Source organism: Hyaena hyaena, unplaced genomic scaffold (genome assembly GCF_003009895.1).
Source record: "Hyaena hyaena isolate Hyena2069 unplaced genomic scaffold, ASM300989v1 scaffold_36, whole genome shotgun sequence".
NCBI classification, from domain to species: domain Eukaryota; kingdom Metazoa; phylum Chordata; class Mammalia; order Carnivora; family Hyaenidae; genus Hyaena; species Hyaena hyaena.
In genome coordinates this window covers 1708338-1852516 of record NW_024080668.1, presented here as the reverse complement: position 1 = coordinate 1852516, position 144179 = coordinate 1708338, and the positions used below count along the sequence as shown (strand labels likewise).

The 144179-nt window shown below is 43.9% G+C and overlaps 2 protein-coding genes and 1 long non-coding RNA gene across 6 annotated transcripts in view; 2 read left to right on the top strand and 1 right to left on the bottom strand.

Annotated features, from left to right (window-relative positions):
* The window catches only part of RDX (radixin), a 95394-nt gene extending 94268 nt beyond the window's left edge, over nt 1-1126 (top strand). Inside the window, exon 15 of the mRNA XM_039229141.1 lies at nt 603-1126. The gene's annotated coding sequence lies outside the window, so the exon portion shown is untranslated. The remainder of the gene's footprint in view (nt 1-602) is intronic.
* A 46669-nt stretch (nt 1127-47795) lies between these two features.
* Nucleotides 47796-134801, bottom strand: ZC3H12C (zinc finger CCCH-type containing 12C). Of its 3 annotated transcripts, none has more exons than XM_039229252.1 (6): nt 134580-134801; nt 97016-97767; nt 62450-62589; nt 57584-57818; nt 55692-55798; nt 47796-54945 (listed from the first exon to the last, which is right to left on the bottom strand). In XM_039229252.1, the coding sequence occupies exons 2-6, from the start codon at nt 97693-97695 to the stop codon at nt 53549-53551; spliced, it is 2559 nt and encodes an 852-aa protein (XP_039085183.1). In that variant the 5' UTR covers nt 97696-97767; nt 134580-134801; the 3' UTR covers nt 47796-53548. The 3 variants fall into 3 exon arrangements, with proteins under 3 accessions (XP_039085183.1, XP_039085182.1, XP_039085181.1); XM_039229251.1 differs by lacking the exon at nt 134580-134801 and adding an exon at nt 133832-133901; XM_039229250.1 differs by lacking the exon at nt 134580-134801 and adding an exon at nt 133178-133374.
* Nucleotides 57730-106230, top strand: LOC120229931. Of its 2 annotated transcripts, XR_005527877.1 has the most exons (9): nt 57730-57889; nt 59019-59129; nt 59977-60057; nt 61143-61209; nt 63284-63331; nt 76307-76494; nt 93557-93656; nt 102470-102524; nt 104145-106230. It is a non-coding gene; the product is annotated as an uncharacterized LOC120229931 (long non-coding RNA). The 2 variants fall into 2 exon arrangements; XR_005527878.1 differs by lacking the exons at nt 93557-93656; nt 102470-102524; nt 104145-106230 and adding an exon at nt 79722-80556.
* Nucleotides 134802-144179: the final 9378 nt, after the last annotated feature.

Below are 144179 nucleotides of genomic sequence, written 5' to 3'. Positions count from 1 at the left end.
TCTGGAGGTCTGGTGCGTCTGGACTGTCTTGCTCTCAGCCTCCAAGCCGTGTCCTTTCTCTGAGGGGCCAGGCTGACCGTAGCCTGGGAGGCTGGGTGGGACCCGATCTGAAGACCCCCACGCTGGACCCTCGAGGGGGAGGTGGCCGGAGGTGGGGAAGGCAGAGCTGGTGGAGGGAACAGCGTGAGCACATCCCTTGGGCACACCTGCCCCCTCACAGACTGCTCACCTGGCTCTCTTCTGAGTCACGTCACAGAGGTCTATGCGCCTGTGACATGAGCAGTCTCAGATGCACCTCACAGTTCTGGGGGTGAATGTGGCCAGGTCGACTCCGGTGGATTCCCTTGAGCCGGTAACCGAACTGGGGCCGCGGTGGGACTGTAGGCCCCGCGGAAGCACCTGGGTTCTGGAGCAGCCTGTGTTCACTGCGTATCTTCAGGGGCGCTCCCCCACCCATAATGCAGCAGCACACCCCAGTGCGGCTAAACGTCCCCTAGGAAATGTTGGAGGACGTCCAGGTCCCTGCCCTCGGTGGCTCAATGACGCCGATATGGAGGTTTCGTCTGGAGCTTTCCCGCCTGACCTTCCTGTTCTTCACGCAGGTCCCTGGCATCTGAACCATGGCGAGCCCTAGGAGGACACACCAAGCCATGCCTCGTGTTCTGAACGTCCCCCCAAATCCTGAATCTCAGCCGGAACCAGATGGACAAGATTGCCCCAACCAAGGGCTCTTGCTGATGGCTCTCTTCACCTCTCCTGCTGTTCTCTCTCCAAACCTCCCTCGATCGCCTTTCCTAGGGACAGACCTTAGGAAGGCGGGCCAGGGCTTGGGGACTTCTGCATTGCACCCCGCGGCCCCCCCACGGGCATCCGACATGTCCTGTCTTCAAGACGCACCCCCCCCCCAGATGCCTGCAGGCATCCGCTTCTGAGAACCCACTTTTTTCTGCATGTCTAGCTTGTAAGGAGGGATACAGGGAGAGAATTTCTGAGAATTTTCCACTTTTTCACAAAACGTATGTGGCTGACTTTTGGCTTCGAACTGGGAGCCAACGTCGGGGCATGTGGCTCCGTTTCCTTGTGCACATCTGTGGAGTCGGGAAAAATAGATGCAGCATTCCCTTCACTGTCTGGGCTGTTTGTATAATTGTATATACGTGTAGCAATAAAGATATTCTAACATCAGCCCGGGGCGCCGGACGCCGCCTCCTCCCGGTGGGCAGTGAGTAAGCAGCGTGCCCACTGACCGGCGGGCCGGCCTGCCCCGGCTCGGGTTCTGGTCCTGCCTGATTGCACACGGCGTCCTGCCTGATTGCACACGGCGTTTGCTTGAAGTTGGCCAGTGTCGGGCGAAAGGCGCGTGGGGAGTGCGCTGGCAGAGCTGAGACGTGATGCGGCATTATTAATTCACCAACATCACTGTTTCTGGCGCCCTGGGGTGGCTCGAATGTCCCGGGACTGGAGCCCAGAGGCTTGGGTGGCAGTGTGCACTCTGAGCAGAGCCTGATGCGGGGCTCCAACTCACAAACGGCGAGGTCATGACCTGAGCCGAAATCAACAGACGCCCAACCAACGGAGCCACCCAGGGGCCCCTGAAGGCTACTTTTTATGTATTGCAGCTACAGGGACTGAAGTGCCCGAGGAAATCACGTGGTCGGGCCCTTCTGGACACTGATTTAGAACCACGAGGGTGCAGGGTCTTAACTCTTCTAGCAGATCCTCCACAGAACCTGAGACTTGCCTCCCCCCCCCCCCCCCCCCCCCCCCCGCCCACCGCCCCTCTCCCCGCAGAGAAAGAGGGCGTGGCCTGCTGCCTCCCCGCCCCCCCCCCGCAGAGAAAGAGGGCGTGGCCTGATGCCTCCCCGCCCCCTCAGAGAAAGAGGGTGTGGCCTGCTGCCTCCCCGCCCCCCGCAGAGAAAGAGGGCGTGGCCTGCTGCCTCCACAGGCACTGCCACCCAAACCGTTTCTCCGAGTGGTCCAGCCGTGGCTGGTGATATGCGAGCGGGGTGTGGGCATGATTTAAAAAGATATGTGACAAATTATCAATGGCTTCTGGTGATAACAGTGTGGTAACAGATAAGCCCAATTACAAACACTGCGGTGTAGCCAGGAGCTAATAATCTTGTTTATGGAGCTGTGGAGGGCTGAGAAGTGGTCTTAAACCTGCACACGGGTCCGGTTTTGCCTCCGAGCGGGACTCGGAGCCTGGAAGTTTCTGCCGCCCTCTGTGCCTCTGTTGTGTCCGATTCGCGAGTCCCCTGAGACTCCCAAGGAGCCGACACTGATGCAAATATAAAAAGGTCTTTATTACAAGCTCGAGCAGGGGCTCACCCGCCTAAGGGTGTCGTGGCAGAAGGTGAAGCCAAGAACAATAGCGAACAGGGTTTTTAAGGAGTAAGGGATGGGGGTGTTACAGTACGTATGGCATCATCACATAAGCACCAATGACAATTGTACAGCAGGACCCCTGGTAACAGCTTTGACCATTCAGTATCTGTGAAGTGTTTATGACATTTGGTGGGACCCAATCATGACTTTTGAGAATCCTTTGAAAATGACCAATTATGAGGTGAGTTCAAAGGGCCCATGTGGGGTTCGGGCAGGCAGTGAGAAATTGGCTAGTTTGTGCAGAATAACTGTCTGCAGTTCCCAGCCTTGACTCAGACCACAGGAATGTTTTTTGATTACTGACCTGAGGGCGGTCGGAGGATGGCTTTGGCCTTGAGCAATCTGAGGAACTGGGGCTCCGTGCAGCCCGAGGGTGCTCTTAATGGGGGCCTTAATTTCAAAATGACGTTACTTAGGCTCTTCACCTCTTATTCATCTGCTTGGAGATGAGGTGTTTGGACTGAGTGATTTCTGGGGTCCTTTCTGTTCTTCGAGTCTCTCCTCCTCGGGCCAAGGGAAGGGAGCAGCCGACCTTCAATGCTGCGGAGCAAGGTCAGGAGGTGGCAAAAGTGGGCAAGTGAGAGGCAGGACGGAGTTAGGGAGATGACTTCCTTCCAGATACAAGCTAATGCATTAAGGTAACGGCAAGTCAAAGCACGGCCTCCCGAATCCCTTGGGAGGAAAGGGGGGGGCGGGGGGGGGGGGACTCGGCTTCTCACGTGCCATCGGCTGGCCCTTCCCCAGCTCTCTTTAGTGGAGGGCAGAAAGGCCGGATTGACACTGGCCCCTGGGACAGACTGGTGGGAGGCTGAAGCCCCAGACGAGAAGCCACCTTCTCCATGAACAGCCCACACCCGCAGATGGGACAGGGCCCGAAGTGCTCCCCTTGACCTTGGAAAGTGATTTCAGTTCCCCTCACGCAAAACTGACAGGGGCGAAGCAACCGAACGGGAGAAAAGCTGGAGCACCTGGGCGGCTCCGTCAGTCAAGCGTCAGACTTCAGCTCGGGCCCTGATTTCCCTGTTGGTGGGCTTGAGCCCCTCCACGGGCTCTGTGCGGACAGCTCAGAGGCTGGAGCTGCTTCAGATTCTGTCCCCCTCTCTCTGCGCTCCTCCCCTGCGCGCTCTCTCGCTCTCTCTCTCAAAAATAAACAGTAAAGGGGCGCCTGGGTGGCTCAGTCGGTTAAGTGTCCGACTTGGGCTCAGGTCATGATCCCACGGTTCGTGGGTTCGAGCCCCGCATCGGGCTCTGTGCTGACAGCCCAGAGCCTGGAGCCTGTTTCAGATTCTGTGTCTCCCTCTCTCTCTGACCCTCCTCTGCTCACACTGTCTCTCTCAGAAATAAATTTTTAAAACATTAAAAAAATAAACAGTAAAAAAAAAATTCAAAAGGGAAAAAAGCCGGTCACTTCCGGTCACTAACCACCCACAGCACCACGTGTGAAGGAACTCCCCGGTGGGAGGCGCCTGGCTCCTCCAGCCTCCGTGGGCCCCTGTAGCACCGCCCCCCCCCCGCCCCTTCCCAGGCAGGTGGGAGAAGTTGCCTGGTTGGTGAGTTTGCAGAGGAGCGGGGTGCCCGGGGCTCGTCTCCCCATGGCCCATGGGGTGCTGGCTGTGTGCGGGGCGCACCCGGTGCCATCTACTCCTCCCCCTACCTAGTCCGGGGTAGGCGGGGCCCCACACGTGCGGGTTGTCACCTGGACAGTCACTGGAGTCACCTGGAGGGTCTGTGAAAACGCACGCTGGGCTCCCAGACCTTCGGATCCCGCGCGAGGCGTGCGCCCGAGCGTTCGCGTCCCTGGTAAAAGCCCAGGTGAGGCGCCGGTGGCCGCGGGGCTGGGGGCGGGCCGAGCGCGGGCCCCGCAGTCTCCAGGCCTGCACCGTCCCCGCGAGGCCGGCCGAGGCGGCGGGGCGCCCTTGGCTAGGCCGGGCCGCGAACGTTCTCCGCGGACGGCAGGCCCCTCTGCGAGCCGCGGCCTTGGGGAGGGGCGGATGGCTGGAAAGCAGACTCATGTCCGCTCCACGCAGAACCCGAGGCGGATCAGTGCCGCCGCGAGTCGGCCCTGAAATGCCCCTTCCAAGGGCACTTAGCGCCCCTGCTAAACCCTCGTCAGCGCACATGCGCACGCAGACGCGGAAGTGGGCCTCTCGCGAGGCGAGGCTGGGCTGTTCTGGAAACTGCGGTGAAACGTGGGGTTGCAGCCCCCGCGTGTTAGGGGACGGGGAAGCGTCTTGCGCACCCTGAACGCACCAGGGCAGTGAACGCAGGGCCCCCCCACGGCCTCCCCGGCTCGTCTCGGTCACTAGACGCGCCCGCAGGTGAGTGACGCCCCCAGGCCCGACCGGCGGGAATGGCTGCTTTGTATGAGGAGCCGGCACTGGCCGCTAGGGTCTGCTTTCTTCGACCGAAAACCTCACGAATTCTTAAAAACCACTTCCCCCCAAGCTGCCCTGTCGCCTTGCGGGGCGGCCGGCCTCCCTCTGTGCTCTGCCCTTGCCTCCTCGCCCACACAGCACGGCCCTTCCGCGACGGCCATGCTCCTGGTCACCCACCGGCAGCCGGGCTTCCCTCCTTCCTTGAGGCGGTCCCCGCCCCCCATCTTCTCCCACCCCCCAGGCCCCGCGTGGACCCCACCACACCTCCGAGGCCCACCCCTGGCTGCGTGTGTGTTTGCGGCGTTTCGTTCCTCAGAGTTCTGCGCGGCCTGCGGTCCCTGCCAGGCGGAACACGTGGTCTCTCGGGGGCCCACCCCGGGGGGAGGGGGTGACAGGGACTGGAGGACCCGCCGCGGCCTCCGCACCACCGTGCGGCCCAGGAATGACACTCGTCCCTTCTCCTGGTTCACTCGTCAGGACTAGTGCCATTCTTTTTTTTTTTTTTTTTTTTTTTAAGGTTTAGTCATTTTTGAGAGACTGAGTGAGTGGGGGAGGGGCAGAGAGCGAGGGAGACACAATCCGAAGCAGGCTCCAGGCCCCTTGCTGTCGGCACAGAGCCTGATGCGGGGCTTGAACTCACAAACTGTGAGATCATGACCTGAGCCCAAGTCGGATTCAACTGAGCCACCCAGGCGCCCTCATTCTTAAGACCAGACCGTGTCCCCCTTTACCCTGGGGCCCGCCGGTGCTCCCTTTCCTCAGCATTATTCTGTGGCATCTATATTCTGTACAACACTGGTTCTCGGCAGGGTGATTTTGACACCCTCCCACCGCCCCCCCGCAACCCCAGGGACCTTGACAGTTTGGGGCACGTCTTCTACTGTTAGTACCTGGGGTGTGTCAGGTACTGGTGTCTAGTGGGCAGGATCTAGATGCCAGCAAGCACCCTACAGGGCAGGGGACCGCCCCACGTGCAGGGCGCCCCACCCCCGCGGCCGTGGGGGCGGGCCTGGGGACCCGCCTCCCCCCCCCCACCGTGTCCGTGGGGGCGGGCCTGGGGACCCGCCTCCCCCCCCCCCGTGTCCGTGGGGGCGGGCCTGGGAACCCCCGCATCCCTCGTGCACTGCGCCGCGTGGGGAAACGGCCACCGGGACTATCCCTCACGGTGGCCCAGTGACCCTGGAAACAGTGACCTGCGCAGATGGGCAGGCCGTGGAGTGGTGGCCACGAAGGAAGGGGGCCTGAGCGGGAAGGGGGGCCTCTCCACAGCCCGGGGGGGGGAGCTGCTCACTTGTCACCCAGCAGCCCCTCGCCGCACACCGCCCGCCTCCCGGCGCGGGTGGGAGGAGGCGCGTGCGCACAGACCTCCGGCCCGCGCACCGCACCTAACTGGGTGGTGCTCTTTGTTCCCGGGGTGGTGGTGAGACCGGAGGAAAGAACGGCAACCAAACTTAGCCAGTGTGAGTCCTTTCTCGTCCGTCCTCACCACAGGCTGGGTCTCTGTGTTCTGAAATGAGCTCCATTCTAAGTCCAACTCGACCCCCTTGTGCTGTGTGACTTTGGGCAACTTGTTTGACCTCTCTGGACTGAAATTTCTACACCTGTAAAGAAATGAATTGATCTTTATAACCTGTAGTTCCCCCCCAGATGAAGTCTGTAGGTGCTCAGAACCCAATTTTGGTGCCTATTGGCTTTAACTAACGCAGCAGGGTGAGCTGTACACGGTTTCCGGGGGGGCATCCTGCTCCCCTAGCCCTGAGCGGCCTGTTCCTGAAGGCGCCCCGCGGAGCAGAGCAGACCTGGTGTTGGTCCTGGGGAGTGACTGCACGCGGCAGCGAGGAGGAGGGTGCCCGGGAGGGTGCCGTGCCCTCACCTATTGCGTCGCCAGCCGCTAGCCCCGTCCGCCGTGCTCGCGGCCGAAGCCAGGCCGATAGGTCTCGGTAGAAATGGAAGAGCAGGAAAGCTGCTCGCACGGTGTCTCGTCCGGCCACCCACCTTCTCCCCGGCCCTGGCCTCGTCCTGAAGCCTCCCCCGGCCGGGAGGTCGAGGGGAGCCCTGAGAGGGCCGAGGAGGGGCCGAGAGTGTAAGACGGAGCGCTTGGACCCGCATCGTTAAGAGTTGACTAGGGTGTGTCCTGAGTCTGAGGTGACTGCAAATGGGAGTAGAAGCTGCCTTTTTGTCTAGGCAGCGGCTGCTGTGGACGGCGGGGCCGGTCAGCTCCCGGTGCCGCCCTCAATACCCCCTTGGCGTGTGTGGCCACCGGCCCGGGCGTTTACCTCTCCTTGCTCTGTTGGGAGATGTTGGCTCCGGATGCCACATTCCAGGTCCCGACTGTGCCCGCTGTCATCTCTGGGGACCCCTCTCATTCATACACCAGATCACGGGAGTCCCGGCCTAGCCAAGCTCTAGCGGCCAGTCTCCGCTGCGCTGCCCACTTCTTGTCCCCTGGGGATGAGGCGGTGGGGGCCCCTGGGGAGGCACTGGGTACCCGAGCAGCTCATGGTCTTAGACGAGCGTTCAGACCCAGCCCGGAGACCTGCAGTGTGTGCAAGTATGCGCAGCCGGGATCCCAGCCACCGCCTAAGCCGTCCCACCCAACACCTCTAGACACATTAAGGTGATGCCTGGAATATGGCGACAGGGGAACATGTTGGTTCATCATGTATGTGCTGAGCATCAGCTAGACCAAGCCGCTGCCTTAACGGACTCTGCAGTACAGGGAGACGGGCAGTAACAAAGCCCACGGTAGGTCAGGTGGTGATAATCGCTCGGGGGAGTGGGGGTGTCACCGGGGGTACAGGCAGTGCAATAGCTAGAACACTTACTGTTGAAGTAGAATTGATCTCCAAGGCTCTGTGAGTTTCTGGGGTGCACTAGAGGGACCCCACAGTCCTAGACATTGAGCAGGTGTGGGTACCGTCCGTCACCATGGAACGTTGTTATGCTATTGTTGACGGTATTCCTTAGGGTGCTTTGTATCACTGTGACTTTGATAACTGAAAGTGTGAACCTCTTCATCCCCTTCGCCTCTTTGGCTCATCCCATCATAACACCCCCACCTTGGCTACTGTGGTTTGTTTTCTGTGTTTATCACTCGATTTATGTTGGTTTGTTTGGTTAGATTCCACAAATCTAACATGGCCTCTGGCATTTGTCCATTTCTGGATGGAATTTCACTTAGCTTGGTAGCCTCTAGGTCCGTGCATATTGTTGAAAAAGGCAAGAACAAAACCCTCTTTGCGGCTGAGTAATATCCCACAATACATCTACTAGTGCTTCTTAACCGTTTGTTTATCGGCGGTCACAGACTGCTTCCCTAACTGGCTGATGTAAATAATGATATAATTAACATACAATAATGCATACATAATTTTGAATTACTATTTTTGTTATGCCTGGTAAATACACGTTAGTAAAACTACTGGATGGTACGAGATATCTATCTTTAATTTTCTGAGGAATGTCCACACTATTTTCCAAGGTGACTGCACCAGTTGGTGTTCCCGCCCACAGGGCACGAGGGTCCCCTTTCCTCCACTTTTTTGGCCAACACTTGTCCATTCCTGCACTTTGGACAGCAGCCATTCTGACGGGTGAGGTGATGTCTCGTACTTTTCTATCGCATTTCTCTGCTGATGAGTGACGTTGAACGTCTTTTCATGTGTCTGTTAGCCATCTTCAGGTCTTCTTTGGAAAAATGTGTTCAGATCATCTGCCAGATTTTCCATCGGATCATTTATTGGTTGGTTGGTATTGTATCAGTCCTTGATAGAAATGTTGGATATTAGGCCCTCATGGGATGTATCATTGGCAAACCTCCCATTCAGTAGGATGCCTTTTCATTCGGTTGGTGACTTCCTTTGCTGTACAAAAGCTTTCTGTTTTGGTGTAGTTCCAATTATTTACTTTTGCTTTAGTGTTTATTTTTATTTTGCCTGAGGAGCTATGTCTAGGAAAACGTTGCTGGGCCGGTGTCCAAGAGATCACTGCCTGTGTTTTCTTCTAGGAGTGTTGTGGTTTCAGGTCTGATTTAGGTCTTTAATCCATAGTGAGCTTGTAACCGTGCACGGTGTGAAAGAGTAGTCCCATTTCTGTCCTTTGCAGATAGCTGTCCAGTTTTCCAAGCACCATTTATTGAAGAGCCTGTCTTCAATAAGGCTCCGCATTGTATGCTCTCACCTCCCCTATCATGAGTTACTTGACCATGAGTGTGGGTTTGTTTCTGGGCTCTGGTTTCTGTTCCCTGGATGTACGTGGCCCTTTTTGTCCCGTTAACATACTGTTGGGATTACCGCAGCTTTGCAGTAAATCTTGAGACTGGGACTGGGACACCTCTAATTGTGTTCTTTCTCAAGGTTGCTTTGGCTCTTGCGGGTGTCTTGTGGTTCCCTAGGCATTACAGCATTGTCTTTTCTGTAAAAAAAAATGTGGTTGGTGTTTGGATAGGGATGGCTTGGAATCCGTAGGTTGCTTTTGGTAGGATGGATCTTCGAACAGTATTCTTCCATCTCGTGAGCCTGGAATATCATTCCATTTGTGTCGTCTTCAGTTGCCTTCATTTGTGTTTCATAGATTTCCGAGTGCAGGTCTTCCACCATGTTGGCTGAGTCCATGCCTAGGTATTTTATTCTCTTTGTTGCAATGGACGTGAAATTGTTGCCTTCATTTGTCTGTCTGCCACTCAGTGATTAGTGTATAGAAATGCAGGAGATTGTTGGAGGTGAATTTTGCATCCTGCCACTTCGTTGAATGCACATCTTCTAAGGGTCCTTCTGGAGGAGTCCTCCGGGTTTTCTAGACAGAGTATCTTGTCATCTTCAGATAGCGGCGCTTTTACTTCCTCCTCAGCAATGTGGCTGCCTCTCCTTTCTTCTCCTTGTGGGATTCCTGAGGCTCGAACTTGGAGTGTCACCCAGTGGTGAAGGTGAACATTGCCTTCTTGTTCTCTGTTTTTCACCACTGGGTATGATGTCAGCTGTGTGTGTGTGTGTGTGTGTGGACTTTATGACGCTGAGGTGTGTTCCCTCAAAACCCACTTTTTGGAGAGTTTTCACCATCACCTTACATGAGTGTTGCCGTGGCATTTTTGTATCTATTGAGACGTTCACCTGATTGTTACCCTTCGTTGTGTTAATGTGGTATATCGTTTATTTTCTAAGCTCATCCTTGTATTTCGTGGAGTAAATTCAGGTTGTTTGTGTTGAATGATGGCTTTAATATATTTCTGAACATAGTTTGCTGCTGTTTTGCGAGGGTTTTTGTGTATGTTTATCTGGCTTATTTGCCTGTAGTTTCTTTCATTGTAAATGTCTTTGGCGTTGGTCTCCAGGTAATTTTTGAAAAAACGTGTTTGGAATCTGCCCCCCCCTCATTTTTTGGAATACCTTGAGAATAGAAAATAATGCTTCTTTAATATCTCATTGCAATCACTTTTTAATCCATGTGTCCTGGGCTTTTATTTGTTGAGTTTTTTGATTACTTGTTCAATTTAATGATTAATTTTTCTATTCATATTTTTCCTTTTTTTGGGGGGGGAGAGAGAGAGCGAGCGAGAAGGAGAGCGCAAGTGAGTAGGGGAGGGGCAGAAGGAAAGAAAGAATCCCAAGCAGGCTCTGAGCTGTCAGTGTAGAGCCCGATGTGGGGCTTGAACTCACAAACTGTGACAACATAACCTGAACCAAAATTAAGAATCGAATGGATAACCAACTGAGCCACCCAAGCACCCCCCATTTCTTTGTGTGTGTGTGAAGATTTTATCTTTAGAATTTGTTTACTTTTTGTTACTGAATATTTTAGTGTACTTTTTAAAAAAAAATCTAATGGTTTCTGTGGCATCGTGTATTGCTTTTGCTATTTTGTGATTTTATTGATTTTGTTCCTTTTTTTTTTCCCCCACATCCTGGCTTCAGGTTTATAAATTTATTTACCTTTTCAAATAAGCAGATTTGGTTTCATTGATTTTTTTTTTTTTTGGTCTCTCTTTCATTTATTTCAACTCTGATATTTGTTAGTTTTTCTATGAATGTGATTTATTCTTTTTCTAATTCATTTAGTTGTAATATTAAAAATTTTTTGTGAGTTTTGTTTCTTGATGTGTATTTGTCTTGCCTTAAATTTCCCTCTTAGAGCTGCTTTTGGTGTGATGCAGAATTTTGAGTCATTGTGTTTTCATTTTCATTTGTTTTCATGTGTTTCTTGATTTCCTGATGAATTTTTTGTCCTATTGGTTGTTGAATGGGTTATCATTTGCCCTTGATGGTTTTTATTTTTTTCTTGTGATTGATTACTAGCTTCATACTTGAGGTTTGAAAAGGTTATGCTATGATTTCTGTCTTCTTAAATTTATTGAGACTTTATGACCTCACATGTGACCTGTCTTAGAGAATGTTCCATGTGTACTTGAAATGTGTATACGCAGAATGTGTATTCTATTGTATTTTGATAGAATATTCTGTATGTATCTGTGAATTCCATCTTATCTAATGCATCAAAGATAGTTTTCTTTTTTCTTCTAATTTTTAAACATTTATTCATTTTTTGAAAGAGAGAGAGAGAGAGAGCGAGCGAGCACAGCAGAGGGGCAGAAAGAGGGAGACACAGAATCTGAAGCAGGCTCCAGGCTCTGAGCTGTCAGCACGGAGCCTGACACGGGGCTCAAACTCACAAACCATGAGATAATAACCTGAGCCAAAGTTGGACGCTTAACCAATTGAGCCACCCAGGTGCCCCTTATTTGTTCTTTCTTTCTTTCCTTTCTCTTCTTTGTTTTGTTTTTTCATTTTGAGAGAAAGAGAGACAGACAGACAGAGCTTGAGCAGGGGAGGGGCAGGGAGAGAGGGAGACACAGAATCTGAAGCAGGATCCAGGCTCTGAGCTGTCAGCACAGAGATGATGGGCTGAACCGAAGTCAGATGCTTAACCAACTGAGCCACCCAGGTGCCCCTACTGTTTTATTTTTTTTTATTTTAAAATTAGATTTAATTCACTGGCCCGAATATTAGTTCATTGTGTAATCAAGACAAATGTATCAATTAAAAGCATTTCCCACATTCTATTTGAGTCTATTTTTGAAATTTCTAACCTTATTCCGTTAACTATATGTAGACCCTCTCAACAGTACCACACTCAGATCCTGCAGATTTATACAGTGTATCTTGAGGTCGGGTAGTGATAATTCTTGCACTGCTGGTGGGCATTTTAATTTCTGCCATCAGAAAACTTTATTAGAGAAGATTAACTATATCTATCCAAATATACCCTATGTCAGTGATTCAAATTCATTTTATTTTTTATTTTCTGTCTCTAGTTTCATCTAGTGAAAGTGTCCAGAATAGCTCATTGCAAGTTCTATCATGAAGCTATAGGACAACATTTACATTTTCAATAGATAAGTTGGTAATAAATTACAACAATGGTGATAGGCACAAAATTTTAAAACAAATTACTTCTAATTATCAAACATACAAGGAAAGCTTAATGTGAAAAATCAAAGTTAAAGGAAACCGTAGTATCTTTCCTCTTGTGAAGTAACTTTTAGAGAAATGTGGGCAGTGCGATCACATGTACCTTTAAACACCATTGTGATACTGCTCAGTACAGATTGAGATTTAGTATCATATGTGTGAATCTTGAATTTTTTGTGTTTTTTAAAAATTCCAGTGTAGTTCACATAGTGTTTTATTAGTTGCAGATGTACGGTGTAGGGATTGAACACTTGCATACCTCACACAGTGCTCGTCACAACAGGTGCACTCCTTAATCCCCATCACCCGTTCCCAGCCTCCCTACACCGCCCCTCTGGTAACCAGCAGGCTATTCTCTATAGTTAAGAGCCTGTTTCTTGGCTTGTCTTTATCTCTTTTTATCCACCTTTGCTCATTTATTTTGCTTTTTAATTTCCACATATGACTGATATCACATGGTGTTTATTGTACTATAATTTTGCTTAGCATTATACTCCCTAGCTCCATTCAAGATTTCATTCTTTCTTATGCCTGAATAACATTCCATTGCATATATATACACACACCTTCCATTTGTCTATCAGTGGACACTTGGGCCGCTTCCATAATTTGGCCATTGTAGATAATGCGACAATAAACCTAGGGATGCATGTGTCCCTTTGAATTGGTGGTGGTGTATTTTTTTGGTAAATACCCAGTAGTGTGATTACTGAATCATAGGGTAATGTTTCTAAATATTATTTTTTATTGATTTATTTTGAGAGAGAAAGAGTGTGTGAGTGGGGGAGGGGCAGAGAGAGATGGGGAGAGAGAGACTCTCAAGCAGGCTCTGCACTGTCAGCTTGGAGCCCAATACAGGTCTCGGTCTCACCAACCATGAGATCATGATTCGAAGTGAAGAGTTGGATGCTTAACTGACTGAGCCACCCACGTGCCCCCTAACTTTTTGAGGAAACTCCATACTGTTTTCCAGAATGCCTGTATCCGTTTGCATTCCCACCAGCCATGCAAGAGGGTTCCTTTTCCTCCACATCCTTGTCAAAACTTGTCCCCTGCCACAACTTCTGTAACTCCCCCATCACAAACCCCATAAAAACCCTACTGTGCCTTTGCTCGGGGCTCTCAGCACGGATCCACTGCGTTGGTGAGGTCCAGGAGCCCGAGCTCGAGCCCGTAATAAAGCCCTTTGCCTTTGCATGCATGAAAAAAAAAACAAAAAACAAAAAAACTTGTTTCTTGTGTTTTTGGTTTTAGCCATTCTGATGGGTGTAAGGTGATGGCTCATTGTGGTTTGGATTTGCATTTCTCTGGTGAGTGATCTTGAGTATCTTTTCATGTGTCTTTCGGCCACCTGGATGTGTTCTTTAGAGAAACATTTGTTCATGTCTTCTGCCCATTAAATTTTTTTTCAACGTTTGTTTATTTTGAAGGAGAGAGAGAGAGAGCATGAACAGGGAAGGGGCAGAGAGAGCGGGGAGGGAGATGTAGAATCTGAAGCAAGCTCCAAGCTCCAGGCTCCCATGTCAGCACAGAGCCTGACGTGGGGCTCAAACTCCCTAACTGTGAGATCATGACCTGAGATCATGACCTGAGATGAAGTCAGATGCTTAACCAGCTGAGCCACCCAGGCACCCTTTCTGCTCATCTTTAAATTGGATTGTTTTGTTTTGTTTGATTTGTATAAGTTTTTTATATATTTTGGATACTAGTGCTTTATTAGGTAAGTGATTTACAAATATCTTCTGCCATTTGATAGGTTGCCCTTTGCTTTTGTTAGTTTCCTTTGTAGTGCAGAAGTTTTGATATAGTCCCAATAGTTTATTTTTGCTTTTACTTCCCTTGCCTCAGGAGAAATATCTAGAAAATTGTTGCTAGGGCCAATGTCAGAAACACTACTGCCTGTGCTCTCTTCTAGGATTTTTATTGTTTCAGGTCTCACATGTAGGTCTTTAATTTATTTTGAGCTTATTTTTGTGTATGGTATAAGAAAGTGGTCCAGCGTCATTCTTTTGCATGTAGTTGTCCAGTTTTCCCAGCACTGCTTATTGAAGGGACTGTCTTTTTCCCATTGGATTTTCTTTCTTGCTTTGTCAAAGATGAATTGACCATACAGTTGTGGGTTTATTTCTGGGTTTTCAATTCTGTCCTATTGATCTATGTGTCTATTTTTGTGCCAGTACCATACTGTTTTGATTACTACACCTTTGTAATATAACTTGAAGTCGAACTGCGATGCCTCCAGCTTGCTACTCCTTTTCAAAAGTGCTTTGGCTATTTGGGGCTTTTTGTGGTTCCATACAAATTTTAGGATTGTTTGTTCTAGCTCTGTGAGGAATGCTGTTGGTATTTTGATAGGGACTGCATGAGATGTGTAGATTGCTTTGGGTAATAAACATATTAACAAAATTTGTCATTTCAATCCATGAGTCTGGAATGTCTTGCCATTTTTTTGTATGTTTCCTTCATTTCATCTTCATCTTCATGTCATCTGAGAAAAGTGAATAGGTTTTACTTCTTCCTTACCAACGTGGATGCCTTTTGTTGTTGTCTGATGGTGGTGGCTAGGACTTCCAGTACTAGGTTGGATAAAAGTGTTAAGAGTAGGGGCGCCTGGGTGGCTCAGTTGGTTAAGCGTCCAACTTTGGTTCAGGTCATGATCTTGCAGTTCATAGGTTGGAGCTCTGTATCGAGCTCTGTGTCGGGCTCTGTGCTGACTACTAGCTCAGAGTCTGGAGCCTGTCTTCAGATTCTATGTCTCCCTCTCTTTATGACCCTCCCCTGCTCATGCTGTCTCTCTCTCAAAAATAAATAAAATGTTAAAAAAAAAAAAAAGTGGTAAGAATAGATGTGCTTATCTTGTTCCTGACCATAGAGAAAACTCTGTTTTTCCCTATTGAATATAATGTTAGCTGTGGGTTTTTCCTATATGGACTTTATTATCTTGAGGTATATTCCCTATAAACCTACTTTGTTGAGGGTTTTTATCATGAATGAATGTTGTACTTGGTCAAATGCTTTTTCTTCATCTATTGAAGTGATAATATGTTTTTTTTATCCATTGTCTTACTGATGTGATGTATCACATTGATTGCTTCGCAAATATTGAATGACTCTTGGATCCCAGTTGATCTTAGTGAATGATTTTTTAAAATGCATTGTTGGATTCAGTTTTCTAGTATTTTGTTGAGGATTTTTGCATCCATGTTCATCAGAGATATTGGCCTGTAGTTCTCTCTCTTTTTTTTTTTTTTTTTTTTTGTGGTGTCTTTATCTGTCTATTTTTGCTACTAGGGTGATATTGGCCTCATAGAATAAGTTTAGAATTTTCCTTGTATTTTTTAAAAAGTAGTTTGAGAAGAACAGGTATTAAGTCTTCTTTGAATGTTCGGTAGAATTAACCTTTGAAGCTCTCTGGTCCTGGACTGTTGTTTGTGGGGTTTTTTGATTACTGATTCAATCTCCTTGCTGGTAATCAGCCTGTTCAAATTTTATATTTCTCCCTGATTCAGTTTTGGTAGGTTATATGTTTCTAGAAATTTATGTATTTCTTCCAGGTTGTCTAATTTGTTGGCATATAGTTTTTCATAATAATCTCTTAAAATTATCTTTCTCTATGTTATTTCTCTATCATTTGTGATTTTGTTTCCTTTTTTTATGAGTCTGGCTAGAGGTTTTTCAATTTTATTGACTTAAATTATTTTTTAAATGTTTTATTTATTTTTAAGAGACAGAGCGCAAGCAGGGGAGGGCAGAGAGAGAGAGGGAGACACAGAATCTGAAGCAGGCTCTAGGCTCTGTGATGTGCGGCTTGAATCCACAAACCTTGAGATCATGACCTCAGCTGAAATCAGATGCTTAACCAACTGAGCCATCCAGGTCCCTGAATTGTATTGATTTTTTTCAAAGAAGCAGCTCCTGGTTTCATTGAACTATTCTATTGTTATTTAAGTTTCTATGTCATTTATTTTTGCTCCAACCTTTATTATTTCTTCCTTCTGCTGCTTTTGGATTTTGTGGGGTTTTTCCCCCTAGCTCCTTTAAATGTAAGGTTAGACTTTGTTAAAATTTTCTTGCTTCTTGTGGTAGGCTTGTATTACTATATGCTTTCCTCTTAGACACACTTCTGCATCCTGAAAGTTTTAGGCCATTGTGTTTTCAGTTTTGTTTGTTTCCATGTACTTTGTAATTTCTTCTTTGATTTCTTGGTTGGCTCACTCATTGTTGAGTAGCATGTTGTTTAACTTCCCATGTATTTGTGGTCTTCCCAGCATTTTTATTGTGGTTGACTTCTAGTTTAATAGAATTGTGGTAAGAAAAGATGCATGTTATGACTTTGATCTGGAATTTGTTCAGGCTTGTTTTGTGGCCTAATATGTGATTTATTCTGGAGAATGTTTCATGTGTACTTGTGAAGCATGTGTATTCCACTGGTTTAGGATGGATTATTCTGAATATATCTGTTAAGTCCATCTGGTCCAGTGTTTCATTCAAAGCCACTGTTTATGAGAAGTTAAGATGGGAGAACAGCACAGAGACTCTGAGCTTGTCTTGTCCCTAAAACGCAGCTAGCTCAGCACCAAACCATTTTTGAAAACCTAGGAGATAGATCTGAGAATTAATGCAACAATCTGCATAACTTGAGCCACAAAATTTGACAGAAAGAGAAAAATTTATTCTTTTTTATTTTATTTTTATTTGAAAAATTTTTATTCTATTTCATTTTCTTTAATTTTATTCTATTTTATTATATAAATTTCTTTTCATTTTTAATTTTTTTTATCTATTTTATCAAATTTCTTTCAACAAGCAGACCAAAACACACCTAGGATCTAGCTCCCTTTATTTGATTTTTTGTTTTTTTTTAATTTTTAATTTCTTTACTGTTTATTTTTGAGAGAGAGAGACAGACAGACAGACAACATAGGTGGCAGAGGGGTGGAGAGAGGGGGACACAAAGAATCCGAAGCAGGCTCCAAGCTCTGAGCTGTCAACACAGAGCTTGACTCGGCTCAAACTCAGGGTCCATGAGATCATGACCTGAAGTTGGACACTTAACTGACTGAACCATACTGGTGCCTCTAATATTTAAATTTTTATTTTATTAAATTTTTTTCTTCCTCCAAAATAACAAAATTAAGGAATTCACTCCAAAAGAAAGAACATGAAGAAATGACAGCAAGGGACTTAATCAACACAGATACAAGCAGGATGTCTGAACTAGAATTTAAAACCATGATAATAAGAATTCTAGCTAGGGTTGAAAAAAGCATAGAAGACACCAGAGAATCCTTTTCTGTGGATATAAAATAAATAAAATCTAGTCAGGCCAAAATTAAAACTGCTATAACTGAGATGCAATGTTGAGTGGATGCCAGAATGGCAAGGAGATGGACAAAGCAGAACAGCAAATCAGTGATATAGAAAAGAAACTTATGGAGAATAATGAAGCGGAAAATAAAGAGGAAAATAAAGGCAAACAATCAGGATACAAGACTTAGAGAACTTAGAGAACTCAGTGACCTCTATTTGCATGAAAAATGTTTTTCCATCCCCTTACTTAGAATCTGCAAGTGTCTTTAGGTCTGAAATGAATTTCTTGTAGGAAGCATATGGATGAATCTTATTTTTTATTTACTCTGTTATTGTATGTCTTTTGATTGGAGCATGTAGTTCATTTGCATTGAAAGTAATTATTAATATGTTTATTTTCCTTTTGTTACTTGTTTTGGGGTTGTTTTGGTAGTTTTTCTCTGATTGTCCTCTTGTTCTCTTTCATAGTTTGCTGGCTTTTGTTAGCAATATACTTGGATTCCGTTGTCTTTATTCATTGCATATCTATTAGTGGTTTTTGGTTTATGGTTACATTACGTTTGTATATAACATCTGTATCTAGCAGTGTAAATGAAGTTGATGGTGGCTTAAGTTTGAACCCATTCTTTATTCCATCCCCTGGTTTTGTTTTATATGGTGTCATATTTTATATCCTTTTATTGTGTGAATTCCTTGACTTTTTTTTTTTTTTTTACAGAACTTTTTACTGATTTTTGTGTTGCCTTCCTTTCATGCTCTCACTTATGTTCTCTGCTTTCCACTCAGTGAGTCCCCTTCAGTATTTCTTGTGGGGCTGGTTATTTGATCACAAACTCCTTTAGTTTTTGTTTATCTGAGAAACTCTATCTCTCCCTCTATTCTGAGTGATAACCTTCATGGATAAAAGATTTTTGTTTGCAGATTTTTCCCTTTCAGCACAGAGATACTATTTGCCAGTTGATTTTCTTCCTGAATGTTCTGTCCTTCAAGTGAGTTGTTAAAATCCCCTATTTTTATTGTATTACTGTCAATTTTTCCTTTTTTGTGTATGATATTTCCTTATGCATTTAAATTTGCTTTAATACTATATTTGTATAATATATATTTGTATTTGTATTTATATATTTGTAGTATATACTTGTATTCATAATTGTTACATACTGTAGTTACATATATTGTTGTATATATCAATTGTGTATGTTCTTCTTTGTCACTTGTTACACTCTACGTTTTAAAATCTATTTTGTCTGATGTAAGTATTCCTACCCTAGCCTTTCCCCCCTTCTATTTATATGGAATATCTATTCCATCTGTTTACTTTTAATTTGTATGTTTCTTTAGGTCTAAAGTGAATCTCTTATAGGCAGTATAGGTGGGCCTTTTTAATTTTGTAAAATTTTTTTAATGTTTGTTTATTTTTAGAGGAAGGGCACATGAGCATGAGCAGGGGAGGGGGAGAGAGAGAGGAAGAGAGAATTCGAAGCAGGCTTCATTCTCTGTACAGAGACTGATGCAGTGACTGACTAGGAGGTCATGATCTGAGCTGAAATCAAGAGTCAACTGCTCAATCAACCAGGCAACCTAGGTGACCCTGTTGAGGTCTTTTTTAAAAATTACATTCTTTTACCATATGTCTTTTCATTGGAGCATTTAAAACACACTTAAACTGGGTGGGGTGGGAGGCAAGATGGCGGAGAGCGCCGTACATTTCACTCACCCCCATCTCTCAAACGGAGAAGGCCTGAATCCATAGGAACCCTTACAGAATCCAGGAGTTTGGGAGGAAAGGAGACAGGGTCCACTGTCATTATAGGAAAACCTTATAATGGCTACCTCAAGAAACAAGCCAAAGTACACAAGGTGGAGACACCCAAATACCACTATGAGTAGGAAAATAAAATAACCAAGGTCTCAACAAGAGAGACCAAGAGAGACCATTCAAAGAACACTTTCTGAATGGACAGGCCCTGGACAGTCAAAAGCCTTCTTTGGTACAGCAGCACTCACAGGTGCAGAGCGCATAATAAGCTTTTAAAACTGACAAGAGATAGAAAGGTAACCAAAATGATGAAACTAAAGGGCTCTCCTCAGAAGAAATTCCAGGAAGAATTGACAGCTAAAGAACTGCTCCAAACAGATATAAGCAAAATAACTGAACAAGAATTTAGAACAATAGTCATAAAAATAATTGCTGGACTTGAAAAAGGCATGGAAGACATCAGAGAAACTATTGCTACAAAGACTATGGAGCTTAAAAATAGTTGTGATGAATTAAAAAATGCTATAAATGAGATGTGAAATAAAATGGAGGCGTCCAGTACACGGATTGAAGAGGCAGAAAGAATAAGTGATTTAGAAGACATAATTATAGAAAGAGGAAGCTGAGATAAAGAGAGATAAAGTGATCCAGGAACATGAAAGGAGAGTTCAAGAGCTCCGTGAAACAATCAAACGGAATAATATCCATATCATAGGAATTCCAGAAGAGGAAGAGAGAGGGAAAGGCACTAAAGGAGTCCTTGAACAAATTATAGCAGAGAACTTCCCCAGTTTGGGGAAGAAAACAGACCTTGAAATCCAGGAGGCACAGAAAACTCCCCTCAGATGTAACTTGAATCGATCTTCTGTACAACATATCATAGTGAACTGGTTAAATATAAGGAAAAGAGAGAATTCTGAAAGCAGCTAGGGAGAAAAGGGCCCTAACATGCAAAGGAAAACCGATCAGAGTGGTGACAGACCTATCTACTGGAATGTGGTAAGCCAGAAAGGAATGGCAGGAGATCTTCAATGTGATGAACAGAAAAACTAGGCAGCCAGGAATCCTCTATCCAGAAAGCCTGTCGTTCAGAATAGAAGGAGAGATAAAAGTTTTCCCAAATAAACAAAAATTGAAAGAACTTGCCACCACTAAACCAGCCCTAGAAGAAATCCTGAGGGGGACTCTCTGAGGGAAATGTTGCAAGGAACACAAGATACCAGAGACACCACCACAAGCATGAATCCCACTAACAACACAATGACTCTAAACCCATACTTTTCAATAATAACACTGAATGTAAATGGACTAAATGCCCCAATCAAAAGATATAGGATAGCAGAATGGATAAAATAAAAAATCCATCTATTTTCTGTCTACAAGAAACTTATTTTAGACTGGAGGACACCTTCAGATTGAAAGTAAGGGAATGGAGAACTATCGATCATGCTACTGGAAGTCAAAAGAAAGCTGGAGTAGCTATACTTATATCAGACAAACTGGACTTTAATGTAAAGGCAGTAACAAGGGATGAAGAAGGGCATTATATGATAATTGCACGGTCTATCCATCAGGAAGAGCTAACAATTATACATATCTACGCACCGAATACGGACGCACTCAAATACATAATCACAAACAGAAACACTCTTATTGATAAGAATGTGCTGATAGCAGGGGACTTTGATACTCCACTTAGAGCAATGGATAGATCAGCTAGACAGAGAATCACTAAAGACACAATGGACTTAAATGACACATTGGACCAGATGGATCTGACAGATATATTTAGAACTCTACATCCTGAGGCCAGGGAATTCACATTCTTCTCAAGTGCGCATGGCACATTCTCCAAGATAGATCACATACTGTGACATAAAGTAGTCCTCAATAAATATGAAGAATTGAGATCCTACCATGCACTCTTTAAGATCCCAATGCTATGAAACTTGAAATCAATCACAGGAAGAAGTCTGGAAAACCTCCAAAAACATGGAGGCTAAAGAACACCCTACTAAAGAACGAATGGGCCAATTAGGCAATTGGAAAAAAAATTCAAAAATATATGGAAACAAATGAAAATGAGAATACAACAATCCAAACTCTATGGGATGCAGCGAAGGCAGTCCTCAGAGGAAAGTACATTGCACTCCAGGCCTATTTCAAGAAATTAGAAAGAGCGCAAGTGCAAAATCTAACAGCTCACCTAAAGCATCTAGAGGGAGAGCAACAAGAGCACCCCAAGCCCAGTAGGAGAGGAGATATAGTAAAAATCAGAGCAGAAACAAACAATTTAGAAACAAACAAAAAAAAACAGTTTAACAGATGAATGAAACCAAGAGTTGGGTTTTTGAGAGAATAAACAAAATTGACAAGCCTCTATCCAGGCTTCTCAAAAAGAAAAGAGAGAACACTCAAATAGACATAATCATGAATGAAAATGGACTTATTACAACCAACCCCTCAGAAATACAAGTGAGTATCAGGGATTACTGTGAAAAATTATATGCCAACAAATTGGACAATGGAGAAGAAATGGACAAATTCCTAAACACACACTCACTACCAAAATTCACACGGGAAGAGACAGAAAACCTGAACAGACCCATAACTAGTGAAGAAATTGCATCACTTGTCAAAAATTTCCCAACAAATAAGAGCCCTGGGCCAAATGGCTTCCCTGGGGAATTCTACCAGACATTTAAAACAGAATCAATACCCATTGTTCTCAAACTATTCCAAAGAATAGAAATCGAGGGAAAACTTCTGGACTCATTTTATGAAGCCAGCATCACTTTGATTCCAAAGCCAGACAGAGACCCAGCAAAACAAGAGAACTACAGGTCACTATCCTTGATGAGTACAGATGCAAAAATCCTCAACAAGATACTTGCAAATTGAATGCAACAGCACATAAAAAGAATTATCCACCATGATCAAGTGGGATTCATTCCTGGGTTACAGGGCTGGTTGAATATTCGCAAATCAATCAATGTGATCCATCACATCAACAAAAGAAAAGATAAAAACCATATGATCCTGTCGATAGATGCAGAAAAAGCATTTGACAAAATACAGCATCCCTTCTTAATAAAGACCTAGAGAAAGTTGGGATAGAAGGAACCTACTTAAACATCATCAAAGCCATCTATGAGAAGCCTTCAGCTAACATCATCCTCAACGGGGAAAAACTGAGAGCTTTCCCCCTGAGATCAGGAACACGACAGGGATGTCCACTCTCACCACTGTTGTTTAACATAGTGCTGGAAGTCCTAGCATCAGCCATCAGACACCAAAAGGAAATCAAAGGCATCAGAATTGGCAAAGAAGAAGTCAAACATTCACTTTTCTCAGATAACGTGACACTTTACATAGAAATCCCGACAGACTCCACCAGAAGCCTACTGGAACTGATCCAAGAATTCAGCAAAGTTGCAGGGTACAAAATCAACGTACAGATATCAGTTGCATTTTTATACACCAACAATGAAGCTACAGAAAAAGAAATTAAAAAACTGATCCCATTCACAATTGCACAAAAGATCATAAAATACCTAGGAATAAACCTAACCAAATATATAAGAGATCTATATGATGAAAACTTATGAAGGATGTGGAGAAACGGGCACCCTCCTACACTGTTGGTGGGAATGTAAACGGGTGCAGCCCCTCTGGAAAACAGTGTGGAGGTTCCTCAAAAATTAACACTAGAACTCCCCTATGACCCAGCAATAGTACTGCTAGGAATTTACCCAAGGGATACAGGAGTGCTGATGCATAGGGGCACATGTACCCCAATGTTCATAGCAGCACTCTCCACAATAGCCAAAACATGCAAAGAGCCTAAGTGTCCATCGACGGACGAATGGATCAAGAAGATGTGGTTTATCTATACCATGGAATACTACATGGCAATGAGAAAGAATGAAATATGGCCTTGGGTAGCAACATGGATGGACCCTGAGGGTGTTATGCTGAGCGAAATAAGGCAGAGAAGGACAGATACCATATGTTTGCACGTATAGGAGGATTAGGGGGAACTTAAGGGAGGTCCGTGGGGGAGAAGAAGGGGGGAAATAGTAGGGGAGAGGGAGGGAGGGAAACCATGAGAGACTCTTGAATGCTGAGAACAAACTGAGGGCTGGTGGGGGTGGGGGAGAGGGGAAGGGGGGTGACAGGCATGGAGGAGGGCACTTGAGGGGATGAGCACTGGGTGTTATATGGAAACCAACTTGATAATAAACTATTAAAAAATAAAACTCACTTAATCTTATTGCTGGTATGTATTATTGCCATTTTTTCTTAAAATTGCTTTCTGGTGGTTATTGTTTCTCTTGCTCTCATAATTTATGAGTTTCTTTAGTGTTAATGCTTAAGTTTCTTTTTATATTTTGTATATCTTCTATAGATTATTGGTTTGAGGTCACTGTAAGATTTCATATATAACATTCTAAGCATGCTGTAGTCTATATGAAATTGATAATTACTAAAGTTCAAAATCATTCTAGCAGAATTCCATTTTTATCCCCTCCACATTTTATGTATATGTTGTGATATTTTATATCTTTTTATTTGTAAGTCCTATAACCAGTTTTTTAGATATAATTGATTTTACTTTTTTAGTCTTTTAGCCTTCATACTTGCTTTATAAATAATTGACCTATTATCTTTACTATAGTTTGTTTTCCTTCATGAAATATTTTCTTTTGTAAGTTTCTTCTAATTCTGACCTTTCCTTTCCACTTAATGAGGTCCCTTTAACAGGTTTTTTTTTTTTTTAAGGCTGGTTTAATGGTGTTAAACTCGTTTAACTTTTTGCTTAGGGAACTATCTCTCCTCCAGTTCTTTTTTTTTTTTTTCTTAACACTATACCTAGTGCTTATTAAGTACTCAATAAATTACACTAGTATTAGATGATATTTTATTATTATTATTATTATATTTTTAATTTACATCCAAGTTAGTTAAGATGTAGTGGAATAATGATTTAAGGAGTAGATTCTAGTGATTCATCCCCTGTGTTTAATACCCAGTGCTCATCCCAACAAGTGTCCTCCCTAATGCCCCTTAGCCATTTAGCCCATCCCTCACCCACAACCCCTCCAGTAACCCTTAATCTGTTCTCTATATTTTAAGAGTCTGTTATGTTGTGTCCCTTCCTTGTTTTTATATCATTTTTGCCTCCCTTCCCTTCTGTTCATCTGTTTTGTATCTTAAATTCCTCATATGAGTAAAGTCCTATGATATTTGTCTTTCTCTGACTGGCTAATTTCACTTAGCATAATACTCTAGTCCTATCTCCGTATTTACAAATGGCAAGATTTCATTCTTTTTGATTGCCGAGAGTAATACTTCGTTGTGTGTGTGTGTGTGTGTGTGTACCACATATTCTTTATCCATTTCATCCATTGATGGACATTTGGGCTCTTTTCATACTTTGGCTACTGTCTGTAGTGCTGCTATAAACATTGGGGTGCATGTGTCCCTTCGAAACAGCACACCTGTATCCCTTGGATAAATACCTAGTGGTGGAATTGCTGGGTCACAGGGTAATTCTATTTTTAACTTTTTGAGGAAACTCCATAGTGTTTTCTAGAGTCACTGCACCAGTTTGCATTCTCCCCAGCAGTGCAAAAAAGAGCCTCTTCTCATTCTTGCCAACACCTATTATTGCCTGAGTTGTTTATTTTAGCCCTTCTGACTGGTGTGAGATGGTATCTCATTGTGGTTTTCATTTGTATATTCCTGATGATGAGTGGTGTTAAGCATTTTTTCATGTGTCTGTTAGCCATCTGGATGTCTTCTTTGGAGAAGTATCTATTCCTGTCTTTTGCCCATTAGTTTTTTGGGGGTGTCAAGTTTGATGAGTTCCTTATAGATTTTGGATACTAGCCCTTTATCTGATATGTCATTTGCAAATATCTTCTCCCATTCCATGGGTTGTCTTTTAGTTTTGTTGATTGTTTCCTTTGCTGTACAGAAGCTTCTTTATCTTGATGAGGTGCTAATAGTTCATATTTGCTTGTGTTTCCCTTTCCTCCTGAGATGTGTTGAGTAAGAAGTTGCTGTTGCCAAGGTCAAAGAGGTTCTTGCCTGCTTTCCCCTCCAGGCTTAAAAATTTTGTTTAAACGTTTATTTATTTTTGAGAGACATAGAGAGACCGAGCACAAGTGGAGGGAAGGGCATAGAGAGGAGACACAAAATCGGAAGCAGGCTCCAGGCTCTGAGCAAGCTGTCAGCACAGAGCCTGATGTGGGACTCAAACCCACAAACCGTGAGATCATGACCTGAGCTGAAGTCAGACGTTCAAGAGACTGAGCCACCCAGGCGCTTCATCTCCTCTAGGATTTTGAAGGCTCCCTGTCTTATATGTAGGTCTTTCATCCATTTTGAGTTTATTTTTGTATTTGGTATAAGAAAATTGTCCAGGTCCATTCTTCTGCATGTTCTGTCCAGTTTTCCCAACACCATTTGCTGAAGAGACAGAATTTATTCCATTGGATATTCTTTCCTGCATTGTCAAAGATGGGTTGACCGTACATTTGTGGGTCCATTTGTGGGTTCTCTATTCTGGTGCATTGACTTGGGTGTCTGTTTTTGTGCCAGTACCCTACTGTATTGATGATTATAGCTTTGTAATACATCTTGAAGTCTGGAACTGTGATGCCTCCAGGCTTGGTTTCCTTTTTCAGGATTGCTTTGGCTATTTGGCCTTTTGTGATTACATACAAATTTTAGGATTGTTTGTGCTAGCTCTGTGAAGAACGGTGGTGTTATTTTGGTAGGGATTGCATTGAATATGTAGATTGCTTTGGGTAGTATTGACATTTTAACAATATTCTTCCAATCCATGAGCATGGAATATTTTCCCTTTTTTTGTGTGTGTGTGGCTTCAATTTTTTTCATAAGCTTTCTGTAGTTTTCAGTGTATAGATTTTTTACACCTTTGTTTAGGTTTATTCCTAGGTATTTTATGGGTTTTGGTGCAATTGTAAGTGGGACTGATACCTTGATTTCTCTTTCTGCTGCTTCATTATTGGTGTACAGGAATGCAACCAACTTCTGTGCGTTGATTTTATTCCCTGCAACTTTGCTGAATTCATGGATCAATTCTGGCAGTTTTTTTGGTTGAGTGTTCTGGGTTTTTCATATAGAGTATCAGGTCATCTGCAAAGAGTGAAAGTTTGACTTCCTCCTTGACAATTTGGATACCTTTTGTTCCTTTGTGTTGTCTAATTCCTGAGGCTAAGACTTGTAATACTGTGTTGAATAATGGTGATGAGAGTGGACATCCCTGTCATGTTCCTGACTTTAGGGGTAAAGTTCTCAGCTTTTCCACATTGAGGATATTAGTGGTAGGTCTTTCCTTATATGGCTTTTCATGACGTTGAGGTACAATCTTTCTATCCCTACATTCTTGAGGGTTTTTAATCAAGAAAGAATGCTGTATTTTTGTCAAATGCTTTCTTTGCATCTACTATGAAGATCATGTGGTTCTTGTCCTTTCTTTTATTGGTGTGATGGATCCCATTGATTGATTTGTGGATATTGAAGCACCCCTCATCCCAGGTATAAATCCCACTTGGTCATAGTGAATAATTCTTTTAATGTATTGTTGAATCTGGTTGGCTAGTATCTTATTGAGGATTTTTGCATCCGTGTTCATCAGGGAAATTGGTCTGTAGTTATTCTTTTTAGTGGAGTCTTTGTCTGCTTTTGGAATCAAGGTAATACTGGCTTCATATAATGAGTTTGGAAGTTTCCTTCCATTTCTACTTTTTGGAAAAGCTTTCAAAAGAGTGGGTGATAAGTCTTCTTTAAATGTTTGGTGGAATTACCCTGGAAAGCCATCTGGCCCTGGACTCTTGTTTTCTTGGGAGATTTTTGATTACTGATTCGATTTATTTACTAGTTAAGGGTCTGTTCAAATTTTTTATTTCTTCTTGTTTCAGTTTTTGTAGTTTATATATTTCTAGGAATTTGTTCATTTTGTACAGATTGCCCATTTTATTGGTCATAATTGCTCATAATATTCTCATTGTTTGTATTTCTGCTGTGTTTGTTGTGATCTCTCCTCTTTCATTCTTGATTTTATTTATTTGAGTCCTTTTTATTTTTGATCAAACTGGCTAGGGGTTTATCAATTTTGTTAATTCTTTCAAAGAGGCAGCTCCTGGTCTCATTGATCTAGTTTACTGTTTTGTTGTTGTTTGATTTCAGTAGCATTGATTTCTGGTCTAATCTTTATTATTTCCTGTTTTCTGGTTTTGGGCTTTATTTGCTATTCATTTTTCAGCTCTTTAAGGTATAAGGTTAGGTTGGCCCTTTCTTCCTTCTTTAGGAAGGCTGGATTGCTAGGCATCCTTGGCTGCATCCCAGAAGTTTTGAGCTGTGTGTTACCATTTTCATTGGCTTTCATGTACTTTTTAATTTCCTCTTTAACTTCTTTGTTAGCCTGTTCATTCTTGAGTAGGATGTTCTTTAGTCTCCAACTATTTGTTATCTTTGGAAATTTTTTTCTTGTGGTTGATTTCGAGTTTCAGAGTGTTGTGGTCTGAAAATATGTACGATATGATCTTGATCTTTTTCTACTTGTTGAGGTTTCATTTGTGTCTCAGTATGTGATCTGTTCTGGAGAATGTTTCATGTGCACTCGAGAAGAATGTGTATTCTGATGCTTTAGGATGAAGTGGTCGGAAAATATCTGTTAAGTTTATCCAGTCCAGTATGTCCTTCAAAGCCATTGTTTCCTTTTTCTGTTTAGATGATCTGACCATTGTTCTAAGTGGGTTGTTAAAGTCCCCTACTATTATGGTATTATTATCAGTGAGTTTCTGTATGATTGTGAGTAATTGATTTATATATTTGGATTCTTCCATGTTTGGAGCATAAATGTTTATAGTTGTTAGATATTCTTGGTGGGTAGACCCTTTAGTTATGATATAATGCACTTATTCATCTCTTGTTACAGTCTTTATTTTAAAATCTAGATGGTCTGATACAAGGATGGCTACTCTGGCTTTCTTTTGGCAACCATGGTTCTCCATTCCCTTACTTTTCATCTGAAGGTGTCATTAGGTCTAAAATGGGTCTCTTGTAAACAGCATATAGATGGATCTTGTTTTCTTATCCCTTTTGTTACTGTATGTCTTTACATTGGAGCATTAAATCCATTGACATTTGGAATGAGTACTGAAAGATAATGAATTTATTACCATTATGTTGCCTGTAGAGTCGGAGTTTCTGGTGGTGTTCGCTGGTCCTTTCTGGTCTTTGTTGCTTTTGATCCCCTTCCCTCTCCCCGTCTTTTCTCCCTCAGAGAGTCCCCCTTAAATTCCTTGCAGGGCTGGTTTAGTGGTCACAAACTCCTTTAGTTTTTGTTTGTTGGGAAAATATTTCTCTTATTTTGAATGACAGCCATGCTGGATAATGAATTCTTGGCCGCATAGTTTTCCAATTCAGCACATTATATATATCCTGCCACTCCTTTCTGGCCTGCCAAGTTTCTGTGGATAGGTCTGTTGCGAACCTGATCTGTCTTCCCTTGTAGGTTAAGGACTGTTTTCCCTTGCTGCTTTTATGATTCTCGCTTTGCCTGAGTATTTTGTGATCTTGACCATGATATGTCTTGTTGATGGTCGGTTTTTGTCGAATCTAATGGGAATTTTCTGTGCTTCCTGGATTTTGATGTCTGTGTTTTTCCCCAGGTTAGGAAAGTTTTCTTCTATGATTTGTTCACATAACCATTCTACCTCTTTTTCTCTCTGTTCATCTTCTGGGATCCCTGTCATTTGGATTTATTCCTTTTTGTTTTTTGCATGTTACTTCTTTTTAATGACTCACTGAGTTCTCTAATTCTTACATCATGCTCTTTTGCTTTAGTTTTACTCTCTTTTTCTGCTTCATTGCTTTTCATAAGTTCATTCTCTCTATCGCTGATTCTCTGCTCTTCTTTATCCATCCTTGCCACCATGGCAACCACTTGAGATTGCAGCTCAGTTAGAGCATTTTAAACTTCACCCTGACTAGATTTTACTTCTTTTATCTAGGCAGAAAGGGATTCTATGCTTTTTTTCAACCCCATGCTAGTACTCTTTATTATCATGATTCTAAATTTTGGTTCAGACATTTTGCTGATATCTGTGTTGATTAATTCCCTCACTGTCATTTCCTCCTGTTCTTTCTTTTGGGGTGAATTCCTTTGTTTTGTCATATTGAAGGAAACAAAAGAGTTAATAAAATAAAATACAAAAAAATTAAAAATAAAACATTTAAAACAACACACAAAAAATCAAATAAAGGATGCTAACTCCTAGGTGTGTTTTGGTCTGGATGTTTAAAGAAGCTTGGTAGAATAGAGATAAAAGGGAAAGAAAAGAAAAAAAGGGGACAAAAGGAAAAAATTTGAAAATTAAAAAAATTAATATAGTAGTATAAAATGAAATAGTAAAATCAAATTTTAAAAATTTAGAGAAAGGTAAAAAATGTAGTAGAAAAAACTTTTTTATAAAAACAGAAAATAATTTTCTTTCTGTATTAAAGAATAAGAAAAGAAAAACAAACAAACAAACAAAAGACTAGATGGACCAATGAACAGGCTGAAAAATGATTGAAATTACACCAGTTTCTCCTAGAAGTCAAACTATGAAGCACTTGATAGTCCGGAAACTAAGCAGGTGGGGAGATGTGTGGTGTCCTCAAGAGCACAGGTGGCCCAGTGGGGCAGGGCTTAGTGTAACAGCTCCATTCTACACGAGATGGAGCTGCTTAGCTTACTGGGGTGGATGGTGGTGGCGTGTGTAGGAGTGTATGCACATGTGCAAGAGGGGTGAGAATGGGTCACTCAGCTACCCAATCTCTTGTATCAAAACTCGGCTCTCCCTGATCAGCAGTTTCGCACCAGTCTTTTGTCTCTGGCTTCCATCCAGTCTCTGCTTCTACACTGTCCATGACCAAGCTGTCAGGCTGCCAGGCGGCACCTCCCTTCTGAGTTTTATCTTGGATGGGGCTGTATTTCGCAACTTCTTGCTTCTGAGAGACTGTGGCCTTGACCTGCTCAGATCCACTGGGGTAGGGTCTCTCTGAGCAATGGCGGGGTTCCGGCCCATCCCCTGGAAAATTAGCAAGACTCTGCTGCCACGGATGCCCAGAGATTGTAGCCGGGCACTAGCCCGCCCCAGAAAAAGTTCGTGCGATTGTGTAGCAGCAGCGTTTCAGGGATTATGGAAAATTACAACATGTATGTGGCATCAGGCTTCCCCCTTAATGATCCTGTTCCAGCACCATTGAATGTGGTTATTCTCCGGGGCCCACTGGGACCTTCGCCTGTGGGGGGGGGGGGGGACTGCACAGCCTCTACCAAATGTCCTCCCAGTAGGGGAACCGCTGCTCCCTGTGTGGCCTGAAGACCCCTTGGACCTCACTCTCTGCTCTTGGGGATCTGCCCTTCCTAGCAGTACACTGCCGGGTATCGAGCTGTGGGGTTTCAGACTCTGTGCTTCTCTGTTTATAGCATCTTAATGAAATTTAAACCCTCTCCTTTCTCCTTCCTCCATTTTTTTGTTGAGTCCCTTGAAGTCCCTTTCTCTTTTCTCCCTTTTTGGCTCAGTTTACTCTTTCTCTTTCTCTCTGGCTGCTTTCTAGGGGGTGGGGAGCAGTGATTTTCCTGTACTCTCCCCTCCATCTCCATTCTCTCTTCACAAGCAAAAACAGCTCCCTATCTCCCTATCCTCCACAACTTCTCTGCCCCCCATTTCACCTCTCCATGCCACGTGCCTGCCAAGTGCTTGGTTCAGGTTGTGCAGATTGTTGTGCTAATCTTCAGATCAGTTTTCTAGGTATTTTGATCTAGCTGCATTTCAGGGACGAAAGACTCAGAAAAAAAAAGGTCCATGCTGGTCTGCCATCTTGGCCCCTCCCCAATTCTTTTTTTTTTTTTTAATGTTTGTTTATTTATTTTGAGACAAAGCAGGTAAGTTGGGGAGGGGCAGAGAGAGAGGGAGAGAGAGAATCCTAAGCAGACAGCACAGAGAGTGATGTGGGGCTCGATCCCATGAACTGTGAGATCATGACTTAAGCCCAAATCAAGAATCAGATGCTTAACTGACGAAGCAATCCAGGTGCCCCTGTCTTTCAGTTCTGAGTAATAACTTTGCCTGGTAGAGTACTTGTAGTTGTGGGTTTTCTCCTATAAACTACAGTGAATATATCACGCCATCCTTTTCTGGCTTGTGCATTTTCTGCTGGGAAATCAGTTGATAATGTATAAGCTGCTTTTAAAATCCTCTCTTCATCTTTAATCTTTGACATTTTAATTATTATGTGTGTGGTGTAAACCTCTTTGCATTCATGTTTTTGGATCCCTGTGTGCTTCCTGAACCTGGATGTTTGTTTCCTTTCCCACATTAGAAGTTGTCAGCTCTTATTTTTCCAAATAAGTTTCCTACCCATTGCTTTCTCTTTTTCTTTTCCTTCTAGAACCCCTGAAACATGCATGTTCTCTGCATACTATCCAGAGGATCCATTAATTTATCCTCATTTTTAAAAATTCTATTTTTTCCCTTTTGCTCTACAGCTTGAATCCTTTCCATTACCCTCTCTTCCAGATCACTGATTCTTTCTTCTGCATTTTCTAATCTCTTTATTGATTCCTGCTAATGTATTTTTAATTTTCGTAATTGTGTTCAATTCTGACTGTTTCTTGTCTCCATTTTCTGTCTCTTTTTTGAAGCCGTTACTGAGTTCATCCACTCCTTTCTCAAGTTAGGTGAGCATCTCTATGACCACTTCTTTGATCTTGTATTCAGGTAATTTGCTTTTCTTTATCTCATTTATTCCTTTAACTGAGCTTCTTATTTTATTTGAAGCCTTCTCCTTGTTCTCATTTTGCTTGACTTTTTGTGTTTATTCCTATGACTTAAGTGGAGCAGCTACTGCTGCTAAGCTTGAAGGAATGATCCAGTGTATGGGTGTCCCGTTTGTAGATTTTGTACGTGTGGTGATTTTGTTTGGCTGGCTGGAGATGTGGTTGGCATCAGATGGGGTGGGGCATACTGTGCTAGGCCTACCGGCTGTGATGGCTGGAGCTGACACGGCGGTGGGCTGGGGTGGTCTCTGGGCTCTCCACTTAGAGGGTTCCTGATTGGACAGCTGAAGCCAATTTGAGCATGTTTTGGGGCAATTCCTTGGCTCCCTGTTCAGGGTGTCTTGGCAGGAAATCTGAAAGCCTAAGTCGGTGTAACCTGGGTAGTCGTAGGGGTATTTGCATAGAGAGCACCCTTTCAGGATATATGAAGCTGAAGTGGGTGCAGCACTGGGAGGTTGTGGGCTTCCTGTGCTGAGGATGCCCTGGCTGTATAGTTGAAGAAGAGTGTGTGCCAGCTTTGGTGTCCTGGGGTCCTCTGTGCTGGGGCCAGCCTTGTAGGGTGGCTGGAGTTGATGTGGGTATGGGCTGGGGTGTCCTGGAATGCTTCATTAAGGGTGTGCCCTGGAAGAGTGGCTGTTCCCAAGGTGTGTGTGGGTTAGGGGGTCCTGGTGCACCCCACACAGATGGGGTCCTGGCCAGATTTCTAAAACTGAAGGTCGTAGGACTCTCTGGGCACCCTGGTAGGAAGCTGAAGCTGAAGTGGGTGCAAGCTTGAGGGGTCCTGGCATGCTCTGTGACTCATCCGGAGCTGAACTGGTGTGGGCATGGGGTGTCCTGGCTTGCTTCTTGCCTGCGTCACTTGTGCAAGATGGCTGGAGCTGTGGCTAGTGCTCACCAGGGACATCCCACTGTGCACTGCTCTGGGGCTGTCTGGGTGGGATGGCTAGGGCTGGTGTGTTTCTGGGCTCAGGTCTGACTAAGGTGGTAGGTCAGCTATGGTGCCCAGACTCTGCTCCTGCTATCAAGATGGAGGGGGACTTAATCAGTGCTGTTCACCAGCCCCTCCAAGCCAGAGGGAGTTCCAGCAGCCCCCCGTGTGATTTACGGGGCTCTACGGCTGGTTCCTTTATGTTTTAGTTGGCGTTTTACATCACAGCTTCTTTTTCTGTGACCCAAGGAAGACAAATCTGACCCCCATCCCCTGGTCCTATCCTGCCTGCCCTCGTTCACAGTGTGGGGGCTCCCCTCCATATCCTTTCTCTGCCACTCTTGCCATTTTCTTAGGTCTCCTCCCTATCTTTTGTTGTGCAGAAGCTGTGCAGTCAGCCCTCAGGTGTTCAGGAGGAAGTGCTTCATAAGTAAGTGTATATTTGGGGTGTCCACGTAGGAGGGGAGTCGCGGGTCTTCCAGTGTCACCATGGACTGGAACTTCCCTCCTAGTATATTTTTTATTTAGGTTAATATATTCTTCAGCTCTGACTGGTTCCTTTTTTTTTTTTCTTCTATTTTCCTATCTCTTTGTTGAAGTGCTAAGTTCATCCAGTTTTCTCTCAAGTCCAGTGAGCATCATCATGATCATTTTTTTTTAATTTAGAAAAGGAGATTTTATTAATGATTAAGGTTTGAGAAACAGGAATGTGTCTATAGCAGAAATCTGTAGTTGCCCACCTCCTACCTTACCAGCTTTTATTCATTCATATGCTCTCTTCCGTGTTTCATAAAGGCTAGTTCAGCCCTAGGGAGTACACCCGTGTATCAGTTCCGAGGGCTGCTGGAACAAAATACCACAAAGTGGGTGGCTTAGAGGAGCAGAAGTGTATTCTCTGACAGTTCAGGAGGCCAGAAGTCCAAATCAAGATGTCAGTAGGATCGGTTCCATTCCATTGTCTCTCTGCTAGCTTTTGGTAGTTGCTGGCAATCCTTAGTGTTCCTGGCTGATAGCTGCATAAGTCCAATCTCTGCCTCAATCTTTAGTCACTTTTTCTGTGTCTTTGCTCTCCCCCTCCTTTCTCATATAAGGACTCTAGTCACTGGATTTAGGGCCCACCCAGGATATCATTTCAAGATTCTTAATTATATCTGCAAAGAACTTATTTGCACACAAGGCCACATTCAAAGTTACCAAGATTTAGGATTTGGATATATTTTGGGAAGCACAGAACTCAACTCCCTATATACTAGATGTTTAAAATGTACAGCAGTGGCCAGTGATCAGTTTCAGCCCCTACCAGTGATCATTTTCATCATGGGAATCTGCCACAAGTCTGGCCCATGAGAGGAAAAGGAAAGTTTGATTGGGTCTTTCTAGGAAAGCTTTTATTGCTCCTATTATTTTTAAAATCTAATTTATTGTCAGATTGGGTTCCATACAACACCCAGTGCTCATCCCAACAAATGCCATCCTCAATGTCTATCATGCACTTTCCCTTCCTCCTACCCTCAGTTTGTTCTCAGTATTTAAGAGTCTCTTATGGTTTGCCTCCTTCCCTCTCTGTAACGTTTTTTTATTCCCTTTCCCTTCCCCATGGTCTTCTCTTAAGTTTTTCAAGATCCACGTATGAGTGAAAACATATAGTATCTGTCTTTCTCTGACTAGCTTATTTCACTTATCATAACACCCTCCAGTTCCATTCACATTGCTGCAAATGGCCAGGTTTCATTCTTTCTCATTGCCAAGTAGTATTCCGTTGTACATATAAGCCATATATTCTTTATCCATTCATCAGTTGATTGAGATTTAGCCTTTTTCTATAGTTTGGCTATTGTCAAAAGTGCCATTATAAACATTGGGGTACATGTGCCTCTATGCATCAGCACTCCTATATCACTTAGGTAGATGCCTAGCTGTGCTATTGCTGGGTCATAGGGGAGTTCTATTTTAATTTTTTGAGAAACCTCTACCTTGTTTTCCAGAGGTCCTGTACCAGTTTGCATTCCCACTAACAGTGTAGGAAGGTGCATGTTTCTCCACATCCTCGCCAGCACCTATAGTTTCCTGAGTTGTTCATTGTAGCCACTCTGACCAGCATGAGGTGGTATCTCTGTGTGGTTTTGATTTGTATTTCCCTGATGAGTGACGTTGAGCATCGTTTTTCATGTGTCTGTTAGCCATCTGGATGTCTTCTTTGGAGAAGTGTCTATTCATGTCTTGTGCCCATTTCTTCATTGGGTTATTTGTTTTTCAGGTGTGGAGTTTAATGAGTTCTTTATAGATTTCGGATACTACCCCTTTATCTGATATGTCATTTGCAACTATCTTTTCCCATTCTGCCAATTACCTTTTAGTTGCCTGTTTCCTTTGCTGTGCAGAAGATTTTAATCTTGATGAGGTCCCAACAGTTTATTTTTGCTCTTGATTCTTTTGCTTTTGGGGATGTGTCAAGTAAGAAATTGCTGCGGTGGAGGTCAAGGAGGTTGTTTCCTGGTTTCTCCTCTAGGGTTTTGATGGTTTCCTGTCCCACATTCAGGTCCTTTATCCATTTTGAGTTGATTTTTGTGCATGGTGTGAGAAAATGATCTAGTTTCATTCTTCTGCATGTTGCTGTCCAATTCTCCCAACACCATCTGTTAAAAAGGCTGTCTTTTTTCCATTGGATATTCTTTCCTGCTTTGTCAAAGATCAGTTGGCTGTATACTTTTGGGTCCACTTCTGAGTTCTCAATTCTGTTCCATTGGTCTATGGGTCTGTTTTTGTGCCAATACCATACTGTCTTGAGGATGACAGCTTTGTAGTAGAGGCTGAAGTCTGGGATGGTGATACCTCCCGTTTTGGTTTTATTTTTCAGTATTACTTTGGCTATTCGGGGTCTTTTGTGGTTCCATACAAATTTTTGGATAGTTTGTTCTAGTTTTGAGAAGTATGCTGGTGCAATTTTGATTGGAATTGCATTGAATGTGTAGAGTGCTTTAGGTAGTAATGACATCTTAACTATATTTATTCTTCCTATCCATGAGCATGGAATGTTTTTCCATTTCTTTGTGTCTTCTTCAATTTCCTTCATAAGTTTTCTATAGTTTTCATCATACAGATCTCTTGTATCCTTGGTTAGGTTTATTCCGAGGTATTTTATGGTTTTTTGTGCAATTGTGAAGGGGATCAGTTTCTTGATTTCTCTTTCTGTTGCTTCATTATTGGTGTATAAAAATGCAACCGATTTCTGTACGTTGATTTTGTACCCTGCAACTTGGCTGAATTCTTGGATCAGTTCTAGTAGGCTTCTGGTGGAGTCTGTCGGGTTTTCTATGTAGAGTATCATGTCATCTGCGAAGAGTGAAAGTTTGACTTCCTCTTTGCCAATTCTGATGCCTTTGATTTCCTTTTGTTGTCTGATGGCTGATGCTAGGACTTCCAGCACTATGTTAAACAACAGTGGTGAGAGTGGACATCCCTGTCGTGTTCCTGATCTCAGGGGGAAAGCTCTCAGTTTTTCCCCGTTGAGGATGATGTTAGCTGAAGGCTTCTCATAGATGGCTTTGATGATGTTTAAGTAGGTTCCTTCTATCCCAACTTTCTCTAGAGTCTTTATTAAGAAGGGATGCTGTATTTTGTCAAATGCTTTTTCTGCATCTATCGACAGGATCATATGGTTTTTCTCTTTTCTTTTGTTGATGTGATGGATCACATTGATTGATTTGCGAATATTCAACCAGCCCTGTAACCCAGGAATGAATCCCACTTGATCATGGTGGATAATTCTTTTTATGTGCTGTTGCATTCAATTTGCAAGTATCTTGTTGAGGATTTTTGCATCTGTACTCATCAAGGATAGTGACCTGTAGTTCTCTTTTCTTTGCTGGCTTTCTGTCTGGCTTTGGAATCAAAGTGATGCTGGCTTCATAAAATGAGTCTGGAAATTTTCCTTCCATTTCTTTTTTTTGGGAATAATTTGAGAAGAATAGGTATTAATTCCGTTTTAAATGTCTGGTAGAATTCCCCAGGGAAGCCATTTGGCCCAGGGCTCTTATTTGTTGGGAGATTTTTGATAAGTAATTTGATTTCTCACTGGTTATGGGGTCTGTTCAGTTTTTCCATCTCTTCCCATGTGAATTTTGGTACTGAGTGTGTGTTGAGGAATTTGTCCATTTATTTTAAGTTGTCCAATTTGTTGGCATATAGCTTTTCATAGTATTCCCTGATAATTGCTTGTATTTCTCAGGGGTTGGTTGTAATAAGTCCATTTTCATTCATGATTTTGTCTATTTGAGTGTTTTCTCTTTTCTTTTTGAGAAGCCTGGCTAGAGGTTTATCAATTTTGTTTATTTTTTCAAAAAACCAACGCTTGGTTTTATTCATCTGTTCAACTGTTTCTTTGGTTTCTATATTGTTTATTTCTGCCCCAGTTTTTATTATTTCTCTTCTTCTACTGGGTTTGGGGTGCTCTTGTTGCTCTCCCTCTAGTTGCTTTAGGTGCGCTGTTAGATTTTGCACTTGCGTTTTTTTCTAATTTCTTGAAATAGGCCTGGAGTGCAATGTACTTTCCTCTGAGGACTGCCTTCGCTGCATCTCATAGAGTTTGGATTGTTGTATTCTCATTTTTTTTGTTTCCATATATTTTTAAATTTCTTCTCTAATTGCCTGATTGGCCCATTCGTTCTTTAGTAGGGTGTTCTTTAACCTCCATGTTTTTGGAGGTTTTCCAGACTTTTTCCTGTGATTGATTTCAAGTTTCATAGCATTGTGATCTGTAAGTGTGCATGGTAGGCTCTCAATTCTTTTATATTTATTGAAGGCTGTTTTATGTCACGGTATGTGATCTATCTTGGAGAATGTGCCGTGCGCACTTGAGAAGAACGTGAATTCCAAGGCCTCAGGATGTAGAGTTTTAATTACATCTGTCAGGTCCATCTGGTCCAATGTGTCATTCAAGTCCATTGTGTCTTTAGTGATTTTCTGTCTAGTTGATCTACCCATTGCTGTTATTGGAGTATTAAAGTCTCTTGCTATTAGCATGTTCTTATCGATAAGAGTGTCTCTGTGATTATTTTATGTATTAAGTGCTTCCATATTTGATGCGTCAACATTTATAACTGTTAGCTCTTCATGATGGATTGACCCTTTAATTATTATATAATGCACTTTTTCATTCCTTGTTACTGCCTTTACTTTAAAGTCCAGTTTGTCTGATATAAGTATAGCTACTCCAGCTTTCTTTTGACTTCCAGTAGCATGATCAATATTTCTCCATCCCCTCACTTTCAATCTGAAGGTGTCCACCAGTCTAAAATGAGTTTCTTGTAGACAGAAAATAGACGGATTTTTTTTTTTTATTATCCATTCTGCTACCCTGTGTCTTTTTATTGGGGCATTTAGCCCATTTACATTCAGTGTTATTATTGAAAAGTATGTGTTTAGAGTCATTGTGTTCTTTGTGGGAATTATGCTTGTGGTGGTGTCTCTGGTATCTTGTGTTCCTTTCAACATTTCCCTCAGAGAATCCCCCTCAGGATATCTTCTAGGGCTGGTTTAGTGGTGGCAAGTTCTTTCAATTTTTGTTTATTTGGGAAAACTTTTATCTCTCCTATTCTGAATGACAGGCTTTCTGGATAGAGGATTCTTGGCTGCATATTTTTTCTGTTCATCACATTGAAGATCTCCTGCCATTCCTTTCTGGCCTGCCATACTCCAGTAGATAGGTCTGTCACCACTCTGATAGGTTTCCCTTTGTGTGTTAGGGCCTTTTTATCCCTAGCTGCTTTCAGAATTCTCTCTTTGTCCTTATATTTTGCCAGTTCCACTATGATACGTCGTGCAGATGATTGATTCAAGTTATGTCTGAGGGGAGTTCTCTGTGCCTCTTGGATTTCAACGTCTGTTTTCTTCCCCAGGTTGGGGAAGTTCTCTGCTATAATTTAAGGACTCCTTCAGCACCCCTTCCCTCTCTCTTCCTCTTCTGGAATTCCTCTGATACGGATATTGTTCCATTTGATTGTATCACTCAGCTCTCGAACTCTTCTCTCATATTCCTGGATCTGTTTATCTCTTTTTCTCAGCTTCTTCTTTTTCTATAATTGTGTCTTCTAAATCACTTATTCTCCTCTCTACCTCTTCAGTCCGTGCATTGGACATCTCCATTTTATTATGCATCTCATTTATAGCATTTTTTAAATTCATCACTATTATTTTTAAGCTCCATAGTCTCACGAGTATCAGTAGTTTCTCTGATGTCTTCCATGCCTTTATCAAGCCAAGCAATTAATTGTATGACTATTGTTCTAAAGTCTTTTTCAGTTACATTGTTTATATCTGTTTTGAGCAGTTTGTTAGCTGACATTTCTTCCTGGAATTTCTTTAGAGGAGAGTTGTTCCATTTCATCATTTTGGCTGACTTTCTATCTCTTGTTAGTTTTAAAAGCTTGTTATGCACTCTGCACCTGTGAGTTCTGCTGTATTAAAGACGGCTTTTTGACTGTCCAGGGCCTGTCCGTTCAGGAAGTGTTCTTTGAATGGTGTCTCTTGGTCTCACTTGTTGAGACTTTTGTTATTTATTTCCCTACTGGTAGTGGTATTCGGGCCTCTCCACCGTGTATACTTTGGCTTCTTTCTTTAGGTAGCCCTAGAGAAGTCTACAAGGTTCTCATTTCCTTTCAGTTGATCTTCATTGTGCTCCGTGGGTCCATTTCCATCCCAGTGGTGAGCATGGATACCAAATCTTCCCATCCAGTTTCCATAGGACTGCAGGCTGTTGAGGGAGCTTCCATCAGGTGCGGAGCTGCTCGTCTCTCTCGCAAGGTGAAAATGGCCCACAGCTGACTGGTGTTTGTTTGTTTGTTTGTTTGCCCTTGCCCTGTGGGTGAGAGCTGAAACTTTGCACTTATGATGCTGCATGCATACACCAGATTTCTAGTATGAAAGGATTTCATCTTAAAATGGAACTTGAGACTATGAAATTGAGATTCTCACCTACACGCCTTCCTGTAATACATGTTGAAGTCTGGAATTGTGATGCCTGCAGCTTTGGGTTTCTTTTTCAGGATTGCTTTGGCTATTTGGGGACTTTTGTGGTTCCATGTAAATTTTAGGATTGTTTGTTCCAGCTCTGTGATGAATGCTGGTGTTATTTTGATAGGGATTGCATTGAACGTGTAGAATGCTTTGGATAGTGTTGACTGTGATCATTACGTGGAATGCTTTATCGGGCATTTTGCTTCTCTCTGTTTTGTTTAGTTCTTTCTCTGAAGTTTTTGTCTTATTCTTTCTTTTCGAGGATCATATTCCTTTGTCTCTTCACTTTGACTTTATGTGTTTGTGTCTATGAATTAGGTGGAACAGCTCCTTCTAGTCTTTGAGGAATGGCCTTATGTAGGGACATCCCCTATGTAGACCGTGTGTGCCTGGTGGGTTTGGCTGGCTGATGGAAGCCCTCACAGGCAGGGGCCAGGGGAGCATGAGGGGGCGTCCCAGTGTTGTCCCCGCTGGGACCACTGTGGTGGGAAACCTGGAGCTTGGGCTGCTGTGGGTGTGGGGCCTGCCCCTGCAGCCACAAGTAAAGCTGCTTCCCGGATAGAAAGGTTTGGTGTCCAGTCCCTCTGTGCAAGAATCCTGCTATATTGTAGCTCCCCGCCCTCCCCCCCCCCCCCCCCCCCCCCCCCCCCCCTCCCCCCCTCCCCCCCTCCCCACTACAGGGCCGGCAGAGCTGTTCCTGGTCCCTCGGTCCTGCTGCAGTTTGCAACACCGTGGTGGGGTCCATCTCTCCCACTTTTCTCTGTGGTCCCTTTGTCCTCTGTCCTACGGGAGCTGTTCATTCAGCGCCCGGTTGTTCTTTAGGAGGAATGGCTCTGTTTGCAGGTGTAGATTCGGGGAAGATTGGGTGTGTCCATGAAGGAAGTGAGTGCAGGGTCTTCTGAGGTGCCATCTTGGACCCTCCGTCTTGGGAATTACAGTGTTATAGCTGCTGGTCAAGAAGGCCTTGCTGAGAAGGTGACACCTGAGCAGAGAGCTGAAGAAGTGAGGGAGGGGCCCAGGAGGGATAGCAGCAGGGGGAGGGAACGACGGACAGGAATGCCCCGGGGGAGGAGGGGGCACAGCTGGTGTGAAGAGGCCTGAAGGCCGGGGTGGGCCGCTGGATTTCCACAGAGAAACACGGCCTCCCAAGAGTGACGATGGTGCCATTGGGTGCCTGTGGGGCGTGTGGGAGAGCCAGGTAACAGTGCAGGTGACAGAGGTGACAGAAGACATGTCCACAAAGGTCGCTCCTGGTGGCATTAGCCTCAGCCCTGCGCCGGGAGGTGGGGAAGGCTCTGCAGCAGGTGTAGCGGCAGGAGCGAGGAAGGGAGCCCTTGGCCGTGTTTGGGGAACAGGCTGTGGTCCTGCTTTCCTGGTGCGCAGAACGGCGAGAACTGAAGGCCAGCAGAGCCACCCATCTGGGCTCAAATTCTGCAGCTGGATGGCTTTCCCATGGAGCAGGGGGTGAGGCCTGACAGGTAACGTGTTGTATCCGGATCTGCAAACCCACTGGAGGGTTTTCAGCATGGGACAGACCGACCTTTGTCACGATTCTGAGAGAATGTTCTGGTTGCTCTGTGGAGAGTGGGGCTGGCCCGGGCAAGAGGACGGTTGTGAAGACGTCTGCAGGCGGGCTGCCCTGGGGCTCAGGCTGGCGCACTAGCTGGCGCTCTGTGACGGGCACAGGAGTTTACGTGTCCAGGATGGTCGCGTGGAGAAGCATCCCTCCAATTAAAAGTCGGGTTTCATTTGACTTCAGAGGTGTGTCCCTAAGTGGGTCCTTCTTTTGCCCACTGCATTGGTCTTGTTTACACACTCCCGGGGAGGGACAAGCAGGCAGGTGCCCCACTGCTGACCCTCTTCTAGATTTACCCTCCTCCTCAAAATTGTGGTCTATCACTTAGATCTTGTTTAAAAATCTCCAGTATTTTTTAGTGGCTCCTGTATTCCCTATTTGCAAGGACCCCACAGCCAAATTCTCAAGGCAGCCCAGCGGTGGGGCCGCGTCAGAGCACGTAATCTTTAAAGGCCCCAATTCTGAGCTCAGTAGGGGTGTCTGCAGTCTGCCCTCAGTGGGACTCTCAGCTTGTCTGCCCTGTCCCCCACACTCAATAATTTAGCCACACTGAGCCCTGTCCCACCCCCTTGCCTCTGTGGCAAGAAGAGCGTGGTTTCTTCTGACTTTTATGTTTTCTGCTCCCATACAGCTGTCCCCCTCTGGGACCCAGGTTCAAGGTCACTTTCTCTGTGAAAATGTCCTGTCTGCCCGGAGCACTATCACTGGTTGCAAGCATCTTGCACTGGTTCCCTTGTTCCCTTTGGACTCTGACTTCCTCAAGGGCAGAAGCCAAGTGACCTGATAGCTGACATGTAGCCCTGAACATGAAGGAGGTGGTGGTTCTCGTTAGTTCCCTCCGTGTATTTTCTTCTTCAGCACCTCCCTTGCAGCAGCTAACTTAGCAATTGATGACTGGCTGACTGAATGAATGAATTGGTGAGTCAAAGAGAAGAATAGAACCTGACACACCACTGCTCTTGCGGCACCCCTGCTTTGGACAGGGAGAACGGGCGCGCTGGCAGCTCCTCTAAAGCCAGCACCAGGACCCGACAGAGGTGTGCCCCGGAAGAGCGTGGGCCTCCCTTGTGTTACAGAGGCCGGAGAGGTCGGTGTTGATGCGGAGCCGGGCATTCTGTTTCGGCAGATGAGGCAGAGATGCGGCTGCAGGATCCTGGAGGGCTGAGAATGCAGCCCTGAACATGGTGGGCGGGGGCAGAGGTCCAGAGTCTATCATGGCTGCAGGGGCAGGCAGTGGAGGTCACTGGGACCGGGTGGGCTCCGCAGATTGTAATGAGGCATCTGTCTTGTCTCGCAGGCGGTGTGTGTGGTGGGATGGGTGGCTGGAGGCTTCTGGGAAGCGCATGGTTAGGTTCACCAGGCTCTAGAGTGGAATGGAGGGGGGTTGATGGCCGCTGGGCAGGCGGTGGTTCCCAGAGGCCCGAGGCTAAGCAGAGGGTGGGCAGGAGGTGATGAACCTGAGATCCAGTAAGTGGGCTGCGTGGAGGGCTTGGGAACGACTGTGAGTGGTGTGAGGGAAGGAAAGGGTGAGGGGCGAGGTGGCGTTTCTGGCCAGAAATGGAGTTCCTATCTTTCAGCACCATTATGTCGCAGGTTCTGGTGCTGGACATTCTGCAAGGCTGTTTTATTACACTGGTGCTCCTGGAACCTTGGTAAAAATACTCCTTTTTTCAACAGAGGAAGTGGCTTAACTTCACTATAAATTATGGACTTACCTGCCCAAGGTCGTCCGTGCGGTGATGGGGCATCAGATTTGGCTGCAAGTTCATGCACGTCCCATTGTGCCCTGGTCCCTCCCCGCCAACCAGTAGGAGTGAGCCCCGCTGTGCTCTAAGCCAGAGAGGCGTTGGATGCTCGCCAGATCCTGGTCACGGGTGGGAGGTTGGAAAAACAGAATTTAGCCACAGGAGCTTCTGGTTCCCTCTACCCAGCTCTCCTTGGGATACTTTGCTCCTTTGCCCAAGTGTTGCTTTGAATGGCAGTCTTCTCACAACCAGAAAGAGGCCATGTCAGGATGTGTACTGTTCCTTTGGGACGGTGAGCCTCAGGAACACTGCGGCTTGGAGGGTCGTGTGGGCAGAGTCACCGGGTGGTGGCAGTGCCACTACTGCGATGAACCCTGACCCGAGGCCGACAGTGGGGAAGTCATGCTTGCCCCTCCAGGTTGGCAGAGGAGGCTCAGAAGGCAGTCTGGCAATAGTGCTGCTTGTTGAGATGGACAGACAGCCCTGAAGATGGCCAGTTAGGACGTACGTCTGCCCCCGGCTCCTGAGGAGTTGAGGAAATAAGCTGTGATGACTGCCCCCTATTCTGCTGGGGCCTCCAGAGTCCATCTGCTCAGTCCTTGAGGCACATAGATTTTTGCAATGTCCTTAAAGCTGTGGCTGGATTCAAATGCTCACTTTGCCACCCCTTAAATGTTTGGCGTTTCCTGCTACCCATCCGGAAAGTGGCATCACAAGCCCGTCTGTTAAATTCCTGTTTGACAGATAAGGGCCTTCCAAAGCCCCCGTGACCCGCCCCCATGACCACTGCCACCTGGTGAGCTCAGTGTCATCAGGCAGCCTCTGGCTGGGGTGGGGGCAGGGCAGAGCTGAGAATCCCAGCCTTGCCCGATGACTGGGAACCAGGGAGTGATGGGCAGGGGTGGGGTTGGGGAGGGTGGTGGGGAGGTCAAGGGCCTGATGGAAGCGATGAAGTCTTTAAGAACCTGGAACTGGTGGACCCTCGCTGAACTGCCCCTGGGCCACTGGCAGCCTCCAGTCCCACTCAGGCTGCCTCCCAGGGATGTCTGGGTCCACGCGGTCAATATCAGCTGTGAATTGAGCTTGGGCTAGAATGTGCATGTGCTCTGGTCCTCACCTGACAGATTCAGAATTCACGGCATTTTAACATTCGTTGTGCTCACGACTTGCAGTTTGCTTTGTCCGAGTCCTGTTGATGTGGTAACATACCTAGCAAACCCGTAAATCCTTGGAGTATAGGGAATCACTTTCCATGAAGCTAAAATTCTATTTTCCTGAACTTTTTATGTGGACGTTCAAAAGTTATTCAAGTGGAATGATAATTCTGTCTTTGGAAAGTGAGTTGGGAAGAGAGTCCAGAAGGCTGGGGGTGGAAAAGCCCTGGGGCTCCTGTGTTCGGTGAAGGATGGCCGGGACACACGCTACCAGCACGGGCTTCCAGACGAGAGTGGGGAGGGCAGGGCGTTCGGCGAGTGGGGCGTGTTGTTTCTTGTGCTTTGAGTGTTCCGTCCCTCCTTGAGCTCTCCGGGGGAGCAGCGGGGAATGTGTGGGACCCCGTAATTAAACTTGTCTGGCTCTAATCTCCCACTGAATTTGTGCAAATACAAGGCCTGGGAACTGCAAATGTCAGCTGCTTCACAGGAAAGGTGTTTGCAGTGGACAGTGTAGGGGAGAGTCCAAAAGCTAAGTGGGGGCTTCGCGCAGCCCGCCCAAGAAGGGCCCTGTGCGTGACTGGAAACTGGAGGCCTGAATGTACTACTTTTACTCTCTAGGACCACAGGGGGCGCTGAGGAGGGACTGGGAGTCCGGACTCCAACCCTGGGACAGAACTGACCAGGCTGGCTTATGAGAGAGGCTGAGGGCCGTGGGTTCTCCTGGAGGAGGGAGCTTTGCTCCGCTGGCTGGGGTCGGGGCCGAGCACATGCTTCAGGCCATCGGCACAGGCTCAGGACAGGCGGATCGCTGGTGGTGTTTCCTGCCAACACCAGTGACCTCCTGCTCGAGCCTGTTTGCGCCTGGAAGCAGAGTGGGGGATGTGCGTGGGTTTACTGGAGCACAGACACCAGGGTTCTAAGTCCTGTTTCTCCTACCTTTCCCGGCCCCCCGTGAAGTCAGAGCATGGTGTTCATGCCTAAACGTGTAAACAGCAGCCCCACCAAGGACAGTCACGGGCATCCCTCGGAGCAGTCTTGCAGCACCGTAAACAGAAAAAAGCATTTTTGGAAGCAGCAGCAGGATTTGCCTTTGAGCAAGTGCTTGAACCTTCCTGAGGCTTCGTTTTCTCATTTCTAAAAAGGGATAATCCCTTCTGCGCAGGACTGTGGTTTCACTACAGTCCTGAACCCTCAGATGTGAGTGGGCTCCCCACCAGCCCCCTCCAGATTTGAGAGGAGCAGTTATAAACGAGGAGGAAGTGCTCAAAGAGAAAAAAACAGTCATCCGATTTCATCTGCTGTCTTTTCAGAAAAGTGCATGGTGTACCTGAGCCACGGCAGCACATGCTGCTGGGCCCAGACTGGCTCTGGAGTTTCCCATGGCGAGGAGATGACCTCCCCTTCCACTCAGGCCGGGAGCCCGGGGTGCAGACTGGTGTGCCCAGCGGCACCTGCGGGGGTGAAAATGGAACTGGGGGCTGAGGAGCTGTAATGCCATCCTTGACCTACTGAGCTGTGAGCTTCTGGGTTTACCTTTTTTTTTTTAAATCATTTTTGTTATTCCATTTACATCCCTATTCTGCTATATAGAAAACTCTTAAGCCAAGAAGGGCCTAAAAATGGGGTTGCATGGAAATAGGGTTCCAAGACGTCTTTAAACAGGTTGAAATGTCATTCCTGAAAGAGCCCGCCACTGAAAACATCATACTGTAGATGCTTGTTAGAACCAAAACTCTTTCACAAGTTAGCCCTGTAGATAGCCTATCCATAGCCTTATAGACTCGGGGGGGGGGGGGGGCATCTGGAAAGGACTGTGTATTTAAATACCTGACATTTATGTAACAGTGACGTGTTGAGCCCAGACCTGGGTCTGCAGCGCAGAGGGTCTAACTCAGTCCTCACAACCTGAGCAAAGGAGGTGGGGAGTCCCTCCAGTAAGGGGCCATCTCTGCAGGCCACGTGCAGTGGGGCTCAGCCGCCAGGGGCTGTCATCCTAATGGCCAGAATGACGGGTGCACAGAGAGGAATGGTTTTTTTAAAAGGTTACTTTAAAAATCTGAAAGCCTTTAAAATGTCAAGATTTTAAAAAATGCTTTCAGAAGTCTTTAAAAACACCAAATGAACATCACTGACTCTAAGCCAGTATCTGAGGCTGAGGCACAAATGCTGATAAATACACTTTAATGAGAGACCCAGGGAGTCTTATTTTGTTCTGAGTAAACTAACCATTCTAGTTGATTCTAGTTGTGGTTTCCATCTGCCGCATTACTTGATTCATCAACGTGTATGAATCCTTTGTGAACTGAGGAACGAGGTGGGGGAGGAATAAACTAGCCCTGGCCCACAGGGTAGGCTGATCCGATACCCCCCAAGATGGTTAGTCTGCCCTCTCCTAATACCGACTTTGAATATGCTGCATTCTCTGCCAAGTACAGCTGAGTATCACAGCTAAATCGGCTGAAGATGAAATAAAGTACGTAAATCCACATGCCACATAAAGAGCTTAAGGTGAGGGGGTCCGGGGGAAAGAAAATACCTGATAATTGGCAGTTACACACACACACACACACACACACACACACACACACACACACACACACATGTACACACACAGAGAGAGAGAGAGAGAGAGAGAGAGAGAGGCAAACACCTGAAGAACAAGAGAAAAAAACCCCTATCTGATCTGGAAAGAACAGTTTCTTAGGCACTGACAGAGAACATGAATATGCTAAAGTCATGAAGATCATTACACCATTTTGGGTTCGTGACCACATATGAAATGGAGGATTTGCAAATTTGCAATTCCCAGTGGGTCCCAAAGTAAGGGAAGTGAAGCTCCTTAGAGCAGGCATGGCTAGGGTACCGAGACTGGTCTGGGCAAGGAGAGGTGGGCCAAACGTTTCTATGCTGAAGAGGTCATTGGGTCACAAGAGATGAGTAGAAAGCCAGAAACCTCTCAGGCTGGGAGCAGCCTAGATGGGTAATTATTAGCATGGTAAGGAATGACGACTAGTTGTCTTTGGCCTTGAATTCCAGTTTTCACATGAACTAATGACTGGTCTACCACATGGTTGAGGTGCTTGTGCGTGTCCTGCAGGAGACCCTGTTACCACCCACTGAATGTAGGCAGATCCCAGGACGAGAGAAAGATGTTTTTATTTATTTAGCATTTGTGCTGCAGGAGGTCCATTTCCTCGTGAAACAAAAACAAACCACCATAAAAAAATGAACTTTTTAATTTTTTTTCTCAGTGGCAGAATCACATAGCTGTTCTGATAGGGATTTCCAGTAGGTCTAAAATACTGCGTTTTTGGAGTTGTAAAAATTCCAGTACAGAAACACACAGAGCAGACATAGAATAAATAGAATCACATGAGTTTGTCCAATGGTTGTTCTAAACATTCTTGACTTTATTTTCCTAGAAGAAAAGTCTGAAGGACCGAATTGGAAATTCCATCGGCACATGGCTATGGTTCGGGAAGAAAACCACCTCATGGGAGAAGATGAGATCAGTCTCTGGTCACTTACAGCGCTATGTTTATGTCTCTGAGGAGTTTGCATGTTGGTGGGTATTTTGTATTAGCTAGGAAACATATTATTAAAAAAAAAAAAACAAAGAATCTAAAACATAAATGGTTTAAAAACAAGCCAGTGCTTTTCAAGGTCTTTTCCCCTAAAGACGTAAGCTGCTTTAAGAGAGGGACAGCAAACAATTGGTTATTCATCTGAAATACCAGACAGACAAGTGGCAGATTTGCTACATGGTTGAAAAGTGGAATTTTCCAAATTTTATGAAACTAAATTAAGACATGGACTGGCTTTTCCAAAAAGTTTTAACTGCCAAATGGTCAAAACCCTAAATTGTTTTTAAGTCTTCAAGGCTGCAGACCTTAGGGAAAAGGCCACTCCTGCCACAGAGCAGTGTTTCCGTAATGGAGGTAAACGGGAGCAGATGGCATGAAAGGGGGAAAAAAGTGGCCGGTCCAAACAGTGAATGCTGTTGAGAGTCAGAGTCGTATTCCAATTTTAAAATCAAGTGTAACTACAGTGGATGGTAATGTTCAGAACTAGTTAAAGTTCCTACGGGAAGAGTGTGAAAACAGGAACACGGTCGATAAAGCGCTGTGAGTGAACGTGCCGATGGATTTAAAATCACATGTGACCGTGTTCGGAATATTCACCAAGGACAGTCCTGAGGTGTCTCAGGAATCTACACCAAAGATCTGGACAGAGAAAGCAGGATACACTTGGTTCCATATAAAGAAAGCCACGACACAGCAAATGCACTCACATCATCGCTACAGTTACACTAGTCACAATTTTAAATCTTACAGAATAAAGCTATAGTATGTGAAATTACAATATGTTGATCTTCTTTAAAACCACTTATAAAGAAGGGCACATCTGTCTTTTTTTTTTTTTTTTTTTTTTTTGAAGTCAGAAAACCAGAAAAATTTAACGGACAAAGCAGTCTTTAAGATATTTTGTGTCTAATGACATGCTAAGTTTCAAAATACAACAGAATTTTTGGTCCGTAAGGCCCTTAAAACAGAAAGTGTAGGTAAGGTGTTCCCATTTATTAATAGAAATACAAAATTCATGGAAAAAAAAACAACTTGATACTTAGTAAAACATCTGTTGACCGAATGCTTTTTTGTGTGTATGGTTAAACCTTAAGAAACGTCTCTAATATATAAATAATGGGTGTGACTGAATAAACAGTTAAGTCATGGGATGGGTTCACAGTCTTCCTGTGAAGACCACCAACAGCATCACCTGAAATACAGTTCTCACTTCGTATCTTAACATATATATCAGGGCTTACTGCTTCATATGCCTGTTTGTCTCCCTCTAGGACAGAGATGAGCAGACCACCGGCTGCCTGTTTCTCTAAGTCAAGTTCTACTGCCGCACGGCCACACGGCTCCTGTACGTTCCTGCCCGTGGCCGCTTTCATGCTCTTAGTGCAGAGGTAAGCAGTTTATAAAGAGCATATGATTCTCGAAGCCTGAATTAGTTACTGTCTGATCTTTCAGAAAAAGCCTGTCCACCTCTGCCCTAGGGAGTTTCCCAGACCCGTTGCCAATATTGCAGGTTTCTCTACTTGCATTAACTCTGCTTTCTCGTACTCTCATGCACATGTGCAGTTCATGTATATCACACTCTGGATGACTGGCTGGTGTATACCTAGGAAGCTCGTCTTATAATAAGGAAGTTGGAGAGTAAAAATGAGAACGAAAGCCAAATACACCTCAGGGTCAGTGCCATTAACTTGGGGTAAAACAGCTCGACGGGTTTAAGAACACACACACTTCCCTATCCAGAGGCACCCTCTAACCTATCACACACTAACACTACAATGTAATCAAAGTATATTTGTTTTATAAATATATTACTGTCCATATACATAGATACATCCATAAAAGACATGTTAAATAATTATCTGTATAATCAATACTACTTTAAAGGTTTTTTGTGTGTTTTAAAATTACACATTCTATTAAAATTATCAAAATAACTCTTTAAAAATACCAGGAATAAAACCATTGAAGAACTGCTTTCCATTCAAGTGGTTCTAAATCTTATCATTGGTCATCCAGACTCCAGCCTTGGTCATCTGCAATTCAGAAACAGAGTTCAACGAAGGGAAAGTTCAGCCACCGAAAGTCTAACGCCCTCCCGCGTTTAATACTTCATAACAAATAGGTATGCATTTGTGTATATATACATATAAAACTGCTCTTATTAGTTATATTACATATTCTCCTAAAGGAAATTTCATAAAAGCACAAAGTTCAAGTTTCTACCAGTATGAAACATTTTATACTGGTGTGCATTTCTTTCAAATATTGAGGTCAATGACAAACTCTATCAGGATACAGAGATCGTACACAGACTGAAAACATAGGTCATCACGTGCAAGAAAGGAGGAAACATCGGTGGCCGGTGCCTGGCCAGCCCGATGTGACTCCCTCGGTACTCAGACACACACACACACAAGGAACCGGCTACTGTGCAAAGTACAGTCAGTTGTCACTTACTCAGGGCAGAATATTCCAGTCTGAATTCTTCTATCAACTGACCACTTGGGGCAGTTTTCCTACTTAACTACCTCCCTTTCCAGTTATTTATTAGCAAATCTGGTGAAAGACAGGATTAAGGTGAAAGTTTTGGTGACAATGAAGGTTTGGGACCAGCTATGCAATCAATTAAATGATGGATCCTTTTACTTATTGCTTTAGATGATGAAGAATTCGCTGTATCTCAGGTCTGCCAACCTTCTTATTCTTAACCTCTGAAAGCAACATGGGTGGCGAAAAGACAAAAGGGAGGGGGACAAATTGTCCTCTTGACCTAAGAAAACGGCTGTTGAGTAACTCACCATGAATTATACTGAAGGATTTCAGGGTGAGTCGTTCAGAGCTCTTCACCTCAGGACAGGCGGGGACAGGCTACACTATTTTGCCTTAGTCTAGAAGCCAGGAAGCAGTGACAGACAGCTGCAGACATGAGCAGGTCACATGGGAAGTAGGACACTTCACCAAAGACCTCATTTAAATAAACGTGGTAAAGTCTGGCAGCATCTTCAGATAAGGAAAATGCTAAAACTAAGAAAGTGGAAGCAAAACTTAGAATTTAAAAATGATTTCACACTAAAAAAAAAAAAAATGGCTAGAAGATGATTACTGTGAAAGGTACGCCACGTCGGTAACCCTAGTTTTGGCACTCATTCAGCCTCTACACGGAAACCTGTTCTATAGACACTTGAGCGACGAAATCGAGGACAGAGTCACGCGCGGACACCGCTCCGAATGGGTGGCGCGGCGCCATCCGCACCGCTTCTGGGCACAGACGAGGGCCACGCTCACCTCAAGAACAACAGCAATAATTGTGTAGAACACCACTTTCCTGAATTAAGTTTGCTGAACACGGTTCAGATTATTGGATATGTCAATATGCACAATGCCTTTTAGAAGCATTTACTGTGTACCCAAATCCTACTTCATGCAACACACGGTGTCACACAAGTAGTGAAAATGTTATCCTAGTCAAAGGTGCTTGGGCGTTATTTTCAGGCAGCATTTTACCTTTATTTTTAAGTTCTCACTAGGTAAGTTTTAGGAGAAAGAAAATGCCAATAAATGTATTTAATATATTTCAATATATTATATAAAACTAACACAGACACTTTTATTTACCTAAATGGTTACTTTTTATGCTCTACCCTATCCTAGACCTCAATTTTACTTTAAAATTTCGTATTTAAATAAGGGATAAAATGTTGCCCAAAAGTCTAATCATAGTTACACATGTGTGTTTTCACTAGATCTACAAATCAAAATAGTTCTTAGAGTTAAAAAGATACAATTTGTATCAACAGTAAAAGGTACTTTCTGGCTTTTCAGGGCTTCACTTCAAACTGCAGCGTGTAGGATAATCAGAATCACCAGGGCCTCGAGGCAGACGACAGACACCGCTCAGAGGAGTCTGTTACACGAAGCAAAACTCAAAGCCTGGACACGGCAGCGAGGTCCCCCCAACCACACCACCGTCTGCCACCCTGTGCGACGTCCATCTTCTCAAGACAAAAATGAATCCGCATCTAGCAAAACCCGTAACTTTGAAACCAGAAATATCCCTTACTAATACTAGAACAGACTTTAGTCTGTAGCTAAAACTACACTATTTGTGGCAAGAATCTGGCCTTAATAATATAACAGGCCCTCCCCCCCCCCCCAAAAAAAAAGACTACCTTCAGGAAAATGGGAAATATACACTATCTTACAAACGTCTGAAGTTACTGTTGCCAAGCCCACCGCCCCCTTCCCCCTAGTGCAGTGCCAGTCAGCTTTGCATACCCTCAGTGCACACACCCCCCTCAGGCCAGCCTTGATAAACAGCAGGAAAGCTAACGAGTATATTAAATATAAAAGTTGCATTGAGAATAATTAGATTCATTAAAAACAGGCAAGTATTGTGAAAGGGTTATTTTATCCAGTCTTGTTGTGACCCCCAAACAAAAAGACGAACACATTAAAAATACCAGTTGAGGAGAATCTGGGAATTCAATTCCATTTCTACCGTCTAGAAGCACATCATGGCTGGGTAACAGAGCTCTGTGCTGGAGCACCCACGGCTTTTGCCTTATTCAGTAAGAAAAATAGAAATAAAATGGAAACCATTTTTTTCCCATTGATTGCATCTGCTTTCCTTTAAATCAACCATCTTAAATTAACTCATTACTTAACAGGAAAAAAAAATCCCGAACAAAAATAACACAATGAAAAGTGCCATATTGTCAATCATTCTAATATATAGACGGTTACCCTTTCAACGTTAACTGGTAACTTCCATTTTGTTTAGAATATAAAGTCAGTGCGGTAGTATATCTTGGTATCTATAAATAATGATTATAGCACAAAGAAGCCCACTTTCCCCAAATAAAAATAACTTAAAAAGCTGTAAAATATTCCAATTAAGCTTGGCTTGAAAAAATAGTTGGCTAGGGTCTAGTCAAATGTTCAACGTTCTGAAGGTATTATAATTGCTTGCAATCGATAGACAAACACCAAGTTAAGAAAACACAAAACAAGGATAAAAAGTGCTGCATATAAACCCCTGATGCACCAAAGAGGAATATCAAAGATCACGGAGACATCTAATAAATCAAACTGGAGAAATTTCCAGCCAAGGATATACCTTTAAAAAGGAAATGTTAAAAAGAAACCAAAAAAAAAACAAAAACCAACCAAAAAACCACACAACCACCACCGGTTCAATGTAAAGCAATCCCGTGATACTTCCACTACGTGGGGCCATACGTACAGATTCCATGATACGGTACTTCACAGAAATGGATACTATAGAACCTCCTTGCCGAGAAGGAGATCACATGTGCTATTGTAGCAAACCTCCCTCAGCCTTTGAGCTGAACGAAAAACGACTCCACACCACAAAGATGCATCGTCTCTCAGTAACCCAGCTGCGACTTCTCCACCAGGATGGCCGCGGCCAGCTGCTGGGCGTCTGTCATGTGCGGGTTCCTTTTCATGACCGTCCTCACGAGCTCGGGCGGGAAGATGTTGCACAGGTTGACGTAGACCTTCTCCCGGCTGTCCTGGTACCGCGGGGGGTCTGGCGGCGGCCCGCAGTAGGGGACGCGCCAGGCGGGCTCCTGCTGCTCGGGGAGGCTCTGGAAGGTGAACTGCTCGTAGCAGGGCTGCGTGGAGCTGTCGGGCAAGGAGTAGGTCTGCCGGTAGCCGTACGCGTCCACCCCGTAGCCGGGCCGCTCCCAGCCGCCCAGCCCGTCCTGGTGCGAGTAAGGCTTCCTCTGCCGCGAGGGCGAGCTGTCGTAGAGCCGCGAGTCGGAGATGCTGTCTATCCTGGTGGCCACCAGGGCGCGCCCCAGGTGCGGGGCCTTGGAGTGGGCGGAGCCGGGCGGGGAGGGGTAGTCGCCGGGGCAGCTGGCCCGGGCCCCCACGGCGGGGTGCGGCAGGTGCACGGCCAGGTGCGGGAGCGGCGGCTTGGGGTGGTACTTTGGTTCTTCGTGAGCGTAGCTCTGCACTCTGGCCACGGGGTCGTGGAAGTTCTGCAGGAAGGGCTGGGAGTTAAGGCGGCCGTGCGCGTGCACGTGCGGGCACTTCAAGTTCTCCTCCAGCTGCGGGTCGGGGGAGCTGACGTACGAGCGGTCGGCGTAGCCCGCGTACGAGTCGCTGCTGCCGCAGCTCACGCTGCCTTCGCTGCTGCAGTCGGAGGCCACGGAGCTCACCCTGTAGTCCGTGTCCAAGGAGAAGCGGCGCTCGGGGCTGCGCGGGCCGGACAGGCTCAGGCTCGAGTAGGCGTTGAGCATGGAGTAGTACCCGATGTCCACGGGCGAGTCGCATTTGGGGTACTGCTCGTAAGGCATGGGCGCGCCGTGGTTTTTGGTTGCCATCATCAGCGGAGGATACTGCCCCTGTGGTCTTGGGTCCTGAGCTGGGAAGTGAACTCCGGATGGAAGGCCATTGCTTAGAGACGTGGTGCTTTGGGGTTTGGCGGTCGAAGTCGCCGGGATGCTAACTAAAGAAGGTACAGACCTGGTTTCCAATTTGTTTTTGGTGGGCAGCTTTTCCTCGAGGTCTTGGTAGCCTTGCGTCCTGATGCTGGGGTCCGACTGCCTCTTGGGGGCCCCGCGCTTGACGTCCGCGGCGCCGTCCGCCTTCGTGCTGCAGGGGACGCTGTTGCTCTTCACCAGCCCGCCTTCGTTGCCGGCCTTGGCCGCCGTGTTCCTGGACATGGCGCGGAGCTCGTCGGCCACCGACCGCTGCGGCTGGCTGCCCCTCTCGGGGTGGTAGTACTTGCACTTGTGGCCGTACGTGCACTTCTTCCCTGCGGAGAGGCAAGCTCGTTAGGCGGGGGGGGGGGGGGGGGGGGGGGGGGGGGTGACGGCGCCCTGGGGACCGTGGGAGAGGCGCCGGTGGCCGGGGTCCTCCGAGTCGCCCCTCTGCTCCCTGTTTGTGCGAAGGGCCGCCTTCCACTGGTCCCCACCTCAGCACCATCGAGTCACCTCCAGAGCCCTCGACCCCTACCCGCCCGTGCTCTCCCGCTATGGCTTCCCGACCAGCAGGCACCTTGGGGGGGGGGGGGACGCCCCCAGGCCGATGCGGTGTAGGAGTAGGAGCCCCGCCTTTTCACCTGCCCAGTTCTTGGAACCATGTTTTAACTCTGGGAAGTACATCTGCACTGAACCCCAAGAGGTCAAAATAATGAATTTTTCAGTGCTAAGGCGTTGCCTTAAATTTAATTACAATCAAAAGAACCACCTACTATGCCATCTGAAATTTAAAATATTTTTATTTACAAAAGTTTAAGGACATATTGTGCTCTAAAGGCATATATCAGGGCACCTGAGTGGTTCAGCCGGTTAAACGTCGGACTCTTGATTTTGGTCCATCCAGGTCAAGATCTGGTGGTTGGTGAGATTGAGCCCGACATGAGGCTCTACACTCACAGCATGGAGCCTACTTGGGATTCTCTCTCTCCCTCTCTCCCGCCCCTCTCCCTCTCATGCTTGGTCTCTCTCTCAAAAAAATAGACTTTTTAAAAAGACATAAATTAAATACTGATAAAGTTACCATATGGACAAGGCTGTTTTTTGTGTTCAGGAACAATAGGTTTCTTCCTCAGAAAATTATCCAGGCTCGGGCCGTGTCTGCCGAGGGGGTCGTCAGGAGGCATGAACCTGTCAAGGACAGGACAGAAAATGATACCTACATAGGAGGACTGATAATTTAATTCTGAAGACAGAAGGTCACGATGGATTCACTCTAAGGTATTTATAAAAATTTAATTTTAATTTTAATAGAATTTATTGTCAAGTTGGCCAACATACAGTGTTTACAGTGTGCTCTTGGCTTTGGGGGCAGATTCCCGTGGTTCATTGCTTAGAATCAAGTATTTTGATTCCACGTTTATGGGATAAAAAACTTGGTACACAAGGCTTTCTTAAAACAAAATGTGTCCAGCCAAATTTGTGTGTGACTTAAGTAAGTTTGGAGCCTTGCGTGTTCTCAATAATTGTCAGTCTTGGGATTTTGTAAGGGCTTCAGAAAATGACATCCTGGAGTTTTAGGAAGGCTTCATGACCCTCGATCTGGTGCGGCAGTAAGAGGGGAGCGGGGGGGGAGCGGGGGGGAGATGACAGGAAGATGGGACACGCCCCACCCTGATCTGTTACGTGCCTGATGCTGGGTGTACCCCCTTCTCCTTCTTGCTGACAGGGAGCCCTTGAAGTATCAGCTCCATTTTGCAGATTAATACACTTTCCTAAGGAAGGTTTTTGACCTGAGTTCACACGGCACAGTCAGGGGTCCATGTTTAACCCCCAGTTCATTCTCTTTGCCTCTTAGTGGAGATGGAAAACGTCTCATGGATGCCAAGAATTCAGGGCGCACACAGCACCACAAAAAGAAGTTACAACTCAAGAGTTTTGCTGATTATGTCAGTGAACTTGGAATGAGCCAATCAGTTACCCATAAAATGTGAATAATGTCCTATGAACTCTTAAGGGAGTGTCCACGTGGCTGAGTAAGAACACTCAGCAGGTAACAGTGTTTGGTATTAGCCAAACCAATATGGTAAAATTATTAAAAATAGAAGAGTTGCTCAATCCTGTAATTTAATACAAGTATTTTCCACTTATGTGTTGCATTTTAGCCGTTTCTGTATGCAAACACATTTCACATGCATAACTGTAATTTTGTGCTTTGTCTTCTTAACGGATATATTTCCATGTTCCTTAATAGCCTTCAGAATCATAATGCCAAAGGGCTGGAGAATATTCCACGAGATGGAATATTCCAGTGACTTAACTGGTTTCTCTATTGTATCTTTGGCTGCCTCTGAATTCTTGCATTTATAAATAATATAGAAATGAGCATCTCTGGTCTTTTTTCCTCAGTGCATAGGTTCCCGGAAATGAGATGACTGGCTTGAGAGAAGGTGTAGGTATTTTCAAGGCTTCCGCTAAACCAAACTATCAGTTTCACTACACCTTTAACAGTATAAAGTGCGTGCAAAAATACTTTCGTGAATCAAATGGTCATAAAATATGTTCTTGATAGATTTAGTTTGCATTTTTGATTACCAACAGGTGAACTTTTCCCATGTATTTGTAAATATTTCTCAGGAGACCTGCTTTTATATCATCTGTCCAATTAATAACTTAATCGTGCACTTAAAGTATTTAAAAAATAGTTAAGCTAGCAACGCTCTAAGTAGCTTTTGGAAGGCAGTGTTTTGGGGCTCAACACGTTCAAAATCTGCCTTCTCTGAAGATGGAAACGGTCCCCGTCAGTGAGGACGGACTTGCTCTGTGCGTGTCTTACAGGGCAGGGCCCCCTGAGGATGAGAGGGGAAATCCGGGGCGGGGAGGCATGTGGCACACGGAGGGGGCTCCCGGCGCGGCTGCCAGGGGCGATGTGGTTCAGGGAGGCAGGATCCCCGGTGAGCGAAGGGTCTTGCTTACTTGTCGTTGACAAACGAGTACATCAGCAACCGCTCATCGATGAACTTCTTCCACTCGGGTTTCTCGTTGGCCAGGTCTCGGTAGTTGTCATTGGACACGATGACCCCGTCCGACTCGAAAGCCAGCTTCACGATGAACCTGTCGTCGTAGCACACCACTCGCCTTCCCTGCACTCGCCGCGACGGCGTGAACACCAGGATCTTCTCCTTCTCGAGCTTGCGCAGGATCTCCTGATCTGCGGGAACGAGCAGGGCGGGTGTCAGGCCAGCACACACCCAGCACTGGGCCGACTGGCACGCAAGGCAGGTGGGTTTACGTAACCATTTAAGTGGGGATTGTGAGCTGCGGTGTGTGGACAGAACCTACTTGTTAACTCCCCGTATCTGTCCCTGAGGGTTGCGCCGCTTTAAAAAGAGCCCCAAAAATGACCTTAAAATAAATGATTAAAAACTTGAACAGAATGAAGTGTAAGGAGAATGTGCTCAGCTGGGTTTTCCACTCTGGAAGGTTTGGATGGAGTGGCGGTCCCCTGGGCAGGCACATGGCTTCTCTCTCTCTCTCTCTCTGGTCCCTGCCATTCTGACAAAGCGGCTGTGCTAGGGTTAGGGGTGTGCAACGGAGTCTCCCCAGCCCCGGGCCCCCACCAGTCTGTTTGCAGTTTCGTCATCCAAGTAGCGGGACTAAGTGGGAGAGTCTGAGAAGCATTAGAAGGAGCAGAGGCAGCTGGGGGAAGGGTCTCGGGCAGAAGGCTCACAGAGGCAGGAGGCAGAGCTGTGGTTACACATGTGGCCATACATGTCCGGCGCCCTTTCCTGTGAAACATGTGGCAACAAATGACATCCTCACAGAGGCCGGACTGAGTGAAGAGGAGATCAGAAGTGATTCCAGGGGAGGGACACCTGGGGGGCTCTGTCAGTTAAGTGTCCAACTTGGGCTCAGGTCATGATCTCACTGCTCACGAGTTCAAGCCCAACATCGGGCTCTGTGCTGACAGCTCAGGACCTGGAGCCCGCTTCGGATTCTGTGTCTCCCCCTCTCTCTGCTCCTCCCCGGCTTACACTCTGTCTCTCTCTGCTCTCAATAATAAACATTAAAAAAACAAAAAACAAAAAACAGTGATTCCAGGGGAGAGCTGCCACAGAAAAAGAACAGATAGAGGAGAGCTCTTGTGTTGGAACATTCTTAGGGCCCTTTGTAACGGACTTGTGTAGTTTTTTTTTTTTTTTTTTTTTTTAAATGTGCCGGAGTTCATACTGCGATTCATGATAAATATTCTCTCTGAACCACCCCTTCTTCCTACTTTGGCTCTCCTGCTTCCTGTCTTCCCACCATTGTACTTCCTGGCACACTCATGAGGTCATGATGTTTTTTAAAGGCTACTTCTCCATGTTTATTAACTGGAATGGCTAATTAAAACATTTTTTTCTCTCTCCAGCGACTGATCACCGCATGCCTACACTATGGCATGTGAAGTGTCAGTGGCCACCAGCACTAAGAAGGACCTCTCGCTAGGAAGGTGTCAGTCACTGGATGACATGCAAACCAGGTAAGCAAGGGCTGGGATCGCCACCACAGAAGTATGAGCAGGGGACCTGGGAGGAGGGGACACAGGAGCTATTAAGAGGGCGGCTGGCTCTCACCCCAGCATATAGGTTTCAATGATGTTGCTGACTTGAGGTCACCAAGACCAGAACGTTGGTGTAGGAAAGCAGAATAGAAGTGGAACAAACGGGTGTTAGAATCAGCAAATCATGGGTAAATCTCAGGTTCTGGCACTTTCTGTATCTGACAGTCACAACTTACTGAGCTGCGGATGCAGTCAGTCGGGTGGAAGAAGTCAATGAGTTGTCATGTGTCAAAGCACTTAGCACAGTGCCTCACGAGTTCTCAATAAACTGTTCTTCAACTTCATTTTAAGAGATGGATTTGTTGATCTCTTAAAAATCAAAGAAAAACTAGTATAAAATCAAAAGCTCAATTTCAGCTACAGGACTTGTCATATTCTAGCTGTTTTTGTGTGTGCCCCTCAGAATGTTTATGTGCGCTGGCACTTGGCCGGTAGCAGATCCTCCGTAAGCATCTGCAGAATGAATACACGAGATACTTTAGCGATGGACAGTCTGAGGTCCTCCAGTTAATTGACTATGTTCACGAATAAGCCATGGTACTTTCTTTGTGGGGGTGTTTCCTCATACGTGGTACGTGCCATGAAGAGACTGAAGAAGCAAGTGTGGTGGCCTAACGTTCATCTTGCTTAACTGGCTTCTTCTATAATAGATAATGAGGTAAAAGGGACACTAACTAGGATAAAAAATCCGAACTTAAATAATATGGGTTCACTATGTAAGTATGTAGTTCAGTAAGTTGAACTAAGTCTCTAATTCCTTACACAGTACCTGATCCATAGCTTGGTGCCTGTGAAATAGGGGTTAACTTGCTGGAAGTCTGGAAGACGCACTAGTCTGCATCTTCATGTAAGTGCTTGTCATGAAGTACTGCATCTTGTAAGTACTTGTCATGGTTTTAATACGGTGAAAAAAGAATGGACTGTTCATTTTACCAGGTATTATGAGGCTAGAGGTTTTAGTGACAATGACTTCCCGGGGGGGGGGGGGCCTCTAATGACCTTTAAGCAACCCTTAAACAGCACAGGGCTGAGGGCGCTGACCCCTGATGCAGTGGAAAGTCCACATAACCTTGGACTCCCCCGAACTTTACTGTAGGAGAGTCAGCACTACATCTATGTTAGGCGTTTATGTACTGTATTCTTTGAGTAAGCTAGAGGGAAGAAAAGCCTGTGAGAATTACAGGGCTGTCTTGTAAAAGGTCTGCTTCTAAGTGGACCCGCACAGCTCAAACGTGTGCCGGGTAAGGGTCAGCCACAGTGGTGTGCATTGTACAAAGTCAACTGCAGCCGTTCCAGAGGCTGGGCAGGCTGCTCTTTCAAATGAGCCCCTTCTCCCCTTCCCCATGATCCATTCCCCTTCCTGTGCTCAAGTAAGTTTTCCAGGCATTTACATGTTTAAATATTTTTTCTTCTTCAGTTCATTTCCCCGCTGATCACTGACGTACATATTACAAGTTGCTTGAGCAAAAGTAGAAAAGTTACGGAGAAGTAGTAAGCAGTGGGGAGAAACAAAACTTCATGAAGTCATGACTCAGTCAGTTACTGTTCATGCCTCAGCCTATTTCCTGCCTGTCCTTTCCCGTGTATTCTGTGCTCTCCACCGCTGGTCCGTATGTTCCCGTGCACGTGTGCATATGTACGCGCACACGGTAATAAAACCTCATGTAGAAGGGCACCTCCTCGGACCATTAGAAATTCTGCCTAAAAATTCTAATCCATACCCAGAATCCCTGACCTGTTCTTCTCATGAATGTAGGGCTATTTCTGTTTTTTTCATTACAAGTAACTTTGTGGTCATAAATCTTTTCCTGTAACTGTGCTTATTTTCTGAGGAATTATTCCTAGAAGGGAAAAAATAGTAGAGCCAAGAGTATTAATATTTTAAGACCAAACTGCTTTTTAGAAAAGTTGTAACAAATTATGTCTCTATAGCAATGAAGGGGCAGCTCCTACAGGGCGCAGAGTATTACCAGTGTTTCAATCCCTGCTAAGTGGAAGGGTGAGTCATTTAAAGTTGTATTTCTTTAACTATGAATACAGTTCAACTTTGTTTTGCTGGGCACTTGAATTCGTTTGTGAGCAGTCTGTTCCCACCCTGTTACCATTTCCATACTGGAGAGAACGCTGTGTTAGTTTTACTAGCCATTGGTGTATGAGCTCTTGATGCGTTAAGGACATAGATTCTTTACTTGTTGTATTTTTTTTTCCCTTTAAAAAATGACAGTTTTTCTTATTTGCCTAAATACAGAAGTTTAGTTTTTAATGCAGTTCAGTTTGTCATTTCTTTCATAATATCTTCTAAAAATGTTACATTTTTAGGAGAAAGGCCTTCCCAGCCACTCAGACTACGGTGTTTTGACAATTCTTCAAGCATCTGAAATTTACTGTCACATGGTATAAGAGAAGGATCTAAAAATGTATATTTTCCCCCCAGAGTGAACCAGTGTCTTGGGGCCCCTGGTCGAATTTATGCCACCTTCTTCCCTTTACAGTTTATACAGACTCGAGTCGAATTCCACAGCTCTAGACTCCAACAAAGCTGGTCTGTCTGTCTACTCTTAGGCTACTTTAATAACGGTTTGATGATTACAGATAAAACTAAAGTCTTTAATCTTCCCTTCATGTGGTCTCTCCGTTTGTTTTTTATTTGAAAATGTAGTTTTCCTCACACAGGCTCCATTGAGAGGGGCAGGAAGGCAGAGACTCCCTTAACTTGAGCACAATGTTCAGCAACAACCATTGACAGTTTTTGCATGAAACTCACACATTTAAAAATTACAAAGCAATGCAAAATACAGATACTTTATTGAGATCAAGCCATTTCCTTCTACTTGATCCCAGAGAGCACACCACCAGGGGCTTGCGGGTCTTTTTTGATCAGACGCTAATTTCATACAGCAGATGAGAAAACGGATGTCCAAAGATGTGCATTCAGCATACTGCTCAGAGTCCAGTGGCTGGTATGTGGCAAAGCCAGAGTCTGAAAGGTCAAAATTTCCCGAAGTTTGGAGTAAAAAGCTTCCAAGTTAAAAAAAAACGAAACCCCAAACCCAAGCAATGGGCTTATGGAGCAAGGGCTGCTGTTTTCTTAACATGATCCGATAGCTTTAAACTCACCAACACCCCTGAGGTCTCACACGGACGGAGTCCACAGAAACAGAGGGCGTCTTAGTGAAAGGCCCGACAGTGCCAGGTACCCACACAGGTATGCACGGAGGCTACAAGCGGCTGGAGCTCACCTGTAATCAGAGCATCAGGTCGGGATTGCTCTTTTCTCCAAGCAGGAACAAAAACTGTAATATCTTTGTGGCCTCTTTCCAAAAACCAATCCACTGCCAATTTGATTCCCCGGCAGGAAAATACTTCTTTGTTTCCATGGCTGAAAGATGATTTCAGAACACGTCAAACACAACAAAATCTAAATTTACAACTCAATTCAAATTTGTAAACAGAAATGATCCCATAATGACAAAAGTAATGCAGTTCAAATTTATGGTGGAGTTGTATAATAGCTCAGAGAAACACTAAGATAAACTGACAAGTTGAAAACGTGTGAGAAAGAAATATGAAAATTGGGATTAATTATTGTGCGGAGGATAAAGAAAAAAGAAATTTAAAGTGTCAGTTGTAAAGGTTAACTAGACTGAAAGATACAAGCTCTTTTTAATCAGGACAGGAAAAAAGGAAGACTTCACCACCACAGCAAGAATTTCAGTCAAATGTAAACAGAAGCCATGTGGAAAAATATCTGTAAATGGCAAATCACAGTCGTGATGCTTCACCTCCTAGAAGAGACACGTCCCGTGTCCTTCAGTGAAAAGGCGCCTGGCTTCTGTTTAACAGTGTTGTGCCGGACAAGGCTTAATGATGACAAAGGGCACTGAAAATTAGATTAAGCAGTCTTAGTGCCTAAAATAAAATGCTCAAATCAAAGTACAGTCACTCAATAAATATTTGTCTAGCACCAGGCTGTGCTTGTGCACTTTAATTCAAAAATAACACTGGTACTAATGTTTTTAAAAGAAACACTCTCCTGCTTTGAATGTAATAATTGTTTTTGGCTTTCTTTGCAGACAGATATTCGTTACTTCTTGGTGCTAAGAAGGGGTGAATTAAGTAAGGTAAGTAAATGCTCTGTTCACTCTTAGTACAAGTCAAACATTAGGTGAATAAATACATTCTAGTAGACTCCTAGGAAGTACCAGAACCATCTATACAATCCTTTTAAGGATGAAGCAGAAATCGGCCGACCTGCTAAGTAGGTACTGAAGGCTGCACACACAAACTGCAGAGCACTGGTGTCCCATAAATTGGGGGGGGCAGGGTGCAGGGCAGACCCTGAGGCAGCGGAAGTTTAGAGAAAGGGATAAAGGAAGCAGGGTGGGGGGTGGGGAGAGTCTGAGGTCCTAGCTCCTAGGTAAGGTCCCGCCAATGCACCAGAAGTGAGGTTGAGTTTCATAGAAAATAGGAAATTAAATCAGTCTCCTGAAAAACTGGAGAGAAGAAAGGGACCATCCCTGGAGAGAATACCTGTACTACTCGGAAACACAAGCACTCGCTGAAACCAGACCATCGTTTTATTTTGTATTAATGCTTTGAAATCTAAGTGTATCGTACTTGGCTAGTCCTAAATGACATCTGGTTTACCGGGGCTCGTGCAGTTTGCTGCTTCTGACTCTAAAGAGAGGGCTCTGTAAGCGCATCCTTCCTGGTGACTCCACTTGGAAGGGAAATGGTCACGTTTTACTGCAGAAACTGAAGATTCTATCTTCTTATTAAAGAATGTTGACAAAATGTGTGGCAACAGCAAATCATTTACAGTCACGGACAAAGATTCTCTAGATGCCATAAGAGGCAGTGAACCACGAGATCCTGACCATAAAGGTTGCTGACCTCTCCTTGCCCCACGCTGCCAACCGGCCAGAGGGGACCACACTGTGAATGATGCACGGAGACCTAGGAGCGAGCCTGGCTTCTGAGCAGAGGGACCCACATCTCTCTCCCTGACCCTGTTATTTCAGAAAACCACCTTCCCTGATTTCAGAAACTGTAGTCAAGTTTTCTGCTATGGGTAGCTAAGCACATCCTTGTCTGCTTTCTTTGCTGTACCACAGACTAAAGAAAACTTGGAAAGCTCTTTTAATGAACATTTTAATATAAAAACAATTAGAGGGATAAAAAACTTATTAAATAATAGTAAAAATGAATTCACAAGGAAGCTATTCTAATAGTGAACAGAGTAATGCAAATGATGAACAGGCTAGAAGAAAAATGGTAATTGAATGAAGCAGCAGCAAACAGTAAGAATATAGATGACTGGATCAATGACAGACTTGATCTCATGGACATGCACAAAACCCTACACCCCACAGGAGAAAAATCTTTTCAAGCCCATGTGGAAGATTTATAAAGCTGGCTATGTACTGGGCCACCGAACAGATTTCCACAGCCAGCAGGGCTGTATCCTCCAGACAGTATTCTTTTACAACATGTTATTACACTGAAGATATAAGCCTCTAGTTACAGAATGTGTCCTGCTATACAGGAGGAAGCCAATTTAAAATTTTAATTAAAAAAATCCCATTTGTAAAAGTAACAAAAACTAAAAACAAAAATGGAAACCCTGAAACGAAGAGAAGACCTAGGGGTGCCTGGGTGGCTCATTCAGTTAAGTGTCTGACTTCGGGTCAGCTTACGACCTCACGGTTCATGAGTTTGAGCCCTGCACTGGGCTCTGTGCTGACAGCTCGGAGCCTCCTTTGGATTCTGTCTCCCGTTCTGTCTCTTTCTCTCTCAGAAATAAACAAACATTAAAAAAAAAAAAAAAAAAGGAAAACCTGAATGAAAGGAAAACTATACCATTTTCTTGGATAGCAAGACTCACTTTATGAAGATAGCAATTCTCAATCTGCAAGCTCACTGAAATACAAATAAAAGCCCTCTAAGGGATTTTTAGGGAACTTGGAAAGCTCATCCTAAAATTGCTATGGGAAAAGAAAAGGCCAAGAATATTAAAGAATAGGAGGAACTTCCTGTTAACAATCAATTGAAAGAAATTACAGGACACACTGATATTAGGATGGGGGACTACTTCTTCAAGACAACATACAACCATGTGCTATCAAGGAAAAGATAGATTTGAGTACATAAAAAGGCCATAGATTGGGACAAAATATTTGCAACCTATAGGGCCAAAAAAAAAAAAAAAAGTTAGGACTCAGAATATATACAGTATTCTTCTTATCCAATGAGAATAACCATTTTTTAAGGCAAAAGATATGAACAGTGAATTCACAGAAAAGGAAACCCAAATGACCAACCAACATATGAAAAGATGCTCAATAGTGAAGAAATGCAAATTAAAGCCAAAAATGAGACACCACTTCACACCCATCAGATTGGAAAAAATAAAGTCTGCAAACACCAGATGTTGCCAAGGATGTGTGAAAGTAGGAACTCATACATCACAGGTGGGAGTGTAAATTGGTACAACTATTCAAGAGGACAATTTGGCAATACTTTATAAAGTTGAAGGCGTGCTTTTCCTAAAACACAGCAGTTCCATATCCAGGTATAGTAACACCCCCCACTAATGTGAAATCATAATGCAATTAGCACTTGGCTCTCAGGCTCCACCCAGATTAGAGCCTGCGTGGGGGCAGGGAGAGGCAGGCAAGTGCTGATGTGAACTGTGGGTCTCCTGATCAGATCAAAGAAATGAATGCTAACCAGGAAATCCCAGCAATGGTCACTGGTGCCGCGGAAGTACCTCCTGGCCTCCAAGGCCCAGGATCCTTCCCAGAAGTAGGAAAAGCCCAAGCAGTGAACTACTCGGTGGTTCCGAAGTACACATGGGACTTGTACAGACAAGGGGAGCTTTAGGAGACTGAACTTAAGGTAACCTTACTGAGGCTTGTTGAAGGATGTGACTAATCCCAGGTGCTGGATACAATAGGAAGGGCAACTGTAGGAGGTTCTTATAAGGTCTTAGAAAAAACAGAGTAAGCCTGATTAAAAAAACAATGGGAAAAACAGGACGTGGGAGCAAGCACAATGTAGCTACTAGTGCAAATGAACTATCTGTTGAGTGTTTACCAAAAAATGTAGGATGAGGTTTAAGAATTGAAGTTTTAATTCCATATACATAGAGACGATTCATTATAGTCTCTAGTTCTCTATGGGCTACGTCTGCATGCATTTTCTCTGCAGTAAAAATAGCTAATTCTCTACTTAGGAATTGGCATGTTTCTTTGGGCCTTGACTTCTTTTTTTAGATATTGCAACAATTTGGCAATAAAGACGGTACACCTCAAGTGAGTCTAATGCTAGATTTGTGCCCACCTGTGATTATGTAAGAGAATCTGTTTGACAGAAAGTGTCCTTTTGACTCAGGTGGACTGGGTTGCCAGGGGGAATTTGAAACTCTCACTGCAAATTCTGAATTACTATTGAGCAAAACGCCTAATACAGGCTTGAAGTTCGCAGCTGATTCACCAATCCATGGAGCCTACCAGCAGGTGTCTTTCTTAAAAGCCTTATTTTACTCTGTCATGTTTGGAATGAGCATGGTTATAAAATGCTGCTTTGCAGTGGCCACAGAAAGGCTCAATTAAATCAAACTGGTATAAGGATTTTAGAAGAACCCTCCTTAAAATAATAAAAGGAGTATTGGTATCTCTGAAGATCAGGAAATTAATGGAAGAATGAACGGGGACAGCCATAAAGAAGGAATTAAGAAGCTCAAGACTCCTTTTTCCTGGTTCTCAAAGGCAGTTCATCCTTCTCTCCTTCACCTGTCTTGACTGGAACTGAGAAGGAGAAGGTGACTTTCTGGATGGATACTTCCCTGTGGCTTCAGGGTCTGAGGATAACTTCCCCCTCGAACAGGGAGAACTGCCGGCCTGGCCCGAATGTTCTGACGTGAACTCTACTTCCCAGCTTTCCCTAGATTCAACATGCAAAACATAGGGCAGCAGCAATGATGAACAGGAAGGATCAAGGAGTCTTGAGAATTTGGGTAAGAGACTGTCCTAGAATTAAGTATCCGGCTGGCAAATGGTTGCCATGATAACTCGACAGAAAGGGGAAATGAGAGTCCGGGCGACGAGACAGCGAGACGAAACTGGCTGGTGAGTCCTCCAAACCAACTTTTCAAGATCAGCCTCCTGCCTTCAGAGCTGCAAGGCCCCAGGCGCCTCTGAGTAGCTACCCAGGACTGTGGGGTGGGTCAGAGAGGGGAGGGAGGGCTCCGGGTGCCCTTTTCCTAGCTGATACTCTCCACCTTCACGGCCATTTCCCTGTGCTCTGCAGAGATGTGCAAAGAGGTACCGAAGCCCCCTCCGGCGCATTTTCAGTCCTCCAGGCCTCCGCAGGAAGGCGGACACTGGCTGCTTGCCTGGGGTGGTGACCCTGCATGGCTCTGCTTGACACAAGGCATGACGGGCAAAAGAGGAGCGCCCCCCAACCGAGCGCCCTGGCCTCAGGCATCGGTGACGATGCACGCCTTTCCTCGGGCCCCACAGGCCTGCCGTGAGGCACTGCTGGGGGCAGTTTCTGAAATCCGTCTGAAAAGGTGACCTGGGAGAAGCCTCTGGCTGCCCCTGGAAGAGTCCTTGCCGATTTTCATCTGTGATTCACTGAAGCAGTTTCTAGACCAATGGGCATGCACGCAGGGCCAGATGAGAAGACACCCTTCACCCCCTTCACGTCTTTGGTCCCCGTGTTGCTGAAATAAAGGCGCTAGTTAGAGACAGGTACGTGGGTGGTAAGGACATACAGTTCCTCTCCTGCTGGCTTTGGGACAAGATGGAGAAAGGTGCAGGCAGAGAAGATGAAGACGGCAGTGTTACCAAACCTCAGAAACTTGTCTTCATCCAACCTCCACCTCCTCCTGACCTGGCTTGTGTCTGCCATTTGTAAGCACTTTTTGTTTCACCCGGGCCCAGAAGCCCACACAATTGCGGGTATACCCGCCCCCCTTCCACCTGTTCGTTCCTCTGTGCGGTTCCCGAGCAGCACATGTCCCTCCCTCGTCCCCCAATGCTGCTAATCTGTTGGGAAAAGACCTGCCATATAGATTAAGGGCTACTTGGTTCTGTGCTCCAGGTATTTTTGAAGCGCCTGAGAGACCAGGCACCCGAGGTAGAGAATGTGTGCCGAGGGTGTGCCAGGCTATGGGCCAGGGTTTGAAGAAGAGAGACTTGGTAACATCGGGGACAATGACCAAACCGCCATCTAATAAACCACGAGCTGCAGATTTCTGAGGCACTGCAATGTCCAGACAGATGTGTGTAAGTCATCATAGAGTTCAGAGCAGACACAGCAATGAAGTTAATTTGTAGACCTGGCTGCAGTGCGGGATACGAAGTTGGGGCCGGGGTGACTGAGGCCGGGCTCACTCTCAGACACGAGCAACCCCCTGTGAACTGGACCCTAGACCCCTGGGGACCTGAACCAGACACGGCTCATCTTGGCCAGTTATTCACCAGACTTGCAAGATCCTGACTTTCCAGTTGTAAACTCACTGTCTCCATCTCTAACAGAACTATCTCTAATTTATTTATATATTCTTCTGTAACAAACTTGAAAAGTACACAAATTCTACAGTTTTGTCTTCAACAGGACAATTCCATAAACACTCAATAACAATGCTATATACCACCACATATACTTACCAATAGAGAATTACAGTATATGTGTCATGAGATTAGTCACCTATGATAATTAAAGGGCTAAAGAGGCATATTTTGTCATACAGAGAAACACCCAGGGAGCTACATATTTTAATGGAGTTTCCTCAAAACAGGGGCAAGAAGAAGGGGACAATGGGCCAACTATTCCATCAGCAATATGCAGGAAATAGAACTTCCTGGACTACACTTTCTTAAGTTATATATGCACATATCATTAACTGGGCTGACCAAAGGATAGGAAGGGTTACTTTAGAATTCTAACTTGTAGGGGTGCCTGGGTTGCTCAGTCGGTTAAGTGTCTGACCACGATTTCAGCGCAGGTCCTGATCTCACAGTTTGTGAGCTCCAGCCCTGCACTGGCTCTGGGCTGTCACTGCGGAGCCTGCTTGGGATTCTTTCTCCCCCTCTGCCCCTCCCCTGCTCAAGCTCTCTCTCAAAAGCTTAGAATTCTAACTTGTCATCAGTGGTAGTCAGGAGGATTAACTGAAAAATAAAAATGGAATGGAGATATTTATTAAAAGGGACTTGGGGCACCTGGGTGGCTCAGTCGGTTAAGCGTCTGACTTTGACTCAGGTCATGATCTCACAGTTCGTGGGTTCGAGCCCCGCGTCAGGCTCTGTGCTGACAGCTCAGAGCCTGGAGCCTGCTTCAGATTCTGTGTCTCCCTTTCTCTCTGACCCGCTGGTGCTCACGCTGTCTCTCTCAGATATAAATAAAACATTAAACATAAGTAAAAGGGATTGCTTTTCAATTCTTCTGATGGCACTGAAAAAGAAACAGGAAACCAAAGGAGTCTCTCTTTAATTATTCTTCAACTTTGATTTTGCTGTAGTTTGAATGTTTGTTTTGCATTAACGTATGTTACTTACAACACCTGTAAAGAACGCTGCAGAGAGGAGGCAGAGGAAGGCACAGGACGAGGGTCCGGGGCTTGACGCCCAGAGACCAGCAGAGCAGGGGGCCACATGGAGAAGGGCAGGAGGGTAAGAGGCAGCCGGGGCCGGTGGCGAGACCGCAGGAGCAGTATTCCCTGAGGCGGGAAGCGACCAAGTAGGGCATCCTGGCCCTGGGACCCTGCACTGAGAAGTCAGTCCCTCTAATGTCTGGCTTTGCAAACTGGTGGGGGCCTCACCCTGGGCGGGTGGTGGCAGCAGTGCAGGGGGGCGGGGGGCGGGCATAGTAAATCGTGTCTCCGCTCGTAAAATCTCAGCAGGCTCTATTTCTTAGCTCAGGACCTAGCAGAGAAGCAGCAGTTTGTACCCTGTGAAGGTTTACTAATTTTGGAGGTGTACGTAAGGGGCAGGGATCTGAAGGTGCTCTGGGTGCTGGTCTTCTCGCCCTCCTGCAGCCTAGCTGGCCCCGTACTCCCGAGGAACCAACGGACACTCCACCGACCTTGCCAGCCCTACTCTTCCTGCCCAGACATTCTCCTGAGGACCCCCCGCCCCCACCCAGTGCATAGCCCCGGTACGACTACTGGCTCCTCTCCATAGCAACTGTTGCCCTGGGGACGGGGCAGTTAGCCCCACCACCCAGGGCACTGCCGCTGCAGCCACACCTCCCAGAGGCACCGCGGACAAGCCCTGCCGATCGTGTGCCCACAGTGGTGGCAGGGGTAGTCTTTGCAGACAGCTGGGCTGAGGGCCAGTTCTGCCCACCGGAGCACCCATAGGAGTGGTGCAGCCACAACAGGAGGGTACATGGTGCTACTGGGTGCCAAACACCTTGTACGTAAGGCCAGGAGATGTAGCAGACCTGATGCACAGTAACAAACACAGTCAGACAACGTGAAGAGGCAGAGGAGTATGATCCAAAAGAGAAAGACAAAACCCCAGATAAGAAGTGAAACAAAATGGAGATGACCTATCTACCTGATAAAGAGTTCAAAGTAATGGTCACAAAGATGCTCACTGGATGAGAGACTCTTAAAAATACATGAACTCAGTGAGCACTTCAGCAAAGAGAAAATATAAAAAAAGAACCAGTCAAAGCTGACGAATACAATGACTTAATGAAAAACATACTAGAGGGAATCAACAGCAGGTTAGAGAATGCAAAAGAACAGATGAGTGAGCTGGAAGACAGGGAAATGGAAAGCACTCAACCTGAAGAGTAAAAATTTTTAAAAAATGAGGAGAGATTGGGGCGCCTGGGTGGCTTAGTCGGTTAAGCGTCCGACTTTCGCTTAGGTCATGATCTCGCGGTTCGTGGGATCGAGCCCCGCGTCGGGCTCTGTGCTGACTGCCAGCTCGGAGCCTGGAGCCTGTTTCAGTCTGTGACTCCCTCTCTCTCTGACCCTCCCCTGCTCACGCTGTCTCTCTCTCTCTCTTTCTCCTAGAAATAAATAAAACATTTAAAAAAAAAAAATGAGGAGAGATTAAGGGATCTCTCGGACACCAAGTGTACTAATGTTTGCATTATAAGGGTCCCAGAAGATGAGAAAAGGGTAGAAAACTTAAAAGAAAGGATAGCTGAAAACCTCCTTAACCTGGGAAAGGAAACAGACATCTAGGTTTCAGGAAGCAAAGGGAGCCCTAATCAAGATGAACCCAAGAAGATCAGAACTGAAGGAAAAAGAGTTTCCCTGCACAAAGTTAGAGGAGTTGATCACCACTAAACCAATCTTTAAAAAAAATTTTTTTTTAAATTTTTGAGAGAGAGACAGCGTGAGCAGGGGAGGGTCAGAGAGAGAGGGAGACAGAGAATTTTAAGCAGGCTTCAGGCTCTGAGCTGTCAGCACAGAGCCCAACACGGGGCTCAAACCCACAAACTGTGAGATCATGACCTGAGCTGAAGTCGGACCCTTAACTGTCTGAGCCCTAAACCAACCTTAAAAGAAATATTAAAGGGACTTCCTTAAGTAAAATGAAAAGGCCCAAACTAGAAGAAAATTAAGAAAAAACTTCACTGGTTACAGCAAACTTACTGGCAGGAGACCAATCACTTATGAAGCTAGTACTAACGTTAAAAGATAAAAGTAGAATTAATTACATCTACAAAAATTAGACAAGGCCCTCAAAGATGTAAAATAGGACATAAACATATAACATGGAGAAGGAGTAAAAATGAAGTTCTAACACATTCTAAAAGACTCAAGTGACCATCAGCTTCATACAAACTGCTATATACTTAGGATGTTATTTATGAATCTCATGATAATCACAAATCAAAAACCTATAATACACACAAAAAGAGAAAGCCAAGCATAACATTCAAGAAAGTCATCAATCACAAGGCAAGAGCAAGAAAGCAGCAGTGAGGTACTAGAAAAACAACCAGAAGCTGGCGGGCTCAGCTGGTCCAGCATGTGACTCCTGAGCTCAGCATTGTGAGTCTGAGTCCCATGCTGGGTGTAAAGATTACTTAAAATCTCAAAAAATAGGAAATTAAAAAAAAATGCCTGGAGGCAAATGAAAATAGAAACACTACGGTTCTAAATATTTGAGATATAGTAAAAGTAGTTTTAAGGGTGAAGTTTATAATGACAGAGGCCTACCTCAAAAATAGAAAGATCTTAAATAAAAAATCTAAACATACACCTAAAGAAATCAGAAAAAGAACAAGCCAGAGGTGACTTGGTGGCTCAGTTAAGCCTCTAACTTCAGCTTAGGTTATGATCTCTCACAGCTCATGGGTTTGAGCCCCAGGTTGAGCATGAGCCTGCTTTGAATTCTTGTCTCCCTCTCTCTCTGCTTCTCCCTCATTCACACACTCTCTCTCTCTCTCCAAAATAAATAAAACCCAAAGCTAGAAGAAGGAACGAATGAGTACATACCAGAAATAGAAACTAAAACAGAATAGATCAATAAGGCTAAGAGCTGGTTCTTTGAAAAAGATAAAATTGATAAAACATTAGCTAGGCTAATCAAGAAATGAGAGAGGACTCATGAATAAAATCAGAAAAGAGAATTTACAACTGATATCACCAGAACACAAGGATTATGAGAATCTACTGTGGAAAATTACATGACCACAAAATGCATAACCTAGAAGAAATGGATAAATTCCTAGAAACATAGACTCTTCTAAGACTGAATCAGGAAGACACAGAAAATCTGAACACGCTAATTACTGTAATGAAACTTAATCAGTGATTAAAAAAAACAAAATTAAATTAAAAAAAACAAAAGTCCAGGAACAGATGGCTTCACAGGAGAATGCTGTGAAACACTTAAAGGACAGTAAATCCCTCTTACAAAAAATTGGTAAGAAAGAATGCTTCAAAGACACTGAAAAAAAAAAAAGACAATTATAGACTGATATCCCTAATGAATATACATGCAGAAATCATCATCAAAACAAATATAAGTTAAAAGCATCATCCATCATGATCAAGTGGGAATTATTCTATGGATGCAAGGATGGTTCAATATCCACAACTCCATCAATGCCATACACCATATTAACAAAATGAGGAAGACAGACCATAGGATCATCGCAATAGGTGCAGAAAAAGCATTTGACAAAATTCAATATTCCCGTATGTGATAAAAACTCAACAAAATGGGTATAGTGGGAACATACCTCAATGTAGTAAAGGCCATATATGACAAATCCACAACTAACATCATGCTCAATGGTGAAAGCTAAAAGCTTTTCCTCTAAGATAAGGAACAAGACAAGCACATTGGCTTTCACCACCCCCCATTGTTTTTACATTTGTATATGGTCTCATTCATTGTTAAATATCATAGTATTACTGAGACAAGAGAATGAGAAAATGTGTTTGTCGTTCACATTAAACCTCAACTAAAATTGTCAGTAAGATAGTTTTGTTATTTTTAACACCCAGTAAATCATATACATCCAGATGTTGGCTTGTTTTTCCTGGTTGGCTACTGGTCCTTTCATTTAAGGATGGGCTTCTTGGTCCTCTCACCTGACCCAATTCTTGTATCACTCTCTCCCTCTCCCTACCCTGGGCAAAGGCCCAAGCCAAGCCAGAAGCTACACAAGTTGAGGACCACTGTTCCTTGTCATAGTAATGGGTCTAGGGACAGACCCAGGACACAAGTTAGGCCAGTGAGACTCTTCTTCACTATTTTTTCTGGAGCTTTGAGGAAAAGACCATCACCTATTTCTTCTTTTAAGGATGAGGAAAGGAAAAGGTAGAGTGTTGGACTGTTGCAGAAAGAGTCTGAGAATGAAGGTCACACAGGAGAAAGCAGATCCAAATGGTCATGGGAAACACAGAGTCACCAGACAGTGGACTTCTCAATCCCACCTGGACAACTGGGACCCCATCTCTTGTAATTCCCAGTTACTGAAACAACAATATTGTTTTAAACAAGCTAGCATAATTTATTCTGCAAAGGCTAGCATTACCCTGGTGTCGAAGTGAGATAAAGACAAAACATTACAGGATATCCTTGATGAACAGAGATGCAAAAACCCTCAAATATCAGCAAGCTGAATTCATTAATACATTAAAAGAATCACTCACCTGACTTTATTCCAGGGATGCAAGGCTATGCCAACATCCACCAATTAATCAACATGATTTGCCACATTAGCAAAATGAAGGATAAAAACCTTCAACATGATTTGCCACATTAGCAAATGAAGGATATAGAAAAAGCATTTGACAAAATAAACTTCTGTTCATGATAAAACAGAGGGAACATACTTCAAACTAATAAAGACCATTTATGACAAATCCACAGCTAACATCATACTCAAGGTAAAGATTAAAAAAAAAGAAAGAAAAAGAATAGCTTTCCCTCTAAGATCAGGAATAAGGCAAGAATGTCCACTGCCTCACTACTTTTATTGAACATAGTACCCAGAGTCCCCGCCAAAGCAATTAGACAAAGAAACAAAAACACAAAAAAAAATCCGATGCACAGCAAAGGAAACAATCCATAAAACTAATAGGCAACCAACAGAATGGGAAAAGATAGTTGCAAATGACGTATCAGATAAAGGGTTAGTATCCAAAATCTATAAGGAACTCACCAAACTCCACACTTGAAAAACAATCCAGTGAAGAAATGGGCAGAAGACATGAACAGACACTTATCCAAAGAGGACATCCAGATGGCCAACAGACACATGAAATGATGCTCAGTATCCCTCCTCATCAGGGAAATACAAATCAAAACCACACTGAGATACCACCTCACACCGGTCAGAGTGGCTAAAATGAGCAAATCAGAGAACTCTAGATGCTGGCGAGGATGTGGAGAAACGGGCACCCTCCTCCACTGTTGGTGGGAATGTAACAGGTGTGGCCCCTCTGGAAAACAGTGTGGAGGTTCCTCAAAAAATAAACACTAGAACTCCGCTAGGACCCAGCAATAGCACTGCTAGGAATTTACCCAATGGATACATGGGTGCTGAGGCATAGGAGCACATGGACCCCAATGTTCATAGCAGCACTCTCAACAATAGCTAAAACATGAAAAAAGCCTAAGTGTCCATCCACAGACGAATGGATCAAGAAGATGTGGTTTATCTATACGATGGAATACTCCATGGCAATGAGAAAGAACGAAATCTGGCCACGTGTAGCAACGTGGATGGACCTTGAGGGTGTTATGCTGAGCGAAATAAGTCAGGCAGAAAAGGACAAATATCATATGTTTGCATGTACAGGAGGATTAGGAGGACCTTAATGGAGGACCATGGAGGAGAAGAAGGGGGGAAATAGTGGGGGAGAGGGAGAGAGGCAAACCATGAGAGACTCTTGAATGCTGAGAACAAACTGAGGACTGATGGGTGTTGAGGGGAGGAGGGGTGATGTGCATGGAGGAGGGCACTTGTGGGGATGAGCACTGGGTGTTATATGGAAACCAACTTGACCATCAACTATTTGTAAAAACAAAACAAAACAAAAACATCCAAATTGGTAAGGAGGAAGTAACAGTCACTATAGATGACAAGATATTATATACAGAAAATCCTAAAGACTTCACCACAAACCCATTAGACTAATAGATGAGTTCAGTAAAGTAGCATGATATAAAATTGTTGCATTTCTATACATTAATAATGAGCTAGCAGAAAGAGACATTAAGAAAACAATCCCATTTACAACTGCATCAAAATGAATATCTAGGAAGAAATTTCCTTTTACATGTTTGTTCATGTTTGAGAGGGAAAGAGAGAATCCCAAGCCGGCTCCATGCTGTCAGCACAGAGCCCGATACGGGGCTCAGACCCACAAACTGACATCATAAGCTGAGCTGAAATCAGGAGTTGGAAACTTAATCAACTAAGCCACCCAGGTACCCCCATCCCTAGGAAGAAATTTAAACAAAGAGGTGAAAGACCTGTACTTTGAAAACTGTGACACACTGATAAAGGAATTGAATACATATTGTTAACATGTCTATATTACCCAAAGCAATCTTCAGATTCAGTACAATCCCTATCAAAATACCAACAGTATTTTTTTTTTACAGAATTAGAAAAATAATCCTAAAATGTGTATGGAACTACAGACGACCCTGAATAACCGAAGCAACGTCGAGAAAGACCAGCAAAGCTGCAAGTGTCCTAATGTCCGGCCTGAAGATACACTATGGAGATGGAGTAATCAGGACAGTATGCTACTGCCACGAAAAAAGACACATAGATCAACGTGACCAAGGTGAGAGCCCAGAAACAAACCCACATTTCTATGGTCAATTAATGTAAGACAAAGGGGACAAGAATATACAAGGAGGAAAAGACAGTCTCTTCAGTGAATGGTCCTGGGGAAACTGGACCACTTTCTAACACTATATGCAAAAATAAACTCAAAATGGATTAAAGACCTAAATATAAGTCCCCAAACCATAAAACTACTGGAAGAAAACACAGGCAATTATCTCTTGGATATCAGCCTCAGCAATATTTTTCTGGATCTGTCTCCAAGGTAAGGGAAAGAAAACCAAAATAAACAGCTAGGACTACATCAAACTAAAAAGGTTTTGCAGGGGAGCCTGGGTGGCTCAGTCAGTTAAGTGTCCAACTTCTGCTCAGGTCATGATCTCATGGTCCCTGGGTTCAAGTCCTGCATCGGGCTCTGTGCTGACAGCTCAAAGCCTGGAACCTGCTTCAAATTCTGTGTCTCCCTCTCTCTCTCCCCCAGTAGTGCCTGGTCTCTCTCAAAAATAAACATTAAAAAGTTAAAAAGAAAAAAAAAAAGCTTTTGCAAAGTGAAGGAAACCATCAACACAATAAAAAGGCAACCTACCAAACGGGAGAAGATATGTGTAGAAGGATATATTTGATAAAGAGTTACTATCTAAAATATATAAAGCACTCATAACAACTCTAAAACAAAAACTCTGTAAATAATCCAATTAAAAAATTGGCAATATCTAAACAGACATTTTTCCAGATAAGACATAAAGATGGCCAGGAGATACAGGAAAAGATGCTGAACATCACTCATCTTCTGAGAAATCAAAACCACAATCAGGTGTTACCTCAAGCCAGTCAGAAAGGCTCGTATCAAAAATGCAAGAAAGAACAAGTGTGAGTGAGGAAGTAGAGAAAAGAGGACCCTCGGGCACTGTTGGTGGGATTATAAATTGCCATAATCTGGCCATTATGGAAAACAATATAGACGGTCCTCAAAAAATTACAAAAAAATCATATACAGTCCAGTAATTCCACTTCTGGGTTTTTACTCAAAGAAAAAGAAAACACTAATGTGAAAAGATATATGAACCCCTATGTTTACTGCAGCAGTATTTACAATAGGGAAGCAACCTAAATGTCCATCAGTAGAAGACTGGATAAAGAAGACGTGGTGTAGAATAATGTAATGACAATGTTACTAAGCCTTAAAACGTATTAAAATCTTGCCATTCATGAAAACACGGATGGGCCTAGATGGTACCATGATAAGTGAAGTAAATCAGATTGAGAAAGACAAATATCACATGGTTGCATTTATATGAAGAATCTAAACAGGAAAACAAAATATCAAAACAAACATACAAATGGTAAGAATCAGACTCACAAAGACAAAGAACAAATTGGTCGTCACCAAAGGGGAGGGATGTAAGGGAAAAGGCAAAATAGGTGAAAGGGATTGAGAGGTACAAACTTCCAGCTACAAAATAAGTAAGTCCTAGAGATAAAAAGTCTCTCTGCCTCTACAGGCAACAGATTTGATCATATTTTAAGAACTTTGTATGCGGACAGATGTACCTGCACTTACTGTGGGGAGAGCCTTGTCTAACGTACAGAACTGGTGAATCACTAAGTTGTACACCCGAAACTAAGGCAGCATAAGGCAACCATATTACAGTTAAAAAATTGGTGATTTCATTTTCTTGTTTTGGGATTTATGTAGCAAGTGTACTACTTATATGATCAAAGGAAAACTCTTCTTAAAGAAGTCTTTCCATAAATGATGTAAAATCTAATTACAGGGACACCTGGGTTAAGCATCTGACTTCAGCTCACGTCATGATCTCACAGTTTGTGGTTAGACCCGTGTCAGGCTCTGTGCTGACAGCTCAGAGCCTGGAGCCTTGTCTTCGGACTCTGTGACTCCCTCTCTCTCTCTGCCCCTCCTCCACTCACACTCAGTCTCTGTCTCTCAAAAATGAATAAATGTTTGAAAAAAGAATAGGGGCGCCTGGGTGGCTTAGTTGGGTAAGCATCCAGCTTTGGCTCAGGTCATGATCTCGCGGTTCGTGGGTTCAAGCCCCGCGTCAGGCTCTGTGCTGACAGCTCTGAGCCTGGATCCTGTGTCAGATTCTGTGTCTCCCTCTCTCTCTGCCCCTCCCCTGACTCCTCTTCTCTTTCTCTTGCTCTGTCTCTCTCTCTCTCTCAAAAATAAACATTAAATTTTAAAAAAAAATCTAATTATAAAAATAACACCTAGAAGGTCATACTAGTAATAAAGTAGCACAGCTCACTATAATGGCAGCTACAATACTAGAGAGAATACTGGGACTACTAAATAGAGATGGCTTCTAGACAGTTGGCCAACATGGTGAGAATGACATGATCTGGGGATTAGATACAAGGTTAGGTATCTTCTGTACCACTTTTCTGTGTGACTGCAGTGAGTTACTTACTCTGGACCTCAATTTTCTAATGTTTAAAACACAGATGAACCCGTGTAACCTGTGGGTGAGCAATGAACATGGCACCATCTGGGAAGCACCCAGGAGGGCGCTGGACACAGAGAGAGCCCCTCACCTCCCCGGCATACGGGTGCCTTCACACCCTCATGTCCCTGTAGTAAGAATTTGTTAAAAAAAAAAAAAAAAAAAAAAAAGGAAAAATCTTGCTCTGGAGTGAAAATGAAACCGATAAAATAATCTTACCCTTAGCAGTAAATTATGATTTTGAGAAAAATGTATCTTATGTACAGAGATCACTACACTGAGTTTTCAAAAGAAACCAAAAAGTCATCAAGGTAATCAGAGGACTGAAAAAAAGACAACTGCCTTTTTTTTGTAACCTTCTGTGTATCATTTTTTATTTAAGCCAAATACATGACCGAGAAGTAGGCTCTCCCCTCCGCTGGAAGGTCCAAGGGGGATTATAAAACTCCTATGGCTTTCACGGGTCATCATATCAAGCTGCCTGTAAGGGCACAAGTGAGCAGGGCTTGTCAGTCAAGTGCCTACAGTGAAAAATGTAAGAGCCCAAGGTATCCCTTGAAGCTAGAAAACCGTATTTGAATCTTTTGTACTAAGTCTTTTGAGTTGAGACTTAGCTTCGTTATGTTGCATGAAGTCAGGGTGCACGGGATGTTACTGACAGAATAATTGTAATATAAAACATTAATAAAAATACTGAACACCAAATTATTAATATGTTCAGAGGCTTCAAATATTTGACTACTTGATTTTTTTCCCCCTCAAGTTTTAGGATTGTGGAAAACAAAGTCTCACGTCTATCCTATGTTCCTTAAGCAGAGAGAAAGGAGTGCAGCTGGATAGAACCTTGAAATACAGAAAGAAGAGAAAGTTCTACCTTCCATCACTGTCGTCTAATTCAATTTTATATTGTATGCGAATGTACAATTAATTCCAGGTGCTGTCTCATGGCAATCCAAAATTTTCTTTTATACTGAAGACTCATACGACTGACTGATGCCAATTTTGGCACTTGTATAGTTGCTCAAATTTATTAGCTCTGATTTTTTTTCCGATACACCAAGATCACTTGGAAGCTAACCCTAGTCTTAAGGATGCTAAGCACTGAACGCACCGGAAACTAAATCCACGCTCCCTCATTGTGCAGTAAGCTGTGTTCCAAACCCCCCACACGTGGCTCCGAGAGCCTTCGAGGCAGCAGGGAAGAGGATCTGTATGTGGGCAACAGAGCTTCGCCCGTCCACTCGACTCAAACACAACGCTGATTTTGTCGGTTTGGAAAATGGCTTCCAGCAAGATCTGCAGGGTTATACTGTTTTTTCAAAAAAATACAAGTCTGAAAAACCACTGATGCGATAATGAAAATATTCAACACCCAAATCACAATGAAATGCCTGAAATGTAAGACAGTTTATGATTAGCCTCCACTTGGTTACGGATTTAACAGCAGGGGCAACAGAGTTTAGAGACTGAAGACGTGTAAGGAAAAACGGAAGGCACAAGACTGTGTTGACTTTATGAGGTCCAGTGTGTGAAGCCAAAATTACTTTAAAAAAAAATTTTTAATGTTTTATTTATTTCTGAGAGAGAGATAGAGAGAGAGAGAGAGAGAGAGAGAGAGAGAGAGAGAGAGGGTAAATGGGGGAGAGGCAGAGAGAGAAGGAGAAACGGAATCTGAAATAGGCTCCAGGCTCTGAGCTGTCAGCACAGAGCTCAACTTGGGGGCTCCAACCCACGAACCGTGAGATCATGACCTGAGGCGAAGTCCGATGCTTAACTGACTAAGCCCCCCAGGCACCCCTGAAGCCAAAATCACGAATAGGAAGCACATGTAGCTAATCTTGATCCAAGTGCTGAAGAGAAGCTATCTATTAAGTAGATGTAAAGAGGTCTTCAATTTCAGCAAAAGTAGAAAACACAGACCCTGATCACCTTTTCCTATTTCTTATAATTGGGTAACATTTATATTACCCAAACATTACTTACTAATCTTTAATTAACTTCATTCATAGGTAACAGGATTACTAAGGCTGCTCCTAGGTTACGGTTTAAACACATCTGAGCTAACAGGAAAGTTTACGGAGCCCTGGCCTATTAAAACTCATGAAGAAGGACAACCAGAACCGGGGATTTAGGATTATAAAAAGAGGCAGTGGAATGTAACTAGTACTTGTCTCCGTCGCATTCCATACTGACAGAATTAAAAACAGAAAAAAAAACCTAGTCATGATTCTTCGATTCTTTCTGTAGTCTCTCAGGATGCTTTTTACAACAGTAAGAGAAATGGGACATGGCCGGCTAGCCTGTAAGTAATACCCAGGATACTCATCGAGGGGGAAATTAAGCTGTCCTTTAATTAAAGGTAAGCCCCGATTATGCTGGGGCATAAAAAGCATTCCGCGGAGAGGCTATCTAGTAGAAATACAATGTGAGCCACATACATAATTTTAAGTGATCTAATACAGTACATTTTACAGGTAGAAAACAGTTGGAATAATTTTAGTAAGATTTTGTTTAACTCGACTTATCAAAAATTATCGTTTTAACATAACACAGAAGTTATACAGAGATTTCATATGCTTTTTCAAAATGTGGATTGCACTGTACACTTATAGACTATCTCATCTGGCTCAAAGCCACATGGGTCCTTGCACAGAATTTTGATTTTTGTTGAGAACCAAACCCACATACGCATGAACTCAGGCATTTCACAGTCCCTCTGGCAGTGTAAACCAAACACCCAGGCTTGGTGTCAAGAAGGATTTACCTGATCGTGTCAGGATGTACCTAAATGGCAAACAGGCAGAAGGACAACAAACCCACCAAGGAAGTGGAGGCAAACTTTATAGAGCCTGGGTGAGATGACCTTCAGTATTCCCATTTACACTGAAATGAGTTCTCAAGTTCACAAAACCTCACAAACCAGATCGGATACATGAAAGCCTTTGTGGTTTTAAAAGATCAGAAGCTAAATCCCATTTATACAGATTGCTAAACTCTGTATTTTATAAATATTTGGGTTTACCCCACTGGTCTTGATACAAAGAAAACTTAATTGCGACAACTTCCACGCATTCCCTGCTCATACTCTGGCTCTAAAATCTGTATCTGATTTCTGTTCATGCTTTAAGGAAACGACTCCAGTGTGTGACCTGGAGAGCTCGTCTACATCCCTGTTAACCTTGGCATTTGTACTAACACCAGCTGGTTCCTATCACAAGCCTTTTTTGGGGGGTGGAAATAGAAATGCTTAATTTCTCTGTTCTCTGCCATTAGATTAGTATACAAGAGCAATGAATACTCTTAGGTCATCTTTTTCCCCCAGTTGTCCATAATTTAACCTTTGCATTTATTTTCAAATATAATTATGTCTTCTTGTCTGCAATCTTAGTGCTGAAATCCTCTAAATTTTTCTACAGAGTGAACTTTTTTAAAGGCCAATTTCATAGGCCACTCTTCCCTTGTGTCAAGATTTTGGTGGCTCCTCATCATTATCAGAGAGGCAATACAAGCACGGACCCTAGTGGCCAAAAGTGGTCCACCTGAGATTAGCAAAGAAAATATTTACCTTAATACTCTGTACAAATAAGCACCAGTAAAGCCCACCTACTAGTTAGGAGATTTGATCTAAACCCAGAAATCCTGGTTTCCTGACCAAGACAGAGGATTGCCATGATGCGGGGAAGGGATGGAGAGAATTTTCAATAATTTGTTCAACATTCCACTCAACAAGACAATCTGATACATCATCATAGGGAGGGACCGATGAGGCTCCGGTTTTTTTCTTGTTGTTTACTACTCACATAATGGGTAGAAACTAAAGCATAATATGGAGATACAGTTCACTATCATGAAGCCGTCAGGTGACCAGGTGATGGAAGCCTACTGAAGAAATCAAGGATCTGGGTCGGGAAGATAACAGGGAGGAGGACCCTGAGCACACCTTGTCGCATGGATACACTAACAGCTACACCCATATAACTCATTCTGAAAATGGCCTGAAGACTGGCAGAACAGACCTTTCACAATTAATCGGAGGAAGGAGGCTACATTGAAGCGGGTGGGGAGGTGGAGCCCTGGTTGGGAACCTAACCTCTGGTGGGAATACCCACAAGTGGGAGGGAACCATCAGCAGGGAGAAGCAAGGGGATCTGACCCCACGCCAGGTGCCCATGGCCCCAGGGGACCCGCGCTGGGAAGAAGAGCCCACCAACATCTGGCTTTGAAAACCACTGGGGCTGAACTTCAGGAGCTTTAAAAATCAGCAGGGCTCAACTCAGGGAACCACAAAAATCCGTGGGCTTAATGCCAGCAGAGCCAGAGGGCAACAGGAAACCGAGTCCCCGCCCCTAAAGAGCCAGTATAGTAAATCACTCCCTCGAGACACTTGAGTAGCTGTTTGAAAAGTGCCTGGAGTATATGTGTAAGAGGTTTACTGACTAACTGGAGAATTGTGATGGAAGGGGCGAGAACCGTGGCCTTCTCCAGGAGCAGGAGTGCTGATGGGGGCCGTTTCGGAGCCCCAGCCCAGAGAGCCAGATGCTGGCAGGACTGCCCTAGCAACTCCACATCTACCTTGCTGCCACCCCAAACCCTGCCCTGGCATCACCTGCAGACCCGCCCCATCTCATCCGCCCACCCTGGCAGGCAGGCCTCCAGAGCGGCTTGTGTCCCACCACACCCTGCAGGCAACCCCAGAGGGCCCAGCGGCACCAGGAGTGAGTGACTCTGGCCCCAGGGGGGGGAGAGAGAGGACCCCCCACCGGTGTGCTTACAGCTCCAGCAGGCCAGCCTCGTAGCTGGTCGCAGAGCGGGCACCTGCAGACGTGGCAGGGAGACCAAAGGCACACGCCCTGTCTGATGGCCAGCTCCACGCACCAGCAAGAGCTGCCCCGTGGTTGTGCCTGCGGTTGTGGCAGAGAAGCTAACTGCAGACACCTAGGCTGACGGCTGGCTTGCCCACCCCCCAACCATGGCAGTGGCCTCAGGCCTCTCAACAGTATGGGGACCAAACCCTGCTCAGTATGCCCACACTGGACAAAGCAGGTCAATGCCGCTTGCTGGGTTGAGAGCAATCCAGATGAGCCACACGGCAAGGAGTGTGCGGTCCACACAGGGAACACACCACAGAAGCTCTTCTGCACGAGGCCGCTGCAAGGAGAAGACACAGCGAATCTACCTAACACAAGGAAACAAATACGGAGTAGACAGGATGAGAGGACACAGACATATGTCCTAAAGAACAAGTAACAAGACAGTAAAAGAGTGAAATGAAATGGAGATTAGCAATATGTCTAATAAAGAATTCAAAATGAGGTCATAAAAGTACTCACTAACTTGAGAAAAGAGTGGATGATCTGTGAGAACTTAGAGAAATAGAGATCGGTAAGAAATAGAGATAGAAAATATGAAAAAGGAACCTGTCAGAACTGAAGAATTCAATAACGGAACTAAAAAACACACTAGAGAAAATAAATAGCATATTAGAGGACAGTGAAGAACAGATCAGTGATCTGAAAGACAGGGTAATGGAAGGCAGGCAAGCTGAATAGCACAAAGAAAAAAAATAATAAAGAAGTGAGAGTAGGTTAACGGAATTCAGCGAAGTCATCAAGTGTAATATCATTCACATTATAGGGGCCCCAGAAGGAGGAGAGAGAGAGAGCAGGAAGCAGAAAGCTTATAAGAAGAAATAACAGCTGAAAACTTCCCTCATCTGGGGAAGGAAGCAGACATCCAGGTCAGGAAGCATGGAGAGCCCCCAGGAAGATCCTCATCAAGACACATAATAAAGAAAATGGCAAAAAGTAGTGATAAAGAGGAATTTAAAAAGCAGCAAGAGGAAGAAAACAGCTACATACAAGGGAAATCCCATATGGCTATCTGCTGAGTTTTTGGCAGAAACTTTACAGGCAAGGTAAAGTTTTGGGTTAAACTCTGCAGGAATGGCAGGATATATTTCAAAGTGCTGAAAGAAAGAAAAAAACACTTTTTTCCGAGAATACTCTACCCAGCAAGATTATCATTCAGAACAGGATAAGAAATAGTTTCCCAGATAAACAAAAATTAAAGACCATCACCACTAAACCAGCCTTACAGGAAACATTAGAGGGAATCCTTCAAAAGTGAAAAGCAAAGGCCATAACTAGAAGAAAATTATGGAAGGAAACTTAACAGATAAAAGCAAATATAAAGTACATTTAGTAGATTACTTACAGTATGGAAGATTGAACATAAAAGTAATAAAATCAATTACATTCATATAAATTAGTCAAGGGGTACACAAAAAAGTTGGAAAATATGACATCTATGTATAAGACATGGTGGGGGAATAAAAATTTAGTGCTTTTAGAATACGTTCCAATTTAAGTGATCATCAACTTATATAGTCTGTTACACACATAAGATGTTATGTATCAACCCAATGATAACCACAAATCAAAAATGTATAAGAGATCTGCAAATGATGAAAAGAAAGGAATCTAAGCACAACACTAAAGAAAGCTATCAAACCACAAGGGAAGAGAGAAAAAGGAACAGAGAACTTAAAAAAACAAAACAAAAAAAAAAAAAAAAAAAAAAAAAACCAACAACAAAAAAAAAAAAAGAAAAATAAAAAAAAAAAAAAAAAAAAAAAAAATAAATCTTTCCATCTTCTGACAACGAGGAAAATGGCTTTAAGTACATAGCTGTCAATAATTACTTTTTTTTTTTTTTACAAATAGTTTATTGTCAAATTAGTTTCCACATAACACTCAGTGCTCATCCCCACANAAAAAACCCTGCCACCAGCAAACAACGAGGAAAATGGCAATAAGTACATAGCTGTCAATAATTACTTTTTTTTTTTTTTACAAATAGTTTATTGTCAAATTAGTTTCCACATAACACTCAGTGCTCATCCCCACAAGAGTCCTCCTCCATGCCCATCTCCCCCTTCCCCCACATCCATCAATCCTCAGTTTCTGTCAGCATTCAAGAGTCTCTCATGGTTTGCCTGTCTCCCTTTCCCCCACCATTTCCCCCCTTCTTCTCCCCCTTGTTCCTCCGTCAAGTTCCTCCTAATCCTCCTATATGTGCAAACATATGATATTTGTCCTTCTCTGCCTGTCAATAATTACTTTAAATATAAATGGAATAAATGCTCCAATCAAAAGACATAGGGTGGGGGCACCTGGGTGGCTCAGTTGGTTAAGCGTCAGACCTCAGCTCAGGTCATGATCTCACGGTTCATGGGTTCAAGCCCCACATCAGGCTCTGTGCTGACAGCTAGCTCAGAGCCTGGAGCCTGGTTCCGATTCTGTATCTCCCTCTCTCTCTGACCCTTCCCTGCTCACACACTCTCTCTCTCTCTCTCTCTCTCTCTCTCTCTCTCTCAGAAATAAATAAAACATTTTAAAAAATTAAAAAGACAGAGTGACTGAATAATTAAAAAACAAGACCATTCTCTATGCTGCCTACAATAGACTCATTTTAGACCTAAAGACACATACAAAAGGAAAGTGAAGGGGTAGAAAAACATATACCATGCAAATGGGAGCCCCCCAAAAGCAAGGGTGGCAATACTCATATGAGACACACTAAGACTTTAAAACAAAGACTATAGCAAGAGACAGAGGACATTACATAATGATAAAGGGATCAACCCAATAAGAAGATAGAACAATTCTAAATATCTGTGTTCTCAACACAGGAGAACCTCAATACAGTAAGCAAATATTAACAGACATAAAGGGAGAAAATGAGAGTAACAAGAGTAATAGCAGACTTTAACCCTCCACTTACATCAATGGAAAAATCGCCCAAAGAGAAAATCAACAAGGAAGTGGTGGCTTGGACACATCAGAGCAGCTGGACCTAAAAGACAGAGAGAAAACATCTCCTCCCACAAGGGCAGAATGTACAATTCTTAACGTGCACACGGACCACTCTCCAGAACAGATTATATGGTAGGGTACAGAGCAAGTCTCAATAAATTTGAGACTGAAATCGTATCAAGCATCTCTCTTGACCACAACTGCATAAAACTAGAAATCAATTATAAGAAAAAATCGGGAAAGAACAAGAATGCAGGGAGACTAAAAAACATGCTACTAAACAATTAAAAGGTCAACTGAAATATCAAAGAGGAAATTTAAAAATACATGGAGACAAATGAAAATGAAAGCAAATGGTCCAAAATCTTTGGGACACAACAAGAGCACTGTAAGGGGCAAGTTTATAACAATACAGGCCTATCTCAAGAAACAAGAAAAATATCACATAACCTAACTATACACCTGGAGACACTAGAAAAAGAACAAAATCCAAGCTAGAAGAAGGATGGGAAGAATAAAGATTAAAGCAGACATAAATGAGAGAGAGACCAAAAAACAATAGAAAAACCCTCAATGGAACCAAGAGATGGTTCTTTGAAAAGATAAGCAAAACTGATAAATCTTTAGGGACAATGAACAAGAAAAAAAGAGGACATAAATAAAATAAGAAATGAAAAGAGGTAACAATGAACACCACAGAAATAGGTTTAGAAAGGAATTATCATAAAAAATTATATACCAACAAACTGGATAACCAAGAAAAAATGGGTAAATTCCTAGAAACATACAATCTTCCAAGACGGAGTCAGGAAGGAATAGCAACATTCAAGAGACTGATTATTATTAATGACACTGAATCAGTAATCAAAAAACCCCCAACAAACAGATGTCCAGGACCAGATAGTTTCACAGGTTAATTTTACTCAGCATTAAAGAAGAGTCAATACTTACTCTTTTCAACTACTCCAAAAAAAACAGAAGATGAAGATAAACTTCCAAATTTGTTCTATGAGGCCAGCATTAACCAGATGCCAAAACCAGACAAGGCTCTACAAAGTAAGAAAACTACATGCCAATATCTCTGGTGAACACAGATGCAACAATTCTCAACAAACTATAAGCAAACCGAATCAACAAATACATTAAAAAGTCATTCATCATAATCAAGTTTATTCCAGGTATGCAAATGTGGTCCAATATTTGTAATCAGCATGATATATCAACAAGAGGAAGAATAAAAATCATACGATGTTCTCAATGCAGAAAAAGCATTTTGACAAAATACCATACTCATTCATGATAAAAATTCTCAACAAAGTGGGTACAGAGGGAACATACCTCAACAAAGTAAAGCCTACATATGGCAAACCCAAAGCTAATGTCATATTTAATGGTGAAAGCCTGAAAGCTTTTCCTTTAAACTCAGGAACAAGAGAATGGTATCTGCTGTCACCAACCTTTACTTAACTTGGTACTGGAAGTCCTGGTCACAATAATCAGACAAATACAAGAAATAAAAGGCATTCAAACTGGTAAGGAAGTAGAGACACTGTCACTTTCTGCAGATGACTTAATATTGTACATAGAAAATACTAAAGACTCCACTAAAAACTACTAGAACTGATAATTTGAGTAAAGTTGCAGGATACAAAATTAATACACAGAAATATGTTGCATTTCTATACACTAAAAACAAGGGGGAAGAAAGAGAATTTGAGAAAGCAATTCTAGGTACAATTGCACCAAAAAGAATAAAATGCCTGGGAACAAATTTAACCAAGGAGTGAAAGACCTATCCTGACAAAACTAGAAGACATTGATTTAAAAAAAAAATTATAGGGGCGCCTGGGTGGCTTAGCCGGTTGGGCGTCCGACTTTCACTTAGGTCATGATCTCGCAGTTCGTGGGTTTGAGCCCCGCATCGGGCTCTGTGCTGACTGCCAGCACAGAGCCTGGAGCCTGTTTCGGAGTCTCTATCTCCCTCTCTCTCTGACCCTCCCCTGCTCACGCTGTCTCTCTCTCTCTCTCTCCTAGAGATAAAATAAAAATATTAAATAAATAAATAAATAAATAAATAAATTATAGACGATTCAAATGGATAGATATACCATGTTTATGGATTTGAAGAATATTGCTAAAATGTCCATACTATCCAAAGCTATCTATAGATTCAACGCAGTCCCTATCAAAAACCAGTAGCATTTTTCACAAAACTAGAATAGTCCTAAAATCTGTACAGAACCACAAAAGAATCTGAGTGGCAGAATCAATCTTGAAAAAGAAGAACAGCTGGAAATATCACAATTCCAGATTTCAAGATATACTGCAAGGCTCTATGAATCAAAACAGTATGATACTGGCACATAAACACTTAGATCAATGTAACAGGCTAGAGGTCCCAGAAATAAACCTACACCCATAGGGTCAGTTAATCTATGACAAAGGAGAGAAGAATATACACTGGGGAAAAGACAGTCCCTTCAATAAATGGTGCTGGGAAAACTGGAGAGCTAAATGCAAAAGAAGGAAATTGGACCACTTTCTTACTCCAAAATATGTATTTCTAAATAAATTATTTCCAAAGTAAATATTTCTTTCCACAAAAAAAACCCTCAAAATGGATTAAAGACCTAAATTTAAGACCTGAAACCACAAAACTCCTAGAAGAAAACAAAGGCAATACTTTTTTTGACATCAACTATGGAAACATTTTTCTAGATATGTCTTCTTAGGCAAGGGAAACAGAAGCAAAAATAAGCTATTGCAAGTACACCAAAATAAGTTTTTGCACATAGGAAATGAACAAAATGAAAAGGCATCCTATTGAATGGGGGAAGATATTTGCAAATGATATAACTGATAAGGGTTATATCCAAAATATCTAAAGAATTCATACAACTCAACACCAAAAAACCACACTAGCAAGTGTGTAGAGAGAAGGGAACCCTCGTGCACTGCTGGTGGGAATGCAAACTGGTGCCCCCACTGTGAAAAACAGCAGAGAGATTTCCTCAATAAATTAAAAAAAGAAACACTACATGATGCAGTAATTCTGCTACTAGGTATTTACCCAAAGAAAGGGAAAATGCTAATTCAAAAAGACATATGCACCCCTATATTTACTGCGGCATTATGTCCAATAGCCAAGATAAGGAAGCAATCTCGTGTTCCATCTATAGTTAAATGGATAAAGAAGACACAGTTATACACACACACACACACACACACACACACACAAAGAATATTGGTCATAAAAAAGAGTGACATCTTGCCATTTGTGACAACAGGGATGGACTTAGAGAGTACCAGGCTAAGGGACACAGATCAGGCTGAGAAAGACAATAGGAAAAACTCTATGGCTTCCCTTCTATGTGGAATCTAAGAAACAAAACAAATGAGCAAACAACAAGAGAGGAAAAAAACACACTTAAACATAGAGAACAAACTAGTGGCTGCCGCTGGGAAAGCTGGTGGGGCGTGGGTGCAATAGTAAGGGGAATCAGAGGCACAAACTTCCAGACAGAAGGTAAGTAAGTCATGGAGATGACAGACAGACCACAGGGAGTAACAGTCAATATTACTGTTCTAGTGTTACACGGTGACTCCACTCATCACAGTGCACACTGAATCTACAGAATTGTCAGATTGATACGTTGTACACCTGAAACCAATAAAACATGGTCTGTGAGTTATACCTCAATAAAAAAGAAATCAAGGAATCTCAGTAATCCGATTGCACTGACACCCAAGTTATCACACTCCCATCCCTGATGGCTCAGGACTGTACGTTGTTAATGACCTGACCGGTCATCTGGTAACTTCAGCTACAGGTAAAATAAAAGAGCACTGGATGTATTTACAGAAAAATGTAAGTTTAAACTATTGGATACATGTGGACTGAGACGAATTCAATACTCCACTGCTGAACTACCTTCAGTTTAATGGAATCACAGAGTTTGAAAAATTATAAGGCTACTTGGAGAAAATGAAAATCACAGTATCCTAAGAATTTCACTTCAGAAATATGATAAATATTAATATCTGAGGCATACATTTCATGGAATATCTACATTATCAAGTATCTGTCCCATTAAGGAGAGAGGCCTATAGGTCGAATGACCAATTTGCTAAATTACTGAGAGAGATTTTTTTTTTTTTTTTTAAGGAATTAAAACCAGCTGCACTTTTTGTCAGGATTTGTTAGTCCAGCTCCACTCAATATAAATTTCATTCTGTTTCATATTTCAGAAACCAAACAGGTTTCGAATTCTTAATATTTATATGCAAAAGTTTAGGGCTTTCTCCAAACTTAGTTCACCTTCTACTTTACTATACTTTTGTCCTCCATATACTTAGCACTGAAAAAGGTATCACAAATTGTGCTGGACTAAGTTCTGGGTAACTGTCAATTTTGAGTGAAATGTAATGTACCCAGAGCTTCTATGAATGTGGCACATTTTAAAAAGCATATTAAAGGGCGCCTGGGTGGCTTAGTTGGTTAAGCGTCCGACTTTCGCTTAGGTCATGATCTCGCGGTTCGTGGGTTCGGGCCCCGCGTCGGGCTCTGTGCTGACTGCCAGCTCAGAGCCTGGAGCCTGTTTCAGTCTGTGACTCCCTCTCTCTCTGACCCTCCCCTGCTCACGCTGTCTCTCTCTCTCTCTCTCCCCTAGAAATAAATAAAACATTAAAAAAAAAAAATTAAAAAAATAAAAAAATAAAAAGCATATTAATCAGGGGCGCCTGGGTAGCTCAGTCAGTTCGGCGTCTTGATTTCAGCTCAGGTCATGATTTCCTGGTTCCTGAGTTTGAGCCCTGAGTTGGGCTTCACACTGACAGCACGGAGCCTGTGTGAGATTCTCTCTCCCACCCTCTCTGCCCCTCCCCTGCTCATGTATGCGCGTGCCCTCTCTCAAAATAAATAAACATAAAAGAAAATAAAGCCTATTACTCGATGGGGAGTAGAAGACGCTCCCTCCAAGGCAACACAGTAGGAGCCCCACCATCCTGGGACCTCCAGCGTCTGTCTCGGCTACGCGGCTCGTCTCTGGGCAACTTTGAAGGCCCTGGATTTGAGATGCAAGGATGCAAGTCTCCAAGTCTCCTTTACGAAACTGTAGAAATCCTCACAGAAAACCACAGATATAAAACTGAAGCCCAAATAAAAATATTCCTATAAATTGTACAAGTAGAATGGACTGCTAAATTGCTATGCTTATTAAATATTGAAAAAACCTGGATAACAAAGTATTCATTACATGAGTTACTATATTCTAGACTGAAACCTAGAATATAGCACTAATGCAATAAACATAATTTACTGAATACCTATTTCATATCGGCACTTGGTATTAATTACCTTTAATTCTAATAATAAGCCTGTAAGAAATCCCCTTTTTCAGTTCAGAAAAGTGAGGCTGGAAAGTTTTAACAATTCAGAATCACAAAGGTGGTATATAAAGAACTAATTTAAACATTTTTTTAAATGTTTTTGAGAGAGCAAGTGGGGGGAGGGGGAGAGGGCGCATGTGCGAAGAAGGGGCAGAGAGAGAGGGAGACAAACAATTTGAAGCAGGCTCCAGGCCCTGAGCCATCAGCACAGAGCCCAACACAGGGCTCAAACCCATAAACTATAAGATCATGACCTGAGCCCAGGTCAGACACTCAACCCACTGAGCCACCCAGGCACCCAAGAACTAATTTTTTTAGAAGTCTACTTTGGTAGTTTTAATAAAAGTACCCTTGCTTTCCTACCTTTAATATCTAATTTATTATTATTTTTTAAATGTTTTATTCACTTCTAGGAGAGAGAGAGAGAGAGACAACGTGAGCAGGGGAGAGTCAGAGAGAGAGAGGGAGTCACAGACTGAAACAGGCTCCAGGCTCTGAGCTGGCAGTCAGCACAGAGCCCGACGCGGGGCTCGAACCCACGAACCGCGAGATCGTGACCTAAGCAAAAGTCAGACGCTTAACCGACTAAGCCACCCAGGCGCCCCTTTTAATATCTAATTTAAAGAATCATTTTCTATCACTTCTATACTAGCATTTAAATGAAACCAAAATATACTCATCTTATATATGGAATAATTCAGCCTGAGAGATCAGAAAGAAGATAAAATAGTACTCTATTCTTAACTCATGCTTGTATTTACTTCTTATTTTGTGTACAAATATTATATAATAGGTTTGCTTATGAGTGGGAAATTAATTTGAAAAGTAAAAAGTTTATTTTATGAGACATGAAATGGATGAAATCTGTCTGCATTTCTGTTAAATTAAGATTATGAATCTGAAGTAGATATGTATTTTTAAATGACTTTTTTTTTTTTTTTACTTTATGTAGATCTTATAAATGGCAGAATACAAAAGTTTACTATGAATTTTCATGAGTTCTGGCACTTTCAAAGTTATGGATGTGGTACAACATTTTATTGTGACTGACAGTATAATTCTGCTATAATAAAAATTTCCTGCCGACCTGTTCTGTCCTGAAATGCCTCAAGCACTTTGGTTTAAGTGTCAGATTAAAACATATGATGGAGAGGAGAACCGAATCTGCACTCTCCTATCTTCCCAGCCAGGGAAACAGGGCGGGGCCAAAAGGGTGTGGGGGGAGACGTTTGTTTTCATAATTATGTAAGAATAGATTGTTCAAATGCCTTCATTATGCCATCTATTTTTGAGCCAGTTTTCCTCTGGATGATTTTCACCATGTGGGAGAAGTGAAGTTTAGAGTCTTATGTAAATTTTCCATTATCCAAGTACCTTTCATTTCCATTGGGAACAGGTTTGGGTCGTAGGAGTTGATGTGAGGCTGACCCGACGGTGACATCAGTTATCTAAAGGACGTCCCCCTCAGAAATTCACTTCTGTGGGCTCCAGGGCTTGTAAATCTCCTGCCCTTTGCGCCTCTCCAAAAGTCGTTCACCTCCACCACCACAGAGTCCACCCGGGCCTTTCTCGTTTGCTCCTTCAGGACTGCGGTTCCAACGCTGAACCGTCCCAGGCTTCCCTACGGTCTTTGCCTGCTGTGGAGACTATTCCCCACACCCCCTCGTATTTAGGTTCATTCTTAAACCAAAAACTAAACAAAATCCTGCCCCAACATTCCTTCCTCTGTCAACGTTCTACAATACTGGTCCAGCTCTAGTTCCTCATTTTTTCTTCCTCTTATTTAAAGCAGGCTCTACGCCCACTGGTGGGCTCGGTCACAACCGTGAGATCAAGAGTGGCCTGCTGTACTGACTGAGCCAGCCAGGCACCCCCATTCCTTCCCTTCTTGCCGTCCCGGTAAGCGGGCTTCTGTCTTCCATGCCACGTGGCATTCCTGCCGACAGTGACCTCCTGGCTGTCGTGGCCTCTCATCTTGTGTCAGTACCACCCACAGGGTAGTCTCTCCTAAAAGCCTGCTCTTCTTCGAGTTTGATGGCATTTGTATGTCCTTGGGGTTTTTTTTTTTAGCACTTTACTTTTTTCTAACTCTTGTATTTTTCACACTACTCTTTCCCTGAACCATCACTTTCTTTTGCTTCCTGATCTGTAAATGTGCACATTTCATGCGGAATGATTTCTGACACTGGCTATACATCTGAAATACCCTTGCCCTTAAAGAATATATGATTATGTGGGCTCAGCCATAGCCCTGTTGATTCAGATTCTCCAAGTGTAGAACCCAAGACTTGCCCTGGTGATTCTGATATCGGACTATATTACAGGTGCCCCTCCAGAACCTTCCCTCATTACTCTCCCCCCTGGAATTTCATGATGTTTTGACCTTACAAATGATCACTCTGTGAAGGTAACCGTTCAGTAGTTCTGGATTATTACAAGGAAAAAAAACATGCTGTGACTAAGTTTGGGAAAGATTAAATAACAGAGAGGTTATTTTACTGAAAGACTTCTCAAGGCCATACGTACACTTCACACTTCTATGCCACCTCAGGCCTTCTTTATTCCATTAGAAAGTGTTGTTTGCATCCAAACGGATGTACCTCCTATAATCCACTTTCATTTTTCCCCAAGTTTGGTTATTTAAGAGAGAGAGAAAGTGGGAATCAGGGAAGGGCAGAGAGATAGCAAGAGGGCGAGAATCCCAAGCAGGTTCTGTGTTGTCAGCGCAGGGCCCAGAACAGAGCTTCAACTCATGAACCACAAGATCATGACCTGAGCTGAAGTTGGCTGCTATACCTGACCTTAGCCAATAGGCTGAGAAGAGACTGAAGTTGGATGCTTAACCAACTGAGCCACCAGGTGCCCCTATAATCCACTGTAAACATCACTGCTAGATTATCAGCATAATGCACAACTGTACACTTACAGTCCTCTTCTCAAAAAACTTCAATTATCTTTGGATTAGAGTCAAGTTTAAATTCTCTAGCTTGGCACTCAAGACCTTATAAGGTCTGGCTTGAACTTTTCACCTTGTTCATCTCTTTTTCTGCTAAAAAGTGTACACACTTTGAAGTCAGGCATATTTGGGTTTGAACTATGCTTTATCTTGGAGGAGCAATTCAAATCCTCCAAGTCCCATTTGCTTATAAATGAAGGAAAGAATACTTCCTGAAAAGGTTACTTTGAGGATGACAAGTTGGTCCTTCTCATACTCTGTGTAGAGTCCTCACTCTCACACTAAAAACAGTGGTTCTCAAACGTCAGTACACATTCTTATTAGCTGGGTTGCTCGTTACATAAGGAGATGCATGAGCGACCCCTGGGTCTGGACTTGGTCAGTCTGTGTGGAGAGCTCGTACGTGTCTAGAAATACACTGTCCAATATGGTGGCCACTAGCTGCGGGTAGCTACGGAGCATTTGAAGTAAGGCTCGTCTGAATGGAGATGTGCTGCAGGGGTAAGTAAGATACCCAATTTTAAGACTTAATATCAAAAGAATAAGGCAAAATATCTAATTAATACTGTTATCAATTACATATTGAAGTGATATTTTGGCTCTATAAGCATAGATAAAATATATCATCCTTATTAATTTTACCTGTTTAACTTCTTAATGTAGGTACCAGGAAATTTTAAATGATGCAAACGCCTCAGGTTGCATTTCCATTGAACAGCACTGCTTCAGGATGTGCTAGGTATCCTCAGATCACTTTTTAAGCAACAGTATATAAAATTCTAAGCTCTCTGAAAGAATCAGTGCCTTTTCATATCTTTATATCCCTCATACTGTTTTGAACATCTGGGGTAATTAATGAATACTAACTGAATTTAGGTGCACTTAAAATTTTGAGTTCAAATTCGTAGAAAGAATTTCATTAGAAGTTTTGCTTTTATTTTTTTATTTTTTAATGTTTATTTCTGAGAGAGAGACACAGCGTGAGCACAGGAGGGTCAGAGAGAGAGGGAGACACAGAATCCGAAGCAGGCTCCAGGCTCTGACCTAGCTGTCGGGCACAGAGCCCGACACGGGGCTCGAACCCACAAACCATAAGATCATGACCTGAGCCGAAGTCGGACGCTTAACCGACTAAGCCACCCAAGCACCCCTTGCTTTTATTGTTTTTATCCCCAGTGCCTAAGGAATTATTTTTGAATTTGCATTTCTTAAATGAAACAAAAAAATGTGAAACCCCTACTTTGATTTGTTCCCAAATCAATATAAACAGTTTGCTCAAAGACCTGGTGTTTTCTTCTATGGTTATGTGACTTCACCTAGAAACAGACTATTTATCTGAATAGATTCCAAAATTGTTGAGTATTAACATAGCCATGTTCTTCATTGAAAACGAATGGTCAACACTCAACCAGGAATACACAGATTTTTATGCCACACTAATTTAGTTGGATGAGGAACAAAAGACAGGCTTCTGGGGAAAGACGGTCTGTATGTAAGGATGAATGCGAGGAAGACCGGCAGAGCCCCCTGGCAGTGGGGAGGAAGACAAGTAAAAGAGATATCATTAGAAATACGTAAGCTAGGAGCACCTGGTGCCTCAGTCGGTTGAGCGGCCGACCTTAGTCTAGGTCATGATCTTGTGGTTCACAAGTTCGAGCCCCGTGTCAGGCTCTGTGCTGACAGCTCAGAGCCTGGAGCCTGCTTAGGATTCTGTGTCTCCCTCTCTCTCTCAAAAAGAAAAACATTAAGAACATTTTTTTTAAATAAAAAAAATACTTAAGCTAATGTCAGCATGCAGAATAATCTTGACTTCAGTGACTATTAGAAGAGAAATGGTCACGACACTAGAAGCACCTTTCAAAGATGGTCTGGCCATACCCAGCAAACTTCCGCACTCACCTCATGGCCACGTTGCTGCCATCAATGACTACCGGCCTCAGGTTCTCCCCGTCATCCGCTACGAGCTCTTGCATCGGAGAGTCCGAGCGCTGAGACTCCAGGGAAGGCGTCTCCCGCGTCAGACTGCTAACCGTGCTAACCGTCTGTTCAGCATCACTTTTGTTTCCAAGCTTGACGAGCTCGCCTAAGATGTCATTGATTAAAGCATCGGTACCAAGTTTATTGAGCACAAGCTGAACCTGTTCTTCAGAATAGCCTAACTTAAGTGCAAACTCGAGTTTTGTTTGGTATTCTCGCAACACATCGGGGGGGTTCTTCACTTCCTTGGAGGTAGTCTGGGACTCCTCAGGTTTAAAGTCTTGCAAAATGTCACTGCGTTTGAGTAGATGAGGCTCTAAGCAGGGAGACCTACACAGTTGTCTGTGAGTCTTGGTTAATAAGCATGGCTCTACTGAAATGCTTCTCGATTGTTCTGATTCATTATCAGAATTTGTGCTTTCTTCAGAGTCACCAGAGCTCACATTCTCTTCAGACACCTCTTTCTCTTCCTTCCCGGAATTAACTTTATCCATTGTTGGCTTTTCCACCATTGACCAAGGTACAGATGTACTTAAATGTGGGTCAGTGCTCTCCACATAAAGGTGGCCTAGGTCATGCCCCAGATGATCCTTCAAGCCCATGAAGCTGTTGTGTGTGCTTGACTCCACTTTGCTATTTTTTCTGTATTCCTGAAGGCAAAGCACCCCGTATTCCTAGGGGAAAAAAAAGATATTTAGAATCTCATATTCACGGTTTTATTCCAGTCTCAGTGAAGAAGTTGCAAGAGTATTTATTACCCAACTCTACTGAATATCTAACTTTGCAGTTCCGTACAGCTTTTCATCCCGTGTGACACCTTAGCCCAAGATGGCATCATGCCCCGTTTTTCAGATGAAGAAGTTAGGAATTAGAATACCATGCAATCCCTCTGAGGTGACAAAGAAAATAACTAGTGAAACTGGATTTTTTTTTTTTATCCAGTTTTGCCTGACTCCCAAACCCACACGTCTCCCACTGTGTCATGATGCTTCTCGACCATTATGGAAGAGATCTTTCCACTGTCAAAAAGGCCGATGTTTCTAGAGCGACATCTAGGACATTACCCACAAGCATGTTTTAGATACAGCAGGATAGGTTGTGTACAAGTTCTCTCAAGGAATTCATAAACATGTATAAAGATTAAAGAAAAAGCCAGACGGAGAGAAAGGAAAACACGAACTTTACTATAATTGAAAAATGGACAGGGGCGCCCGGGTGGCGTAGTCGGTTAAGCGTCCGACTTTCGCTCGGGTCATGATCTCGCGGTTCGTGGGTTCGAGCCCCGCGTCGGGCTCTGTGCTGACTGCCAGCTCAGAGCCTGGAGCCTGTTTCAGTCTGTGACTCCCTCTCTCTCTGACCCTCCCCTGCTCACGCTGTCTCTCTCTCTCCCCTAGAAATAAATAAAACATTAAAAAAAAAAAATTAAAAAAATAAAAAAATAAAAAGCATATTAATCAGGGGCGCCTGGGTAGCTCAGTCAGTTCGGCGTCTTGATTTCAGCTCAGGTCATGATTTCCTGGTTCCTGAGTTTGAGCCCTGAGTTGGGCTTCACACTGACAGCACGGAGCCTGTGTGAGATTCTCTCTCCCACCCTCTCTGCCCCTCCCCTGCTCATGTATGCGCGTGCCCTCTCTCAAAATAAATAAACATAAAAGAAAATAAAGCCTATTACTCGATGGGGAGTAGAAGACGCTCCCTCCAAGGCAACACAGTAGGAGCCCCACCATCCTGGGACCTCCAGCGTCTGTCTCGGCTACGCGGCTCGTCTCTGGGCAACTTTGAAGGCCCTGGATTTGAGATGCAAGGATGCAAGTCTCCAAGTCTCCTTTACGAAACTGTAGAAATCCTCACAGAAAACCACAGATATAAAACTGAAGCCCAAATAAAAATATTCCTATAAATTGTACAAGTAGAATGGACTGCTAAATTGCTATGCTTATTAAATATTGAAAAAACCTGGATAACAAAGTATTCATTACATGAGTTACTATATTCTAGACTGAAACCTAGAATATAGCACTAATGCAATAAACATAATTTACTGAATACCTATTTCATATCGGCACTTGGTATTAATTACCTTTAATTCTAATAATAAGCCTGTAAGAAATCCCCTTTTTCAGTTCAGAAAAGTGAGGCTGGAAAGTTTTAACAATTCAGAATCACAAAGGTGGTATATAAAGAACTAATTTAAACATTTTTTTAAATGTTTTTGAGAGAGCAAGTGGGGGGAGGGGGAGAGGGCGCATGTGCGAAGAAGGGGCAGAGAGAGAGGGAGACAAACAATTTGAAGCAGGCTCCAGGCCCTGAGCCATCAGCACAGAGCCCAACACAGGGCTCAAACCCATAAACTATAAGATCATGACCTGAGCCCAGGTCAGACACTCAACCCACTGAGCCACCCAGGCACCCAAGAACTAATTTTTTTAGAAGTCTACTTTGGTAGTTTTAATAAAAGTACCCTTGCTTTCCTACCTTTAATATCTAATTTATTATTATTTTTTAAATGTTTTATTCACTTCTAGGAGAGAGAGAGAGAGAGACAACGTGAGCAGGGGAGAGTCAGAGAGAGAGAGGGAGTCACAGACTGAAACAGGCTCCAGGCTCTGAGCTGGCAGTCAGCACAGAGCCCGACGCGGGGCNGTCTGTGACTCCCTCTCTCTCTGACCCTCCCCTGCTCACGCTGTCTCTCTCTCTCTCCTAGAAATAAATAAAACATTTAAAAAAAAAAAAGAAAAATGGACATTAGTTTGGATCAAACTTAACAAAAATCTAGAGACATTTCAAAAATAATTTAGGTGGTGTGCTGAAAGAGTACAATTGTACAACGGCCAACAAAGAATGACATAATTACAAAGTGAATTCTACTCCGTTTACATGAATAGTTTTGTCCTAACAATCTTTATTTTGTGACTACGGAGCCTAGTAACAAATACAAATCTTAATGATACGCTGCCCTTACTAAGTGTCAAGAACACTGCCATCTACTTCACACCGGCGGGGTGGGGGGGGGGGAGAGCTCTTTTTTATTCTGTGCACATTGACAGAAAGCTCAGAAATGAAATCGTTCTCATAAATTTAGCAGCATATAGTTAAGTACACTGAACGTTATCTTCATTTCCTGCATTTTACGGAAGAAAATATTTCTGTATTCTATCAGATAATTAGTTAACCATTATCCACGTTTGGTTAAAAAGTCATGCTTTCCACTACTGCCTCCCTGGCCACCCCAAGGAACGCCTTTACTGTTTAAAATGCTTTTGCTGTTTTACTAATTTTCCTTAAAGTCTGTTGGGAATCATTGTTAGGTCTCTGCCAGGAACAGGTGAGCAAAGTAAAATTATCTGCTCTTGTGCTTCCGTGCAAGGGCTGTAAATTTACTTATTAAGGCAATTCCAGGGTTCTATCCAGGGAGATTAGTAAAGCAGGGGTAGCTGAATTTGAGACTGTCATAAAACACCTATTTAAGTTATCTGAAAAAGAAAATTGTAAAAACACTTTATTCTAAAGCTCTTCAACATCTTATTTACACTAGAAAGGAGCTATTATACAAATGTTAAGAGAAAAATGCGAAGTGTTCTTCTAAGAAGTCAAACATCTGAATGCATACTTGGTGAACTTATTAGAGAGGGAAGTATTTCTACAAAAGAAATAAATTCTATCAAGTATGGTAAATACCAGAGAACAGAACATGGAATCTTTAGCTTGATAACCACACACTTAAAATTTCTTCAGTGTGCAACTCCTACACACTTCTACAGGAGTGTCTTTGGGTTTTCTCCCTCGAAAAGACAGAGAACACTGTTTTATTACCAGAGTGTTCATTAGTCTTAAACGAACACCAAGCTTTCCAGGCTCCGGACGGCACAACTGATAAAAAGAAACACTCCTTAGGAGAGCTCTGAGCTGTATCTATTTCCATTTTTTCTATTAATATGGATATGCACGAGCCCAATTATTTAGAATTAAAGGAAGGCATTTTAAAAGCACATCTTTACACTCAGTGATTTATTAACTACTGTAATATACTGACATCATAATGCAAGTAACAAATCACAACAGAATCCTAATGAAGGGATACAGTTAAAAGAAAAATCTGCACCGTGGCCTTCGTGGCGCTCCCACCAAAAGTATCCTCAACAAGGAAAACCCTATTGGAAGCTAGGCTGCCTGGCAACCAGAAGCTGGTTGCTAAGCTGCGCTCCTTTAACATGCCATCGTGAATGCTAGCACAGTCGAAGAATAATTTGGTATGAACAAAAGCCTATAAAAGAGCCTGGGACTTAAGTGCGTCTGGTTTACCCTCGGAGAACAATGCAGCTGCCAAGCCAATCTGGAAGCTCCCACGTCATTGTTCTGTAAGCCCCGCAATCTGCTCTGACTGCAGGAAGTGCATTTAATGTGCACCGCTGCTGAGCTCCCCTGAAAAGTTTGGGTTCTGCACGAGGGCTGCTGTGGGGTAATGCCTCATGGTAGTGACTCACTGACCAAAGCCCCGGCTTGAAGTAGGAAATCTTCTTTTAGTAGTGAGCAGTAGCGTCTGCCTTTTGGACAGTTTCAGAGAAGATGAATACTTTATGAAAAACACGGCCACTGGGGAACACGGAAATGAAATGTTATGTTTAAAGAGTTAGTGAAATTATTCTCAATTTTCCCATTTTCCGGGGCGCCTGGGTGGCTCAGTTGGTTAAGCATCCGACTTTGGCTCAGGTCATGATCGCAGGGTTCGTGGGTTTGAGCCCCGCGTCGGGTTCTGTGCTGACAGCTCAGAGCCTGGGGCCTGTTTCGGATTCTGTGTCTCCCTCTCTCTCTGACCCTCCCCTGCTCGCTCGCTCTCTCTTTCTCAGAAATAAATAAAACATTTTTTAAAATTTCACATTTTCCAAAGAAACAAAACCCAATACTATAAGGTTTTTTAAACTATAAATGATCCACCCTAAACAAATATTTAAATCTTTCTATATATAACACTTCACTCTAATATAAAAAACGTGTTCATGATGCAGTATAAATCTGCTCTACTATATAAATTGTGTTACATGGCTATGATGATAAAACGGGGAAAAATAAGATTGTCAATAGTTTGCTTTTTGTAATATTAAGCCAGAGAAAACTCATCTGACTACAAATGTGTTTAGTGAATACCACACACCTTTAACTTGTAATCTCTCATGTAATTTATATATCCTCTTTAAAGAAAAAGTTGAGAATAACTGGGCTAACAGGATTTTTAATACTAAGGATAAGAGTAAGCTTGATCTACCCTACTTAAAAAAAATTAGCATCCTATTTTGTTAGGCAAAATAATTTTCTCTTTTAAAATATTCCAGTTGAACTTTTTCCCCACACTGACAGGCCTCTCTCTTCCTGTTCCAGATTTCACTGGTTACTTCAGAGAGAGTTCTCCAATGTCATCTCTCCTAAACAAGCAGTTAAGTATTTTTTCGTTCCTATCAATCCACAGACTAAATATGAAATAATACAAATAAGGGCAAAGGAGTTCAGTTACCAGGCCTAAAAACCACACAGACCTTCGCTACATAATCCAAATCTGAAATAACCTTATTTGTATTGATCAAATGGTCAACATTTGGTTTTTAAAACTTTATCTCTGAATGCTTCCATACCCAGTTGTTAGTGAAAGATTGACTTACTAACTTGACTTACTACAGCACTTACAATTTTTTCCACAAATGATCTTGAAATCATTCAATAAAAACTTGAATGCCAGTCTTAAGATTTAAAAGCTGAGAAAACTATTTTCATAGGATGCAGTACTTGTTAATGTCATGTGTAAAACTTACAAGGAATTATCACAAGAAATCTTAGGACAAAGAACAGAAGACGGTCTTTACTCTTATTCTGTGCCTTAAAAATGATCAACATGTTGAAAAAAATAGCAAAGACCTCGATAACATTGCATGGTTTATTACATGTAAGGTAGAAAATGTTTTCCTCCTTAATTCGACATCATTTATTAGATTTTTAAGTTTTGCATTTACTCAAATGCAAATGTATGTAAATCACCTTTAAATTAATCCATTATTAACCAATAAGGCTAATTTTCCTCAGTTCAGGAAGAAGCAGTGTAGACCAAATTGCTCACATAACACAGGTCAGTGTGTATACTCCCATCGTTATTAAAAAACTATGAAAAATATGGCTTGACTTTTAAGCTTTGTATCAGGAACCCACTGTTAACTGGCCTTGACACACTAAACTCATGAACACAAAAAGCACTGGGCCAAAAAATAATGGTCTGAACACAGATTTCTACACTTACAAAACTAGAGCTTCCATCTAGTTACTATAATGGACACAGAAATAACTTTCCTTGACAAAGGCCTTATAGGTTAAAAATCAAATATTATTATTGGTTGGAAACTAAATTTTCATGCTAATTTTATAGATGATGAAGTGTAACTATTTTAATTGTCAAAAAGAAACTTTCTATTAGCTGAAAGCAGGTTTATAATATAATGGTTATTTACTAGAAATGTCCTGTATACACACGAATTCCCCCATTTGGTGAGCTCTCTGAAAGTTCTCGTTAGATGACTTGGATAATCCTTCACCTCAATTCCAGTAAAAAAAAGTTTTATCCTAAAGAGCCTCATAGTAATCTGGAATATTAGACCACAAAGTTGTGAAATCAATTTATTTGTTTGTAATGTAAAATTACAATGTCGTAAAGTGGGTTCTGGTTGTTATCCAAATGGTAATACTATGAGAACAATGGAAATAAAATAATGAATATGTAATAAATACCCACTGCTGTGGTCTCTGTGTATTTAATTACCATTGTGTTTCGCTGAGTGCTGTTGTCCGCATCCCTGTAGCTAACAAAGGAAGGATGTCCCTTTGAACAGATTGGTTAATGCTCTGGGGCAACAGATGTCTACTGGAGCTGCAGGAGACCAGCAACTGGTGGCCTGCCCGTCTTCCGAAACTTTCAATAGACTCATGCATATGTTCACACAATAGGGCATGTGGTAGAAATGAAAACCTCCTTTTAACCCTTTATGCTCTTTCTTTCCCTCCCAACTGATAGATGGAAGTCTTTGTCTCCTCCTCTTCGCCCCATTACCCAACTCCGGAAAGCAACAGTCCCTGGACCGACATCTCCAACCCAACATCTGAAACTGCTGCAGGCGGAAGAGGTGGGAGAAATCAGAAACCACACGCTTCCATCAAAAACTGCTGACAGAGCAGCTGACCACTTAAGTCATCATATTTACAGCACGCTGTCTGAAACAGCCACCTGTACGTCGGTCCATCTCTCCAAGCTAGATGTTTACGACAGTAGGAGAAAAATCGATTGAATCTCACTATCCGTTTACAGCTAAGTCTGACAGTGACACTTTAAGGAACTTAAGAATGTGACAAGATCGGATCCCAATTCATTGTTTATCAAAATATCAGAACACGTGATCACGTATCTTTAAGCCAAATGATCACATGCCACACCCTGGAGATGCTCACTAGGTGGTAATCACTGATAGGAACCTAGAATATAAAACTGCCAAAAAACCGGGTGCACGCATTTTACAGAAAGAATGACCTTGTATTTCGGCACTCTGTAATAACTTGTAGGCTTTCGCTTAAGGTGCATTCTATCTTCTACAAAGTTCAAGTCAATACTCTCAGTATGCAGCCAAGTTGAACTTGGGAGGCAGGCAGTAAGCAGCGCGGATACTCACGGGCGCAGGAAAATACAGAGACACTGGTTTCTGTGGCAGCTTCAGCGGGAACTCCTTACCACAGTGTCAGCCGCAGACTTGCAGGCAGGCAGGCAGAACAATGAATGGTTGAACAGATGGAACAGCAAGGTCTTTGCTTAACCTATTACCGAGTGCAGGGACAGCCAATCGTGGGCGCGGGAGCTCACAATTAGCCGGCCGGGCAGATGCAGGCCAACCTCGCTCCCTGCGTCAGGTTCCGCAGGTTCCTGCGCTAAGCAAGTTGATGTCATTCCCGGGGTCTGCCCCGGGCAGCGTGTGTATTAACGAGGGGTGTGCTGCAACAATAGTGCAAGACAAAGGCCACTCGCAGGCAGCTGCTCTTTGGGAGCCGGTCATTAGGCAGCAGGCTGCCAACAAGAAACACCTGGCTCGGGCGGCCTTCCTCCTTGTTTTTCATGCACCAAACAAAGAGACCAATTCTATTTTCAAGTAGTCAGAGTTGCATGTTTCCAAAAAGTTGAGGCTCCACTCCGGTCTATTAGCTTTGGGGTTTTGAGAAAAAGAAAATGAGGTGTGTCAAAGTAGCAATTCACTACTGCAGTAATCCCTTTCTTTACCAGATGAGTTGCGAGTGAAATAAGACAGAGGCTACAGTAAAACGATTGCCCTGGAAACACTGGGAACTCCAAAATATTTTTAGGTATTGGTTCATTTGTTGAGAGGCAATAAAATGAAAAAAAAGTGTGGGGGGGAGAGATAAGAGCTTACAAACAGAATTTTAAAAACTGAGTTCACTAGTAGTGTAATGTGGGAAGATAAAACAAGTGTGGTCCAACTGTGTGCCAAACGTGTCATCCAAAGTGTACATTTAGACAAAACTGCTTATATTCAACCTAAAATCGCCTGCACGGCCCACCTGACGCATGTCCAAGAGCGGCGTAAAACTCTTTTATTATGAAGTCCAGTCACTCGTGTCATTAAATAAAAACTTTCATTATGTTCTAATATACAACATTATTACACCTGTTAAAGGGATTTGTATTTCATCTCAGGAACAAGTTAACTTTATGAAGAAGAAAAATGGTGGGAAGAATATAGAAAAATTGGCCCCCTCAGGGAGGGAGTTTGTTACCCCAGATTTATTTCCAAGTTCCAGAATGCTACGACTACTTCCTCCTGAGCGCTGCAGAGCAGCCTCAATCAAAGGTCAATCAAAATTCAAAAACCATCAGGTGTTGTGAAAATATTCCCCTGCTGAAGGAAAAAAGAAACGCATCGATTCCCACCACCTACCTTTGTGAACCAGCGCCCCCGCCCGCCCACATAAGTGCACACCCACTTTTCACCCCCTGTCCAGATTAAGAGGGAAAGCAGGAACTGCTATTAAAATACAACCTTCTGAGGGGCGCCTGGGTGGCTTAGTCGGTTAAGCGTCCGACTTTCGCTTGGGTCATGATCTCGCGGTTCGTGGGTTCGAGCCCCGCGTCGGGCTCTGTGCTGACTGCCAGCTCGGAGCCTGGAGCCTGTTTCAGTCTGTGACTCCCTCTCTCTCTGACCCTCCCCTGCTCACGCTCTCTCTCTCTCTCTCTCTCCTAGAAATAAATAAAACATTAAAAAAAAAAAAACAACCTTCTGATACAGGCTGAATTATGCATTATGCGGCACCTCGGCTTTTCCATTACATCCCCATTAAGGCCAAGGTGTTGGTTAAAGCACCCCAAACGACTGAAACCAATCTCTCCTCTCACAGACAAATACCGGGGCCACTTACCTAAGTTTAGGGTCATTTGTGAACACTTGGGGGAAAAGTGCGAGGTGGGACTCCTGGCCACGCCCTTACCGAGTCTACTCAAGTGTCTCTACTTGCATCCTAAGAGGACTGCCTACGCCATACAGCTAAGATTTTTCAGTTCTCTCATGGAAGAAAACATTCCTTATGCTCACCAGAAGCCTAACAAAGCCTGGAGATAAACAAGTAAGATATCAGAAATAAAATAAAAACACAAAGTATACTGTAGACCACTGTTTGTCTATATTTTTCCTCAAGTGAGCTTAATATTTTATGAAGGTAGAGCATTCCCAGAATGTTAGAAAATTTCAAAATCTGTGAAGATATTTTTTAAGTAAATGTAATTATTAGGTCTAAAGGAAAAACCATTCTTTTTCTGCTAAGGGTTATTTATGGTAACGTTTCTGCAGTAGGTGAGCCCATCGTCTAATGTCCTAAGTGCATTAAAGACAAAGCATTTCTAATATAGTTTATTGCAAATTATAAGGTGAATTACACAGAGTTCAGACTTTAGGTCTTGAGGAAGCGTATGAATATCACAGAAGTAAAGCCAATTAAAATTTATTTTTTTTCAAAGTGATGTGGTGGGATTTCTCTTTCAAATGTCACGAGTAAAAGGAGGAAGAAACATAAATCAAGGCCACTAGGATGGATAGTAAATACTTCTTTTGGTAAAACGGAGTTTGAGTTATTAAGATAAAAAATTAAAAAAATACAACACACTAATGCAAAGTAGTTATAACTAAAACCTAACAAAACCTCAGCTACGCACTGAGAGGCAGGTCAATATTTATGAATTCATATTAAAACTTCTTGTGTATATAAAAAGGGAACTCTTTAGTATGAATAGAAAGTCCTCTCTTTTCCCGTGGGTTTCCTTTCTTCTCTTTATCCCTTGCTACTATAGTTACTACTTTATAGTTTTAATTCGGGAGGAGGAGGAATCTTCTCGCTAATTCCTGCCACTGTGGACACAGAGAATGAGCGAAAACTGCCCAGGGGCACAGCAGGAAGTCTGATCTCGAGCACTGGATTAAGCTTTTCTGCAAACAGCAAATAAAGGCAGTGATCTGAAAAAGCTAATCAGATCCTGCTGGGGTATTTAGACTATCTTGGTTGCTAGTATTGGATAATGTTAAGCACATTAAAACATCTGTAGGTGAAAAGCCCGTCTGCCTTTCTTAGTCACAGGCCCTGCCCGGTCCGCTTGCGCCCCTCCCCGCCCAAGGCCATTACAAACAGCTGCCCCGGGCTCTGTCTGGGGCGCCTGCAAGCCAGGGCTGAGCAGGTGTGCAGCGAAGCCAGGAGAAAACAAGGCGGGGTGTAATTTGGGGAGCACACTGAAATCTGTCAATGCCAAGGGGGAGTCTAATGGCAGGACCCTGTTGTCCAAAGTCTGAATGTGAACAGGTGGGCTCTGATGCTGGTGTCTGGAAATCAACTCTCTTCATCACTGGGGATCCGGGCCCACTACCTGGTACCTTCCCCTTCATGTGGATTTGTTCCCAATGGTATACGGCCTCTCTTGATCCTAATAATAATACCATGGAAGTAAAATTATCATGGCACATTTTGTCAACTGTCTCCCAAAGTGTGAAAGGTTAAAATTTCAGCCCCAACTTCCTTCTAATTTTTGAGAATTAAACAAAATAACCAACCAACAAAACCCCAATTTACACATGCAGCGTAAGGGAATGAAGTAAAATCGATCAGGTACTAACGTGCCCGAAAGGGCTCCCGGGCCCGTTTTAGGTCTCGTTCATGCCAGGGTGAGCTTCTCAGCGCTTTGCACTGTCCCCGTAGCCCTGGTTCTGCCCCTGAGGCTGCCGTCCACACCCGAGGCGGCCGTGGCTTGAGGCCACCCCAGCCTCTCTGTGACGGGAGGCCTTTTACCGCGTCTCCCGCTCTGGCGTCAGCTTCCCAACCACAGAGGCCTCCTTGGGTACAGCTCTCCATGTGGCCTCTGCCTCCTCACTGGAGGACTGGTGTGGTGGGTGAGGCTGGGAAGAGGGGTTTTGTGAGCAAAGCCCGGCCCCTTCCTCTGCACTTCCTCTCCAGGGACAGAGAGTTCACGGCCGCCTTGCTTCCCGGCACTGCCCGCGATTGGCTGGTGAAAGCTTTCTAGTCTGGGCGTTCAAGGTTATTAAGCCCTTCAAGCTGGGCTCTTAAAGTCATGTCCTGCAAAAGTTCTGTTAAACAAAATAAATAAATAAAAGCTATTTTGATGTCCATCTGCCTGGCTCCTTTGTCTATTTCTCACTTGGTTCAGAATGACGGCAGGAAAAACACCCCCTCAAACAAATTCAACAAAAGCTTTTGCTATAAGGAACTATTGAGGGGGAAAAAAAGTGGTAAGACTTACGTAAATTAGCTCTGATCAGACTACTTTTAAAACACGTATGGTGGGAAAGTATTTTAAAAAAGAAAGAATGCTGGGGCGCCTGGTTGGCTCAGTTGGTTAAGCATCCAACTCTTGATTTTGGCTCAGGTCACAACCTCAAGGTTTGTGACACTGAGCCCTGTACTGGGCTCCAACACTGACAGTGTGGAGCCTACTGGGGATACTCTGCTTCTCCCTCCCAGATGCACACGCGTGCTCTCTCTCAAAATAGATAAACTTAAAAGAACTCTCAAGAAGAAAAAATCCTGAAATAAGAGGGAAGATAAGGGGCGCCTGAGTGGCTCAGCCAGTTAAGTGTCTGACTTCGGCTCAGGTAGTGATCTCGCAGTTTGTGGGTTCAAGCCCCGCGTCAGGCTCTGCGCTGACAGCCTGGAACCTGGAGCTGCTTCGGATTCTGTGTCTCCCGCTCTCTCTGCCCCTCCCCTGCTCATGCTCTGTCTCCCTCCCTCTCTCAAAAATGAATGTTAAAAAAAATTTTTTTTTAGGAAAGAGGGAAGATAATCTTCCTCAAAATCAAAACTCTAAGGGTCTGACAATCTTTCAGTGCCACATTACTAAGAGGGTTCAGAGACAAATACTAAATACACGAAAAATAGTTATTTCTTCCCAGTGGTCTAAAAACAAAAATTTTTCTGCAGTCATTTTAAGTGACAACATACTCCACAGTATAAGACTTTCAATTATTTTCCAGTATTAAGTTCCTATTCAGTATTTTTAAAAATTCAGTAAGCAGTAAGTCTTTAAAAAGGTGGTCTTCTGGGTGCTTTAGTGGCTTACTTGGTGAGGTTTCCCTAACCAACTAGGTCAGTTGCTTGAGCGTCCAACTTCGGCTCAGATCATGATCTCACAGCTGACAGTTCGAGCCCGGGCTGACAGCTCAGAGCCCGGAGCCTGCCTCCGATTCTGCGTTTCCCTCTCTCTCTGCCCCTCCCCTGCTCATGCTCTGTCTCTCAAAAATGAATAAACAAAAAAAACCTTAAAAAGATGATCTTCAATGCTTGTTAAACTTGTAAATAATCAAGGAACAAGAAATTTTAGAAAAGCTCAGCAAATACAAATGACATCCTGAACGCTCATATCACAGGCTCCTAACGCAGCTACCATTTAAGGGAGTAAAAGGAGAGAAAACTCATGGGGCTAAAAAAGGCCATAAATGATTTTAAAAGAGGTAGAAAGCACCTGATATCACCCACATTAAAATACACAATTACATTAAGTACAACCGCAACTCTCAGGAAAAGCTGACCCAAAGTGTGGAATTTTATGTAAAATACAGATGAGACGTTCTCTGAATTATGGCAACCTGATGGCACTTTCCCTCTTACAGTGATAATATTCACAGCCTCACCATCAAAGCCTAGTCACTAGTGTTCTCTCCCGACGCCGTGTGGACCTGTAAATCCCAGCGTCCGTGCCGTTTCTTCCTCCTTCTCGATCCACCGTGTGCTCCTTCATGTACACGGTGGTACCTCCGGGCTGTGCACCCCAGGGGAGGATGGGAGTGGGTCTGGTCCTTTAGGTGTTAAATAATTGTACTTAGCAAACTAATTCAGACACTGCTTGGGCAAGAGCACTGCTGAAAAGTGAGACTGGCAGAGTCAGGCTATGAAGAAGAACTATCAGAGTTAAAAGAAAGCTCGGTCGTGAGGTCTGCTTGTTCTTACAAACGGTCCAGAAGAGTGTCTAGAGTGCATGGAGCATAAAGGAAGTCGGGAGATAAAACCATGGTACGCAGCAGACGATACGAGAGGAACCAGAAACCAACTATGACCCAAGCAAAGTTCTTTATTAGGAGTTCCATCTAAACTCTCATTAATAATCAAGATAGGAATAGTTCCTGACATACCAATTCTTCTAAGATGGGAAAATGAAATGTTGGCCCTCACAGCCAGTGATTTTCAAGTACTGCACACAACTGATGTTAGCCAATTGTCCTGGTTTGCAAGAAACTGAAAAACGCAGAGAGGCTCGCAAACTGAACGGCTGCATTAGACGCTGCTGAGTGAAATCGGCACACGGGTTCCTAACAAGATTTTTCTCTACAGAGCTCTACTCCATCCGACAGCGATGTAATAATTTAGATACTGAATTTAGAGTTCTGAGCCTCCTCCACACCAATCACCATATACTACAAGAAGTTATATTTAGAATGTGAATCATTCTTGAGAGCTGCTGCCAACAGCATCTGTCAACTCGAACTCGGTGGGGACTCCTGGGGTCTCTCTTTCTGATGGATCTCCCATACCCTGCAAAGTGCCCGACACACAGTAGGCACTTAACAAAGTGCTAAAGAACAGGTAGCATTTCCATACCTGGGTCAAAGTCCCTTTTTCAGATTTATCTGATCTTCCCTTCACATAATCTATATTCTTGCCAAACACAACTATTTAAAGCAGTGCTTCTTTCAATTTGGTTGCACATTAGAACCATCTGGGTAGCTTAAAAGATATGGATGCCAGAGTCTCATGCCTAGAAAGGCTCGCTTGCTTATTTATTTATTTATTTAGGCCTGGCACTAGGCCAGGTGGGTCTGATGTATACCCAAGACAGCTAGCGACTTAAAGTTTCTTTTTTCTTTTCTCCATAGCTTCCCATGTTAAAGTCCTGCCCATTACTACTGAAGGTTCTGCTAAGGCCCAACTCTGCGGAAACCTTTCCTGGAACACGGTGAAATTTACCTTTGGAGGACCGGAGTTTTGCACAGGGCCTGGCATAGGGCCAGGACTTGATAAATGTTTGAGTGGTGGATGATTCTGGGAGCAGGGCTCAGAGAGACACTATACATATATACTGGAAAACGGATGTACAGGTCCTCGTTAGTGGCAGATTCTGTGCACTTTGCAAATATGCCTCCTGGTAAAGAAGTATTTGTTCCCTCCAGATTCATATTCGCAGTGGCTGTGAGCCATTCCGTGGGCCTGCGCATGTGCAGAGAGGTGGAAAATTGGGAGTTGCCTGAGGTGCACATTCCAGCTGAGGCTGAACACGGTGAGGCTGGCCTTTAAGCTCTCATACTGTACTATTTAGTGCTGGGTCTTCTGCAGCTTGTGCTTTTTGTTGGTGGACCTATGGCTTAAATGGCCCCCCCAAGCCTGGTGTTCAAGCGCTGTCCAGTGTCCTGAAGTGCAGGAAAGCCGAGAGGCGCCATGTGGAGAAAGCATGTGCTCCAGGTAGGCCCAACCTTGAGTGCTGCTGGCTGTGGGACTGGCGTGGGTGAACCAACACTATATGTGAAATAAGGGGTCTTTAAACACCCACACACTGGCAACAGCATCAGGTGGTGACTGGTCCACGGAAGTGTTTTGACTGAAGGCTCGCAGGAACTTACTCCTGGATTTCCTCTAAGAGCAATGGTTCAGGACCTGCAGCAACTTTAAGGAACAGAACTACAATAAGAAACAAGAGCTGAGTGTAATTTCTCAGCAGTTGAGCACCTCCTGGGTGCAGGTGCTCAGGAGACAGCAGGAACGACGGAAGCCCCTTTCTCTCCCCAAGTTTCCCATGTAGTGTAGCTGGGAGAGAGGGAGAGAATATATACAATATGTAAATGTCAGGTGATGGAAAACGCTGTAAAGAAACGGAGTCAGGGAAGGCTTCTCTAATAAGGTGGTATCTGCACAGACACCGAAAAAAATGTGTACAGGAGGAGGGAGGTGCAAAGGCCTGACAGGACAGTGTGTTAATGGAACAGCAACGTGGCCAGTAAGACTGGTGGCAAGTGACTGGTGGCATTGGAAGATGAGGATGGAAAGGTACCCGCCAAAGCAGCCAGGTCACATGGAACTCTAAAGGGCAGTGCCTCGTAGACTTTACACAGCATTTGCACCGTGAACATCTTCAAGATTCTGATTCAGGAAGTCTGGCGTGGGGTCCAAGATTCTGCAGCCTAACAAGCTCACAGCTGAGACCACCGCTGTTGGCCCACGGACCCTACGATGACAAGTAAGACTGTAGGTCACACTAAGGCCCTGGCTTTTAATCTGAGATGGAATGACAAGACCCTGTTTTATACTAAGGTCTTGTAAACTTGGGCTTACTTCCACACTACTAATTCCGTCCGTTCCACTGACCTTTTTCTGTTTCATACCATATAGTAAGACTGTAGACTGATAGTATACTGGGGACCCTGCATGTCCAAGTCTTCTATCATTACATTTTTAGGCAGGCTTCATGCCCCGCACAAAGCCCAATGCGGGGCTTGAACTCATGACCCTGAGATCAAGACCTGAGCTGAGATCAAGAGTCATACACTTAACCAACTGAAGCACCCAGGAAGCCCCAGTTACATGTTTTTTCTCATTTTCATATTTTTTTCCTGGATTATTTTTACATGTACACGCAGATATTTTAGAATTGTTTTGACAAATTTTAACCAAAGAGCTGTTGGTAATTTGAGGGAGACTGTGCTGTAGTAGTACTTCCTTAAAAAGTACTGCTGATTAAACTGTTTAATCAAGAATGACTTGGTATACACACACACACACGCACACATGCGCGCACACACACACACCACTCAGCCATAAAAGAGAATGAGATCTTGCCATCTGCAACAACATGGATGGACCTATAGGGATTATGCTAAGAAATAAGTCAGAAAAAGACATACCACAGGATTTCACTTATATATGGAATGTAAAAAACAAAACAAATGAACAAAACAGAAATAGACTCAGAGATACAGGAAACAAACTGGTGGTTACCAGAAGCAGGAAGGCTGGTAGGGGGGAGCAAAAAAGATAAAAGGGATTAAGCGGTACAAACCTCCAATTACAAAATAAATGAGCCATGGGGATGTAATGCACAGCCGGGAAGCACAGTCAGGCACACTGTAATCACTCTGTACGGTGACAGTGGGTAATGGGACTCTGCATGGGCAGCATCTTGTCACATATGAACAGACTCAACCATTATGACATACACCTTTCATATGATATTGACTGTAAATTATACCTCAGTAAAAAAATTGGTTTCCTCGTGAAAGAGACTTTTTACTAAGTGTGTCTTAAAACATTTTGCTTTTGTTCTTGCTGCTGTGAATGAAGGTTTTCTTCTCTCGTTATATTTACTGACTAGTTATTGTTGTGGTCTAAAATATTATTTTATTCACATAATTGAACTAAGTGAACTAGGTATGTCCGTGAACTCCTCATGTTTCCATCAGTGCTTCTCTGAGGCTCTGGGGATTTCCAGATACGTATAATCACGTAAAATCATCACACAGCCTCTTTCTTATCAATGTTTACATCTCTTACTCCACACTTTTGTCTAATTACACCGCCTTATTAGATAACAATGGCTATTTTGTGTTTTTCCCAATACGGATGGGAATGCCTCTAGTTTATTAGTAAGCATTTTGCAGGCTGCTGGTTAGGTGGCGTGTACACACATGGATATGCGACACACAGATACCTCACCTTGTGCATATTTACCTCCCCAGGCCTCATTTGTCTCAATAGCAAAACAATAAAAAATAAGTAACAAAAAATGTGTAATATGATTGCTCTGAAATTTAAATGAGCTAATACACAACACTTGGAATGGTGTCAGGCACATAGTAATAAGCACTCAGGAAATGTTAGCGATATGCAATTATTTGTTTATATACAACTATACATATACACATCACACTATATACAGCCTTTGAAAAATTACAGAAATACATTTCCCTCCTACATTAAAGATTTAGGAAAAAAAATCAGGAATGTGCATTATATTAATATGTTAAGGAGATTATATGTTTTTCTTTGGTTTACTAACATGGATTGTATTAAAAACTGTCATATAGAAACACAATTATATTTTGAGAGACTTATGCTTATATTTCCCAAAGAATTTTTATATCAATAAGATTGTGTTGTTGTCACTTTCCTTAATGTACTTGCTTTGCCATATTTTTTGCTGTTAGCAAAGGGATAGGGTCAGTGTACCAAAGAGTGCAGACTAGACTGGGCTGTGCTTTCCTATAGAGGCACCATTATTTTTCTACCTATCTGGTCTGGTGCTATTCTGAAACACGTCCCTGAACCTTTGCTATCAATTCCAGGGAAGAGTTTACTCCCTCAAGGGGTCCAAAGAAAAGAGGCAATACAATAATCTGTGAATATAAAAGCCAACGCCAGAGCATGCCCTCTTCTAACAAGTGAGTAACCTGGAGAAGTTATGTAATTGCTGTGTCTCCGTTTCATTAACTAGAAAATGCAGATACCACCACCAATAGCTCTGGGTTGTTATAAAGACTAAATGAGTTAATATACTACACGATGGCTGTGAACGGTGTTTGGCACATAGCATATGTTAAGTGTTACCTTTAAAGAGTATGCCAAAAGTGAAGCTGTACAACAGAAAGAGAAAACCCAATTTCCATTATTTCATGTTTTCAGTGATGTACTTCTAGAAGCTCTCTCTTTCCTAGTGACTGGAAAGAATATGCCATGGCTAGGATGCTATCCCTCTAACCGTTCTCACCACAGGTTTCTACAACCCAGAATTCAAACCACTTAGAGTTCAAATACCCCATGTTACATCTTTTTCACAATCTTACTGTATAAATCTTGTTAAATTAACAATTTAGAGCAACGCTTCTCAGACGGAAAGGGGAATAACATTTAGTTTGGAAAAGCTAAACATACCCAAGCTTTTGTGTAAGAAAAGCTGTAGATGTTAAGGTTCTGATACCTCGGCCAGTGAAAATAATCAGAAAATGCTGATGGCTATTGTTGAGAGTGCTGCTATGAACACTGGGGTCCATGTGCCCCTATGTATCAGCACTCATGTGTCCCTTGGGTAAATTCCTAGCAGTGCTATTGCTGGGTCATAGGGGAGTTCTACTGTTAATTTTTTAATTAACACATTGTTTTCCACAGGAGGTGCACCAGTTTACATTCCCACCAACAGTAGCCAAAACATGGAAAGAGCCTAGGTGTCCATCAATGACGAATGGATCAAGAAGATGTGGTTTATCTATACAATGGAATACTCCATGGCAATGAGAAAGAATGAAATCTGGCCATGGGTAGTAGCAACATGGATGGACCTTGAGGGTGTTACGCTGAGTGAAATAAGTCAGGCAGAGAAGGACAGATACCATATGTTTGCACGTATAGGAGGATTAGGAGGAATTTAACGGAGGACCATAGGGGAGAAGGAGGAGGGAGATAGTGGGGGAGAGGGAGAGAGGCAAACCATGAGAGACTCTTGAATGCTGAGAACAAACTGAGGACTGATGGGTGTTGAGGGGAGGAGGGGTGATGTGCATGGAGGAGGGCACTTGTGGGGATGAGCACTGGGTGTTGTATGGAAACCAACTTGACAATAAACTATTAAAAAAAAAAAAACAGAAAATGCTGATGGAAAACAAGAGGGAACATGACGATCAAAGTGGTTGGGGGCCCAGTGATCCAGCAGAAAAACACTGGTCTGACAGTGGGCAGGAGTAAATGAATGAGGGAGAAAATGGAAGCATAATTAGAAGGAAATAATGAGAGGGGCTTGAAAGCAAACTAGGATTTTTTCTTGTAGAAAATGAGAAAACATTTCCTTCAGTTTAGCAATTTAGATAGTGGGCGGTGGAATAAATGGCTCCAGACAAGGCTATCCCTTCCCACCTCACTCGTAACACAATTTCATTAACATTTTAATTTCTGGCCACAGAACTTTCCTAAAGTAATAAATTGCTCTGCTTTCTGGTGCTAGTTTTCTCCTAAGACCTAGAAGTTATTAACTATTGAAAAATTAAAGATGTGATCATTTTTCCCTTAAGTAATTGCTATTTAAAAATATTTTGTGAAAAGATTCCTATGACTGGGAAATTTTATCGATAGTAACATCGTTAACTATGGAGTACCTCAGTTCTTAAAGCATTTTGATAGAAGTTCGCTAGTTGATCACATTTCATTTATACATTTAAGAAGTAATGCTCTGATGAAAGGCGAGGAAAAAGCATCATCCGTGAGTATCAACCATACTCCAAGAGCGCTTAAATCAGTATTCCCCGAGTCCACGTGCCCACTCAAGAAGCGTGTATTTAAAGCCTGCTGAAAAAGGGATAATGCTGAGTGAAGATGAGAGACGACACAAACATGAACACAAGTGCTAAGGGACAGAAAACTGTCCTAGGGAAACCAGATCAATGAACATCTGTGCAGTAGAGGGGATGTCAAAATTAATGCTATTAACAGATAACATGTAAGAGCCCAGGACATGTGCTATGATTTGAGAAGGTTCTGAGAGGTGAGGGCAGACGGAGGTTGAGAACACAGTCCCATACAGCCTATGGTGTACGTGTTCATGGCTGGGGGAAGATGGGGGTCAAGGGAAGGTTGTGGGACAAAGGATTTTTACCCAGAGAGCAGGATCAAAGGCCCAGAGATGTGAGAGATGATAAAATATGCACAACACTGTGTGATTAATACTGCTGTGTGATTAATTCTACTGCCAGAGAAGAGGCTTGAAAGAGGTCATACTAGAGTTTCGAGTTTGGTACTGGGAAACCATTAAACGTTTTTTTTAAAAAGCGAATGATAGGGAGCACAGGCAGGAACGTGGGCCTGTGCAACATTTCCCTACATGTGTCTCCTCAGTCAAGGGAAATAAAAATAAAATAAACTATGAGGTGCCTGGGTGGCTCAGTCAGTTAAGCATCCGACTTGGACTCAGGTCATGATCTCACAGTTTGGGGGTTCAAGCCCCGCGTTCGGCTCTGTGCTGACAGCTCAGAGCCTGGAGCCTGTTTCAGATTCTGTGTCTTCTCTCTCTGAGCCTCCCCTGCTCACACTGTCTCTCTGATATAAATAAAACATTAAGAAATTTTTAAATAAAAAAGTGAAATAAACTACAGGGACTACATCAAAGTAAATGGCTTCTGTACAGCGAAGGAAACAAAAGACAACCTACTGAATGAGACAAGGTATTTGCAAATGACATATCTGATAAAGAGTTAGTATCTAAAATAGATGAAGAACTTCTACTACTCAATACCCAAAAACCAAATAATGCAATTAAAAAAATGGGCAGAAGACATGAATAAATAGTTCTCCAAATAAGACATCCAGATGGCCAACAGACATGAAAAGATGCTCAACATCACTCATCATCAGGGAATTACAAATCGAAACTGCTGTCCGAATGGCTAAAATAAAAAACACAAGAAATAGCTAGTGTTGATGGGGATGTGGAGAAAAAGGAACCCTCATGTACTGACGGTGGGAATGTAAGCTGGTACACCCACTGTGGAAAACAAATGGAGGCACCTCAACAAGTTAAGAGCAGAACTACTCGCAATCCACTAACTGCATTACTGGGTATGTACCGGCAAAAAAATACAAAAACACTAATTCAAAGGGATACATGTACCCCTATGTTTACAGCAGCATTATCAACAATAGTCAAATTATGGACAGAGCCCAAGGGTCCATTTACTGATGAATATAGATGGGATACACACACACACACACACACACACACACACACACACACACAGGATTATTACTTAGGAATGAAAAAGAATGAAACCTTGTCATGGATGGAGCTGGAGAGTAAAATACTAACCAAAAAAAGTTAGAGAAAGAAAAATACCATATGATGTCACTCATATTTAGAATTAAGACAAAACAAATGGCGGCGCCTGTGGTGTCTGAGTGTCTGACTTCAGCTCAGGTCATGATCTTACAGCCATGGGTTTGAGCCCTGCATTGGGCTCTGTGCTGACAGCTCAGAGCCTGGAGCCTGCTTTGGATTTTGTGTCTCCCTCTCTCTCTACCCCTCCCCTGCTCATATTCATTCTCTCTCTCTCTCAAAATAAACATTAAAATGGGTTTAAATTAAAAAAAAAATGAACAAAGGAAAAATAAGGGACAAACCAAGAAACAGACTCTTTAACTACAGATAACAAACTGTAGTTAAAGTTTGTTGCCAGATTGGAGGTAGCTGGCGGCACGGTGGGGGGTCAAATACATGATGGAGACTAAGGATGCCCTTATGACGAGCATTGGGCGACGTACGGAAGTGCAGAATCATTATAGTGTACACCTGAAATGAATGCAAGGCTGTATGTTAACCTACTGGAATTAAAATTTTTAAAAGGGAATGGTCTATTTCTTCCCACGTTATAGAAAGGTAACGGGGAGGGGCACCTGGGTGGCTCAGTCGGTTAAGCGTCCGACTTCGCTCAGGTCATGGTCTCACGGCTCGTGGGTTCGAGCCCCGCATCGGGCTCTGTGCTGACTGCCAGCTCAGAGCCTGGAGCCTGCTTCAGATTCTGTATCTCCCTCTCTCTCTCTCTCTGACCCTCCCTTGTTCACGCTGTCTCTCTCTCTCTCAGAAATAAACAAAACGTTAAAAAAAAAAAAAAAAAGAAAGGTAACGGGGAACCCCTGAAGGTTTCTGACAACACGAATGACCAGTTTCTAACGACATTTTAGGATAACTCTGGGTGCACTGGTTTTGAGGGGGGTAAAAGAAATTCAAAGACGACGCGTCGGGAAGGTACTGTAATAGTCCAAGGAAAAGGTGACAGGTATCTCAAGTTATGTAGGGAAAGAAATAGAAAAAGGAACAAATAGGATATAATATCTAAATTAGGGCCAATGATGTAGACCAAAAAGAAGTAAAATAAAAATATTAACAATGTGTTAATAATCAAAGGCATCGAATGACCCAAATCCCGTGCAGAACGGCCGCAGACGCCAGGTGACGGCGGTCGGCGGCCCGGCAGGGAGCCCCCTCCGGGAGACGGCGAGGGGCGCACGGCAGACGCGGTTACCCGGTGTGCCGGGCACCCCCTCCGTGCGCTAATGAAGCCTACAGACCTATTTTCAAAGAAATGCTGTTAAACACGGGAGAGAAAAGCACAGCATCACAGAGAACAGACGCAGCAGCAGACCCGATAGTGACAGAGTCTGAAGTAGCTAACAGCGAAAACGGCGCTGCAGAGCACCCACCTCCGCTGGGACACACTGGGACACGTGTGCAGTTTCTAGGGGTCTGGAGGCCGCGCCCCGCTGACACCCCTGGCGGAGCGGACGCTGGCTGTCCGTCAGGGGCACAGGAGCCGCGGGCGGGGACCGGGCCCGACGCGAGGAGAGGCCGCGCTCTGCCCACGGGCCGGGCGGGCGTGCAGGCCGCACCCCGGGCTGGAGGGCGACAGGGGTCTTCTCTAAGTGTAGGGCAGCAGGGTGGAGTCAGGGGCAGAGGGAAGAAGGTGAACGAGGGCCACCGCACCCCTGCCTCCGCCCCGGCCCCCCGCCCCCCCGCGCCCGGGGCTTCCCGCCGCGCCTGCCGACTCCGGAGTCCGCGCGGCGGCTGCTCCACCCAAACCCACTCCCACGGGCGGACCGGGGAGGGCGCCCGCAGGCTGCCGTGACTGAAGGAGTCACCGCGGCTCGTCTCGGTGAGGACGTGGAGGGCAGTGCGCACCCTAAGGACGGCCTGTTAGAGCAAACGACTACTTAGACGGGGACGCTGCTGGAAGCCGGTGAAACGCGACAGCCCGAGCGCACCTCGCCTCGCCTCCCCCTGCTCACGCGCGCACGCACGTGCTTGGAGCAGAGCGGGTGCAGGGGGGGCAGGGTCGGCTTACCGTCTTCCTCACTCTTCCAGGAGACTCCTAACCTGTTCGTTTTGATAAACAAAACGCTACTGTACCGGGAAGCCAAGATTTGGCAAGTGCACAAATTAATCAGTCTTGTGAGCTAGTATTTCTAAAATAAGTAACTCCTCTGTTTGCCTTCCAGTTCCTATCACTGAAGAGCTAATGCACACTAAAATGAGTCGGAGGCCAGCATACGGTGAGAAGAAAAATTATTTTGCTCAAACGTGAATGCACGTCGGACTGTGCTGCCTGCCCCGGGGGCTGCTCCACGACGACGCGGCCCATCCACCGAAACGCACGCTGAACGCAAACGCTCGTCCGCCACCAAGGGGGGTATAAACACCGACCCATCTACCTGCGATCCGGAGCAGCGCCCGGGCCCCAGGCTCGGCCCCCGCAGCACGCGTGCCCGGCTGGCATCCTGGCTGCCCCGCCGGCCCGGTGCCCCCCCCTCGGCCCCGGCGCTTCTGCGAGACTCCTCGGAAGCGGGTCCCCGCCGTGTCTTCAAAATCGTGCTTCCAACGCGCTGCCTGCGCGGAGTCCAGGGTCGGTCTCGGTACAGAAGATCTCTGTCATCTGGGGACGGGGTACAGACAGTAGCAGGTTCCCCGTTCGCGATCTTTCTCCAAAGGGGAGGAGTGCGGACGCGGGGACCAGTCAGCAAGGCCCCCCGACCTCACCGCAGGCAGAGGACCTCAGAGCACGCTGGTCGGCAGGGAGCTTGCTGGGAAAGAAAGAGGCAGTCGTCGTGGGATGCATTTTGTTCTCCTTCAGAGACGGTCATTTGTTAATTTTCTCACAGGGGCCACATGAATCACCCCCCCCCCCCCCTTCAAGATTGTGGAGTGATTTCTGCAATTCTGCTATTTCTTTTGGCCACTTTATCCAGCTCACCCATAAACAGGTCAGGACAGAACAGTTTATTTTTATTTCCAAAGCTTTACCACCTTGAGGGGGACAGAGAGGAGGGCTGTGGAGAAACCACAGGCACTCGCTCAACTCCTAGCCCCAGAATATCCTAGAAAGCGCAGAGGAGGGGACGGCACCAGGGTCAAGAAGTGTGGAGATCTAGGAGCAGAGGAGCTTCATTTAACCAACCCAAACACTTTTAAAACAAACTGGGAAACCAGCTTATCTTGGAAGTTTACACACAAAGATGACAGAAAGCCCCGAAAATCCAAAACATTAGACATACTGCTCTTATCCACAGGCCTTAAATGATGATGACGCCATTAACCTCCTGGGTACATTCCTACTGACGCAATGACAATGGGAAGTCCTTATCTCAAGTACTCAGTAATTCACCACAGGCTGCCTCCCTTCAAAGCAGAGCTAGAGGCAGATGTAGACACGAGACCACCTTCTTCAAGGCATTTAGTAAAAACGCAAACCTAGACAAGTACTCGCTCTGACCAGGATACACAGGGAGGAATCCGCAGCAGAAAGCCAAAAACAGACTTTAAAAGCCATTTATCTGTACATTAAAATTCTCTTCCAAATAACTCTGGAGTTTAAGAAAAATAAAATTATAACCTATGCGACGTGGCCAGACTTTCCTTTTTCAAAGGAAAATTAATGGGACAAGTGTTTTGAACAGAAAACAATAAAGGAATTAAAGATTTAAACTGGAAAGGTTAAGATGAGCAAACAAAGGAATAAAATTAAGAGTACAAAGAAATTAGGAAGCACAAAGGAAAAAGTAGAACTGGTTAAGCAGGAACTAGTTCTGAGCGCACGAGTGAATGACAACCCCCCTGAAATGGTGACGAAGACGTGGGGAGCTCTGCGGAGACAGGGGGTTATTCATGTACTGCTCAAGGAGATGAAAAAGATTGTTCCCAGAAATCTTTATGCCAATAAATTAACAATTCATCAATAAAGCTGACTTAAGAAAAGGTTACAAGTGTCAATAACCATGGAAGAAACACAACCTTGTGGAAGATTTCTACCCGCTACTCCATTCCTGATGAAGGCTGCTGTGCGTATAGGTTCCATGGGCGTGTTCTAGCAAAACCTCAAAGCATCCAGCTTCGCTTAGATTATTTTAGGGCACTGGAGAACATGGAAAGCAGGTGACTGGTTTAAGACTCCAATAGAAATTCTGTTGACAAAACCTAACAAAAACGGCACAAAAATTAACCAAACATACGCATGAGCCCACCTCTACTCTCCACACAAGTTCTACATACAAAGTGAACCGCACAGCATATTCAAACCGTCACAGCACACATTACCCAGGTACACTTTATTCTATGACGATAGAGATTTCTAATATTGAACAACCTTGTTAATTCAACCCATTGGAATTGTAGGGATTAAAGGTTCATGCACTGGCTTGGTTGTGGAAGAGGAGAGAGGGACCTGGCAATCAAGAACTTGGTAGATTTTTGGTTTGAGCAGCTGAAGAGAAGGTAATGAAGGACACTCAAGTGGGGAAGGCCTGGAAAGAGACAGCTCTGGAAGGATGAAAATTGTTTTAGGGGATTTTCATTTCGGACGCCAAGAGCTATCCCAACGGAGCTGTCCCAAAACAGGTGCGTAGAAGACAGATACGATGTTGGTAGTCCCCGGCACACCGATGGGGTTTGAGATCCAATGAAGAAGAGATGGAAGAACATAAAAAAAGAGACTCAAGGCCCAAAATTTCAGTAACCTAATGATAAGATACTACCTAGATTTGGGAATACCGTATTTCAGAATACCACATATCGCCATACTTAATCATCTTTTTAAACATGCTAAATTAGCACTGCAGTATACAGTCTAATAAAAACCTCATGAGATCATGAGGTAGTTTTTCTGCTAACTTCTGAAAGTGTCAGTTTAGTAGCACTGTCCATTTTGGGGATTCGTACATTACTTGAATCTTTTTGGAAAGGAAGAAGTTTTCAAGTAGTGTTCCAAAAGATGCCTCACAGGCTCAACAAGGAGGATCCTGGGACCCTGATCCTAAGACTTCATTTGAATAAAAGGTTCTATTCCAGGGGCAAAACTGTTTCATTTACTTTAACTACTATTTTACAAATATGATAGAACAGTGGACAATAGTGAAAGCAAGAGGAGGTCTTGAGGTGTGTGTCACGGAGACAAGGATCGAATCATTAAGCACGTTGAAAGCAGTAAGATTTCGACCTTACTGACATTTTTTAAAAATTTTAACATTTAGGGGCGCCTGGGTGGCTCAGTCGGTTGAGTGTCCGACTTTCGCTTCGGTCATGATCTCACGGTTCGTGGGTTCGAGCCCCGCGTCGGGCTCTGTGCTGACTGCCAGCTCAGAGCCTGGAGCCTGTTTCAGAGTCTGTGTCTCTCTCTCTCTCTGACCCTCCCCTGCTCACGCTGTCGCTCTCTCTCTCCTAGAAATAAATAAAAACATTTAAAAAAAATTTTAACATTTATTCATTTTTATTATTTATTTCTAGGGGAGAGAGAGACAGCGCGAGCAGGGGAGGGTCAGAGAGAGAGGGAGTCACAGACTGAAACAGGCTCCAGGCTCTGAGCTGGCAGTCAGCACAGAGCCCGACGCGGGGCTCGAACCCACGAACCGCGAGATCATGACCTAAGCGAAAGTCAGAAGCTTAACCGACTAAGCCACCCAGGCGCCCCTAGACCTTGCTGACATTTAAGCTTTATTTAAACTGCCTGCATGTTCAATAAAAAAGGAAGAGAATATGAATTAAACACTGAAAATATATTTTTGAAAATATGCCTAAGAGATACTTATGGATTTAATCACTTAAGGGAATCCTCCCATAACATATAAATCTATTTTCAAGTTTCTCACAGTTGACTTTCATGGTTATTTGCAGGAATGTGTGTATATAAGTAGGGGACACCTCTGGATGAAAGTGACATTTGAAAAGTGAAATACCAGAGAGGCAGTCGCATTAAAAGCAGAAATAAGTCCAATTCATCAACAAAGTCTGGCTACTCATCAACACTGTTTTCTGATTTCAACCAATGCAATCTAAGAAGAAAAAGGAGAATTGAAGTATTGAATAAAGTTAATATTATTGTATTACCATTATGTATTCTGAAAAATCAAGAGACTCAAACTGAAAAGGTGTTGGAACTAAGTCGAACAATTTAACTAAGAGTACATAAAAGACTTCAGTCAAGTAGCTAGACGGTTACTTAGAAACGAGTAACTTTCCTTTATACCAGCTACGACCAGGTATAAAATATAGGTATACCAAATACAATGATGGGAAATCTCATTCTAATAATGACAGCTGCCATCCTTCAAGGATATATGCTTCAATACACATCATCTGTTACTCTGTACAACCATCATATTATAGGACAGTATCATGATTACGGGTATCACTATCACAATTTTACAGAGGAAAAAAAACTGAGGTTTTGGGAAATTATAAGAAAACTGTCTAAGATCACACAGCCAGTAGGTGTCAAAAAAGGAACTCAAACTCAGTCTCTCTGCCTCTCAAGGGTGAGCTGCTTAACACTATTATGCCCATTCTCATCTCTCAAAATAACAAAGCTAGGCTAGGTGGGAAAATGGTTAACAGGTGCAAGGAATGGACACACTTACACACTGCCAATAAGAATTTAAATTGGTGCAATTTTCATGATCACATCTAGGAACTTGTAAAGAACAGAATCAAGGACGCCTAGGTGGCTCAGTCAGTTAAGCATCCAACTTGGGCTCAGGTCATGATCTCTTGGTTCACAAGCTGCAGACCCACGTTAGGCTCTGTGCTGACAGCCCAGAGCCTGGATTCTGCTTCTCTCTATAGATTTCTCTGTCCCTACCCCGTTAGTTTGTTCTCTCTCTCAAAAATAAATAAAAACATTAAAAAAAAAAAAAAAACAGAATCAATGTCTACAAGCATCAATATACATGGACACTTATCACATTGTTGTTTACAACAATAAAAAAGACTGCTCAACTCTAAATACTCAAGGATACAAACTTGATTAGCATGTAGTAGTTGAATATGATGAATGCCATTCAGTCAATAAAAGAAAAATAATTATTTGAAAAGTGTTTAACCACACAGGAGAACATACTGAAGGGAGAGCAGTAAGCATAACTACACAAGTGATGTGTTTATATGGGCCAAAATTTTTAAAATGAAAACAATGATACCAAAATGATCTCGAGGTGAGAATTATAGATGATTTTCAGTATCATTTCAGGTTTTTTTTCTGTATTCTAAAGAACGTGATAAAGTGAAGGTGTTAAGTAAACGCATAATTTTAAAAGATAAAGTGAAGGAGTCAACATAATAGAAATGAAGTTTAGAAAATATTTCCACTACTTAAAAGTGTTTCTTTCTCTGCACTTTTGCCACCTTTAACAAACTTTTAGGTCCATGACTTTTATGTTACTTAAGGTACTTTTCTATCTAGCAAAACCAGAAATAATACCTACTTTATCAACATAGACAATTTACTGCACATTTTAAGCCTTTTAAGTCTGTACTAATCATTTAAAATTACAGCAAAATTACAAAAAGTATCTAATATAGAAGATCGCCACACCAGTGAGGCAATTAACAAAAATGACAACTCAAAGGTAGGACAAAAATGTTTTAAGTCGACAATGAGGAGAAAGCCTCAATTATATGGGCAACCTGCTCCCTGTAAACACACAATAAAAATTAGCTATAAAGTAAAAGCCAAGATGTGCAACAGACTAAGTCACAGAATAAGGATAAAAATAAGCTCACATAATTTTGAATAGTAAATGAGTACAGATGACGAAGAACAAAGAACAAAAACTAATTTTAGCTTCACCCTAAAAAACATGAAGTAATAGATTTGAAAGCTCTTTGGAAAATCTAAAATATAAACTGACATATTAAAAACAGTAACAGCAAACTCTACTTTACAGGGCTTTCCTATCTGGTCATCCCAATGGCTCGGGACACGAATCAAGCGCCTGTGAATAAGTAAAACAGAAAAACAAAACAAAATCTCTGTCCAATCAAATCAATGGATACAGCTAAACCATTTCCTAATAATATGGAGAGCCTGGCACACTTCCTCGCTCATGATCTTGATTCAGTAAAAACAATGTGCCAAGCACAAGGTGTCTGATGGATGTGAAAAGTCAAAGGGAAACGGAGGCTTGCCTAAGGTCACAGCCTGGGAAGGGCAGAGCTGAGATGCAAATCCAGGGCCCACGGGCTGTCTCCGTGCAGCATTAACTTTGAGTTGTGCAACCCAGACGATCTGGGCATTATACAGGCCTCCCATCAGAGCCAAAACACTTATTTCAGACACAGTATTAGCTGCTGTCATTCAGTTTCACAGTCCACAGTAGCCTAGAGGCAGGGAGCGATAGTGTCGGCAAGGATCAGCTAACGTCAAGAAGCGAAGACCAACGAACTCCCTGATAGACATCAGTTTACATCATGCTGCCCTGCTGCCCCCAACATCTTAAAAAAAAAAAAAATAAAAAAAAAAAAAAAGGCATGAACAAGTATTGCCATTTACTTTCGGATAAACCAGAAATCTGGATAACCTTGGCCAAGTTAATGACCATCTCTAGGCAGGAGTTCCATCACCTAGAAGACAGGCAAAACAACAGTACAGATCTAACAGAACGGATGTGAAACTAAATCAGATAATGTTTTAAAACCGGTGCCTGGTACAGAGTTAGTGCCCAGTAAACGTTAGCTATGATGAGACTTCACAGTAAGTGAAATCATAGGCTGCAAGTTATCTGAAGGTAGAAAACTATCATGTCTGCATACAAAAATTTTCCATTTTAGTTTAAACATTTTGCTCTTTGAACACTTTAAAAATAAACGTTTTACAAAATTCACTTTTATAATATCCTTCCGCAGCTAAGTGGGGTAGATAAGGTTAATTATATTCTTAGACGGCAAATGTGTACGGCCCCTCAAGGAATCACATCATTCTTCTAAGTTAATTTTTATAGTTTGGGTTCCAATTCTCCTATTTGCTCCCAATCATTTATTGGGACCATCTCTTCACCACCCACAGGCTTTTGTTCATCCTACCCACATCAGCAGATTGATTCATTTCAAGGACTATGTGGCCCTTTAACAACACATTCATGAAATATCTACTAGGTGCAAGGGCTGTACCAAGAGTTTGGTTAGAACAATGCTGACCACAGAGTCCTTGCCCTCAGGGAACCTAAAACAAGATTAAAAAAAAAAAAAAAAGTCACAGACACATATAAGGTACAGTTATCAACATTTTGTATTACCAGTAAATCGTTATGACACATCTATGCTCTAGGTAGGATTTTCTGTTTTACAGAGGAAGAGCAGAGATGTAAAAAGCAGAAAAGAAAGCAGCAAACAGTTAAACGTCGGCAAGTATTCGAGGGTTAGGGAGAGATACATAATATTCTGAAAACCCAGGGGAGTAAGCAAATAATTTTGCCTAAAGCTAGGAGATTATGAAATGTGTGTGTTTCTACTTAAAAACCCCAGTAAAAACTCTGTAGAGTATACCTATGGGAATAAAAAATAGGAGAGGATTTATACAAATATTTACATTAGTTATTCCTGGGTAAGGAGATTCCAGGTGGCATTCGTTCTCTTTGCTTTTTCTTAATCAACTTGTAGTACTTAAGCAATTTAAAATATAAGTAGGAAAAAAAAGCCAGCATTAAAATTAGATGTCAACACTCATGTTGCGAACTGTCAAAAGTTTTATTAAAAATTTTTTTAGGGCGCCTGAGTGGCTCAGTTAGTTGAGTGTCCAGCTTTGGCTCAGGTCATGATCTCACAGTTTGTGGGTTCGAGCCCTGCGTCGCGCTCTGTGCTGACAGCTCAGAGCCTTGGAGCCTGCTTCAGATTCTGTGTCTCCCTCTCTCAGTCCCTCCCCTGCTTGCTCTCTTTCTCTCTCAAAATAAGTAACATTAAAAAATTTAAAAAGGTTAAAAAAATTTTTAATATTTTTGAGTGAGAGATAGAGAAGAGAGCGAGCAAGTGTGGGGGAGAAGCAGGCTCCAGGCTCTGAGCTGTCAGCACAGAGCCCGATGTGGGGCTGGAACTCAGGAACTGCAAGATCATGACCTGAGGCGAAGTTGGACACTTAACTGACTGAGCCACCTGGGTACCCCAAAAAGTCAACAGTGCATTCAAACATGATGAAATCACCGCTCTCTCAGTCTCTAACAGCTGTACATATCTATACAATTTTTCTGGAAAGCTTTGTGGCCACCAAAAACCTTAAAGTTGATGGTCTTTGAGCATTACTTCTATGAATCCTAAAAACAAAGGTGCAGAAAACATCTCACTGGGATGTTCAGCTAAAGCCTAATGGTATTAAAATATTGGGGGGGGAGAATATGTCTAACTGAAACAGACTAAGGATTAAATTACATGTTTTTAGCAAGGAAATGTATGAAATACTTTTAATATGATGAGAAAAATCCTTAGCATCCGCTAAGTGCAGATGGGAAGACTGGATACAAAGCTCTATAGGGGCGCCTGGGTGGCTTAGTCGGTTAAGCGTCCGACTTTCGCTTAGGTCATGATCTCGCGGTTCGTGGGTTCAAGCCCCGCGTCGGGCTCTGTGCTGACTGCCAGCTCAGAGCCTGGAGCCTGTTTCAGTCTGTGACTCCCTCTCTCTCTGACCCTCCCCTGCTCACGCTGTCTCTCTCTCTCTCTCCTAGAAATAAATAAAACATTAAAAAAAAAAAATCTCTTTCAAAGCTCTATAAACTGTCATTCTAACTATACAAGAAAAAGATCTTTTTAGAACCAAACTCCCAAGAAAGAGGATTCCATTACATTGTTTCAACCTCACATTATCAGACAAATTTATTAACACGTATTAGGTTACAGAGCCCTTAATATTTGTTTAGAGCATAAGCTTATACGCCTGACGAACCTGGAGCCCTGGCTTTGCCGTCAGGAACTGTGAGACCTCCCTAAGTTATTTAACCACGCTGTGGTTTGGTTTCCTCATGGGAGGGTAGATAGAGGTGGGGGCAGAGGCCATAAATACTTCTTCACGGGCAGTGCAGTATGACACGCATTAATACACGTATAGCCCCTAGAACAATGACCGGCACAATTAAGTGTTACCTACTGTCATCAACTTTAAAAGTGCAACAAAGCAAACCTAGTGCCATCTAAGCAGAGGCCGCGACGAGGAGGCATGAGCTGAAGAAAAGGTCACGTTCCCGGGAAACAGGACAACCTTGGGATTTTCTACTTAGTCCCTACCCGCCCTTACGGAGTTGGTCATTACCTTGAAGGCAGAACACTTTGAATTTTCAGACCTCTGCTGGTGGGCTAGTTCACGGAGTCTAAGAATTACTGTCAGTACACTAGGCTTTCCGGGGGGATTATTTTTCTGGTTTCACTTTAAGGAAGTAAAACAATCCTTTGCTGATGTACAGAAAAGTTAAAGATGAGAAATCCGTTATAATGTTGTTAGAGATCTCTGAGTCATAGGGGTTTAAATATTTGTTTACATTTGTCTACATTTTCTAAGTCTTCTACCATGAAGTAGATGGCATTCCTAGAGTCAGAGAAAGTGTTGCAAACATCAATAAAAATCACTACTCAAAAAACCTCTGTGGTTTCAGCCAAAAAATGCCTGCTCCTTCTGGTGCAGCTACATTGCTGTTTAAACCTCACCACGTCAGACTAAAACGGACTTCGGGTTTGTCTTCTTAGGGACCGAAGCAATCTGCTGAAAAGACACAGTCCTTGCCTCCAAACTATTTCGGCCAGACGGGATTTCATACCGTCCAGACGCTGGAGGACTTTGCAGAGAGTACTTTGCACTGTACTTCTCTTATCTTCTGGACCCATCATTGCTAATTAGCATGCATCTCTTAATTTTCAAATGATGCATGTCATGTATGTACACAGGAGGGCATGCTCTTCAGGGAAGAAAGTAAAAACAGAATCAGAGGGAGGCAGGACTGCCCAAGGGTTAAGGGCATGGGTTTTAAAGTCAGACAGCATAGGTTCCCGCTCCCTTCTGCAGCTTCTACACGAGTGAGTTGAAGTTATTTGAACCACGTGCCTGGGTTTCCTCATCTACAGAATGAGGATAAAAAACGCTGTGCGTAAGCACGGCGCCGGTCACATCAGCGCACAATTCACACTAGCTGTTACGATGTCGGCTACAAAAACCACAGCAAGGATGGAGAACTGATGTCACCACATCAGAGACCAGAAAGTTCTCTTTATGCCATAAAGTACCAAGATTACTGTGTGCCACACAGGGTACCCATTTCCCAGGCTACCTCATTTAAATAGCTCAATTACCCTAGGAAGTCTTTTTCCCCAAGACATTAGAATATATTCTGAGATGAAATCGATTAAAAAATAATATTCAATTGTTCATCATTTCCCCCAACCGTGAATAAGAGCAAAAAGTGTAACATGTCTTTTGGTGGATCTTGAAACTCAAGCTTTGTAAAGTCATGGGATTTCATATATTGTAGGTCCACGAGGCATGTTAGCACTTAAAAGATTTTTTTTTTTTTTTTTTTTACGACATTTGGTAGATCGAAGATTGAACCCCAGAATCTCAGGATTTTAAATCTGGCTTCACTTCGGTTTACATTTGGAAACCTGACTTAACACATTTTTTGTTATTCATTGACCTTATTGAATGTTTCTCTGTCCAGTAAAAACTAAACCCTGACACAGCGTTTGTCGCTCACTGCTCCCATTGGCCCACACATGCCCTGCTTTCCTGACTCACAGGATTTACCTGGAAAGGACCCCAATCAGCTCTACCAGCTTGAATCTTACCTTGAAGACCTGGCCTGCAGCCTTCCCCACTATAATACCTACATTTCTTAGTCTTCATTTGTCCCATTTAGTCCATTTCATCTAGCATCATGTTCTAGCTGTTCATAATCTCTCCTATTTTAGAGGTCAAGGGCCTTATACGGCACCTAGATCAACACTAAATTAATTATCTGCTGAGGGAATAATAGTTTACAGGTGTCAAGGAGGCAATAGCGGGAGTTTGGTTTACAATCCTACACTCTAGCATGAAAAGGGAAAAAATAAGTCTACTTAATATCTTACGTTGTTTCTTTAAAACTTCTATCAAATCAGAATGAGAGAATTCTTCCAAATTTATGTACAAAACCAGTGAGAAAACAAGAGTATAGAAACTTAGAAGAGGGTACAGAGAAGGTATGAAAAGCTATAAAACGATAGCAATGCTTTTACATCTGTTACAATAATTAAAATTAATGTAAAAACCATTGCGGTCTGCTAGAATGAAGGCAACCCAGTTGCATGATGAGGAAAATACTTTAAAAATACAATTTCCATGAAGCACCTGGGGTCCAATTTGGCAGATACAATCCATGAAACCTAGCTCCCTGAGAAGCCAGAAATATAAAATAGAATATTTTTATTAGTCTGGTAATCAAAATACTTAATAAAAGGAAGTAACTAATAAAAACTCACATCAACAATACAAACGTTACATGCTTCAGTTTCCTATTCAATATTTTCCACGGTTAATCAACTAGTTTCATTAGACGTTCATTATCAAAGGCAGATTTAAAAATACCGGCCTTTTTGTTGTCATTTGGTCAAAAAGTTTATTTCACTTTGCTTGTAATGTTCGAGTCCTTTAGCGATGACTTCCAGCTTGAGGCTGAATTTTTTCGTACTGTGAAAGTAAAACCCACTCTTGAAGTAAAAATACTCAAGAGTGTTGGATTCTAGATTTCAAAACGTTTCAAATTCTAGATTTCAGTTACGAGATCATTCTGATATTTAAGGGTACCTTCAAAGAGACAGGTTTAGATAACATAAGAATGCCAAGTTGGAAGAAAACAGGTGAACACGGAGGTAAGACGGAAAGAGAAGTTTGCAAATATTTGGTGAAGCTATGTTTATAGACCAGTTAACACCGAAAAGAAGAAACTGTTGTTACAACTAACTTAAATGTGAGTGATTATATAGATGTAAGTCATACCTTCTACAACCTAAATAAATTTGGACTTAAATACATATACATATGGCACGCTGTATTGCTGACTTCTTGTGATTCTTGGAAAGTCCAAAAAGGGTTTGAGGCATATCCACTGTTTGCCGTTTAGAAGATGCTATGGTAAAACTCAACGAGGAAATGAGTCAAGAATTGATGAACTTCACCAAATTTCTAAATATACTAGCCCCGAGTCTCTCTGTAACTATTCTAAGATGGTTAAAAAATAATAATAATAATAAAGAAAAAGAAAGCAATCCGCACCCATAAGCGTCTCACTGGCCTGGGGATACTCCAACACAGCCCTGCAGCCAATAGGAAAACTTTGCCTAAATCTGGATTCGGATTTCATCTCTTTATCACAAAGCACCGAGCACAAACCAGTATTGTTAACGGTTACAACCCAAATGGCAAGCCTCCCAGTTAGAGTAATCGGTACTTGGACGCGAAGGCCGCTGCTGGAGGGGTTGAAGGGGTGAAGGTAGAGGCAGTTTAGGGAAGGAAAGCGGGGTTCGTTCCGCCAAGTTCTATGTGGAACAGGCCGGTGCCGGGGGTGGAGGGTGGGGAGCAGCGGCCCGCCTAAAACGAACGCGGGGTGAAAAGCGGGGTGCGCTCTGAGGCCGAGGGGCGCGGCGGGGACGGGGCCGAGGAACGAAATCTCGCGGCCGGGGCTGGATCCGAGGGGGCGGGGGTGCCTCACCCCGCGGGCGCGCGGCGCCGGGAGCCGCGGGGGCAGCGCCGTGGGTCCGTTTCCGTCCGGAGCGCCCGGGCCCGCGTCCATCTTCGGCGGCCGAGCCCCGCGGCGGGCGGGAGTGGACCGCTGCCCTAGGCCGCGGGGCCCGGGTCGCCGGCCTCACCCGGCCCGAGACGCCGGCGAGGATGGCTCCGGCCGCGGGGACGGCGGGCCGGGCCCTCCGCTCGGCCCCACCCGAGCCTGCGGGAGCGGCGGGCGCTCACCACCCACCCCCCCACCTCGCCCCGACCCTCCGGGGGCCCCGCCCCGCCCCGGGCCTGGAGCTCGCCCGGCGCCGCCGCTCCGGCCTCTCCGCCCCGCGCCCGGGCGCGGCCTCCCGGCGCGCCGCCCTCCCCTCGCGCGGCTCCCGCGGGGCCCCTCCGGCCGCTCCCGCCCCCTCCCCCGCCGCCGGGGCGGGGGACAAACCTGGCGGCCGCTGCCCGGCATGGCCGACGCCGCGAGGAAGCGGCGCGCCGGCGGCGGGGCCCGCGAGCGACGGCGGCCGCCCCGGCCTCCCCGCGCCGCGCCCTCGCGCCCTCCCCGCGGCCCCGGCGCCCCCTCCCCCGGGCTGGCACAACTCGCGCCCCGGCCGCGCGCACGCGGGATTGTTGCTCAACCTACTTGCGGTCTCTTCTCCGCGGCCATCACGACATGCCCTGGAAGCCGGGGCGGCCCCGGGGCCCTCCGGCGGCCGGCCGCCTCCTGCCTCCGCCCTGGGCCGCCGCGGCCGCCGCTAGGGCGCGGGGCGAGCCGGAGGCTCCCCCATGCCGCCCGCCCGGCCGGCCGGCCGCACGCCGGGGCCTCGGCTCGCCCGCCGCCCGCGCCGCTGCTCCGCGGGCGCACAGCGACCCCGGCCCGGCCGCCTGCTCCCCGGCCGCCCGCCCGCCCGCCCGCAGCCGCAGCCGCTGCGCCGCTTCCTCCCCCCCTTCCCTCTTTGCCTTCTCCTGCTCCGCCTGCTCGGGAGCCGAGGTTGGCAAACCAGCACCTGCTGCTGGAGATCACCGAGAACTGAAACAGGAAACCCCGCGCCAAGGGGAAAACCCGGGAGGCGTGGAGAGGGGTGAGGGGAGCCGCTGGAACCTGCCGGGCTCCGCCGAGCCTGCCGCGCCTCCTCCCCGCGCGCCCCGGCCCGGCCCGGGGGTCCCGGCCTCCCCTCCGCGCCCGCCCCCCAGCCCCGGCCGGGAGGGCGGCTCTCCGCCCGGCGACCCCGCGTCCGCCCCGCGCTCAGGCGGACCGTGCACTCCCGGGCGGCCGGGGAGCCCGCAGGCTGCCCCTCGGGGCCGGTTGCCCGTGCTCGCTTGCTCGTTATCAATATTCTGTAACGAGGAAAGACCACACCCGCATTAGCAAGACCAAGAAGGGAACTTACACAAATGAAGCTGCTGGGATTTCACCCAGGGGAAGCACTTCTTTCGGCAAGGAGGCTGGCCTTATTGGAAATGGCAATGTGTCAAAATCGAGGTTAACCCCGGGATAAATCCAGATCGCCTGCTGGGGGTTGGGGGGAGACGGCCCGGCGCGCTGAGTTGCAAGTGTGAGGAGCGCCGAGAGCACACAGCCTTTTTTCTCCCGTCAGTTGTCCAAGCCACGATTTAGGTCAACATTTCAGTAATGTTCAAATAATCGTATTCACCTGCCTCTGGAATTATCCGCGGGTGCCTGGCTCCTAGCGTTGGGCGGGATGAAGGGGAGTGAAAGGGAAGGGAAGTTATGTGGCTTGTGTCCCTACCATGTGCCACGGGCTGGGTAGCCTGCTTTAAAAGCATCGTCGCATGTGTGTGTCACCACAGTCACGTGAGCTAGGTGTTTTAATCCCTTTTATCCCTCAGAAAACCCAGGTTAGAAAGATTTGCTGAAATGAGACAGTTTGGAACCGAAGGATACGGGCCTGTCCGCATCCAAAGCACATCCTTCTTTCCCTGGACCACAGTTCATGCCTTTGACGATGTGACTTTTCACCTCTCATAAAATTGTTTCTTGCCTCTCTGATTGTTTTCCAAAGAGCATTTATGATTTAAACTGAGATCTGTTGAATTTGCTTGGGTTACTTAATGGTAGTGACATCCATACGGCTTACTGGGGCTAAAGCTTTATAGTTTCCAGTTCTTTAAAAAAAATTCTGCCTGTATGGCTCAGTGAGCAGTACAGGTGTTCCCACTTGTTTGGCCAACATCTGTAGCCCTTTAGCTACTGATGATGGAGTCCCAGCTGAGAGCCTCCTGCTGGGGCTGATGGCCAAGGGCATCCTGGTGCTGCGAGTTGCCTTTTCTACTTCCGCAGGCCAGGCTTGGGACCTATTAAAGGAGATAGCAGACTGGTAGGCTTTTTGGGGGAACACGAGAGCTCTCTGGTCCTCATTTCTAGTCTCACCTTTAAGACCCGTAGGCTGTCTGGCTACCTGCTGCCTGCAGCCAGGTCGGTTTTGATTGGCGGGAAGGGAGGGATGCCCTGGGAAGTCATCTGCTGTTCACTGAGCCAAACCCTCAGAAGTCTCTGATGTGGTATTAGGGAGTGGCAGGCACCTACAGAGAGGCTGGCTGGCTGACAATAAGTGACAGCATCTGTGGCCTAGGAGTTCCCCTACTCTACAATATGGCACCCACACAGTCTTAGTTCCCTCACTGACTCAACTGAATTCCATTCAGTACTGATTGAGCGTAGTTTGAGACCAGGGCACTAGATTAGGTGCTCCAGAGCTAAGAGGCATGAACGATTGTTGTGACTGCCAGCATTTTTGTGAACGCTCACCATTCTAGGCACTTGGCATGTGTTGTCTCATATAATGCACACAAAACCCCTGTGAGGAAATAACCATCATTATTTCCATCTCACAGAAGAGAAAACTGAGACCAAGGTTATAGTCAGTAACAGCACAAGGGCGGGCACATAGTCTCACTCTGGAATCTGGACCCATTGTGCAAATACGATATAGTGATACGGTAACTGTCCATACTTCCCTCATGACACAGCTGGCCAGATAAAAAACACATGAAAGTTCAGAGAAAACAAAGAAGATAAGAGAATTAAGAAGTGTTAAGTATGTGTCATGAGTCACAAATCCAGTGAAGTTTCAGAGGACAGAAGGATTAAGTTGAAGCAGTTGGGAAGACTGGCACAGAAGAAGATCCTGGGCTTCAAAAAGACAAGAAATGCAGCTGGATGATGAGGAAGAGTATTTTGATAAACAGAGAGGATGGGGAAGGGCAGGGCATATCAGTGGAACAGCATAAACCAAGATGGAGTGCCAGGGAAATGGGAAAATAGGGTTTAAAAAAAAAAAAAAAGCTAGAAAGGAAAAGTAGGACCGAATTACACAGAGACCTGCAAATGGGAGATAGACAGAGACAGAGAGAGGGAAACCGAGCTCAGTGTAACTGAATTGGACGGGTTTTGTGGAACTGAAGGGTTTTGAGTGCAGGGTGACATAGAGAACAACCTATCTTGGGAAAATAAATGTTGTGACGGTGACGGCTGGTTTGGAAAGGGGAAGGACTGGGGTATGAGCAGGGAGACATGTTTGACAGCCAATATGGCAGAACAGACCTGAAATACTGAAGTAGATAGTGAGGAAGGGGAGGAAGGGACACTTTAGTGACACCGGGGCTTGAAAAGCACTGACGCTTTCTGAATGATTGCATACACTTGACCAAGACAGACTTGAGAAACAGGAGAAGTCCAAAGTAACTTTGTGAGTGTCAAACCTTTAGTACTGCAGACGGGGGAAACAGGAAGCTTCGGGGTAAGGGAACTATTTTTTTGAACAACTGTTGAGAATAGTTTGGTTCTAGGCACGTATTTGTGGTAACAGTGGGATATGCATGTGGCAATGTTTAGGGCATTATCTAGAAAAGACAAATAGTTACGCAAATGAGACTTGAATGCTGAGAGTATGAAAACTTTGCATGCTCACTATTATAATAATAACCAAGCATCATTGTTCATCTTAAGTAAACAAGAGTTGAGAGAAAATCCCTAAGAAAAATAAAATGCTTCTGTGGCCCTGAGACAAATAGGCATTAGGGAATTCCTCTTCTTCTGAGTCCAGATTACATTTACTTAAAAGGAAAAGAATATATAGGAAAGAAAATCTATGAGTTCAGAGAATGTAAGACCGATGAGAGAAAATGTAGAGCTCATTTAGTCTGATCCCACTTTCCATTTTGCACACGATCCACAAACTGAGGATCAAATATTGAAATATCTTGACAATAATAACTTCAGAATAAGTATTAGTCGACTATGGCACATTTGCCGTGACCAATTCTGGAGAGAGAACCAATCTGTATGTTAGTTATAAAATCAAGCCTGGACCTCGAGCTGTGATTTTGAATTGCACATAATTAAAGAATTTGAGTGGCCCTGCTCCACAGAAGGCAAAGCCTTGGACAGACTCACTAGTTAAAAGCAAATGCTTTGGAAAGAACAGATTAGTGGCAGGGGGTTGGGTGTGGTGGACACAACGGTTATAAGAGCAGCACTTCTTGGGGTGCCTAGATGATTCAGTGGGTTAAGTGTCTGCTTTTGGCTCAGGTCATGATCCCATGGTTTGTGAGTTCGAGCCCCACATCGGGCTCTGTGCTGACAGTGTGGAGTCTGCTTGGGATTCTCTCTCTCCTCTCTCTCACTGCCCCGACTGTTTGTGCTCTCTCTCCCCCTCAAAATAAATAAATAAACTTAAAAAAAAAAAAGAGCAGCACTTCTTTCCAAAATATAGCTCCTAGGTAGCGTGCTGCACATCTATATTCACACTCGAATTTCAAAAGACAACGTGAGGGGCACCTGGGTGGCTCAGCAGGTTAAGCGTTATGACTTTGGCTCAGGTCATGGTCTCCTAGTCCACGGGTTCAAGCCCCATGTCAGGTTCTGTGCTGACAGCTTGGAGCCTGCTTTGGATTCTCTGTCCCCGTCTCCCTCCGCCCCTTCCCCACTTGTTCATTATGTCTCTCTCTCTCTCTCTCTTAAAAAAAAAATAAATAAAACTTAAGAAAAAAAAGACAGGGTGAGATGGCCATCACATCCCACCTGGCTGCCTCAGCCTGGAAACTCTGCCAGCCACCTTTTCTAAGACCTCCAGGGACTTCAAAAGTGCTGGCCCACAAGTTACCCTCAGATTGAAGAGTGGCTCTCCCCCCCCCCCCGACAGCTGCTTCATTTCTGTCCAGAACTTTCCTAGTGATGTCCTTCGAAGTTTCCTCTTTGAAAATGTGTGAACGCCGTGCATACGCTGGAGGCTGCCAGAGAACTGTTCCTCTACTATTTCCACCACAACACTCACCGTAGTTCGTGGAGACAGTGTCAATGGCCGGCACCTGATTTCCTCTGCTTGAAGAGCTTTGCACCCACAGCCAGGTGGCTGCTGGGATTTTTCATCCAGTTTATGTCTTCCAGAGAAGTTCTGGTTAATTCCAGCCATCCACAAAGTGTGAGGTTTTCTTAATACCATTACCCTACACAGCATGATCTGTACAAGACAGGCACAGTGGGAGAAAATGCATTCTTGCCCATGTCCTTCAAGGACTCCTTCCAGTTGCTTTTTAATGCTGAGTTCGTAGGGAAAGGAAACTAGAGGGCACGAGATACGTGCTGTTGACCAATCCCAGGACTTGTTTCCCTTGATGAGTTACCACAAGATTCCGTATCAGCATCATGACTCCTTCCCCTCACCCCCCACCGAATTTGTGGGAGGCCTCCAGAGAGCAAGGTTTTCAATCTGCTGTGTCATACAGTCATGTGCTTGGTTTTCCACCTGAACCAGCCAGGGTGGCTGCCCTAATTTACCACACTTGGTGTACACAGGAGTTCTGAGCGCAAGGAACGCTTACTGCTGAATTTAAAAAGGTGCCACTTTGCCATTTTGACAAGGACCACATGTGTCATTGCAGTTCACCTCGCCCAGAAGTTGAAACATTTGTGTTTTAAAGTGGAATTTCAAGTGTATCAGGAAGATCCTCATCACCTCTGCAAGCTTCCGTTGTTTTAAAAGGAAACTGGTACACAGAATTACAGATGTCCACGGCTGAGCTACTTGGAAAGGGAGTGATGGAATTTTCAGGGTAAAGCATACCCTGTGTTAAAAGGCTATAACCTGAGAATAGTAATCGCAGCATTATTGGCAAAGGCAAAAAAATTGGAATAAACTTAATATCTATTCATAGGAGACTATTTACATGAATTGTGGTATCTTCATACATTAGACTCATTCACTTATTAAAGAGAATGAAGTGGCCTTATGTGTTGGGAATCGTTTTTGAAAACGTGAGGTAAATACCAGTGTATACAGTGTGCTACCATGTGTGTGAAAAACAGAATATTTCTGCATGTGCTTACCTGTGCCTGAGTTATCTCTGGAAGGATACACAAGACACTGGTCACTGTGGTTGTCAAAGGACACGTGGAAAAGAGATTCACTTTTTATTCTATAACCATTGACAGCTTTTGAAATTTAAATTGGGTGCTTGATTTAGATATTCAAAAAAATTTTTTAAGTCTACCTTTATTGGTGATATGTGCTACTGTCCACCCCTTTCTACTGGTTTTGATACCCAGGCAGATATTATTTTTGCAAATAGTACCCCAGCCACAAGGAAGAGGAAGTTGAGAGTCCTGTGAATTGCATGTGTGGGTTTTGGGGCTTCCCAGTCAAGGGAAAGATTCCTGTGGTCATGTGGAAGGGGAGGTCCCATAATTGCTAAAGGATTCCCAGGCAGCATTAGTGGAATTAGTCACTGTTTTTACAACGTAATTGTCAGAAGCTTCAAACTCAAATTCTATGAGGATTTCTGATGGGAACCACTCTACCTTAAGGGAGCATTCCAGGAAGTTCTCATGAGCAGATACGGGACAAGTTCATCTAAGCTGCTGGCATCACAGAAAGTCAGCAGGAGGCCTGGGGTGGATGAACATGTTTCTTTTCTCCCCAAAATACTCATCCCCTAGAATTACATTTGCTTATCTGTTTTATTGTGTCTCCTCACATCGGCAGGTAAGCTCCTGGAAGGCGGAAACACTGTCTGGCCTGCTCTCTGCAGTGTCCTCAGCCCTTCTGTGCCCAACATGCAGACAGCACCTGAGCTGGCTCCATTCTGGGGACCACAGCACCCCATGACGCTCCAGCCTGTGACTGCCTCTTGAGGCATTAATCTGTTAGAAGGCAGTAGAGACGTGGCCAGGGGAATGAGGACTCAGGTCTCCAGTCTCTGAGAGCAGGGGCAAAGCAGAACTCAAATTTTAGAAGAACTGAGGAGTTAGAAAAATATTTATGCACAAGGGAACAGGGCAAGGGGCCAATTACTGGATAGCAGTAAAGGAAGAAAGGAAGGGAGGGAGGGAGAAAGAGAAGAAAGGGAAAAGGAAAGATGACCAATCACAAACTAATTAGAATAAGACAGCCCCCCCCCTCACACACACACACACACACACACACACACACACACACACACAAAGAGCGCAACAATAACGTGGAAGAGAGAGCCCTGTAATCAGGGCTGTAGTTTACAGGAAGAACAGGATTATCAGCACAGGAGGTTTGCTGCTGAGTCACTGTGCTGCTGAGAGTTGGGTGGTGAAGCTGGGAAAGTCACCTTGATGTAGGGTCTAGGCTGGCTTCGGGGTCTAGGATGGGGGACAGATACGTGAGCCTAGTGGCTCAGGTCAGAGGGAGACAGGAAACACAACCAATCTACATGCTTCTAGGTATTTACTTGTAACTTTAAGAGTGGAAGTCAAAGGGAAATTTCCACTGTCAGCTCTTTGGGTCGGAATGTAGACATTCCAGGAGATATTCAGTCAAAGAGCGTCCAGGAGTCAGAAATGAGGAGCCTGGCCAGACAGAAAACGTGAAACACACCTCCACGGGTCCCCTAAGTGAGTGCCACAAGCCTAGATAGGTGGCTGAGGCTCAAGAGAGGAATATAATACAAATATCTGATGGCTTTTAATGGTTTCGCCAGGTCACCGATCACAGAATTTGGTGGAGGTGAGCTCTGGACAAAGATTTGTCTCCTATTGACACAGATTTGTCTTCTGTCTTATTGATCCTGCAGTCAGTCCAGATCATGCAGGTTTAAACTTAATAGGCACAGGCAGAGTCAGGCTATACCTCAGCCAAGGGTTCAGCCATTTATTGACTCCCATACCTCATGGTTCTTCATTTTGGTCAAATCATTTACCTTATTTGAAACAACACCAGTATTCCCCTGAAATGTTTCTCTAGCTCTTTAGTTATCATGTGACCTCTTCCAGTTTTTTAGTTTCTTTTTATTTTATTTATTTTTTAAAATGTTTTTTTAAAATTTATTTCTGAGAGAGAGAGAGAGACCGCGCAAGCAGGGGAGGGTCAGAGAGAAAGGGAGACACAGAATCTGAAACAGGCTCCAGGCTCTGAGCTGTCAGCACAGAGCCCAATGCGGGGCTTGAATCCACAAACCGCGAGATCATGACCTGAGCTGAAGCCGGACGCTCAACCGACTGAGCCACCCAGGCGCGCCTAATTTCTTTTTAAAGTTTATTTATTTATTTTAAGAAAGAGAGAGGCAGCATGAATGGGGGAAGGCAGAGAGAGGAGGAGAGAGAGAATCCCAAACAGGCCCCACACTGTCAGTGCAGAGTCGGATGCGGGGCCTGAACTCACGAACTGTGAGATCATGACCTGAGTGGAAACCAAGAGTTGGATGCTTAACCGACTGAACCAGCCAGGTGCCCCAAAATTTCTTTAAATTGTAAGGGTAGCTGGTTATCTCTGGGTGATGGGATGAGGGATGATTTGTTATTTCTGAAAATGTGTGTTTTTATGTGTCTTAAAAACTTTCTGCCATGAACATGTATTGTTGTGATAATTTAAAATAATACACCAGAATACTATAAATGCCCGTGAAAACCACTTCCATTAACCTTGTTCAAGATCCATGAGGCCAAAGCACTTGACCCTCAGTTTCACCATTGGCCAGCTGCATATATAAATGAGCCTTGGGGGGCGCCTGAGTGGCTCAGTCAGTTAAACGTCTGACTTCGGCTCAGGTCATGACTTCATGGTTCATGGGTTTGAGCCCCACATCGGGCTTTGTGCTGACAGCTCAGAGCCTGGAGCCTGCTTCCAATTCTGTGTCTCCCTCCCTCTCTAACCCTCCCCTGCTCACTCTGTCTCTCTGTCTCTCTCAGAAATAAATAAAACATTAAAAAAAAAAAAGAGCCTTGGAAAATGCTAGCTCTTGCTCTTGTATATAAAAAATTGACCACCAAGACAATACAAGTTATTGTATAGACTCAATCCAGCCAATACTCTAAGATGTTCTTACAAACATGTATCTTAGCAAAGTAAGTACAGAAAGTGGTGACATATATTATCTGGACATGCCTTCTAGTAAACAAATTGTCCTTGCCAAAAATTACTGAACATTTAACTGCCTCTTGGAGCTATCCAAAATAAAATAAGTTCCTGAATTTCTCTAGCAAGGTTTCCAGTAAAAAGTAGAACAGCCGGGGATGCCTGGGAGGCTCAGTCGGTTAAGCATCTGATTCTTGATTTCTGTGCAGATCATGATCTCGTGGTTCATGGGTTCGAGTCACTCCCCCCGCGCCCCCCCCCGGACATAGATTCTATATCTATATTCCACTACCTTTCTTGATTTAAGTAAGTTAAGTAAGTGTTCACTGAGTTCCAGCACTGGACTTTCAGTCATAAAACAAAAGACATGGTCTATATCCTAAATAAACTAAATTTTTAAAATTTATTTAGTTTTAAAAGTTTATTTATTTATTTTGAAAGACAGAATGAGAGGGAGGGAAGGAGGACACATGTGAGCAGGGAAGGGGCAGAGAGAGAGGGAGAGAGAGAATCCCAAGCAGTCTCCATGCTGTCAGCACAGAGCCCAGCCTGGAGCTGGAACCCATAAGCCATGAGATCAGGACCTGAGCCAAAATGAAGATTCAGACTTTTAACCAACTGAGCCACCCAGGTTCCCCCTAAACAATTTTTTAAATAAAGCTTTTTAAAATGTTTATTTATATTTGAGAGAGAGAGCACAAGAGTGGAAGGGAAGAGAGAGAGGAAGACAGAAAATCCACAACAGGCTCTATGCTAACAGCGCAAAGCCTGACAGAGGCTCGAACCCATGAACTGTGTGATCATGACCTGAGCCAAAGTCAGACACTCAACAGACTGAGCCACCTAAGCACCCTGACCTTAAACCAAATTATTAAAGGAAACATTAAGACATACACTGGGGGAAAAATCCAGAGGAAACACTAAATTAAATATAATCAAATGCTAAACTTGCCTGAATTAGCGACTCATTCAGTTAGCTGCAAACCACAGGATGCAGATCTTAAAATAATTCTCTGTCCACCTTAGGGATTCATTCAAGTGCTTATTGTGCACCTGCTGTGTTCTGGGCACCACTGGGATGTCCCCCTATTTCCTAAAGCAGATTTGGAGAATTCCTAAGCCGTGGCCGCTTCCTTCAGTCCATCCCATACATGGCTACCCCCTTGTCCTCTCCATTGCTGATTCTCTACCTGACACACTGGCCTTCTTCTTCTTCTGCCCATTTCCTCTCTCTGGAACACTCTCTCCCAAATATCCAGAAGGCTTGCTCCTCAATGTCCTTCAGGCTTCTACTCGAACGTCCCCTTATTAGCGAAGCCATCCCTCAACATTCTATCTGGAACATCACACAAAGCCTCCCTTCATGTATATTCTGGTTACACTCCATCCCCTAACGCTGCCTTTACTTTTTTTTTGTTTTTTAGCACTTATAATCACCTGAGATAGGTACAGATCCAGATCCAGATTTAGATAGATAGATACCAGAGATATATAGATACAAATGTCTGTTTCCAGCTAGGATACATACATAAATGGAGATTTGTTTATCCGAAGAGGAGAATTCTGGAATGTTTACTTGGATAAGGTGAAAGGAGAACAGACATGACATCACTAGTGAGATATATCCCAGGAAACCCAGACAGAAAG

Excerpts from the sequence above, each read along its gene's own strand:
- ZC3H12C (XM_039229250.1), bottom strand. The coding sequence starts at position 133,258 with ATGGACGCGGGCCCGGGCGCTCCGGACGGAAACGGACCCACGGCGCTG. Across the intron at positions 97,768-133,177 it reads CGGCGCCGCGCGCCCGCGGG|GAATACGGGGTGCTTTGCCT; the intron begins GTGAGGCACCCC and ends TTTTTCCCCTAG. Across the intron at positions 62,590-97,015 it reads GGCAGCAACGTGGCCATGAG|CCATGGAAACAAAGAAGTAT; the intron begins GTGAGTGCGGAA and ends ATCATCTTTCAG.